At 46.3% G+C, this 141959-nt stretch overlaps 3 protein-coding genes and 1 long non-coding RNA gene across 4 annotated transcripts; all 4 read left to right on the top strand.

The window, feature by feature from the left end:
* Positions 1–9058: 9058 nt before the first annotated feature.
* SNRPB2 (small nuclear ribonucleoprotein polypeptide B2) lies at positions 9059–17075 on the top strand. Its single transcript, XM_053974591.1, has 7 exons — positions 9059–9127; positions 9417–9504; positions 11284–11456; positions 13148–13288; positions 14527–14577; positions 16086–16174; positions 16689–17075. Exons 2-7 carry the CDS (start codon positions 9441–9443, stop codon positions 16846–16848), a joined length of 678 nt encoding a protein of 225 aa, XP_053830566.1. The 5' UTR covers positions 9059–9127; positions 9417–9440; the 3' UTR covers positions 16849–17075.
* Positions 17076–19145: 2070 nt separating this feature from the next.
* Positions 19146–20697, top strand: OTOR (otoraplin). The gene is given in 3 exon segments (XM_053972320.1): positions 19146–19221; positions 19645–19800; positions 20371–20697. Coding segments are annotated over 3 exon segments (393 nt in total). The 3' UTR covers positions 20532–20697.
* Positions 20698–25256: 4559 nt separating this feature from the next.
* On the top strand, positions 25257–115890 carry LOC128804518 (TOG array regulator of axonemal microtubules protein 2-like). Its single transcript, XM_053972319.1, has 25 exons — positions 25257–25787; positions 26989–27203; positions 28045–28205; positions 29669–29715; positions 29918–30129; positions 31677–31834; positions 33077–33123; positions 92600–92811; positions 94349–94506; positions 95748–95794; positions 97732–98001; positions 98743–98831; positions 99791–99941; positions 100588–100749; positions 102507–102639; positions 104334–104439; positions 105168–105403; positions 106918–107070; positions 108025–108142; positions 109113–109216; positions 110574–110778; positions 111941–112157; positions 113189–113275; positions 114915–115364; positions 115823–115890. Exons 1-24 carry the CDS (start codon positions 25748–25750, stop codon positions 115148–115150), a joined length of 3564 nt encoding a protein of 1187 aa, XP_053828294.1. The 5' UTR covers positions 25257–25747; the 3' UTR covers positions 115151–115364; positions 115823–115890.
* On the top strand, positions 78661–82684 carry LOC128804753 (uncharacterized). The gene is made up of 4 exons (XR_008436181.1): positions 78661–78869; positions 79893–79979; positions 81619–82068; positions 82526–82684. It is a non-coding gene; the product is annotated as an uncharacterized LOC128804753 (long non-coding RNA).
* Positions 115891–141959: the final 26069 nt, after the last annotated feature.

The raw sequence follows: 141959 nt of genomic DNA, 5'->3' as shown, positions 1-141959 counted from the left end.
ATAGAGCTGATGGTGAGCTGCCAGTAAGCACTGCGGACATCCTCACTGGGCAGACCTCCCTCCTCAGGTAGCATTGGTGTCACCAAATCTCTTCTCTTGACATCCTGCTGGGAAAACCTGTCTCTGTTTTCCAATCAGTCTGCGTTTTCAAGGATGTGTTTGCTCTTTCATCCAGGACATAGTGTATTCCCTCCCCATCCTGAGAGCGGGTTCCTCAGATCCTCAGTGATGCCATGAACTATTTGAATCTCCTGTGCCCACTCATTTCCCTGACTTCCAGCCCAGCAGTGCAGCTTTAAGCAACCTAGCTTCCTACCTACCTCTATGCCAAAGTTTACCAAGGCTGTAGCAGACACCAGCTCCAACCTCCTACTGAGCTCACAGATACAGAATCATTTCCACACCTATCTCCACCTCAGCAGCACATCCAGATGTCTGTGGTTTTCATCAGGGACCCCAGCACATCATTTCAAGATTTTCACAATGGAGGACTGGTCTTAGTGAGATTTTTTTACAAAGAAGGGAAGGAAAAAACTAGGCAATTTCATAGAGCTAAGCAGGTAAGTCTTGGTTTCATTATACTGCAATGTATCACATGCATGAGGATTCAAAAGTATTGAATTCAAATGCACAGTGTAAATCACACCAATCACACTGCATTAGTATGCTGATTCCAATAAAATTATACAAAAACTAACCCAGTTTGAAAGAAAAAGGAAAGGAATGTAAGTGTTCTTGCGCAACAATAAATCATACCAGTTCTCTGCTATTCTTCCCAGTAAAGAGTTGCAGTGTGGACAGATGCTACTCCCACCATTTAATACTAATAAAAGGACAGCCCCAGCACCCTAAACTAATCTTAAGCTGCTGTGAATGAAGACACAGACCCTTGTGCTTCCAAAGAGAATCAAGTTTATTACCATCATGCAAGGCCTTATGTACCATATGACTATGCTAGGCTTTTATATATGCTAAAAATACTCTGGCTAAAATTATACTTGGTAGCATTCTTTGTTAACTAAACGAACACATTGGCCACGTGGCACCTCCTGTCTTGCTGTCCACACATTCCTCTGCATTCTGATGAAGTGCTGTTCACTGGAAGCTTACATGACTTGTTTGTGTCTTCATGCCAGCTGTACATTTCCCACAGTGCTTTTCTTGAATTATCAGAGAGCAAAGAGGAACAAAGTGAGCAAAAGCCTTCTACTTACTCTACGAGACTCTTTTGTCTCCCACATTAGGCCATCTGTATGAAAGTAAGAGCACCACCCACATTTCAACTCTTTCAATATATTAGCATACCCAAGATAATTGGGAATCAGCATGATGATAAATATAACAAATATGAGGAGTGATATCAATGCACCCTGAAATTTCAGATGAGCTTTTGCCACAGGGGACTAAGGCAGCAGTGTAATTCAAGAGATGCAAGGTCCTGAAATTATCAGCAGCAAAAAACTGGTCTGAGAGGGAACAAGCTCCACCATAAAGGAAAGGATAGTCTAGAAGTGCATTTTTTTACACTTGATAAAACAAAAAATGAAATATACTTATTTGCCATATATATATAGCTGGATATAACAAACTACAAATGTAAGTATCTAAAATTTAATTCTGGTTCACTTAAAAATGCTAATTTATTTCTTTAAACAATGCAACAGTCTTCTGTTTCCATACACTAGAAGTGGGTCCAAAGAAATAAATGGTTGTGCTTATTGTGTTATTGTGTTATTCCTCAGTAAAGGAAAAAGATGAGTTGTTCAAGAGAACAAGCAACAGTTGTATTAGCCACGATACAATGATTTTCCTCTGAAACAGCAACAATAAATAATTTCTTATTCTAGTGTATTCTTCCTCTGATTAGTGAAGCTCTCCTGACTAAATTACAGTCTGGCAAGCAGTATATTAAACAATCAAGAGTATAAAGCGCCAATAATAAATGTCAGATGAATGTGTGGAGATTCTTTTCTTTCAGATCAAGCAGAAATACACTCAAACATCTTTTTAGTGATTATGAAAGCAGCCTTATTAAATGAAGTGCAGTACAATTTTCCCCTTCTGTTTCTATTTGCCTCCCTGCCTACTACTGGGTGTTGGCTGACCCAAACGGGGTCAGCCAGGTTCCTTTTCTGAATGGTTAAAATTACCTCAGGAGGTTTGAGTGAAGCTTTGCCAAGCGTGTTGCCAAGCTCTTATCAATATTAAATTTGTCCATCACATTGTCCATTCTCTCTGCTTTGTTAGTTTGCAGAGATCACAGATGAAGAGCCCGTGAACAGTCATTGGGAAATCCCTGTGGACTCCTCAGCTTTGGGCAGCAGCAGTTACTCCAATTGCTCAGCAAATCCTGATTTATAGGGAGCAATTCCTTCCCTTTCACACCTTCCAGCTGAATATAGATCACGAAGTTGTTCACCCATCAAAGAACATTTTCTGTCTTCAGTGTGAGTCTTCATATATATTGACTTTGCAAGTGCTCACAGCGCCAGTTTGTACTTCCTAGGAAATCTCCTTATTTCTGTCACTTTGTTCATTGTCTTAGTGTCGTGGTTTGACATGGAAGTGAATTTTTCTTCAGGAAGTTGGGTCAAACCAATCAGTGGTCAGGTTTGGATATTGGCACCTGGAGCGACCACTGAAAGTATGGACACACCTCTGAGAACACAGGGGGTTAAAAGCAAGAACTCCCAGGAGAACTGTCTCTTTGGTTCCGGTCGTCAGAGAGTGCAGACTCCCCCCCTGCCCAGCCATGGGCTGGGTGGGGGAGGGGAAGCCACGCGGCCTTGTCCAGGTAGGCCGAGGGGCTGAGGGTCTGGAACCGAGCCAGCTCCTGGACGGAAGGGTGGAGAGAAGCGGAGATGCCTTTGTCCCTCCCCCACAGAGGGAAAGTGACAGAGAGCCTGGCGGCACCTGGAGATTTGCCGGCAGAGGAGAAGCAGAAACGGGGGGGATGATGCCCAGCGTGGGAGTCGGGAATGCTGAGCAGAGATTTCAGCCGCCCAGGGAGTCTGAACTTTTAACCCTTTCTGGGAAATGAGGGCTTTGTAAAATATTACTCCTCCTCGATTTGTAGTGGAAGAGAGACAGTCCGGGACCTGAGATGTTAGAAGAAGAAATATTTAGGTGGGAGGAGATGATGAAGTAGCTTTTGGCTGGACTTTTCTTGTTAGCCATAGACTGAACCAAATTCTCCTGCAATAGAGACTGCATTTTAGGGGGATGCAGTGGTGACCCAAGGAGACCTGCTTCAGCTTCTAACAGCACAGGAATGGCAAGAACAGAGGAAAGCTGAGGAGGGAATGGTGATGCCCTCTGTCTTCAGAAAGAAGATGATCTCTGTTCCTGGACCCTTGGCCCCAGGGGAAAATGGGGGGGACTGTAGTCCCAAGATGAGGAGCTGAACTGTTGTATCTTTGGGTCTGTGGCAAAGCATCCTTAAAGGAGCCCTATGAGCAGTCTGTCCATGCACGGTGGTGAGAGCACTGTGACATGGAAAGGAGAGTGTCACACTGGCAGATTTTCTCCGGGCGGTTGCCATGTGTGACATGGAAACACAGGAGGTGGCAACTGTGTTTCCTGGGGGGTCTGTGGTGCAAGAGAGACTTCTCTCTCCCTTGATAGTTTGAGTATTGATTATCTGAAGGGTGGTAATTTGATCAGGAATCCCGGGTGATGTTTCATGGTGGGTGTTTTTGGAAATTGGGAGGAGGGGTGTGTTTTAAAAGGTCTTCATCCTGGATTTAGTCCATGTGTCTTCTGTAGTAGTAGTTTAATAAAGTTTTTTCCCTTGTTATTAAGCTTGGGCCTGCTCTGCTCTGTTCCTGATAACATCTCACAGCATTTATTTGGGAAGGTGCATTTTCGTGGGGGCGCTGGCATTGCGCCAGTGTCAAACCATGACACTTAGTCCGTGCTCCAACGTTTAGTGATTTTGTATTACCTTCTCCTTAACACAGCAGAACAGAGCAGTCAAAGGCCAGAGCAAAAATACTGCAGACAAATCCAGCCATGTCACAAAACATTTGCACTGGTGTTCCTTTCTAGCATGTGGGTTTAACTGAGATTAAAATATTTCTATACTGATAAACTAGAGTAACTTTGCTTATCCCACAGTCTTCCTACAGGAAATAACAGCTGTGAAAACTGTGAAGAATCACTATGTGTGCACCCAATCAAGGCCATGAGGAGGGCATGAAGCTGTGAAGCTTCCACCATACACAGCTCTTGGTTATTTATACCTCAGAGAGTTTTGTTGAATTTAGAAAAGGAAGATGAAGAAAAAAAAAAGCCCTTGATTTTTATTACAGGTTTCGTAGTAAACAGCAGCAATAACAATGAAATGCTGGGTTTCCTTCACCTTAAGCAAAGGGCAGGAGGGAGGAAGTGGTGGCTGCACAGATATTTTAAAGAACCCTGTGCCCTTTGTTTTGTTTCTCCAGAGCTGTTTGGTAACCTCTGATGAAACAGGTAGCTGTCCAAGCTGAAAGTGTGTTCCCAGCCCATTATATAGGTGATGAATCATAACTGGTTATTAAGGTGCTGCAGCTACTCTTTCTAAGAAATTTGAAGTAATTTTTACAATATTTCAAGCATTCAGGGACTTTTAAATAAACAACATAAATGACCATTTGAGTGGATATGAGAGTGCTATGCCTCTGTTTGGGGATCAAGGAAACAGAAGTAATTCAAATGAACCTTAGGGAATTGAGGAGGAAGCCAACCTGAGGAATGAATGTCACTTTTATTGAACTGGCAGGCAGGCTGTGAAATCCCATCTGAGGAGCTGGAAAGATGCATTTTTTCAGCCTTATTGTATTCAAATTCTGCAAGAGTAAGTCAGCCGTCCTTAAAGTGACTCTGAGCAAATGTAAATGTGGCATGCTGTGCTGGATGAAATATAGAACCCATGAATTCTTCCTTACTTTGTGTAAGTTTGACTGGGTTTTTGTGTTTGTCTTTTAGAATGTCCTCTCTATGGCCAGTTGAAGGACATAATTTTAAAAAGAATTTATATAATGTCAAGATTTTTGATTCTGTGAGACCAGTTATTTTATCTACATTGACTCAATAACAAATAAGCACTTTTGAACACTAATAATAAATTATAGTTACATGGACTGTACTGCTGATGGAGGTATAAAACAGTACAGCCAGCCTTTCTGGAAAAGAAAGTTTAATGTATTGTTCAAGCTTGGATTTCAAAGCTGTACTTTATATTAACAATTAACTCTAAGGCAAGTAACAAAGAAAAATAAATAGAACCCTGAAACTTGACCAGAACTGCTGCCTGTCACATTCTGAATTTGTCACGTGTATGCATTGCATAAGGCAACCACTGGCACAACACTTCCCACACCATGTTCTGCTGTAAACAACTGCAGTACACACTGTTTTCTTCCACCAGTGAATGACACCTTAGTCAACAGCTTATTTGCCTTTGGCTTTTATTTTTGAATCCCTTTAATCCATGTTTTTCTTTATATACTCCCTACATGCTCTGGGATCTGGAATAATGGGGTTTTTTCCTGAAATACTACTGAACCAAGAACTCTGACTTCTATTCCTGCTTCTTTACAAAGAGGTGGCCTGCCCCAATATAATTTATAGCTTAAGCATAAAATAAATCATTGATTATGAAATAGTTCTCCTGCAAGAACTCCTTTTTTATATTATACCTTTGCAAATTCAAATTGTTTCTGAAAAAAGCCTGCCTAATAATTCCTAGAAATGAAAGCATGCAGCCTGCAAAATTTTTCCAAAACTTCAAGGGCTGCAACCTCAGTCGCTGCACTGTTTATTTGCTCTGAGGCAGCACTGCCAGAAGGATTTTCAAAGTACATTCAAGAAATTACGTTCAAAAAAATACACTGCCTTTTTGTGATAAATGAATATGATTTGTGCTAATAATTGTAACCATATCGATATTTTAGAAAATATTTGTTAAAAAGTAATAGAGGAAAGTGATAGAGAATTAGCATCACAAAACAGATGTTCGCAGATGTTCATAAGATACAGGATGGAGTATTGAGATATTTTAACACAAACGGCCTTGGGAAGGACAAAGTTGGGAAAAACTCCAAGAGCGGAATCAGCATGAAAGTCCAGGCATCTCCTTAGGCAAGAACGGCCTTGAAGACGAATAAGTTGGTATAATTCCAGATAGGGAACCCAAATTTGGAACATAATGCTTACTTATATAACACCAAGCTCAGTGTGCATGCGCAACCTGCCAGGTTATTCAGAGGCCAGCGAGGAAGACCATCGGCCTTCATCCAAGAAGCCCCCGAAGAGTCCAGAAGATGCCCTAGCAACAACAGGAACATGCACTGTGCAGTATAGTGACGTAGATTTCAAGAATCGAAACTGGGAGGAGATTTACAGGAACTATTGATGAATATGTATTAGCACAGAGTATAAAAGTTGTGCTTGGATTCTTTTGCCTTTTGTACATGAGGCAGGGTGAGAGGCCCTCCCCGTACCCCGATCGGTTTTGCTTATGCTTTATCTGAACCACTGCCAAATTTCTATTTGTAACTACTTCATTATATTTGATTTTATTATTATTTTATATTTTTTTTTATACCTCAATTAAAATTGCTGCTAAATTTTAAATCCTGTGGTTTGTTAAATTGGGAATATGGGACCTCATTCATGACATTTTCAATATTGGAACTAAAACCAAATATTGCCTACTGAATGTTTGCAGACCTTTTGGAGTTTCTGCATTCTCCCATCCAGCTCTGGGATCCCCACCCAGCACAGGAAGGACATGGACTTGTGGGGAGAGTTCAGATAAGGGACAAAAGGTGGTTTGCAGGATGGAGGTCGTCTGCTATGAGGAAAGGCTGAGGGAATTGGGATTGTGTGAAAAATGCATATTAAATGATTGGCTCTTCGCAAATATTAAATTGAATACTATATGTGTTATGTTGGAAAGTTATTTTGTAGTACTGTATTAATCCTTTTTAAGTAGTGTGGTAGATATAGTTTTAGGTTATAACATAATGTTATAATAGAAACTATGTGATGTAAGATATTTTTTGACTAGCTCAAGAAAGGGATGAGATTATCAAGAAATTCTTTGCACAGAGATAACAACAACAAGACACCTAAAGAGTTACTGCCTCCTTATGGGAAAAGACAAACATCCTTCCACCTCCTCTCCGTCTTTAAGGAGCCACCAGGATTAAGGGGAAGGAGTTGACAATAACCAGAGAACACCCTTTGTTGGAAAAGAATTTATACATCATGTATGAGATATATGAATATGCAACAGGCTATTGCTTTTAAGGGTTAATCCTTTGTTAGAGAGCCATGCTTTCAAGAGGAAAGCATCCGAACTTTTGCTTTTTATTGTCCTTCATTGCCCTAGCTCTGATTGTCCAAATTCCTATTGCTCTAATTTTTATTATTATTTTTATAACTATTCTATTAATATTGTTATAGGTAAAAATTAATTGAGCCAAATTTAATATTTAATAAAAATAGATTTTTATTGCGCGACCGAAATTCGGTCCGAGATAGCCACAATCCAATCCAAAAGGGTCAGTGCCGAGCCCGGGGATCGGCGCTGGGTGAGACACAGGTCCGACCTCTACAGCAGAGGGTCTCCTATGTTCACACCGACTGTCCTGCCCCAGTGGTTTTTATACAACTTTTCCTGCCCGAGGCACAGTCCCTTTTCTTCCGTTTTGGACTGCACATATTCATGCGGAGTTCTTTCTCTGCGATGAGCTGAATAAAAACATGTCCGGGGAGTGATGAACATCCATGACCGCGTTCCCGGAATCCGGCATTGAGATGTATCTCCCCACGGCTCCGGCTGTCTTAATCTCAGATATTTATCGTGTATTCATCGTCCAGGCGTTCCTGGTTCCTCGTATCACCTTGAGGAACGACCCATCTCCGGGCTGGCCACGCTCATTCGTTTGTAAATGAAGTTCTCCTTCCTCTCCTCCAGGTGGTTTCCACACTGTGATGCAATCCCACTGACTTGTGCGCTTAAAAAAATCTTCTATGAGGGTGTTTTTTACTAATACATATATAAGATATATATGACTATTTTTATCTGCACGAATTATCCCATCTACACATAACACTATTAAACTTTAAAAATTTTAAAACAAGCGATTGGCGTTTTTCACAGATTGTTTATCCTGGAGAGGAGGCTCTGCTGTAACCTAAGTGTGGCCTTTCAGAAAGGGCCTAATTTATAAGGAGAGGTCTAATAAAAAAAGCTTTATTTATAAGGAGAAATCTGGAGAGCAATGGTTTACAGGGTTATGGAGTGACAGGACAAGCGGGGATGGATTAAAACTGAAAGAGGACAGGTTGAGACTGGATATTGGGAAGAAACACTTCACTGTGAGGGTGGTGAGGCTCTGGCACAGGTTGTCCAGAGAAGCTGGATATTCATGGCTGGGTTGGATAGGGCTTGGAGCAACCCAGTCTAGTGGAAGGTGTCCATGTCCACGGCAGGGTGGTTTTACTAGATGACCTTTAAGGTCCTTCCAACCCAAACCATTCCATGCTTTCCCAAGTTGCTGCTCTAGGTGCTGCAAAGAGACAAAACCAGAAAAAAAAACAACCAACCAACCAACCAAAAAAAAAAAAAAAAACACACAAAAGAAAAAAAAAAACCCACGAAAAAAACAAACAAAAACCAACAAAACCAAAACCAACCAAACAAAAAAAAACACAAAAAAACCCTACAAACAAACAAACAAAAAAACCCAAAAAAACTCCAAAAAACTAAACCAAAAAGCCTCAACAAAACCAAACCAAAAAAAAAAAAAAAAACAAAAAAAACAAAACAAAAAAAAAACCCCAAAAACCAAACCACACTTATCTTCGCTTATTGCTCTATTAGGACGGGACGCAGCCAAACCCTGGGGCAAGAAATGCCCATTTCGGCCGACAACAAACTTCCATCCCCTTTTATCCCCTTTTATCCCCTTTTATCCCTATCTCGCTTTTATCCCGTTTTCTCCCTTGCATCCCGCCGCTCCCCATCGGCGCTATCGGCGATCGGCGCATCGACTGCTCTGGGAGCGGCTTCGCCGCCTGCGCTGCGTCCCGGCAGCGCGGGACGCGCAGGCCGCCATCGGGAGCGGAGGCCGCAGAGGTGAGGGGCGCGGGGAGCCGGGCTCCAGCATCTGGGATCCAGCAGGGCGCAAGGAGGGGCTGGCTCGGGATTCCCTCTCTGGAGTGCCTGTCCTGCCGCGGCAGCCCTCTTCCGCCCGGAAAGGGCCGGAGCGGGGCGGGTGTGCGGCCTTGCGGGCGGGCAGACTTACAGACGGACAAGCCGCCCCTCACTCGCGGTGCCGCTGCCCGGGGCTATGAGGTGTCGCCGGCGTTGGCGGCTGTCGCGGCCGGGAGTTCGCTAACGCCTCTCCTGTGTGCTCTGCCCGCAGGCAGGTTCACAGGTGCCGCCGAGAATGGACATCAGGCCGAACCACACCATCTACATCAACAACATCAATGACAAGATCAAGAAGGAAGGTACGAGTGGCTGCCGGTCGCCTCTAGTTGTCCAGTGAAGCCTGGTCACGCACTTGCAGACGGCACTTGTCTTACAAAGGGGCTTTTAGGAGCTCCCGGAGGTCTCTGAAGTGCTGAGCAGGAGGTGGTCATGAGCCGAGCTCTAGGCAAACGCTTTCTTGTAATGAAACAGTAGCTAAAGCAAACAAATGCACCTCCCACTAGATCAGGTTGCTGAGATCTCGCTACAGCCCAGTCTTGAACGCTTTTAGGGATGGGGGAGTTCTCTCTGGGATACCTGTTCCAATGCCTCACCACCCTGACAGTAAAGGATATTTTCCCAATATCACACCTAAGCCTCTTCTCAGTTTGAAGCCACCCCCCCTTGCCCTGTCGCTCCAAGTCCTTGTAAATAGTCCTTTTCCATCTTGCAGGCTCCCTTCAGGTACTGGAAGGCCAAAATTACATCACTCCTAAGCCTTCTCTTTTCCAGGCTGAGCAACCCCAAATCTCTCAGCGTTTCCTCATAGGAGAGGTGCTCCATCCCTCTGATCATCTTGGTGGCCTCCTGGCCTTGCACCAGCAGCTCCATGTCCTTCCTGTGCTGGGCACCCCAGATCTGGATGCAGCCCTGCAGGTGGGGTCTCACCTGAGCGGGGCAGAATCCCCTCCCTCACAGGGTGCTGCCCACCCTGCTTTGGAGGCAGCCCAGGACATGGTTGGTTTCTGGGCTGTGAGTACACATGTCCAGCCCCTTCTCCACCATCACGCCAAGTCTTTCTCAGTGCTGCTCTCCATCTGTCCATCCCCCAGCCTGGACTGATACTGGGGGGGGCCCTGAGCCAGGTTTAGCACCTTGCACTTGGTCTTGTTAAATCTCGTGGGATTGCCATGGGTTCAATACAGGGTGTTAAATTACCTGTTAAAATTACAAATTACCTTCTATTTTAATACGGGGCTTAAAGTAATTTTTAGGGAAAGTGTTTTGATAAAAAACCTTTTTTTAATAAAAAAAACCCCACACTGTAGTTAGGAGCAGGTGGAGAAGGTGACAGTGGACTGGTATTACCAAGTCTCAACAGCAATAAGGAAGAGGCAGCATTCTTATATTGCTAAAATAGTTCAAATGTAAGGTTTTTGTGTTAGAATGATTACATGGTACAGATTATTTATTTAGCTTGATTTGGATAGTACTAAGGTTTAATTTGGCATGTATTCAGGTTGTTGTAGATGATTAAAGTAAATCCAATGCAGCCGTAAACTGCAGTAGTCTCATACAAAAATAATTTGGATCCAGAATACAAAAAAATACTTAATGTGAGTGAGAAAATTGATTAAATAGTTACAACCAAAATTTCCAACTTTAATTAGCCTTTAGGTAGTTACTATTTTGCTGCATTCTTATTTTACATCATATCTCTTCACTGCTGCTTGCTTCAGTTTTGATTTTCTGATCAGTCCGAGATGGCCATCAAGCATCATACTTGATTGTGTGAGAGAGTGTGTGTGCATATACCTGTGTGAAAATATGTTTTTACATACCTTTATGTAATTGTTCCTCCCTTGGAATGGTAGAATGGATGGCATTACAACTTCTTCAGTACCTGAATCCTTGAGGTACAAAACCAAATGTTGCACACCAGTTTACAAAACCTGGACAAATAAACTTGTAATGATGCAACAGTTTTGACAAACTCATGTACTCACTGTGTGAGCTAAAGCTTGTAAAAAACATTGTTCCCAAAGGAGTGGAAATTTGCATGTGAGCTGTTATAATCTGTTTTCTCCCTTGGTCCCCAGAGCTGAAGAGGTCCCTGTACGCGTTGTTCTCACAGTTTGGTCATGTGGTCGACATTGTGGCTTTAAAGACCATGAAGATGAGAGGACAGGCATTTGTTATATTTAAAGAACTTGGATCATCTACCAATGCTTTGAGACAGCTACAAGGCTTTCCGTTTTATGGGAAACCAATGGTAAGTTATTTTGTAACCTTTGTAAAGAAGGAAAATACCCTGATGGTGTGATACAGTGTTTTGGTACTTGCACCTTGGGACTGTGCTCGCCTATGTAGTTGTTACCAAAGGATTACTTGGTGAGATCACATCCTGATGAGTATTTGCATTTGTGCAAGCTGGAAGGATGCTGAAGAGACTGCAGTTACAACACACACACTTTGAACTTAATATTTAAGATTTTTTAATGGGGGACTTTTTGTTTTTCTGTGCTAGATTAAAGTTTTTAAGGTCTTAAATACTTTCATTTTACTTATCATGTCTTTCATTGAACTGGTTAAATTAATTCTGTAATATTTTTGAAATTAGATTGGTTTCCAGTTACCTTATGTAGAGTAACATTAACTACTCATAGATTGGTAATGAATACCTAGAATGTGATGCTTCCTTTTTGAGGTAACAGTGAGAAGGGTGAAGATCTCCAGTTTGCTTTCCAGATGAGACCACTGATTTTTTTTTATTGATGGCTAGTTCTGCTTGACTGTAGATCACCAAACCAAGTAACTGTACCTCAGTATAACTTCAGTGAAGCAAATATAGTGCTGGTTGATAGAACATGATTTAGAACATGTATTTCATAACATTCAGAATGGCACAGTTGACCTGCTTTGTTCTTGCCTGCTTGGATAATTAGGCATCTCTTAATTCTGCAACTGTTGGTGAGGTGTAACAATACATGCAAACAGCCCACAGCTCAGCAGTGGATGGGTACAATTCTGCCTCTCAGCTCATGGCTTTGAGCACTGAAGAGAGCAGTTGTACTGCTGAGCCACAAGCTATTTGCCTTAACACCTTCAGATTCTCTAATTAAATCCTTAACGCAGAACTTTGCAAACTCAGTACACCATTTATCCTTAAGGAGTTTTGTGTTCAGTAGAACTCAATATGAAATAAAAGGATTGAGGCTTCATAAGCTTTCAAATGTACTTCCCTCTTTGAACATTGCCCGCAGCCTGTATACTCTAAGCACTAAACAAAAGCATTAAAAAAATCTTAAGCTGTTGTGTAGTTTTGTATTGAGGTAGTCTCTGATAGGAAAAACAATAGGATTGTGTGCATAAATAACAATGTTGCACACTGGTATAGTTATACCTGCATCTGCTTAACCTTCAGCCGTGGGGGGCCTTTGTCAAAAGAACAGCAGTATTTATGCAATCCTGTTGGGATTAAGGTGGATACTTGCCTTTTCTGTTTTAAGAAGTTTGGGTTTTGCTGAATTTACATTTCTGCAGAGATCTGAGAAATCACTGTCAAATTTTAACTCCCTTTAAAATGGGACTGAAAACTCATAGTTTTAATAGAAGCTAGTGCTGATTTTCTCAGATGGCCTCAGTGTAGCTCAAATGTATCTCTCTGTAGGTGCTACCTTCACAGATGTTAAAAAGATATTAGATAAATGGAGTTCCAATTTCAGTGAGCTAAAGTTAGTAATTTCCATATTAGGGGTTTTTTTTTAGATTTCTGTAATTGTGTTCAGAAAAAACGATGAGAATTATTTACTTCATAAGTGTACCTAAACTTTATAGCAATGTTTTTAATATAAAAGGTTTCTGCAAAAAAACAAGTGTAAGTACACAGTTAATGTAAGTGGTGCAAAATGTTCAGTATTATTAACTGCAGAATATCCTGTTTTTCTTTTTTCTTTTAAAAAGCGTATTCAGTATGCAAAAACAGACTCTGATATCATCTCTAAAATGCGTGGGACTTTTGCTGATAAGGAAAAAAGAAAGGAAAAAAAGAAAGCCAAAACTCTGGAACAGTCAGCAAACGCACCAAATAAAAAGGTTATCCAGGTAAGCTGCTTCTCTGTTCAGAAAAAAAAAACAAAAAACCCAAACAAACAAACAAACAACCCCCCCCCCCCCAAAAAAACAAACCAAAGAAAACCACAAAAAAATACCATTAAAAAAGAAACATACAAAAGCTATTCTAAATAATTTTTTAGGACTTGATGTTTTTGTTACTTTTGTTACTTTTCAATTCCCTAAATTGGGGTCCGTTGACTATTTAGAGCTCTTGAGAATTTACTAGAAGTTGAAGGAGAGGGGGCTGGTTATGTAGTCCTTGCTGTTCCTTTTTTTTTTTTTTCCTTTGCTATTACCAGATAAAAATAAAGATGTAGGGCAAAGGTACAACAAACCAAAGTAGAAACTAGCCGCTTAAGAAAAGGAAAAAAAGGAGAGTGTGCTTATCTTTAGTACTGGCTTCAATTGCTCAACCAGCTTTTCTCTTCAGTGTTTTAATTCCATGTTGCCTAATAAGGAGAGAAGAATGGTAAATGAGAACAAGAGAATTCATTTACCTCAGATATTAGATGCTCCATGTTAGATTATCAGGAGTTAGGTTGGAATTTATGTCCAGTAAAGGTTGGCCTGCCTAAAGTAACAACATTTAGTAGCTTTTGTGCTGGAGTGTAGCAGAAAACATCAAGGCACCTGAGCAGATCCCGCCAGTTTATATATTGGACATGATATTCTGTACTGTGGAATGTCCCTTTGGCCAGTTCTGGTCAGTTGTCCTGGCTCCCTCCTGGCTTCTTGTGCACCTACTCACTAGCAGAGCATGGGGAACTGGAAAGTCCTTGATACAAACAAGCACTGCTTATCAACAACCAAAACATCAGCTCGTTATCAGTGTTACTCTCATACTAAATTCAAAAACACTGTACTAAGAAGAAAATTAATTCTATCCCAGGTGAAACCAGGATAGCTGTCTAGGCCTTCATTTTCAAAACTACTTCCTCCCTATCTATTAAATGAAATTCTGTAATGTGGAGAAATATTTTACTCAGCCATTCGATTGATCAGGTAGTACTGATGTTATTTCTTTTGACTGCCTGGTTTTGGAGCTAAGCAAAATTCACACAATTTGTTCCCTTTGGGAAGTATCTCATAAGCACCAAATGTTCCTTGGATTGCAGCTCAAAAAAAATCTTTAACATATGTCTTGAATTGTAGAGAAACATGGTGATATGTGCCTGTTTGTTTCTAATGGAACACGTTTGTAAAACTATTTTGTATTTATTTGGTAGGGAGCAACACAGAATTCAGCCAGTGCCCCAGGGACTACACCACAGAATCAGGTAATGCTTTTTATTTTTAGCACTAAAAGCACTAATGTTTTTAATTGTTCTCTATGAATAATAATTTGTTACACATGGAAACTTGAGGATATATTTTACAGCTTTGTTTTTGTCCTATGAGACATTTGTCTAACAGTTACATGACAGTAAACAAACAGAACAAATCCCTTTTTTACTATATCTGGTTGACAGGAAATGAGAATCTGCAGTTTCTCATTACAGAAAACAGCACTATTACCAAATCATACTGGATTCTTAAATTTGGATTGTGCTTAGTATCAGTTGAATGATTCTTAATTTTTTTTTTCATTGCTAAGAAGTTCCCTTTAACTTACTTTGTTCTAGCAGCAGATAAAGAAAAGGAAGATGACACAGGATGCCAAAATAGCTGCCTAAAAGCTTTATTTCAGGAGTTTGGGGGTTCTTTGCTCACTTTTTCTTTTTTCTCACAAGTGTCTTATTTTCCAAAGGATTGTGTGGAGATGTAGGAACAACTCCCTACACTTCATTCATCTTGTCTGCTCAGAGACTTTCTAAAAGATTCATGTTAGAAGTGAAGTGGTAAAGAGCCAGGAGAGCAAGTACCATGGAAGAATATTTTTGCCTGCCCTGCATCTTTCTTGAGTGCTGCCATTGCATACATAATCAACAGGGGAAAAGGTCTTGCTCCCTGGATTTTCAGGCACAATATGTGTTATGTTAGTTTGCATCAAAGCACAACACTGAGTGTTTGGGTATTTCTTTGAACTTCAGAAGTTTATTTTCTAATGGCACTACTTGGAATATTTCCGTCAGTAGAAGGAGATTGTTCTGCTGAGACTTTTTATTTGGCACTGCTTTGAGAATGTTTGAAGTTGGGGTGTCCAGTTTATTTTTATATTTATAATGTACTTGATGACTTGAAGATTCCAGTATCAGCAAATGACTACTCAGCCTTGTCTGTGGTGGGTGGCTACAAATTCATATTAGCAAGGCAAATCTGTTACAAGACTAAAGCTCTAAATGGGTTTCTAATTAAGACATTTTAATTGAGCTCTGTAATAAAACCATGTGGATTTTGTAGGTTTTGGTTGATACTCAGTATTTTGGGTGTACTGCAGGTAAACAGGGCTTGGCTTCCCACTGCTTTCTGGAAGGATGTGAGTCCTTCATACATTCTACCACTGCCTTACAGGTGTCTTGAATAGCACTGCAGCCACTACTGTGGCACCTGGGTGCAGAGAGTACTGCAGTGTCAGCCCTTAACTAGTTGAGTTTAAATGTGACATCTAAGACAGTATGGTATTGTGATTTTTGTGGAAGTAGAACCTCTCAAATTAATATATCCATATAAAAGAATGAAGGGGCTCTGTCTACATATTGATAAAGGTGTGGTGAAGCCCAGATAGAATGTTACGAGCAAAACTAAAGAAATGTGAGTCTTGGTTCAAATAATCATGCAGACAGATGCAAAGGAACTGTATGCAACTATGTATAGTCTTCTGAGCTTTGATCTTCTGTTGTTGCAGGTGCCTGATAACCCACCAAACTATATCCTTTTCCTTAATAATTTGCCTGAGGAAACAAATGAGATGATGCTGTCCATGTTATTTAATCAGTAAGTTTTGAATAGAAATGATTTCTCCTTTGAATTCTTCTGGACCCTGTGTGTGTTTTCTCAGTTGGCAAGCTCACTTTTTAAAAATAAGAGTTTCTTCTGAAGATATTTCAGTTGTTTGTCTTACTGCCAAGGTTACAGATGTCAGTTCTGATGACTGGGTTCAGAAGGCAAATCCGATCTTTTTCATAGCTGGTTTGGATTGTGTAATTTATCTGCTATCAATTTGCACTGAATTTAAGCTGGTGACTGTAATACTAAAGTCCATAGGACTGCAGGAGCAGTTTTAAAACTAGTTAGATTGCTTCTGTATTTGTACAGCTCTGATTAAAGTGCATCCACATAATATTCCTTAATGGAGGCATAGTTCTAAGGATAGAACATGTAAAAACCCTTCAATTTAAATCTTTCATTAGCAATAACTATTGCACTAGTAGATGCTTCTGATAAGCTACTGAAGAGAGATGTATTATTGAGCTAAGAAGTATTTTTTGACTCTCACCTTATTTTAAAGGTTTCCTGGATTCAAGGAAGTACGTTTAGTGCCAGGGCGCCATGACATCGCATTCGTGGAGTTTGAAAATGAGAACCAAGCAGGGGCTGCTCGAGACGCTCTCCAAGGATTCAAGATCACTCCATCTCATGCCATGAAAATCACCTATGCGAAGAAATAACTGTATGCTCCTGTAAAGGAGTTCTGTGGATAGGTGTTTTTTTTTTTAAAACACTGTTACTCTGGTCAGCTAGCATGTTTGCTATTCTCTGCAGAAGGCATAAGACTCAAATAGAATTGCCACAATGACCAGGGCACATGTAAAATTTCCACAGCTCACCTGGATAGTAACTTTTTCTGTTGAAATACTAATTTTTATAAAATAAAATATAAATATGCTGTTTTCGAGCCATGTTTTTTCCTCAAGTCTGTCTCATTATTGATTAGCCTTGCAGGGCTTTATTCAATTTAAGAACTTTTAAGGTGATCCTTATTTCTCAGAAGTGAGTGCTAAAAATAGCTGTCTTTCCAGAGCAAAAGTATGATCAGGGATTCTGAATGCCAGCATATTCAGAATAAATACAGCATTCAACCTCATTATCAAGGGGACAGCTGTTTTTCACTTAGGAAATACAGCTTATCAGTAGTGTTTTTTCCCCCCAGGTATAGTTAGAAATTGATTACAGTTTAGCAGTAACGTGATTCAACTTGGTTTTGTCTTGGTGGCTGGCAGTAAAAGCAAGTCCTGAGAGGAAACATAAAAGTTTCAGGTTTTTAGCCAGGCTTTTCCAAAATACATGTCCTAATGCTTCTGGGTTTCTCAGGTTTGATTTACTTTATTTTTTTCTCATTTGTTAAAAACTTAATAGGTTTTGTGTGACATTAAATACATTGGATGCAGTGAAGTAATCAGATACAGTGTTGTGAGTTGTAAGTGTGCTAAATATTTCAGAAAAAAAAATCACTTTAAAAAGTTGTAGTGTTTTGTATCTGCATCATAAGCCACATTTATTTGCACAAGACTTAGAAAATTGAAGTTTCACCTGCTCCCAGAGTACATTGCAATATTACATCTCTTTCACAGTCATTTAAATTCTTTTTCATTCTTTTTGGTGATATCATGTATGTGTGATTTCACAAGTATTCTAATACTTGCAGATGAAAATCATTTCAATGTGCCTGTAAGAGCAAAAATGAGTTATTCCACCATAAACTTGGATTTTTCCTCCCGCAGTCATAAATTTAATAGATAATAATTATGCTGTCATTTCCTCCCTCTAGTTTGTGTGCACATGACTACCATTGCTTTTCACCTTTATTCACTTTAAGGGTTTGGAGCTGTCTGCAAAGGAAGTTAGGCACAACCTACAGGAGGCTGAAGGAAGGAGTAATGGGCTGGAAGGCTAGAGGAGAAGGTGGTGAGGTCAGCTGTGATGGGAGGGTGATGCTAGAAGTTGCATGCTGCACTTTCTTTTAGAAGAGTGTGGGATTTTTGATGACAGGTGGCAATTTCTGCTGTTCTATCTGGGAACTGAAAGCTGGTGCAGCCAGAAGCTCTTCAGGCCTCCTCATGAATGGGGAAACTGGTTCACTGGAGTGCAATTTGATAATTTCCAAACTTGCCCTTGGTTATTTCTAAATGCTAATCCAGACCAGCCTGCTGTAGCCTGACTGCTGTGCTGTTGTAAAGAGGTTGTAAAGGGGACCTTTTAAGTCAGCCTGTGGCACTGTTTAGTGTGGGACCTGCAAACTCTCAACGGAGTTCAGCTAGGTAATGAAAAGTGGAATGGTTGCTGTCCTGGCATGACCTCTGTGTTTTGCTCTGACTGCATCTCCCTGTGCAAGGGATCTTGCCTGTACAAGTATGCAGTGCTTGAATTCTTAGATTTAAAATTTTAATTCATCACTTGAAAAGTCTTTTTACTGCCTTGCAGCTCCCTAATAATTTGTTACATTGCATCCATCTGCTATTGTCCCAGTAGGTCCTTTTTGTAGACAGGAACAGGGGAATCTCTGCCACTGAGGGTTTTTGGTCCATAGAAGATTGTGCTTGTCAGCGAGCATTTGTGAAAATTAAGGACAGAAGGATTAAGAAGGATGTAATTTCATTTGCTTTTTACCAGGATCTGACTTAATTTTCATTCTCAGACTTTGCTTGAAGTATGATTTAGACTGTGGACAGTTCTAGGAGGGCTTAGAGTGTTTAAATAATACAGTTGCTAATTAAAACATTAATACAGAATGGCTTTGGGAGGAGATTCAGCTTTATGAGTCGGCCCTGAGGTTTTCCTCCTGCCTACAGCTCCTCTGGTGAGATGGAATGCTGCCCCAGCCCTTTCCTATTAGCCTGGTGTGTTTGTCCAGGTGTCTGCCTCTTCCATAAAAGATGGAGATTGCTGGACCTGGCACACACTCAGCAACTGCTACAGCAAAGAAAAGTTACTTTATTTGATGATTTTACTTTTGTGTCTCGGATTAATGTGTCTTCTCACAACTGGAATTTTTATGGAGAAGCTTACCAGCAAGAAGCTCTGTACTGATGATGACTGTGTCTGTCAGTAAATTTGCTTTAACTTTGAGAACAAAATAGTTTTAAAAATAATGGTGGGGGTGAACGGAAAACTACTTTGCTTGTTTAGCTCTGTCATATATTTTTCTTGTCAACTGGCTATGTAGAATGTCACATGCAGTTTTACCAAAAAATGGGTTTTTTAAAGAGACATTTTTCATTAAGTGAAAAGTGTACAGAGGGAATCTAGCTTTCAGTGCTGCAAATGCTTCTAAAGCTGTTATTTTGGCTACTGAAAATGGAAAAATGCACAGCACAAATTCTTGAAGACTTTAACTGTTTCAAGATAATCTACTTTTATATGTAGGAATAGTTTTACTACAAGGTCACGTGTGTTTATATTACTGTTAAAGTTTGTGTGTATTTGAATGCATCTACCCCATCCTTTTGTTGCCTTTTTTTCCCCAGACACCAATTCACTTGCCAGAGCAGAAGAGGATTATAACACTTCAGACTGCAGATTCGTTAATATTAAGAAGGGCCAGTTGATTTATGTTCACTCAAAACTAATGAATGAAAAAGACTCTGGGGAATTCTAGGCTGCAAATGTAAGAGCTGATTCTTGTGTATATGAACAAACCAGAAGTAGATTAACACACATTGCTGTCAAGAAATGGATGCAAATGCTGAGCTATTGTGGGGCTTAAAGCAGCAACTTAGTTTTAAAAGTGAACGTTTAAAGTGGTTGAGAAGACTTGAAGGGCTTTAATATTTTTCTTTTTTTTAATCAATAGCTATATAGTAATTATGAACCGAACCTTTACAGAATGGCTCAACAGTTTATTTCTGTGGCTGTTTATGAAAACAGTGGAGGAGAAAGCTTTTATCACAGGGGCCTTTAAAGTCTTAAATTTAAGGGAAGCAAATATAAAGACTGGCTGTGTTTACAAAAAAAATCCAGATAAACTATAAGCAGTATTCATTTACTCAAAAAAATGGATGCCTAGATCAGAACTTCTGTCAATGGTTTGTTTCATGTGCCAGCTGATTGGAACCTAGGAAATGTAAACCACTTTAAGAACACTACTGGTAACTCCTTTTGACTAAGTGATAAACCAGCTCAAAGCAGATGAGGATTGTTTTAAGATATCTCATTATACACCTCCTTCCTTGAAAGTTTATGGAGAACAGTAGAAGACTATATGGGGACAGTTGGTTATTTCCCTAGCAGTTCAGTGTCAGAACAACATGCCTATCAAGAAGCAAGTAAGACTGCTCCTACAAGAGTAAGGAATTTACAAAGGCCCAGCTGGCTACATAATTGTACTTGGCTATGTAATACTAATTTGCTGTAAAATTAAATCATTATTTTGGCAGTTGATAGTAAGCATATCACAGATGCTTAGCAATCCAATCTTTGGGCCTTTATACGGGCAAATAACCTCCATAAAATCCCTGACATAACCTCTGATACAGCAGACATTGTAAATGTTGCAATAAAGGCTTGATCCTTTAAGGTCATGTAAGTTTTACCCAAAGCTTTCTTTTTTAGATATTAAAGCCTGGATATTGTGCTGTAAACTTCAGTATACTAGGGCACCTTCAATTAATTGTATCTATAGGTAGATGCTGTCATATAGAACTTGTGATTACTGTGAGACCATGCTTGCTTTCTCATTACAAAGCTAATGGTGTGTCAAAAAACTGAGTTACAAGGGTTTTAGAAACACATTGGAATTCTGTGAATGTCGGTTGCATTTCTGAAAGAATGGTTGTCCCTGCACAATAGTGCATTTTACTCCAAAAAAATAATATTTTTACTAAATATTTGAAACACTTCACAGAGGAGTAGAAGAAGAAGGTCTTTTCTCAGAGGCCAGCATGGTTTGGCTTACAACTAACAACTTTCTGTGCTTGAAACCAATTTGAGTGTTAAGTTTAAAGTACTTGCCTTCATCCATCCTCAATATTTTTAGTTATATGCTGTTTTGCAGCATATGACAAAATACAATTAGTTTTTCCATCTTGAAATTATATCTGGAGTCTTCAATCCCAGGTCCAGATTATTAGATGGGTTTCATTAACACAGAGGAAATAAGTGAAAGGAAGACTTCTGTGTCATGTTAATAGTTGCAAGGATTTGCACGAGACAAGCTTTATTTGAGGAAATAATGCATCTTGGTTAAGTGATTGCTTTTCTTGACACTACATTAGGTTATTCTGAATTTGGCCCAGAAGCACTATGGCAATTAATTAGTCAAAGACCATGAAAGAACTGCTACATTATATTTTAAGCTCTTTTCTCAGTAATATGACAGCTAGTGTGCTGCATGGCAGGCTGAACTGGAAGTAGAGGTAGGTTAAAGCCATGTCTTAGCCTGAAGGCTGACTCAGTGCCCAGAATGGGACATTGTCAGGCTGCAGTGCTGAGCTTTAATTGGAAAGCCAGTGACACTGACTTCCAGTCCTTTCACCCTTCCTTCACATTCTTGCTATGCAGGAACATTGCAATGAAAACAAAGGGTGATACAGAGACATCTACTGATCTCAGCTTATTTTGCAAATGTGACTTCAAGGATCAGGCTCTTTGCTCACATTTAAAATAGTCTATAGCACATCTTGACCCATCTGTGTGCTTCCTGCTCCAGAAATAGACAAGACATTATATACCACCAAAAAATGAATAAAAACTACATATAAATGCCACTATTTATTAAATAGCACTGCCACTAAGTATATTTACCTGTATGTATGTATAAATGTATACATACAATTAAAATATATTAATTTGAGAATTAAGCCGACAATATAAGAAAACGTCCTAAAATGATACTATAATAGGATATCCTCTATCATCCTCACCCAAATTCTCTCTCAACTATACTGAACACAAACGACAACAGAAAAAATCCTTTTTTTACTTATTTTACCTAATGTCTCATGTGTTAGCCAAAACGAAGAGTTTGGCCAAAACTGTAACTTCTTCTTCTAAAACTATTATACTTTACTCCGATACAAAATACCAAACCGCCACCAAAAACCTCGTGCCAAAAAGACTCTCGCCACACCCCATCGGCAATTACCTCCGCCCCTGCCGTTGGATGGACCCAGCAATGAAAAAAGGCAGACTCGGAGGTCTCACGACAGAGTGCGAAATGCATCGAACAGTTTCCAAAAGGCGCCCACGGTATTATTCAAAGCTGTGGCTCGCTTACAGAGCAACACGAACGAAGCCTACAGACAAAAAGCCTGCGCGGTCGGGGCTGGGTTTTTCCCTCCTCCTTTCAGTGACTTTGGCAAGCACGCTCCTGGGGATTTCTGTGAACAGCCCTGGAAACCACTTTTGTTGTCTGAATGGCCTGACATCCTTCTTCTCCCACTTTCAAAGACAGGCTGCTGACCCAAAGTGCGGCCATGATGGAGCATTTCACGACTGAGGCCCACTCTCTTGTGGCCCATGAACAGCGCTCCAAAAGGAGGCCCTTGGAGCTCTCCTGGACCACAGCGCCTGCCAGCAGCAACCTCCCTCTGAGTGGGGCCTCTCAGAGCCAGCGAGCTCTCAAGTTTGCTGCACTGGCCAGATGACCGATCAACAATGGATCCTGGGCCAATAGCCCCACTCCTGGAGGCTCCAGTTGAACTACTTTTAAACTTGAGTGCTTTTAAGCTTTTAGGCACTGTTCCTTTGGATCCTTATCCTTTCTGTTCCTTTCTGTCCCTTCAGTCCTTCCTCTAGCAGGAAGTCTCTGCAGAGAGATTTGGACAGGCTGGATCATGGGCTGAGGCCATTTGTTTGAGGTTTAACAAGGTGAAGTGCCCCATCCTGCACTTGGGCCACAACATTCCCATGGATGGCTACAGGCTGGGGGCGGAGTGGCTGGAAAGCTGCCCAGCAGAAGGGGACCTGGGGGCGCTGGTTGGCATTGGCTGAATGTGAGCTTGTGCCCAGGTGGCCAAGAATGCCCATAGCATCCAGTCCTGGGATATGCTTTAGTGTTGGCTTTGGCCGTTTTAGCAGTCTCAGGTTATTTGGAGGTCTCTATAAAGGTCTTTTCCAATGGAAACAATTCTGCAATTCTAAACCTCCATTCCCTGTTTTGAGGGATGCAGTCTCAGAAAGAACCAAATTTGTGTTTTTAAGGAATTTAACATCTCCCTTTCCTTGAATATAATAGGAATCAGGCTTTAAATACTCTTGAAACACTTTTAATTCCTTGATCTTAAGCTGTGTGTTTGAATTGAGGAGCTTTTGTACAAAAAAAGGTTGGACCATGGGATAAATGCAGGCAATTCAGCTGCAATGGCACTTGTTTTATCTGCTTTTCTGCTTCCTTTCCCCATGGGTGGCAGATTTGGAAGTATTTGTCTTGTACTTTGACTTCTGGGTCAGACTTGCTCATGAATGTGTTGTAAATTCTTACCTACCCCTTTCTACTGAAAAATGCTTGCAGACTGGGAATTGCTAGAGAAAAGGCTTACAAACCAGTTCCCAGTATGATTAGTCCAGTGTCCCTCCTTAAGTCCAGGTATGCTTGTATTAAAAAGGAGCAAACTATTCTAACTCACTCTCCCCCTTCCCTCCCTCCTTTTTTTTTTTTTCCTTGTAGCTCTTGGGGCAAGTTCTGTGTGCCATTCCAACTCTTTGTTATCAAAAGTATGAAGTGATGTGGCTGCTGTAGCAGCAGCCCGAGTTCAGTGGGAACAACTCCAAAGCACTGGGTCTCACAGCAGTGGGCACAGTGGGAGACTTGCCTCTGCTGCCATGGCCATCCAGCCATGGGGAGAGCAGCTGCTGGGGCTTCCCCGATTCTGGCAACAGCAGTCTGCCTCCAGCATGTGGACTGTATGGCCATGATTTTGACACAATGTGGAAAATGTATCCTTTGAATGTATTTTGATGGTGTCTGACATCACCTGACTGGAGCAGTTTGGTAGGCAGGATGCCCTGTGGGCAGTGCCATGGCAGGGATCAGTGGCTAGCACTCGCACTGTCAGTGTTATTTTTCCAGGCAGGCTCCCAGTCTAGATGTGTGGGAAGGCACCAGCAGCTGTATCAGCCCAGCGAGCAGCAGCACATGGAGGAGACCCTCATCTGCAAAGAGCCCGTCACCCCCTTTGCTGCCCCCATGGCAGCGCAAGATGATTCCGCCGCAGGTGAAGGGCTGCAGCAGCCTGGAGACTCCTTCAGCCAGGACTTGTTGCAATCCCGTTGCTGCAGCTGTGCCTGGAGACTCCTTCAGCCAGGACTTGTTGCAATCCCGTTGCTGCAGCTGTGCCTGGAGGATGTTGGCCTGCAGCGGTGCAGTTGATGCCCAGGAATGCTGCTCAGCCCAGAGAGGCAGAGTGTGTACAAAAGTTGCATTCAAAGCACTGATCGCGAGACACCGGAGCCACTGGCAAGTGCAGCAGCTCTTCTTCATTCTGTGCAGGTGAGAGCCCAGCCTTGAAGCCTGTCCCTGGGAGCAGGGAAACGCTCTTGAGTATACTTTTGAATTTTCAGGGACAGTCAAATTGAGAATTGTTGTGAGGCAGATATTCTACTGTTGGGTTTTGGTGTGTCTGCAGGGAAGAAAGCAGGAATAAACCCCTGCCACAATGAAGGAGAACTTTGCATGGCCAATTTACACCCTACATATAAACTGATCATATCAGCCCACTGAATACTAATGAAGAGTACAAAGCTTCTTTGAATAGATAGGAGAGATGAGACTTGAACAAATAATTTTACAGATACGAAAAAAGGGATCAGACACACGAGTCCCATGGCTCAGGCATAGTTTTGCCAAATCAAGCAGGATTAGTTTTATCCGCTCTGTTTAGAATAACCTGCCTGGGCTATTTCCATTAAGAAAATTTTGAATTGTCAAGAACTGCCATGATCAGAAATGTTTTGAAACAGATCGTGTTTATGTTGGATTTGAGTGTCTCTGCAATAAGAGAGCAGGAAATAAACCCTTGGAAGAAAGAAGCAGAGCAAAAGTGGAATGTTTGGATGGTCAATTTGTTCCCTACAGCTCTCCAGCTGAATCCTGGGGTCCTCTAGTGGGGAGTGCAGAGCTTCTTTTACATCTACCGCCTGGTGCCATTGTTTGTGTCCCACCACTTAGTTTGATGTGAAGAGAAATAAAGAAAATCCCACACCAACAAGCTGCAACCCAGAACTGAGTGGGAATTACAGAAATAAAGGCCTTGAAAAGTAGCTTTGGAAAGGGTCTACTTCCTAGACAGTGTGAAACCCTCAGGCCTGGCCTGGCTGGGCTTAGGGCTGGCTGCCCTTGGGAATGGAAAGGGAGGGACTTGGGGTGGGGTTTTGCAGCCATGGAAATGAGCAAACCATGGGCCATTGCATCACAAAGGGGCAGCCCCACGCTGGGATTGTGATGGTTGTGGTTGACACAGCCACAGCGGCAGGAGACGCGTCTGGCTCTGCCTCTCTGTGCCGAGCGCTGGCGATTGGAGTCACCCAACCTTGTTCTAAGGCTGGGTACCAAGCTCCTGTCGCTGTCACCTTTGAGAGTGTTCCCAAATTCAAACCCAGATACTTCTGCGAGACAGAAGCACGGGTTTGAAGATGGATTCCACTGGAAAAGGAAAGACCACTGAAGGAAAAGGTGAGGATAGAAAGGAGCTGAAAGGCTGAAGCCAAATGGAAAAGAATCCCACCAGATTTCAGGGAAAACTGGTCCAGCCAGTGCTGGCTCTGTGTCAGAGTAGGTGGCTGACAGCTACAGATGATCCTGCAAGGACACCCATGGCATCACAACATTCTCTCATTAGTTTACTCTGCTTTCTCCTTTTTGAGAGTAGCCAAGTCAGTCATACTGTCAGCCAGGAACAGGGACTCTGGCCACAGCTGACCACAAATTGGACAGGGTCATGAGATGCAAATCCTGTTTCTTTCTTTGCCCTCAGTGTTGGGTCTCACGACAGATAAATTTCCCATTCTTCCTCTGCTTGCTGATCGGGTCCAACCCTGAGGATGGTATTACGGTGCTATACAAACACCAATAAGGCCTGCCTGCCTGCTGAGAGGTCTTTGTGGTTTGCAGAACTAGCAGTCACAGCTGTGTGGGTCTTTCCTGGAGATTTCCAGAAGGCCAGCGTCAAAGAAGGAATCTTTCTTCCCCTCTTATCATTGGAGCCTTCCACCTTTCCCTTCAGACTTGCTAACTCAACAGTGTTGAGGGGAATTAAACCTCAGCTAGTTCCATGAAAAAGAAAAGCAAAGAAATTTTCTCAGTACTTAAAAATCATTCCCCTCGAGTGGCACACCCATTAGATGTGTTGATGATAAAGGTGGGAGTTCACCTAACTCGCTTCTTCCCTTGTGAGCATGGTTTAGCCTCACACAGAGGTGAGGTGGGAGCTGGGCCCATCTCTGGTGGGAGGAGGGGTCTTGTGCCAGCCTGGAGAGCCTGTGCACATTCCCAGGGAACAGTTGTGCCCTGCCTGTGCCCCCTGCAATGAGCTGTGCTGCTCCCAGTGCCCCGTGGAGTTGTACTGCTGCTCAGCTGTGAGGCAGGGAGAGGAGCAGGAGGGTGCATGTGCAGCTGAGCCATTCCTGGAAAGCACAGGGCTCTGGGCTCCCTGCTGACCTGGGGCAGCCCAGAGAGCCAGGCTCTTCCTGTGGTAGCTCTGTGGAAGTGAGTCAGGGCTTTCCCCTGGCCTGCCTCAACTGTCTGCCGACGGGAGTATGTTTGCCTGTGCAGCTCTTTAGAAGTTTCCAGGAAGTGTGTCCCATGAAATATGGAGCTGTAGATGCTTTAGGTTTGCATTGCGGCCTCTGTTACAATTTGTATCTCCACTTTGCAGGCCTGACTGGCTATCCTCTTGCCAGGAGGTTTTCCCATGCAAATCCCTCTATGCTCCTTCCCTCCAAGCCGTTGCCTCCCATCCAAAAGAGCTCTCCTTCCACCATGCCAAGCCAAATATGCAGCAGAGAGCAGGAGAATGGGAAAAATGGCAGCGGCCGTGATGAGGGCAGGATAAAAATACAGGAGCTGAGTTCAGAGGGTAAAGGACATAAGGTAAGGCGACCAAGCTAAGTCCTTTGTAAACTTTCCCTTTATGTGCTGTAGACAGAACTGTGAGAACTTTTCCATGTCAGGAACATGAAGTTCACTGAAGTTTGAACAGGTCCAGATTTGGATCTTTCGCTATGCCAGAAATAATGGGATAGGAAGGAAGGGTGTGCATCTGCCCCCACTGCCTCCACCCCCCTTCCTGGCCATGGCATGGGGGCCCTGGAGGAACTTGGGCAGGCAGAGACCTTGCAGAGAGCAGCAGGGCAGGGAGCTCTGCTGAACTTCCTAAATGCCACTGAGCCTGAGATGATGGAAGTGTGGGAGCTGGAGAGCAGCGAGCATCCCCAGAGCTCAGCAGCATCTGGGCTCAAAGGCTGCTGGGGAACTGTAGGAGGGAAGGGCAGCAGCAGAAGAAATGAGGGGCTTGAGAAAAGCAGGTTTTGACATCCTGCAGAATGGCTTTGTGGGAATTGGCTGGAGATCAGCACTGGCGGTTAGGCACTTAAGGGGCAGGGAGAGAATAGTGATCTAAACCCACTCCCATGGCATCCAAATGGCCAGTGGAGGCAGTGGCAGCCCAGAACATCTGGATGCCCAACATGTGGGTGCCTGCTGGGAATGCAGCTGCACTTGCAGAGAACTGAGCACAAGGGGAGAGGTGGCAAATCTGGGACATGGTCTCTCCCTCACCACCTCCCTTTCCATTCCCCATCCCAGTCCAAGCTCCACAATCAGTTTGACTTTTCCTGCCAGGTCCCAGTTGAGGGCATATCTAAATGTCTTGAGGCAAGAATGGGGACAAGGTTGGATGCTTGATCTGAGCACTGTGTTCTACTCTTTCCAGGCTTCCTTGCTGTATTCCATTGGTGGGGATATGAAGAAGGGGTCATTGGGACTGCCTTTGATCCCCCCTATACACAAGGCAGGAAGTCCCACTGTTGACAGTGCTGCAGGGTCCCTGCCAAGCTCTCCACAGCTGAATTTCCAGGAGTCCCAGGAGATGAGGTAAGCCAAGGTATCTGCTGCTCCAGTGTGCTGTTCATCTCTCTCTTCCCATCTTTCGTGGTCATTTTCCACAGTCAGCTGTCCGATGTACGTAGGCAAACCTCTGTGTATTCACCATTTTGCCCATCCATGATGATCCATTACAATGTCAAACCAAACACCATATGCCCCAAGAGCAGAGGTGGTGGTGGGGAAGAGGAGACAGGGCTTGAAAGCACCTCAAGATGGGTCCTCTGCTGGACTTGGCTATTGCTTCCCTCTGTAACGGTTGTGGTGTCACTTGGCAACTGTATTGCACGGGTCTGGATCCTGCAGATCTTTGAATGCTGTGATCCTTGACTGTCAACTTCTGGAACCAGGAGAATATGTTTGGGCAAATATTGCCTACTGGAGACGTGTCTGCAAATTGCAGTCCTGTTCTTTTCCTTTTGACATGGCGTGGAAGAGTTCATGTGCAAGCACTTCCTTTGTTGTGAAGAGAAATTTATTCAACCAACAAAACCCAACCCAGAACCGAGTAGGTGTTACAAAAACAATGACCATAAAAAATAGGATTCGAAAGCATTTACTTCCAAAGTGTAACTGTCAAATTCTGGAGACTACAATGAGTTGCAAACTCTTTGGAAGCAATTGGATCCCAAAGTAATCATCTGGTATTATTGCTCCATGCCAGTGCCTCCAGTGTGGAATGAGATCCAGAAAAATTTTGAGCTATAGATGTATAATCCAATCAATTTTTGATGATTAGGTCTGGGCTTAAAATTAAAGAGGGCAAGTTGCTAGAGAAGAGGCATAGGACTGTACCTGATGGAACGTTATTGGCTTGGATATGTGTGAGAAAATGTAGCTATCAAGTTTATCCCAATGATAGCAATAGACAGAGTCACAGCAGTATCATTGCAATTGAAAATATTCAGTAGGGCTTTTAAAGTGCAATCTGAATATCCTTCCCTAGCAGCAGAGTTGGAAAAAACCCTTTTTGTTCTGGAAAGAGCCAGGAGGTGTAAGATCATTCTCAGGAGACAGCAGTGCTCTGACCACATGTAGCACGAGGCTGTCAGCAGAGTAAGGCACGAGCAGGCAAAGTCAAGCTCCGGCAGCAGTACAAAAGTAGCTGCCCTGCATACAGACTCGTGTCTCAGCTCAGCAGCTCTTGCTGCTTCAGAGAGGCTGTTGGAGCCACTTGGCTCCAAAAGGAGAGGCAGCAGAGTTGGGGAGTTGTGATACAAGTTGAAGAATGACTGCTGTGTTTCAGCCAGAGCTGGGCCAGCTCTGTGTGACTCCCGCAACAGAAAGCCAAAAAACAATTAATCAGCTTTGCATTTTGTTGTGTTGATGTGTTGCATTTCCTCCTTCACCAGAGTGACCATGTTAAGCAGGTTTGCCTCCTTTCATGATGTGCCCATTCCGTCCCTTCTCTTTCTACCTCCTCATATGTTCTTTTGTCCTCTATTTTTTTGAAGGCAAAGATCCAGCAGCAGAATCAAAGACAAGAACTCTGAGGATGCAGGTAGGTACAGGAGATGTCTGTCCTAAAATGACAGTTGTCATCTTGACTCAGAGGTGACATTTGGAAAACTTGGTTAAAATCCATTCTTTTCAAAATTGCCTTAAATTAATTTCAATTCCTTGATGGGCTCAGTGGACTCTCCCAGAGCCCACTCACTGGGAGTCTGCTGTGGTGGTGCAATGAAAATTCTTCCACTTTGCAGGCGAGATTAGGTTCATTTCTTCCAAGTCTTTCCGGCCACGTCCCTCTTCGCTGCTTCCCTCCCAGCCGTTGCCTCCCATCCGGGGCAGCTCTACTTCTTCTCACACAAATGAAATGTACGGCATGGAGAAAGAGAACAAGAAAAATGTCACTGGCTATGATGGTGAGAGTAGAAAACACCAGGAGCAGAGTTCAGAAGGAAAAAATTATGAGGTAAGGAGATCAAGTTAAGACCCATGCAGTAGATTTTCAGTTTATTGGCTGTAGGCTGAGCTTGGAGACCTTTTCCTGTGGTGTGATCCTAGGGAAGCAGCTGAATTGAGGAAAAGCTCAGCTGGACACTGTGCTTCAGGCTGTCTTTGCAATGGATGTGTAGTGCAGACTTCACATCCTCAGCGTAGATCAATAGCAGGAGAGGTCTTTGAATGGTTTCTGGGCCCTGACATGGCTCCTCTTCTGTCTTATGGCTGAGAAAACACCAACAAGCAGTCAGAGCAGCTACATTTGTCCAAGCTGGAGAAACTATCCATCTAGATTTAGTAAACTATGGGTATCTGTGAACCATCTCTAGGTCTTAGTGGTGTTTTCTGTCAGCTGTGTCTGATTTGGAAGGAAAAAGGCGTTTGCTGGAACAGGCAGTCCAGCAAAGTCAGTTCCAGGTTGTCTCAGCTTTTGAGTTCTGAGAACCACACCCTCTGTACAGCTGTCTCTGCTGCTATTTCTAGACTTCATCAGCTTCTAGGCAGCTGTGTGCTCTGGCATAGCTTTGTCCAAAGGGAAGGGGTGGGAGGTGGCCATGGGGAGAGCAGCCCAGAGCCCAGACCCACGATTGCCTTTGCAGCAGGGCCAGGACCTGCACTTGTTCTGGGTTTGTGGTGAGCTGAAGGAAGAGGCAGATGAACGACCGCTTTGGAAAAAAAAAAGTCCAATCAAAAACTTGGGTACTTGATTTCAGCTTTGCTGAGATAGGGCGCAAAGTATCTCTGACACAAACTGACCCTTTCAGTGAAGTTTGAACAAGTCCAGATTCAGCTCTTTAGCTCTGCCAGAAATAATGGGATATGAAGGAAGGGTGTGCATCTGCCCCCACTGCCTCCAGCCCCCTTCCTGGCCATGGCATGGGGGCCCTGGAGGAACTTGGGCAGGCAGAGACCTTGCAGAGAGCAGCAGGGCAGGGAGCTCTGCTGAACTTCCTAAATGCCACTGAGCCTGAGATGATGGAAGTGTGGGAGCTGGAGAGCAGCAAGCATCCCCAGAGCTCAGCAGCCTCTGGGCTCAAAGGCTGCTGGGGAACTGTAGGAGGGAAGGGCAGCAGCAGAGAAATGAGGGGCTTGAGAAAAGCAGGTTTTGACATCCTGCAGAATGGCTTTGTGGGAATTGGCTGGAGATCAGCCATTATGGTTAGGTACCTTTAGGGCAGGGATAGAATAGTGATCTAAACCCACTCCCATGCCATCCAAAAGGCCAGTGGAGGCAGTGGCAGCCCAGAACATCCTGATAGGAGGTACGTGGATGCCTGCTGGGAATGCAGCCACACTTGCAGAAAACTGACCACAAGGGGAGAGGTGGCAAATCTGGGACATGGTCTCTCCGTCACCACCTCCCTTTCCTAGGTCACCTTTCCCTGTCCTAGTCCAAGATGCTCCATAAGTCTGACCTTTCCTGCCAGGACCCAATCAAATGCATGGTGAAGTGTCTTTAGGCAGGAATTGGGGCCAGACTGGATGCTTGATCCAAGCACCGTGTTCTGCTCTTTCCAGAGTATGCTGTATTCCATCGGTGTGGATATGAAGAAGGGGTCATTGGGACTGCCTTTGATCCCCCCTATACGCAAGGCAGGAAGTCCCCCTGTTGACAGTGCTGCAGGGTCCCTGCCAAGCTCTCTGCAGTTGAATTTCCAGGAGTCCCAGGAGATGAGGTAAGCCAAGTTGCCTTCTGCTCCAGTGCACTGCTCACCTCACTCTTCACGGCTCATGAGGTTTTTTGCGCAGTCAGCTGTCCGATGTATGTAGGCAAACCTCTGTGTATTCACCATTTTGCCCATCCATGATGATCCATTACAATGTCAAACCAAACACCATATGCCCCAAGAGCAGAGGTGGTGGTGAGGAAGAGGAGACAGGGCTTGAAAGCACCTCAGGATGGGTCCTCTGCTGGACTTGGCTATTGCTTCCCTCTGTAACGGTTGTGGTGTCACTTGGCAACTGTATTGCATGGGTCTGGATCCTGCAGATCTTTGAATGCTGTGATCCTTGACTGTCAACTTCTGGAACCAGGAGAATATGTTTGGGCAAATATTGCCTACTGGAGACGTGTCTGCAAATTCAGGTGTTGCTTCAGCAATCATCAGGTGTAAATTCACTGTGCCTGGGCCTCCACTGTGAAATGAGATCCCCGATAAATGTTGGGGTATAGATGTAAAATCGATTGATATTTAATATTTGTTCTGGGCTTCAAATCAAAGAAGGCAAGGTGCTAGAGAAGAGGCACAGGACTGTACCTGATGGAAAGTTATTGGCTTGGATATGTGTGAGAAAATGTAGCTGTCATTCTTATCCCAATGGCAACACTAAACACGGAGTCATAGCAGTATCATTCCAATTGAAAATCTTCGGTAGGGCTTTTAAAGTGCAATCTGAATATCCTTCCCTAGCAGCTGAGTTGGAAAAAACCCTTTTTGTTCTGGAAAGAGCCAGGAGGTGTAAGATCATTCTCAGGAGACAGCAGTGCTCTGACCACATGTAGCACGAGGCTGTCATCAGAGTAAGGCACGAGCAGGCAAAGTCAAGCTTTGGCCGCAGTACAAAAGTAGCTGCCCTGCATACAGACTCGTGTCTCAGCTCAGCAGCTCTTGCTGCTTCAGAGAGGCTGTTGGAGCCACTTGGCTCCAAACGGAGAGGCAGCAGAGTTGGGAAGCTGTGATGCAAGTTGAAGAATGACTGCTGTGTTTCAGCCAGAGCTTGGCCAGCTCTGTGTGACTCCAGCAACAGAAAGCCTAAAGACAATTAATCAGCTTTGCGTTTTGTTGTGTTGATGTGTTGCATTTCCTCCTTCACCAGAGTGACCATGCTAAGCAGGTGTGCCTCCTTTCATGATGTGCCCATTCCGTCCCTTCTCTTTCTACCTCCTCATATGTTCTTTTGTCCTCCATTTTCTCAAGGACAAGATCCAACAGCAGAGGCCAAGACAGGAACTCTGAAGATGCAGGTAGATACAGGAGATGTTTGTCCTAAAATGACTACTCTAGTCTTGACTCAGAAATTACATTTGGAAAACTTGGTTAAAACAGATTCTTTCCAAAAGTTTTTACAATTAATTTCAATTCCTTGATGGGCTCAGTGGACTCTCCCACAGCCCACTCATTGGGAGTGTGCTCTGGTGGTGCAGTGAAAATTCCTTCAGTGTGAAGTGTTGGGTGGTACCTTGGGGCCCTGGAAATGCAGCACAGGAAAAGGAAACATTCCTCTCCATCCTGATCATGGCTTTTATATCCCTGCAGCCTTTCTAGTGTCACAATCAGTAGGGGAAAAGAAGGCATTTAGCAAAATATGAGAAATGTTCCAACTCCTTCCTCCTGCCCTTGGGGGAGAAAACCTTTCCTTGGGGCAGTTTCTGAGCTGAAGCCTTTGAGATCTGAAGGAGATTCATGGACATTGCCTGGTTTTGCCCTGGTAGAATCAGGGAAACCTCCTATGACAGAAAATCCTTTGGAATTTTCCAATGAACGAGAAGGAGACTGCCAAATGGATGCAGCCTATGCAGGGTCTGAGTTTGACATCCTCTGACAGCACAAGCCGAAAGCCACCTAGGGCAGGTTCATGATGTCAAATCTCTTCCCCGGCTCTCTCTGCCTGTGTCAGTGTTGCAGGCTGAGGCTGGTGGAGGAGATGCCTTCTGCCTTGTCCTCCCTCCCTGCCTTGCCTGATCCTTGACAAGCAGCACTGTGCCAGACAAACTGCGGCCTCTGGTGCATCTGGGTCAGCCAATGCTTTCAAGATGAAAGCCTCAATGACACTGTTGTTGTTCCTTTGCCATCTCTGGGTGTGTAATGATAGGAGAGGTGAGACTTGAAGAAATAATTCGGCTGATGCAGAAAAAGGGATCAGACCCCCATGTCCCTTTTCTCAGGGTTAGTTCTGCCAAATCCTGGGCACAGCCACTTTGGAATGACTCCTTAATGGCTGATATGTATCTGGAATGCCTAATGCAGCTAGGGTGTAATACTGCTCAGTAAGGTGATGTTTTTGCTGGATTCATTCTGGACTAGAAATTACCTATCTCATTAAACCTTACCTGCCTCACTATTCTTACTGACCCCAGCATTCTACAGGGTGAAGAAACCCAGTCTTAAGACACTTGTACTGCTTGGCTGCCATATGATTTTATCCTCTGTGAAACCATGTAAAGAATTAGTTCTCTTAGTTCTAACAGCTCTCTTGGAGAGTGTTTCAGAATGACCTGCCCTCTAGTCTTTCCACTGAGAAAATTTTGAATTGACAGTATTAGCCAAGATCAGAAATATTTTGTGGCCAGTCATATTTATGTTGGGTTTGGGTGTCTCAGCTGAAAAGAAAGCAGGGAATAAAGCCCTGGAACCCATAAGTAGAGCAAAAGTGGAACTTTTGGATGACTGCTTTGTTCCCTACAAACACTGGCTCGCTGAATACTGGGCACATCTAAAGGAGAAAGCAAAGCTTCTTTTCCGTCTAACACCTGGTGCCATTGTTTGTGTCCCAGCACTTCCTTTGTTGGAAAGAGTAAGAGAAAAATCCCAAAAGTGCAAAACTCAACCTAGGATTGAGTGGGACCTAGAGAAACAGAGGCCTTGAAAACTACTTTTGAAAACAATCCTTCCTAGACAGAATCCCATTCTAGAGACCACTGTGAATTTGCAACTGTTTGGAAGGAAAGGGATCCTGTAGTAGTGGGGAGGCAACAGGCAACACATAAAGGAGTAGAACCCATCTCTCCTGGCTTGCCAGCTCCATATTGTTCAGAGAAATTAAACAGATGCTAGTTTCATGAAAAATAAAAAAAACAAGCAGTCTTTTCAGTAACTAAAATGTGCTTTGAATTCCTCACCCATTAGATGGGTTGATTGTAAAGGCATGAGTTGAATTAACTGGCTTCTTCTCTTGTACCTGAATTACAGCTTCTTCTGAGCCTACAACAAAAGCCCAGAGGAAGAAGGGAAAGAGCTCTTGGTGCAAGATAGGACCTGGGATGCCTCTGTTCCCAAGCAAACTGGCAGACCTGTTTGGCTTGGAGACCTATGTGCCGAAGGCTGCCCCTGGGAATGGAGGTCTCGGCTCCCGGCCGGCTCAGGGGGCCTTGGCCCAGGAGCTGCGGAGCAGCGCTGGCCCCAGGGTCACTGCCAGGGAGGACAGGGTGAAGGCTGAGCATGGCTCAGCCTCACACAGAGGTAAGGGGGGAGCTGGGCCCATCTCTGGTGGGAGGAATGGTCTTGTGCCAGCCGGAGAGCCTGTGCACATTCCCAGGGAACAGTTGTGCCCAGCATGTGCCTCCTACAATGAGCTGTGCTGCTCCCAGTGCCCCATGGAGCTGTAGGGCTGCTCAGCTGTGGGGCAGGGAGAGGAAACAGAGGGTGCATCTCATACAGTTAGAATGAAAATCCTTGGGGGAGATGCATGATCTAGTGTTAAGAACACAGTTCACATTTGGGTAACACTCCCTCAATACTAAGCTTTTCTTTGAATGTCCTCTAAAATATTCCAACAAAGGGAAGAAAATGTTGATCTAAAGGCATGCAGGATTTAGAACACGGGGCTTCTTTCAGGACCCAGAAAGAAGATGTTTACTAGAATCAGCAGGAATAAGGGCAGATAAGAATCTCTATCAAGAGCAATCTCCATCTCTGCCCTTCTCTATCAAACACAGAGGCTCTCCAGCATCCAGGGGCTGTGGCCTTCATCATGCAGCAGGTTTCAGTCTGCTGGCCAACAGAGTAATGTCATGGCTGCTGCCAGTAGCCCATGCCTTGGGAGAGGGTTGAGGCATATGGACCTTGCTGCTCTCCATCCCAGTCACTGCGTCTTATGGGAGCTCTGCAACCTGGAAGCTCTCTGGCCTGTTGCCCAGCACGGCATTTTTGGGGACTTGAAGTTTGCCAGATATTTACAAGAACCTTTGCTTCCTTTACCAGGCCTCCCACTGAGCCAGGCCAAGGAGATGGATCATCCCACCAGTCCTGGTCTTACCAGTGATAAAGAGCTGAGGGACGTCTTTGGAAATGTAAGGGATGAGGACAGGGATGAGCAGACTTCCTTTCCAGTGGCTATTTAGTACTTGGCCCAAAATGTCACTGAAAATCATAATCTTCACCTCCTGGGGGATGAGGATAGGGATTCTCTTGGGAATATATTTGACAGCTACAGAGCAATCGCTTGGCTATTTCCAGTGGTGCCAATGCCACTGGTTTGGAGATGGTGCTAAGGTCATGCCAGAAGCATTCTTTAGGTGCAAATGCTCTTTTAGAGAAGTTCTGAATGGCAGAGCAAGCTACACATCAGTGAACGTGGGCAAAGTGCACCCTCAAAAGCAGAGAAGCAATGATGGTAATGCTGAGTGTAAGCAAGGCTGCAAAATAAAATGGGAGAGCTTGACTTTTCCTGGTTACCTTTGTGGCTGTATCTCACAGCCCTCTCATTCTCAATTTTTCTGCTCATTAACATCAGTGTTTCTGCAACTTGTTTTCACATGACTCCTCCTTTTGGTCTCGTGGTCTCAGAGACCAAGTCCTTTAGAGTCCTTCAGAGCTGAGTCCTTCAGAAGGCAGGAAGTGAGAAACAGCAGCAATTCCTGGCCATGAGTGTTAAGCAACAGCTAATTACTCCTCCTTGCTGGGCATTGCACATGGTTTTTATTCTCCTGCCATGGCCTGTAGGAACTGAACTGCCTGCTCACTGGCCATGTGAGCTCTCCCTCTGTCTTGGGGCATTCCTCTGACTTTCATGCTTCAAGCAGGGCTTCCTGACATAGGCTGCAGTTGCAGCAGTAGAAGGTTGTGGTACTGAAGTGTTCCACCTCACTGTGTGTAATTGCCAAGCTGAGGACAGGAGACATTCCTCTGAAACTATTGGAATGCATATGGAGCTACAGTAAAGCCTATGGCACTCTATGGACTCTGTGCTCCTGATGAGATGTTGTGTCTGCTTTGTGTGTCTCTGCTTACAGTCTGTGATGTATTTGCATTGCAACTAGATCCGTGCTGCTTTGTGGAAGTTGGCTGAAGAGAACTTAGAGCCGAAGGACATAGAGCATTTGATGGAAGAGATGAAGAAAAGTAGACAAAAGGAAAGCTTCTTGCAGCTTCTTCCTGACACAGTTGAGCCCAGGGATGCAGCTGAAGCAAGTAAGTGGTGGCTACACTTGTGGTGGTCCTTTTTGACCACTTGCTTGCCCTTTGCACATTGCTGCAATCAGATTGGGGGCCTGTTTGGCTTGCATCTGAGTGGAAGCTTGCATAGGATTTATTTCTGTTTCCCAAAGAAAAATATAGAGGCATGAAGTGTCTTGCCCATGGCCTCACTGAGTCACTAGCAGAATATATCAGCTTCCCACCTTCACCTCTAAAGTCTTGCAGAGTAGAAAATTCTGTCTAGCAAAGTACACTGGGGCTTCAGACTTTCTTCTGGAGAGCAGCCTCCGGGGAAGCTGAGTCCAAAAGAATGCTTTTCAACCAGGCTGCAACCTGGAAGAAACAAAATTCAATGCCTTCGAATGAAAACACCAGAGATGAAGATGTCCCTGCTCACAGGGGTTGGACTAAATGGCGCTTGAAGGTGCCTTCCAAACCAAACTCTTCTCAGATTCTGTGATTCTCTGATCATTGGCCCATCTTAGTGCTATACTTGGTATTAAGTGGTATATCATTGTTATACTTGGAGTTCTTTGGGATAACAAAGAGATGTTACCCACCTCCAGCAAGTTTCCTGGCCCTTTCCATCGTCACCTTATCCAGCAACCTCCACTTACAAGCTCCTCTTTGGTCCCTGCAGCCTTTAGCCTACCACCTGTCAGTGGCACAGCTTCTAGAGTGCAGAGAAAACCCCCTGGTAGTGCCTTGAAGAAGAAGGTCTTGAGGAAGCAGGACAACGTGCCCTTACTGCCCAATAAGCCCATCATCCATGGGGATGGCAGCTTCCCACGCAACTCCTCAGGTAAGCCTGCTCCGTGGCAGCTTTTTCCTGCACGGGTTTGTCCATGCACAAGGAGCACAAACTGCCTCCTGCCTGAGCCAGCGCAGCTGGCATCTTGAGTCCAGACCCTGCCCTGAGAATGAACAGCAAATCTACTTTTGAGTTACTCCAGGCTGGTAGAAGTGCAGTTCTTAGAGATCCATTGGAAAGTTGAGCTGAATAAAGTCATGGTAAAGGCTGTGTGTAGCAGATGACAGGCAGGAGGGGCTGCCTGGTACCCCCAGGCCGTTTGCTGCCTGCAGCAAATACACAGCAGATAGACCCTAGTGGCTCCTGTCTCTCTTTTGTGGGTAGCCCGCCTGTGCTCTGATCCCAAGGAGAGTGAGATAAGAAGAAGGGAGCCAGGAATGATACTTGGAATGCTCTTTTCTAGTGATGCTGCTTCCATGCTCAGAATTGAGCAGAACTAGCCTGACGTGGCTCTCCATTCACAGTGAATCTAGATGTGCATGTCTACATACTTCTGCAGTGCCATCACTGATGCCAGTGACTGGGGTACATCAGTGACAGCCAGATTAGCTCCCATCTGAATATTTTTTGATGTTATGGTTCCTCCATACTTTGTGAGAACATGCAAGGTAGCACAAAACCCCTAGAGTCTAGAGCAGTTCATCTAGATTCTGTGCAATATTTATACTCCATCATTTTAGACAGCTCAAATGTATTCATTTACACATTAGAAAATGAGCTTTTGAGTGCACAACATGACATTTTTGATTGACAGTGCTTTTGATGAGAAAGGGGTTTCATAAGAAATGCATTTATCATCTGATTTTTCTCATACCTTGTAAATTTTTTTCCTTACCAACAAATTCAATTAAGGCAAACCCAGTCAACGAATTAACAAGAGAGTGCGTCTGCCAACAATGTGCATCTGTATTTGCATATTTTTATCCTCAGAGTGCATTTGGAAGGCTTTCTCATCAACTGTCTATTCTGGATATTGCATTTTTCCACAAGAGAAAGCTTAGAAACTGCTGAGTTGGCAAACACATCCATTAGATGGCAAATACAATTCACCTCAGCATCTCTGAAATACAGCCAGTGTGTACCTCTGAAAGAGGACAGGTTCATGATGCTTGGAAAGAATCCATGAACGACTCCCTTCCCAATAGTAGGCTAAAATGTGCCCTCAGCTGCCTGCTGTCTAGAATATTGGAAGTCATTGGGAACAGAGGTGCTGTCAGGTGTGAAGAGTCAGGTATGGCTGTTCCCTGGTAGCTGCTCCGTGGGGATTCAGCCAGGCCCAGCAGGGCTGGGTTGCTCAGGCTTGGCTCGGTGCCGTCACAAGGCAGCTGCAGGTCTCTCCTCAGGGAGTTGCAGAGTGCCCCTGTCCTCAGGGCTGGGGGAAATCAGGGCGCTGAGACAAGAGAGGCACCTGAGGGGTTCCCTCCTGGGGTAGCCAGTCCTGCTGTTGGCACTGTCTGGCAGGGAGTGGGAGCTCTGCGGCCGCAGGATCCTGCCGCTGGCTGTGGCAGCTGTGGCACTTGGGAGCTGTGGGGGCAATTGTCAGGTTTAGCCTGGAGCTGTGCCCAGCTGGGGGAGGCTGGGAGAAAGCAAGGAGCCCCAGGAGCCAGACAGCAGGGGAGTCTCTGACCCAGTGCCAGTGTGTGCCACATGGAAGCCTGGCTGGCAGATGGGGCTGCAGGCCGCTCCATGGCGGGGTGCCTTGCCCGGGGCTGCAGCGCCCATGGCCGACCCTCTCCTTACAGTGACCTCGCAGACGGCCACTGGTGCCGAGCGCCGAAAGGAGCCGCTCCGTGGGAAGGGGCAGAAGGACACAGCCTCTTCAGACCCACAGCAGTCCTTGCTGAAGGCACTCTCCTTGCTCGGCAGCGATGACTGGTAAGAAAGGCCCCGTTCACTCTGTGTCCCTCTTAGCGTTAAGGCAGGTTAGAAGCGTGTCTTGCTAGTGCCTCTGAGCCCCGAGAGCCCAGAGGGCCAAAGGGCACTGGTGAAACCACTGCAGAGCAGTGAGAGGATAAAGATTTGACAGCAGCCTTTTCTTGGCCTTGCTCTGCAGCAGTGCTCCAGCTGCAGCAGGTCCATGCTGTTTCCTCACTTTACCTGCTGCTCCATGGGGCTGCAGAGGAAATCTTGAGGGAAGAGAGACAGCTCTGGAACAAGATGATTTGCTGACTGAAGGGCAGAAGCAGAATGGCAGCAGTTTTGAGTGCACAGATTTGGCTGCCTTGGGCCACTTGGCCCAGTGGGACTGAGTAAAATTTCTCTCTTCTCCCACTGCTGACAGCAATGGCAGGTGACAGGGTCTCCCTGTCACCTCCTGCATGGGAGTCCCAGAAGCAGCTCCAGGGAGTTCCTCTTTCTGAGCAATGGACTGAGCTGTGCTTTCAAGTCCCTCAGCCTCTCATTACTCCTGAAGGGCTCATGGCAGAAGAGAAGGAAAAGGAAAGAAAATCCTCTAGGAATCTCGCACTTTTGGAATTCAACTTCTTCCTTCACACTGCTTCAGATGGGCTTGAGATGTTTTGCCAATACTCGCAATGTGTGCCAAAATTATGCACAAGCAGAAGGAGGCCCAGAGGTGGTAACCCTACAAATGTTAGGTGATATTGGTTTTCTTTTTGGTGTCTTTTTGATCACTCCCTGGTGGATGCTTCATTCACACAGGGATAAGACCTCCATTCACACTGGGATAAGCTTGAAAAATCTGCCACGACACATCTCCCTGTGCAGTTGCCTTTGCTCTGCCCTTTCTCTTCTGCTTTCTCTTCCCCATTTCTCTTTGCTGCTCTGGGAGGTGCAGAGAGCTTCTGCAGGTGTGGAGGGTGTGGATGACACCCAGGGGTGCCTGTGGGATCGGTCACCAGCCCTGTGCTGCAGCCCTGATGCCTCACAGACCTTCCTCTGGCTCAGGGCCTGCAGAAAGCAAGTGCTGGGGGATGGAGTTGTTTGCAAGTTTTAAAGGACATGTTGCTGTTGTGGGGTTATTTTAGCTAGGGGAGTTTTGGGAAAAGCCAGAGTTTCAACAGTTCTAGCCCAGAGCTGGACTCTTCTGGGACATCCTGCTGCTTTTCTGGGGAATGTGTGTGGTGGAGTGGGTGACACACAAGCCTAGACTGAAGAGGGAAGCTCAGCTCCAGAGTGCCAGTGCAGACTCACTGCTGAACTGCCTGCTGGGGCTGACAAAGAAGGAAAATGCCCCAGTAACAGCCCAATGGGACTGTGTCTCAGGGACAGGTACAGGGAGGTGACAAGAAACAGCAGCATGGCCCGGTCTCACAGCTTCTAGGAAGCAGTGACAGAGGGACCCCATGTGCCAGAGATTTCAGAAAGCCTCTCTTCTTAAACGGCCACAAATGGACTCTCTTAAACCCCTCTCTTTGCCTCTTGGATTTGTGTATGCTTTTGACAGTCACACCATCCTGTGGCTATGCATTCCACGATTTCATTGAGTGCTCCTTGAAAAGCACCTCCCGTGGTTTGGGTGAGCTGCCAGCCTGGTCATATCAGAGCATGCTGCCTAGTTCTTGGATGGAGAGAAATAGCAATCTTTTTGTTATTTGCCTTTCAGGGAGCTGAAGGAGAAGGCACTCTTCAACATCAAACAGCTGGCCGAGTCCCATTCAGCAGTCCTGCTTTCTAGACTTCGGGATATTTGCATGGCAGTTACCAGCGAGGTGAGAACAGTGCTCTGAATTGTTCCCCTTACTTCATTCATGGTGTGTAGAGTAGGTATGTGCTTGTTCATCTCCATGTGTGCTCAGGGTGCGTCTTCATTTCTGGTTTTAGACCTTCTATTTCTAATGTCTGTCAGCTGTCTGTAGGATCTGTGTGTACATGTAGCTGTATTTACTGGTAGGTCGGGTATCTGACACTTGTCTTTGAGTGAGGTGCCTTTATAATGCAACGTGCAAATGCAGAAACTGAGACACTAATGACATTATTTGCCAGAATCCCAATCTCTGCCCAAGCTGTAATTCAACACTGAAAATTAGTCTGAGGCTGTGCTTTCTGTTTCCTGGCTGAGTGCTTCAACTGCAGGTGTTGCTTTCTGGAACAGGAGCACCTGACTCTTCTACCTTGATGACTTGTGCCTTTATGATTTGAAAGCAGACCTTGTTTTAATTTTCTAGTAAAAGGGCCTAAAATCAAAGCAGTTATTGTGCTTTTATGCTCCTCTGGACACAGCGGGATGTGTTGTCATTTGCTGGGACTTCTGTTGAAGGCAACTGATTTCTTTTCAAGGTGATTCTTATGTTTCCCCTCATGACTTCCCCAGGTGACCAACCTCCGTTCCAAGGTGTCCTACTCTGCAATCGTCACTCTGGGAGAGTTCTTTGCAACCTTGAAGGAGGACATGGACTCTGAGGTGGATCAGGTTGCTCCAGTCCTTCTCCAGATGGTGTGGAACTCCCCAGAGTTTGTTCAGAAAGCAGCCAGGCAGACCCTGGGGATCATGGTGGAGAATGTGACTCCTGCACGAGCAATGACTGCTCTCATGGACAGGGGAGTCAAGTAGGTTCTTCCTCTTTTAGTGATATTCTTCACCTTCTAGTGTGTGGCTGGGGGAAGGGATGAGAGAGAGAATGGGAATGGTGGGAGGGAAGGGTCCTGTATCCTGCATCTTCTGTGATCCCAGTGACTTGATTCTCCCATCAACCTCATTTCTTTCCTCTTGTCACCTAATTCTGCCCTCCTGCAGCCTATTAGTTCTCAGAATCACAGAACTGTAGAATATGGGGAGTTGGAAGGGGCCCTTCAGGATCACCAAGTCCAGCTCTTGGCTTTGCACAGAACAGCCCAAGGGTCACACTATGTGCCTGAGATTCTTGTCCAAATGCTTCTTTAGCTCTGCCAGGATTGGTGCTGTGACCACTGCCCTGGGGAGCCTGTTCCAGTGCCCAAGCACCCTCTGGGTGAAAAGCCTTTTCCCAATATCCAAACTAAAGCTCCTCTGACTCAGCTTCCTGCTGCTTCCTGGAATTCCCCCAGTCTGTCAGTTGTTCCTAGATGTGGTGAACCGTGGGGAAGTGAAAGTGCCTGCAAATGCCAAGGATAGATCCTTGTGCTTTTGTGGGAAGAGGGACAATTGCAATTGCAGCTGTCAGCGCTGTTGGATATTTCACAGCGCTAACCACAGAGGCCCTGGGAAAAACCATGTCTCCTCATGATGCCATTCAGCTGAGAAATAAGGAGGGTACTTGCTGGTGCGTGGAGCACATGGGGGAGAATGTGCTGGGTGTGGCACAGCCTGCACAGCAGGCCCAGCTCCTGCCAAAAGGAGTCTTGTACGACTGTCCTGGCCTTAGAGCTCTACTTTCTATTCAAACTGATGTTTCATGTTAGCCTTGAGATGATGAATTGCACCTTAACAGGCTGAGTGCCATGGGACAGCTGAAGCAAAGGCTGCCTTAAGTGTTGGTGCTGGGCCTGAGAGTTCCCAAGAAGCACTCTCTAGAACAGGACAACCTGGCTGAAATGCCTGCCACCCTTTCCTCAGCTGTGCAATAGGGTAAAACACTCAGATTTGTCTGTTGCCAAGCCTCACAGAAGAAAGAGGCTGCATGGCTGGATATTGTGCAACTTCACAGCCTACAGCATCTTTTCCCTGCATTTGTTTTTTTTCCAAAGGTCTGCAGATTTGGGGAGAAATGGGTAGAAAGAGCCTCAATCCTGCTGCAGCTCTGTGTAGTGGGTGCCCTCTGATGGGTCCACATGAATTGTCCTTAATTTCTAAATAATTCATATGTGATCCATTCCTTTAATCTTTCTCAGAGAAAATAGTGTGAAAGAAATTGAGTATCAGATAGTGCAGGGAGACTGAATTCCTCCCTCTTCCTTGCAGGCAGTCCTGCTGTACAATGCTAGCTTTGTGTTTCTCTGAGGACAGAACCTTCTACAGGTGTCTGAAGCTGCAGGGAGAACCCAGGCCTCCTTCCCCCAGCAAGGACAGGGAGCAGGCTCTGGCCAAGGCCTGTGCTGCTGTTGCTCCTTCTCCCTGTGCCCCAGGGTTTGCTCTCCTCTTCCCAGGAGCCACCACGCCCAGGTGCGGAAGTGTGCGGCCGAACTCCTCCTGTCCTTGATGGAGAGAATTGGAGTCACAAAGCTCGCAGACACACCCAGGGCTGAGAGGCTGGCACACGTGGCAGGGATGCTTGCTCAGGACTGTCACCAGGACACAAGGTAATGATCTTCATTTCAGCTCCTAAAACAGGAAAACCCTTTCCTGTCTGGCCAGAAAGGTAAAACCACAAATGAGTGGAAACTAAAGGAAATAAGAAGTGACCTTACTGTGTGGCTAAGGGGCATAGACTCAGTGAATATGCTGAGTTGGAAGGGACCTGTCAGGGTCATGCAGTCCAGCTCCTGGCCATGTGCAGAGCACCCCAAGAGTCACTCCACGTGCCTGGGAGCATTGTCCAAATGCTTCTTGAGCTCAGTCAGCCTTGGTGCTGTGACCACTGCTCTGGGTTGCCTGGGGAAATGACTGGAGCGAGTATCCTGCTGTTGGCCAGCAAAAAGGTGCATTGCCAACTTCCTGTGTCTTGAAGGATTCTTTACTGAGGTCAAAAGAGCTCCGATTAGCCAGTCAAACAGTTTTGTTTGGCTTTAGGTGCACAACACAAAGCCAAAGTGTTGGCTAATATTCATCCCAGAAGGATCCCAAACATCTGTTTCTCATTAAAACTTTCCTAGAAATATTTCAGGGGTTGTTAGCCAATGTATTCAGTCTTTCTAAACCCCTTCTGCAGATTTCTGCAATGCTGTTATCTGTGGCTCAGTGCCCTGCAAATTTCTTCTTGAAGAAAGCTGTGGTTTCCTAGTGGCCAAATCAACCCAAACCACCAAAATCCCCTTACTTTGATGATGAAATTTCCATTACTAGCTGCCAAGAACACCAGAGCAACTAGCTGCCCCTGTGCAGCTAGTTGTACAGAATAGTCAATAGGATAGTACAGAATAATCAATAGGATGCATGAGCTGTTTTGTCCTGCCTTCCCTGCCAGCTAAAGAAAGGCAAATTATTGTGCAATGGCAGCAAGACACTGCTAATAGGCTCGGACAACAAAGCAGATGTGTTTTGCTTGTTCTCTGGGAACACCCAGAACAGTTTCAGAGAGAAGTGGCATTTTTCTGTGGCCCCACATTCTCCTCTTGTCTCTTGTGTTCAGCTGACAACACTGTGTAGTGTCAGGTGGAGGGAAATCTCCCTCTTTGCTGAGTAGGTAATGCCTTCTCATGCAAGCATTGCACCTGATGAGTTTAAGGTATCAGCCTCTTCTGTTAACACTCCTCCTTTGTTCACTTTTCTTTTGTTCCCTTCCTTCCTGCCCTCCTTCCTGCCTTCCACCCTCCCTCCCTTCCTCCCTTCCTTTCTCCCATACTTCCTTCCATCCTTCCTTAGGCATTATGGACAGGAGATGGTGAAGATGTTGCTGAGTCACCAAGAATTGAAAATGGTTTTGGAGCAATCTCTTTCCACCCGTGACCTGGAAGATATCCTGACAAGAATTAAGAAGAAAGTAAGTGCTAGGCAGGAGAAATGTCTCCTTTGTGCAAGTATTGCCACTGCTAATATGAGATCAAACATACCCAATCTGTCTTTATCTCCTTCTTCTTCTGCTGAATCATTTTGCACCTGGGAATGAGCTGTTAATCCTCAGCCTGTTCATCTGCAGGCCACAAAGGAACTGATATTATTAGGGAAAAAAGTGGGGCTTTGAAGATTTTGAATATCGGTCACAAAGAGGAAAAGGGAAAGAGGAGAAAATGGGTTTACATTTAAGAGTAAGGCCTCCACCAAGCTCTCCCTGCTCTGCCCCCAGTAAAGCAACTAAGTGAGAATAGAAGATTACAGAGACTGAAGATAACAGTGTCTTTGCAAAAGACACCAGAAGTAGTAGTACCAAGAAAATTTCCAAATATACAAAAGATGTACAAGTCAAGCCTAGTTACTACAATTACTAGCTGTCTTTTGGGAATACCGCCCTGCACTCAAGCCCTGTGGAGCTGGAAGAAGCATGGTGAATCCAGCAGCATCCAGCAAAAAATCCTTTGTCTGTTTGGAGGGGGGATTTACTTCTTTTATTGAAAATATAGAAGGGAGTGTGCCTTTGTGCAGGAGCAGGGAGAGTCAGTGTTGAACCAAATCAACTTCCAGCACAATGGGCTGACCCCCGAAGAGTCCAATTTTTTTTGCTGCTTCCTTTAGAGCACTCGTTGCCTACCAGTTTGCATTATTCCCATTTATGCTCTGTTGCAGCGCGCCGTCACGGGGCGTGCTGGGCAGCGAGTGCAGGGGTGCCACCGTCCCCCTGCGAGTTCTGCAATCCCAGCTATCGGCAGGTTCGGCGCCAGATAACAAAGACACGGGTCTTGGGGGAAACCAGAGTGTATTTATGGGATGGACAAGATGGAGCCCCAAGACAAGACTCGGGGGGTGTACAGAAAGTTTATACAATAACTCAGGAGGAGGGTTGCAGGAACATTAACCAGTGAGGGTAAAGCTGAGGAGTGGTCTAAGGTGGGACTAAACTATTATAAACCTATCAGGAGAAGTAGGGGAGTGGAATAACACAAAGTAACAAATAGGGTGTCGAGTATAACAAAATAGACAGGGAACACTCTGGAAGGAAGGGTAGGGATAGGGAGGATTGACAAGGAACATTCTGGAGAAAAGGGGTGGGGAAAGGGAGGACTGACAACTTGGAATGGAGGGGGTTAGGGAGGACCTGGGGAACATTGGCAGCTTGGGAGAGGAGGGGATTAAGGAGGAGAACAGGGGGCAGACATGAACTTCAAACAAAACACACTACAACAATGCTCAAGATTAATGAATTTGGGATTTTAGACTGCTGCTCAGTATGGTAGTACCCATAACCTGCCTTGGGCTATAGGAAACAAAGAGTTGGCATCACTGAATCTCTGCTCTGTTTCCTTCTGTAACTTAGGAAATGTTTCCCTAAGCTTTGATAGCAGTGATCCTGGTTCTAACTGGTGTTTGAAACAGGCAATATCCTATGTTATATTCTAAAGATTGATGGGGTTTCTCCATGTCTTTGTAGGCAATGGAAAACCAGAAGAGCGAATGCCCACCTGTCAAGGAGCCGGTGGAGAAGAGGAACGATGGCTCAAAGAAGCCCCAGGCCACATTGCCTTCTAGCAAACGGTACTGAGCACTTTTCTTAGATGTGACCAAGCACATGACAAGCTTTACATGCCTCTTCCTCAGGAAAAACTTTCTGACAGAGATGACCATTGCCAGACATTGTTTCCTTTCCCTAAAAATCCTCTAGGATAAAAAATGTCTACTTCTGCATTACGCTGAACACAACTTCTCTGGAGGGCTTTCCACAAAAATGGAGAGACAAAAAGACACCCACTGGTTGCAGCTCAGACAATCCAGTGCAGTGGCAAGGGCAGGGTTGTGGAGGCCAGGAGAGAGGGACAAGTTTCTGCTGCCTGACTTGGGAGAAGTAAATTCAACCAGGGTTTTTTTCATCTGAGTGGAGTCTTTTCCAGATGGGTGTTTTGATGAGAAGTCCCAGTCTAGAAGCAAGATGCCATTCCACAAAGATGCAGTTCTCATCCATGTGGTTTGGCCTGGCTGAATCATGGTTTTCTTACCCTCAAACAGTACCAAGTTTGAGTAGTAAGTAGCAAGGCAATTCCTGAGCAACTTTGGTCAACAGGTGTCTCAACATGGACTTTTTGTCCTGATATTCCTGTCCTTCATATAGGTTGCTTGATGGACAGCATGCTTGGTTGATTTCCTCCTGTGCTGCAATCAGCATTTAAGATAGGAATTTGGTCCTTGCTGTCTCTTCATGCCCATGGCAGAGCTACTTGCTCCTCTCATAACAGAGGGTTTTTTTTTAGCTCTGGCATACTCAGTGGTGTCAGGAAAGTGACCACATGCCTCAGTAGCATGGCTAGCATCATCCCGTGCTCATGGAAGAGACAGGTTGATCCAGGAGAATTGTTCCCAGTGGGTTTGTTAAGCTGTGGATCTAGTCTCTAGGGAAGCAAATGAAACGTGGGCATAGTTCTGGGATATGTGGTTTCTGTTTTTCTCTCTGTTACTGATTTTCTGGATCCTTCAGATATGCCCCTGTTCATCTGTTCAGATGCATCTGAGCTACTTTTCCAGATTGTCATGCCTGGTCGTAGAGACACTTCTCCAGAGTGATGAGTCTCCTTATTATAAGACACACACGTCCCATATGAGGAGGCATTTAAACTTGGAAGTAGTGTCTCTCTTTTCCCACAAAGCAATGTGACCAGTGTGCCTTGGAAGCCACCTGAAGATAGATCAGATGCATCTCATCCTTGGTTTTCCTGAGGGAGCACTGGGACAATGTTACTTGCAGATTGTCTCCCATAATGATTGTCACAAGGTCCACGTTGTTCTTCAGAGCCTCGTGATTTTCTAGCTTGAAATCACATCATAGGAAAGCTCCTCAAGATATTTTGCTCACAATTAATGGAAGGTATTATCACCAATAGGTTCTAATTTGGTTTTGTTTTCCAGGGTGAAGTCTACCTCTGATGGACGCCTCCTACACCGTGCAAAAGCCCAGGTCATGTTACCTCCAGCTGTGGAAGAAATGGAGCCGCTCCAGAAGCTTTACAATCTCCTGCAAGCCAAGGGGTTTCAGACACGGATGGAAGGAGTGGCACTCCTCCTGGACCTGTGCAAAAACAGCCCCCAGCTCATCTCCACTAACATTGTCGAAGTACGTATGGTATTTTCATTGCTCATTCTTTTAGCTCCTTTCCTAAGCCTGTAGAAGTAAAGGTAATTCAGTGTGTCTTGGCACTACATCCTGGCTGTTTGGGACAGGCTGGTCCCTCTTACCCAGACAAATTTAATTCAGGTCCAGGCTTCAGGACAAGTTATTTCCAAAGTCTAGCTGTATTTTTCTGGCACGTGCCTATTGATGCTGTTCATCAGATGATGACAGAATTTTCTGCTGGTGTAACTGCTTCTGTCTCCTACTCCCAGTTGGGTGAAGTGAAGGGAATCCAGGAACTGAAAGCATGGCAATCCTTATTCAGATTAAAAATACGTTTGCAAGGGGAACAGAAGTATCAGGCTGGGTTGGTTTAAACCCAGGGGTTTTTAAAGAATACTTCTGTCAACTCCACCTTGTCTTGCACAGGCACAACTCTGGCTACTGATTTCCATCCTTGTCCCTATTCCTCTTGGTAAAGACAGTGCTCACCCTTCTTGGGGAGCCTTTTTGTCTCTTTGGAAAGAAAAGGTGGAAAACAGCTAAGGACAGATCTCTGCCTTCTCCTCCCAGTAGCTGCTTTTTCCAGAAAAAGGTGCCTGATGATGTGGCTGTCAAGGGACTGAACCTGCTCCACTGAGAGCTGTACAGCACATTACATTTCAGAAGTCCACCTGTTAGTTAGAGAAGTGGTCTGGATCCTGGAAGAGTTGATCAGAGCCTTGCACTTCTCCAGACACAGGTTCTGAGACAAACAAAATAACACTTAGATCTCCTGCAGCCATAGTTTGGGCAAAATCATAATTGCCCTCAGTACTTGAGGCAACTGTGTAGAAAAATGGGCATTGTAAATATCTGCTTCCATACTTGTAATGCAAAGGTAACCTTCTGCATTAATAAATGGAATTGATTTAATGATTTTTAGACGGAGAGAAATACCATAGCAACTATTCGGTCCCCATCCAAACCTCTTAAAAACAGAAGTAAATCTTTCAAGCATGAGGTTGCGCAACCATTCCAGTGAGTGGCCCACAGGAAAACAGTGGAATTGTGCAAGCAAGTGCTGACCTGAGAGAAAGGATCCCTTTCATCTCTTACACTACTGAGTGCTACATCCACTCTTCAAACAAGGACATTTTAATCCAGCTTTCATGTTCTCTTCACAGATTTTTGATTATTTTGTCCTGAGAATATCTGACAGCCACAAGAAAGTGAAGCAGAAGGCGCTGGACGTGCTGGCAGAAATCATAGGCCTCCTGGAAGATGCCCTGGGCCCGGTGATCATCCGTTTGGTGGAAGGAATAACAAAGAACCTGAACTCAAAGGATCCCGGGGTTCATGCTGCAGCTGTGAAAGCACTGGAAGGATCCATTGCTCATTTAGGTGAGGCTGAGCCCAGGCATGGACTCTCCTCAACTGTGTCTCTGTCTCTCTGACACAAGAGAACGCTGAGTGCCTTGATAGCTGCTGTTGCCTGTGGAATGCTCCAGCTGACACCCACCAGAAGCTGTGGAGGTGCAGTCTTTATGCACCAGTCTCCCAACAGGCTTGAATGTGGTCAGCATTTCCCAAAAGTCCCAGGAGCCATGGGCTCTGTGCTGCTTGTCTGAAGAGCAAGTCCTGGACTACTCTAGCTTTGCTAGAATTCAGAGGCAAAGGGGTTTTGGAGTTTGCTTGGGCCCCATCTGATTTCCCAAATGAACAGCTTTGCTGTTGGCATGAAGGGTGCACTGGCCCACCAGAGTTTCTGCAGAGCAGCCACCTGGAAAGCTCTACATTATAAGCATTACCTGCCTGTTTTCCATCTTTCTTCTTTGTCTTCTCTTTGAAAGGGGAAATTAAGATTCACCAAGTCTAACAGGTCAAATGCAGCTGTCAATGGTGCCTTGTTCCACATGTTGTTTTGCATGGGGCAAGATTGCTCTAGCAAATAACTACATGGGCAGGGGCTGCTCTAAATTCCTTTGCCACACAGATTTATGTCAGCTCGGAAAATGCCTATAAAATGGCGTGTTGAAGAGGCAGGTGTCCAAGGGCAGTTCCCACTTTCTCCACCTCAGCTGCTCTGTGAACTCATGAACTGCCTGACTCAGTGCCTTTCTGTGTCCCAAGTATGGGCTTCTTCCTTTCTGCTCTGGGATGCAAAACCTTTTCACTGCTTACGTGTGACTGACCTCTTCAGGTCCCTGATGTGAAATGTTTTAACAAAGCTCCTGGTACAGCAGGCCGAGCTTTGCTTTTGGAATTTAAAACCTTGTCAAGTGGGCTGGAAGGAAAGATGAAAAGGATTCAGAAATTAACAGACATTTTCATTTTTATAAAGTAGGGTTGCCCCTGCCCTTTCCCTCCTCACTGTCCTTTCTCCTATGACCTCAGAAAAGTGAGCAGAAACATGTGTTTCACTTGTAGATAAAGTATCACTGATGAAAGAGTTCAGCCACCAATGGAGTCAACTGAGTGGCCAAGCTCTGCTGGATGTCACAGAGCGTATCACAGGTATGGCCTCCCCTTCTAAGCCAAGAGGTCTTCCCAGGGAGTATTTACAGGGAATGCCTGGGAATAGACAGTAGAGTAGCTCCTCCGAATCGGGACGTGCTGAGCTTGTCCCTCCTGCCCAATAGCCATGGCAGGTGTATTTGGCAGGTTTCCCCTGGCTGCTGCAGAGCTGTGCAGCACCTGAGATGGGGGCAGCGCTCGGCCTCGGGGCTGAGCTCTCACAGGGGCATCTCAGAACCCACCTCCAGGAGCAGGAGGGCTAAAAATACCGCAGCTGGCTCCTCTCTTGGAGCCACAGGGACATCTGTGATCCTTTAGGGAAAATGGTGGCAAAGGCTGTTTTGGGCAATCAGTTTGTTTTGTCCTCACAGAACTCTTGCTTTTCGCTTGGAAAGTTTTGAGGCTGAACCATGCAGAGCCTGGGGGTCACAGCTTAGGTCAAAACTCAACACACATCTCAGAGGCATGGATTTAGTGCATTGGAATAAAGTAGATCTCCAGCAATAGGGAATTTAGTTTTGCAGCTATTTTGATCTCTTTTTCAAATAAAGGAATTAACCATAAACTAGGACTACTTTAGAAGAAGCAAATGTTCTCTCGGAGATTTAGTAGGAACAGACAGCTGTTCCTCACCTTCAATAGTCACCAATGCCTTTAATTACATTTAATGTCAAGTGAACTCCCATTTTAAAAGGGTTACCGTAGCCCTTTTCCTGCTTAGCAGAATTGGTTTTGGGTACTTTCAGGAGCTGTTTCAATGTTGATGACATGCAAGGAGCCTGTTGGTAGAAAATTTTTCTCTGTGTTTGATATAGTTCAGAAAATGAGCAGTGAGCAGATTTCAGAGAAAATGTGAGAAAACACTTGTCTTTTGGTTAAATTTCATTCACCTGTGTAGCATTTTTCTCCCTCAATGCCCCTACTTCAGTGGACATTATAAGAAAAAATGCCATTAACATTGGGAGGGGAAATGCCACTAAAATGTGACATGCCCAAATGCCAAGGCAGTGGGGTCTGGGTAATTATCTAAGACACGCTGAGGTTTGAAACAGCTCCGTGTTGGAAGACACAAAAGCATTCTGGCAAAGACACCAGCGAGTCACCGATGTTTCTAATCCAGCTGTTGAGCAGCAGCCATCTCTGGCGGGCTGGAGTTTTGAAGTGTGTTCTAATACTGCCCTTTGCTGTGTGCCACTGAGCAAAGGCAAGAGTCAGATTAGACTTTTGGCACTTGACATCAAATCTACAAACATGGAAACATCCCTTTTGTTAGAAATCTCTCAATTGCCTCTCTAGGGTACATTTCCAAACTTTCAGTGTGGGTTTAGACAACTTGCTAATGGAAATAAAAGGCAATTTGACATTTCAGTCATTGTTCATGCAAAAAGGGATTGTGAAATGATTTAGTAACGGTACGAAGTCTGCCACAGGGACAAGGCTCTGCTTGGAGAAATTAGTCCTGAGGGGTTGGTGGTTCTGTTTCAAGGATGATCAGCTGCTTTGCCTCTTTCTGGATCAGGGGGCTCTGTGTGCTATTTCAGTGATCTGAGCCAGAGAGGCTTCCAAGAAGCAAAACTAGAGGTAGATCCTTGTTTGCCTTGAGGTTGGTGGCTAAGAAGCTGTGTCTCTCTCCCGGCAGAGCTTGTGGAATGGGTTTATGCCAGGAGTCCTGAAGTCGTCCAGCGCTACGCCCTGCCCGTGCTCTGGTCCTTCCTGGAGAACAAGGCGCTGCCTGTCCGAAGTGCCAACGTCTGCACGGTGGCCACCAAGCTTGCCAATGCCCTCTATGAGGTGATGGGCACCAAGCTGATGAAGTGTGCAGCCAGCAAGCCTCCACACGTGCAGCAGAACCTCTCCAACATTTTGGGCTGGTGAAGGCAGGATATTCTCCAGAAAGCTGACCAAGTGCTGAGTTGGACACCTCCGGATTTGACTTCTTAGCTGTGCCAAAAATGACAAAACACTAAGGAAGGGTGTGCTTCGGCCCCCGCTCGCTCCATCACCCTTCCTAGTCGTGGCATGGGGGGCCTGAAGCAACTCCAGACTGAGGACAAGGTGAAGGCCAAGCGTGGCTCAGCCTCACACTGAGGTAAGGGGGGAGCTGGGCCGCTCTCTGGTGGGAGGAGGGGTCTTGTGCCAGCCTGGAGAGCCTGTGCACATTCCCAGGGAACAGTTGTGCCCTGCCTGTGCCCCCTGCAATGAGCTGTGCTGCTCCCAGTGCCCCGTGGAGCTGTAGCGCTGCTCAGCTGTGAGGCAGGGAGAGGAGCAGGAGGGTGCATGTGCAGCTGAGCCATTCCTGGAAAGCACAGGGCTCTGGGCTCCCTGCTGACCCAGGAGAGCCCAGAGGCCAGGCTGTTCCTGTGGTAGCTCTGTGGAAGTGGGTCAGGGTTCTCCACTGGCCTGCCTCAAGTGTCTGCCAGCAGGAGTATGTTTCCCTGTGCAGCTCTTTAGAAGTTTCCAGGAAGTGTGTCCCATGAAACAAGGAGCTTCAGATGCTTTAGGATTCCATTGTAGCCTCTGTTAAACTTTTTGTCTCCACTTTGCAGATCTGACTGGCTACAGTCGTACCAAGAAGCTGCCGCCTGCCTGAAGAGTGTTTGAAGAATAGGATTTATGCACTAGTTTTCATAGTTACAGTTGTACATATGTTCTGACCTTTAGATGTAGTTTTGAATAAATGTGTTTTGATTGTATCTTTAAATTTTGATGCCATATTTTTAAGTGTATATATTTTTTTGATTATTTTTTAAAAGGTAACTAAATAAATAAAATTTAAGTAAACCAAGAGTAGAATGTGAGACCCAGACCTATCTAGCCTAGAGGTTATGGGAGTGCAGCTCACTCGATGTGCCAGTGTCTCACCACATCCTTTCATCACTGGGCCTCTCCTCTTCCTCTTTTGCCATGTTTTGTTTGTGTCATTTGGGCTGCTCTTTGCTACTTGGCATCACCACAGGGCCGCCCATTGACATGTCTGGGGGACAATGGACCCAAAAGACCTTGTATAGTCAAAAGTTTTCCATGTAGATGTATTCTGTGCTCACAACAGGCCTGAGCAAATGTGGGAGGGGCCCCTGCACTCCCGTGGGAGGCAACTGAAATCTAAGGGGATCTGTCTGTCAAATGTTGTACCCTCCCTTGTTGTTGTCAATCAGTGTTGGATGTACTCCCCAGTTCTAGAAAGTCCCCTCTTTCTGTTACCCCCATTGGCTCCTGTTTTAAGACCACTCCTTCCCCTTACCCTCATTGGTTTTGTGTGTGTCACCCTATCCCTGCTCCTCCCCTTAGCCCTTTCCCTATTGGACCGTTTGTATCCCAACCACTCCCACTCCTCTCCTGTTACAGACCCAGTCCCGCCTTCCCTCAGGGCTCTCCGAGCCTGCTCCTTCCTTGAGACATTGTCTCCCTGCGCCCTTCATTTCTCCCTCGCCCTCTGTCTTTCCTGCGATAAATCCTCAAGGAATACAGCTATCCGAGCGTCCTCTCGTCTGTCCGGTGGAGACACCAGTACCCCATCGGCCCCTCCCCACGGACCGGTCAGTCGAGGCTGTCCCATCCTGACCGGGCACCCGGGTGTGGCTGGGCCATAAATACAAGCAAAGAAATCAAGAGGAGTGTGCCCAAATCCCAAAGCTTTGCTCCTTTGCAATCTCACACAGATCTGGCTCATGAGTGTTTTCAATCACAATTTCATAGGTAAGAAGAGGAGGTGGGAAAAGATGCACTGCTTTGGAAAAATCATCTGTATGTATATTTACCCAGGGCAGCAGTCCAACTTGTTTACAACTTGTTTGCAGAAGGATGAGTGGACTCAGAGGCCAATAACAAGTGACAAGGGTTCCTCAAATCTTTTTACACTCCAGCCTGGGTGCCATTCAGACCACAGCTATGGGATAATACTGTAGTGCATCCCATACACATTCTGCCTCCAAGAAAAAGCTTGGCTTGGCTCATTACAGTGAAATAATTAGAAATAAACAGCTAAACTCATCATTTTGGAATGACTCTCCTGCTTTCCGGTGTCAACCCTGCACCTCCTGCTCCCAAGGCTTGGTGTGAACAAGTGTCTGAGATTACTTATTACTTAAAAATTCTCCAGCAAAGTTCACTAAAAAGCAGATTGAATATTGAGCAACAGCTCAATAAATCTCAATGACAGCATTCACACTCTTACTCATTAGTTGCTTAAGGCACAACAAGGAAAAAAAAGCAACAAACAAAATGCAATCAATCGAGAAATGTACTGTGAATTATCTGTGTGTGTGTAGGTGTGTGTGGCTGTCTGGGTGTGTTTAGGTGCGTTTGAGAAGGGGACAGAAAGGACAAAGATAAAAGGGAATAGGGCCTAAAAGGTTAACAGCACTCAAGTTTAAAAGTAGTTCAACTGGAGCCTCCAGGAGTGGGGCTATTGGCCCAGGATCCATTGTTGATCGGTCATCCGGCCAGTGCAGCAAACTTGAGAGCTCGCTGGCTCTGAGGCCCCACTCAGAGGGAGGTTGCTGCTGGCAGCCGCTGTGGTCCAGGAGAGCTCCAAGGGCCTCCTTTTGGAGCGCTGTTCATGGGCCACAAGAGAGTGGGCCTCCATCATGGCCACATTTTGGGTCAGCAGCCTGTCTTTGAAAGTGGGAGAAGAAGGATGTCAGGCCATTCAGACAACGAAAGTGGTTTCCAGGGCTGTTCACAGAAATCCCCAGGAGCTCGTTAGACAGCACAAGTTCCTGGGAGCACTCAGCATTTCTGAAAAGCTCCAGAGGAGCTGAGCCCAGGGGCTGTTCAGCAAGGCCGAGGCCTGACAAGCGTTTCTCAGATCACCGTGTGGCCTGACAAGGCCGGGGGGATTCACCACCACAATCTGAAGCATCAAGTTTTGATGGAGGGTAAAAAGCCATGGCCCAGTGGAAGTGGGCCATGTCCTCAGGCCTGTGGGAGAATCACAAGGCTGATATCTTTGTGCTACTGATTCCATCTCTCCCCTCTTTTCTAAATTCTTGGTGGCAAGGTCACATAGGTTAGACACATAGCTCACAAGCAGTGCTCCTCTTTTCCTGCACAATGCATTAAAGTGAGAATTGTGTCACATCCAAAAATCGTGTCCTGTTCTGGTTTAACTGACTGTTTTGAAGAATTTCTGGAGCAGCAAATTTGCTTCCTCAAATATTTACTGTGCAAGGCATGGAGCACAGAGGAAAGATTTCTTGTTAAAAGCATCGCCTATGCAATGCTCTTTTGACAACTTCTGCCCTGAGCTTTCCTTGGGAAGATCTGAAAGGTTCAAGGTCACTAGCACAAGCTCCTGCAATGGCTGCAGGCCAGCAGAGCAGGGCTGTCAGCTGTGAAACAAGTGTTGCCACAAGCAGCAGCTTCCCCAGGGCAGCAAATCAAGAGCTGGGAAGGTGCTGATCTGAAGGCCCAACCTCCTTAGCCCCTAAAAGAACTGGAACAGTTCTTCATTCCAGTGAGGTGGATGCTGGACACCACAGCTCTATGTGAGGACTGGACACAAGTCTGTTCCCACTGAATGCTGTGATGTTTCTGCAGGAGCTCTGGGCTCCTGTGTGTGCTGGACACAATGGGGAGAGAAGGAGCCAAGTGCACTCCTAAACTTCCAGATGGTGCAGGATGACTCCCAGACTCAACCTGCCACCACCTACAACTTGGGCTGCCCTGGCAGTGGCAAATGCCTCCTGCAAACTGACATCAGGCAATCTGGGGGCTGAGTTTTGTTTCCCGTGGAAAAGGGCCAGCATTCCTGTCCAGGTGCCTGTTGCTGTGAGTGGGCGGCCGCCTCCTGAAATTCTGAAGGGCGCAGGATGTGTCCCAGACCCAACCTGCCACCATGTCCAGCACCGGCTGCCTGGGGAGTGCCAAATGCCTCCTGAAAACTGACATCAGGAAACTGGGGGGTGGGTTTTGTTTCCCAAAGAAAAGGGCCAGCGTTCATGTCCAGGGGCCTGCAACAGGAGCTGTTGCTGTATTTTTCATGTTGCTTTACCCCCCTGCCAAATGCTATCTCTGGCTGAGAAAGGACACAAAAGGATTACCCTGGATCCTGTGCATGCTGAACACAATGAGGAGAGAAGGAGCCAAGTGCACTGACGCACCTTTGCCTTGATCATAACCTGGCCTTGACCAAACACAATGAAAAGTTTCCCCTTTGGCCCATGTCTTGAAACATCCGGTCTACTGTTTGATGACTCAGGTTGGTTTGGTGTCAAGGAATTTCCCTCAGAAATGCTAGTTTTATCTTCCTCTGTGCCTTCCCCTCAGCAGCCTTGGGGATGTTCCTGTGTGAGGCCATCTGTCTCACACAGTTTGAGACAACTTACCAGAGGACACTGCAGTAAGTCATCTCTTCTAAAGTGTTCCAACAATCCCTTTCCAGCAATAGGAAATTAATAGTAATAAATGAAAGTGGAAAAATACCCAACAGTTTATTATCAAGCAGAATGCCTGAAAAGCAAGAAAAAACACCAGTAAATTGTAGATATCAAATGGTCAGACCTCACCGTCCCCCCACTGGAACAAAGACCCAAAATGCCGGAGGGAAATCCCCCCATGACATGCGTTACAAGGTGGTGCTGGGTTCTCTCTTGGGAAGAACAGGAGCTATCACAGAGTAGTTCCAGCTGCAGATGAAAGTTTGGTGGCTCATCCGCCATTGACTTTCACCCAATGACAGAGCTCCATGGAACTCTCACTGCAGGAGAAGCCCCTCGGTCTCTTTTCTCCCTGGTGTGACCTTGGAGCCTGTCCCTGGGGACAGGGAAACATTCTGAGTATACTATTGAATTTTCAGGGCCAGTCAAATTGAGGATTGTTTTGAGGCATGCGTTGTAATGCTGGGTTTGAGTGTGTCTGCAGGAAAGAAAGCTGGAGTAAACCCTGCCACAACAAAGGAGAACTTTGCATGGCCAATTTACACCTTACAAATACACTGATCATATCAGCCCACTGAACAATGGGGACATCTAATGCACAGTGCAAAGCTTCTTTGAATAGATAGGAGAGATGAGACTTGAAGAAATAGTTTTGTGGATGCAGAAAAAGGGATCAGACCCATGAATCCCATGGCTCCGGCTTCGTTCTGCCAAATCAAGCAGGATTAGTTTTATCCTCTCTGTTGGAGAGGATTTTAGAATGACCTGCCTGGGCTATTTCCATTAAGAAAATTTTGAATTGTCAAGAACTGCCATGATCAGAACTGTTTTGAAACAGATCATGTTTATGTTGGATTTAAATGTCTCTGCAATAAGAGAGCAGGAAATAAACCCCTGGAAGAAAGAAGCAGAGCAAAAGTGGAATGTTTGGATGGTCAATTTGTTCCCTACAACTCTTGCCAGCTGAATCCTGGGGTCCTCTAGTGGGGAGTGCAGAGCTTCTTTTACATCCACCGCCTGGTGCCATTGTTTGTGTCCCACCACTTAGTTTGATGTGAAGAGAAATAAACAAAATACCACACCAACAAGGGGCAGGCCCACGCTGGGATTGTGATGGTTGTGGTTGACACAGCCACAGCGGCAGGAGACGCGTCTGGCTCTGCCTCCCTGTGCCGAGCGCTGGCGATTGGAGTCACCCAACCTTGTTCTAAGGCTGGGTACCAAGCTCCTGTCGCCGTCAACTCTGAGAGTGTTCCCAAATTCAAACCCAGATACTTCTGCGAGGCAGAAGCACGGGTTTGAAGATGGATTCCACTGGAAAAGGAAAGACCACTGAAGGAAAAGGTGAGGATAGAAAGGAGCTGAAAGGCTGAAGCCAAATGGAAAAGAATCCCACCAGATTTCAGGGAAAACTGGTCCAGCCAGTGCTGGCTCTGTGTCAGAGTAGGTGGCTGACAGCTACAGATGATCCTGCAAGGACACCCATGGCATCACAACATTCTCTCATTAGTTTACTCTGCTTTCTCCTTTTTGAGAGTAGCCAAGTCAGTCATACTGTCAGCCAGGACAGGGACTGTGGCCACAGCTGACCACAAATTGGACAGGGTCATGAGATGCAAATCCTGTTTCTTTCTTTGCCCTCAGTGTTGGGTCTCACGACAGATAAATTTCCCATTCTTCCTCTGCTTGCTGATCGGGTCCAACCCTGAGGATGGTATTACGGTGCTATACAAACACCAATAAGGCCTGCCTGCTTGCTGAGAGGTCTTTGTGGTTTGCAGAACTAGCAGTCACAGCTGTGTGGGTCTTTCCTGGAGATTTCCAGAAGGCCAGCCTCAAAGAAGGAATCTTTCCTCCCCTCTTATCATTGGAGACTTCCACCTTTCCCTTCAGACTTGCTAACTCAACAGTGTTGAGGGGAATTAAACCTCAGCTAGTTCCATGAAAAAGAAAACCAAAGAAATTTTCTCAGTACTTAAAAATTATTCCACTCAAGTGGCACACCCATTAGATGTGTTGATGATAAAGGTGGGAGTTCACCTAACTCACTTCTTCCCTTGTGAGCATGGTTTAGCCTCACACAGAGGTGAGGTGGGAGCTAGACCCATCTCTGGTGGGAGGAGGAGTCTTGTGCCAGCCTGGAGAACCTGTGCACATTCCCAGGGAACAGTTGTGCCCTGCCTGTGCCCCCTGCAATGAGCTGTGCTGCTCCCAGTGCCCCGTGGAGCTGTAGCGCTGCTCACCTGTGAGGCAGGGAGAGGAGCAGGAGGGTGCATGTGCAGCTGAGCCATTCCTGGAAAGCACAGGGCTCTGGGCTCCCTGCTGGCCCAGGAGAGCCCAGAGGCCAGGCTGTTCCTGTGGTAGCTCTGTGGAAGTGGGTCAGGGTTCTCCACTGGCCTGCCTCAAGTATCTGCCAGCAGGAGTATGTTTTCCTGTGCAGCTCGTTAGAAGTTTCCAGGAAGTGTGTCCCATGAAATATGGAGCTGCAGATGCTTTAGGTTTGCATTGCGGCCTCTGTTATAATTTGTGTCTCCCCTTTGCAGGCCTGTCTGGCTATCCTCTTGCCAGGAGGTTTTTGCTTGCAAATCCCTCTATGCTCCTTCCCTCCAAGCCGTTGCCTCCCATCCAAAAGAGCTCTCCTTCCACCATGCCAAGCCAAATATGCAGCAGAGAGCAGGAGAATGGGAAAAATGACAGCAGCTGTGATGAGAACAGGATAAGAATACAGGAGGCGAGTTCAGAGGGTAAAGGACATGAGGTAAGGAGACCAAGCTAAGTCCTGTGTGGCAAACTCCCACTTTATGTGCTGCAGAGAGAACTGTGAGACCTTTGCCATGTCAGGAACTTGAAGTTCACTGAAGTTTGAACAGGTCCAGATTCAGCTCTTTAGCTATGCCAGAAATAATGGGATAGGAAGGAAGGGTGTGCATCTGCCCCCGCTGCCTCCACCCCCCTTCCTGGCCATGGCATGGGGGCCCTGGAGGAACTTGGGCAGGCAGAGACCCAGTGGCTCCCCCCCAGCAGCAAAAGGAGAGGCAGCAGAGCTGGGGAGATGTGATGCAAGTTGAAGAATGACTGCTGTGTTTCAGTCAGAGCTTGGCCAGCTCTGTGCCTGCATTCATGATGTGCCCATTCTGTCCCTTCTCTTTCTACCTCCTCATATGTTCTTTTGTCCTCCATTTTCTCAAGGGCAAGATCCAACAGCAGAGGCAAAGACAAGAACTCTGAGGATGCAGGTAGGAACAGGAGATGTTTGTCCTAAAATGACTATTCTAATCTTGACTCAGAAATTACATTTGGAAAACTTGGTTAAAACCTATTCTTTCCAAAAGTTTTTACAATTAATTTCAATTCCTTGATGGGCTCAGTGGACTCTCCCACAGCCCACTCATTGGGAGTGTGCTCTGGTGGTGCAGTGAAAATTCCTTCAGTGTGAAGTGTTGGGTGGTACCTTGGGGCCCTGGAAATGCAGCACAGGAAAAGGAAACATTCCTCTCCATCCTGATCATGGCTTTTATGTCCCTGCAGCCTTTCTAGTGTCACAATCAGGACGGGAAAAGAAGGCATTTAGCAAAATATGAGAAATGTTCCAACTCCTTCCTCCTGCCCTTGGAGGAGAAAACCTTTCCTTGGGGCAGTTTCTGAGCTGAAGCCTTTGAGATCTGAAGGAGATTCATGGACATTGCCTGGCTTTTCCCTGGTAGAAACAGGGAAACCTCCTATGATAGAAAGTCCTTTGGAATTTTCCAGTGAAGGGGAAGGAGACTGCCAAATGGATGCAGCCTATGCAGGGTCTGAGTTTGACATCCTCTGACAGCACAAGCCGAAAGCCACCTAGGGCAGGTTCACGATGTCACATCTCTTCCCCGGCTCTCTCTGCCTGTGTCAGTGTTGCAGGCTGAGGCTGGTGGAGGAGATGCCTTCTGCCTTGTCCTCCCTCCCTGCCTTGCCTGATCCTTGACAAGCAGCACTATGCCAGACAAACTGCGGCCTCTGGTGCATCTGGGTCAGCCAATGCTTTCAAGATGAAAGCCTCAATGACACTGTTGTTGTTCCTTTGCCATCTCTGGGTGTGTAATGATAGGAGAGGTGAGACTTGAAGAAATAATTCGGCTGATGCAGAAAAAGGGATCAGACCCCCATGTCCCTTTTCTCAGGGTTAGTTCTGCCAAATCCTGGGCACAGCCACTTTGGAATGACTCCTTAATGGCTGATATGTATCTGGAATGCCTAATGCAGCTAGGGTGTAATACTGCTCAGTAAGGTGATGTTTTTGCTGGATTCATTCTGGACTAGAAATTACCTATCTCATTAAACCTTACCTGCCTCACTATTCTTACTGACCCCAGCATTCTACAGGGTGAAGAAACCCAGTCTTAAGACACTTGTACTGCTTGGCTGCCATATGATTTTATCCTCTGTGAAACCATGTAAAGAATTAGTTCTCTTAGTTCTAACAGCTCTCTTGGAGTGTGTTTCAGAATGACCTGCCCTCTAGTCTTTCCACTGAGAAAATTTTGAATTGACAGTATTAGCCAAGATCAGAAATATTTTGTGGCCGGTCATTTTTATGTTGGGTTTGGGTGTCTCAGCTGAAAAGAAAGCAGGGAATAAAGCCCTGGAACCCATAAGTAGAGCAAAAGTGGAACTTTTGGATGACTGCTTTGTTCCCTACAAACACTGGCTCGCTGAATACTGGGCACATCTAAAGGAGAAAGCAAAGCTTCTTTTCCGTCTAACACCTGGTGCCATTGTTTGTGTCCCAGCACTTCCTTTGTTGGAAAGAGTAAGAGAAAAATCCCAAAAGTGCAAAACTCAACCTAGGATTGAGTGGGACGTAGAGAAACAGAGGCCTTGAAAACTACTTTTGAAAACAATTACTTCCTAGACAGAATCCCATTCTAGAGACCACTGTGAATTTCCAACTGTTTGGAAGGAAAGGGATCCTGTAGTAGTGGGGAGGCAACAGGCAACACATAAAGGAGTAGAATCCATCAAGCCATTAAGCAACAGCTAATTACTCCTCCTTGCTGGGCATTGCACATGGTTTTTATTCTCCTGCCATGGCCTGTAGGAACTGAACTGCCTGCTCACTGGCCATGTGAACTCTTCCTCTGTCTTGGGGCATTCCTCTGACTTTCATGCTTCAAGCAGGGCTTCCTGACATAGGCTGCAGTTGCAGCAGTAGAAGGTTGTGGTACTGAAGTGTTCCACCTCACTGTGTGTAATTGCCAAGCTGAGGACAGGAGACATTCCTCTGAAACTATTGGAATGCATATGGAGCTACAGTAAAGCCTATGGCACTCTATGGACTCTGTGCTCCTGATGAGATGTTGTGTCTGCTTTGTGTGTCTCTGCTCACAGTCTGTGATGTATTTGCATTGCAACTAGATCCGTGCTGCTTTGTGGAAGTTGGCTGAAGAGAACTTAGAGCCGAAGGACATAGAGCATTTGATGGAAGAGATGAAGAAAAGTAGACAAAAGGAAAGCTTCTTGCAGCTTCTTCCTGACACAGTTGAGCCCAGGGATGCAGCTGAAGCAAGTAAGTGGTGGCTACACTTGTGGTGGTCCTTTTTGACCACTTGCTTGCCCTTTGCACATTGCTGCAATCAGACTGGGGGTCTGTTTGGCTTGCATCTGAGTGGAAGCTTGCATAGGATTTATTTCTGTTTCCCAAAGAAAAATACAGAGGCATGAAGTGTCTTGCCCATGGCCTCACTGAGTCACTAGCAGAATATATCAGCTTCCCACCTTCACCTCTAAAGTCTTGCAGAGTAGAAAATTCTGCCTTGCAAAGTACACTGGGGCTTCAGACTTTCTTCTGGAGAGCAGCCTCCGGGGAAGCTGAGTCTAAAAGAATGCTTTTCAACCAGGCTGCAACCTGGAAGAAACAAAATTCAATGCCTTCTAATGAAAACACCAGAGATGAAGATGTCCCTGCTCACAGGGGTTGGACTAAATGGCGCTTGAAGGTGCCTTCCAAACCAAACTCTTCTCAGATTCTGTGATTCTCTGATCATTGGCCCATCTTAGTGCTATACTTGGTATTAAGTGGTATATCATTGTTATACTTGGAGTTCTTTGGGATAACAAAGAGATGTTACCCACCTCCAGCAAGTTTCCTGGCCCTTTCCATCGTCACCTTATCCAGCACCCTCCACTTACAAGCTCCTCTTTGGTCCCTGCAGCCTTTAGCCTACCACCTGTCAATGGCACAGCTTCTAGAGTGCAGAGAAAACCCCCTGGTAGTGCCTTGAAGAAGAAGGTCTTGAGGAAGCAGGACAACGTGCCCTTACTGCCCAATAAGCCCATCATCCATGGGGATGGCAGCTTCCCACGCAACTCCTCAGGTAAGCCTGCTCCGTGGCAGCTTTTTCCTGCACGGGTTTGTCCTTGCACAAGGAGCACAAACTGCCTCCTGCCTGAGCCAGCGCAGCTGGCATCTTGAGTCCAGAGCCTGCCCTGAGAATGAACAGCAAATCTACTTTTGAGTTACTCCAGGTTGGTAGAAGTGCAGTTCTTAGAGATCCATTGGAAAGTTGAGCGGAATAAAGTCGTGGTAAAGGCTGTGTGTAGCAGATGACAGGCAGGAGGGACTGCCTGGTGCCCCCAGGCCGTTTGCTGCCTGCAGCAAATACACAGCAGATAGTCCCTAGTGGCTCTTGTCTCTCTTTTGTGGGTAGCCCGCCTGTACTCTGATCCCAAGGAGAGTGAGATAAGAAGAAGGGAGCTAGGAATGATACTTGGAATGCTCTTTTCTAGTGATGCTACTTCCATGCTCAGAATTGACCAGAACTAGCCTGACGTGGCTCTCCATTCACAGTGAATCTAGATGTGCATGTCTACATACTTCTGCAGTGCCATCACTGATGCCAGTGACTGGGGTACATCAGTGACAGCCAGATTAGCTCCCATCTGAATATTTTTTGATGTTATGGTTCCTCCATACTTTGTGAGAACATGCAAGGTAGCACAAAACCCCTAGAGCCTAGAGCAGTTCATCTAGATTCTGTGCAATATTTATACTCCATCATTTTAGACAGCTTAAATGTATTTGTTTACACATTAGAAAATGAGCTTTTGAGTGCACAACATGACATTTTTGATTGACAGTGCTTTTGATGAGAAAGGGGTTTCATAAGAAATGGATTTATCATCTCATTTTTCTCATACCTTGTAAATTTTTTCCTTACCAACAAATTCAGTTAAGGCAAACCCAGTCAACTAATTAACAAGAGAGTGCGTCTGACAACAATGTGCATCTGTATTTGCATATTTTTATCCTCAGCGTGCATTTGGAAGACTTTCTCATCAACTGTCTTGTCTGGATATTGCATTTTTCCACAAGAGAAAGCTTAGAAACTGCTGAGTTGGCAAACACATCCATTAGATGGCAAATACAATTCACCTCAGCATCTCTGAAATACAGCCAGTGTGTACCTCTGAAAGAGGACAGGTTCATGATGCTTGGAAAGAATCCATGAACGACTCCCTTCCCAATAGTAGGCTAAAATGTGCCCTCAGCTGCCTGCTGTCTAGAATATTGGAAGTCATTGGGAACAGAGGCGCTGTCAGGTGTGAAGGGTCAGGTATGGCTGTTCCCTGGTAGCTGCTCCGTGGGGATTCAGCCAGGCCCAGCAGGGCTGGGTTGCTCAGGCTTGGCTCGGTGCCGTCACAAGGCAGCTGCAGGTCTCTCCTCAGGGAGTTGCAGAGTGCCCCTGTCCTCAGGGCTGGGGGAAATCAGGGCGCTGAGACAAGAGAGGCACCTGAGGGGTTCCCTCCTGGGGTAGCCAGTCCTGCTGTTGGCACTGTCTGGCAGGGAGTGGGAGCTCTGCGGCCGCAGGAACCTGCCGCTGGCTGTGGCAGCTGTGGCACTTGGGAGCTGGCACTGTGGGGGCAATTGTGAGGTTTAGCCTGGAGCTGTGCCCAGCTGGGGAAGGCTGGGAGAAAGCAAGGAGCCCCAGGAGCCAGACAGCAGGGAAGTCTCTGACCCAGTGCCAGTGTGTGCCACATGGAAGCCTGGCTGGCAGATGGGGCTGCAGGCCGCTCCATGGCGGGGTGCCTCGCCCGGGGCTGCAGCGCCCATGGCCGACCCTCTCCTTACAGTGACCTCGCAGACGGCCACTGGTGCCGAGCGCCGAAAGGAGCCGCTCCGTGGGAAGGGGCAGAAGGACACAGCCTCTTCAGACCCACAGCAGTCCTTGCTGAAGGCACTCTCCTTGCTCGGCAGCGATGACTGGTAAGAAAGGCCCCGTTCACTCTGTGTCCCTCTTAGCGTTAAGGCAGGTTAGAAGCGTGTCTTGCTAGTGCCTCTGAGCCCCGAGAGCCCAGAGGGCCAAAGGGCACTGGTGAAACCACTGCAGAGCAGTGAGAGGATAAAGATTTGACAGCAGCCTTTTCTTGGCCTTGCTCTGCAGCAGTGCCCCAGCTGCAGCAGGTCAATGCTGTTTCCTCGCTTCACCTGCTCCTCCATGGGGCTGCAGAGGAAATCGTGAGGGAAGAGAGACAGCTCTGGAACAAGATGATTTGCTGACTGAAGGGCAGAAGCAGGATGGCAGCAGTTTTGAGTGCACAGATTTGGCTGCCTTGGGCCACTTGGCCCAGTGGGACTGAGTAAAATTTCTCTCTTCTCCCACTGCTGACAGCAATGGCAGGTGACAGGGTCTCCCTGTCACCTCCTGCATGGGAGTCCCAGAAGCAGCTCCAGGGAGTTCCTCTTTCTGAGCAATGGACTGAGCTGTGCTTTCAAGTCCCTCAGCCTCTCATTTCCCCTGAAGGGCTCATGGCAGAAGAGAAGGAAAAGGAAAGAAAATCCTCTAGGAATCTCGCACTTTTGTAATTCAACTTCTTCCTTCACACTGCTTCAGATGGGCCTGAGATGTTTTGCCAATACTCACAATGTGTGCCAAAATTACACACAAGCAGAAGGAGGCCCAGAGGTGATAACCCTACAAATGTTAGGTGATACTGGTTTTCTTTTTGGTGTATTTTTGGTCTCTCCCTGGTGGATGCTTCATTCACACAAGGATAAGACCTCCATTCACACTGGGATAAGCATGAAAAATCTGCCACGATGCATCTCCCTGTGCAGTTGCCTTTGCTCTGCCCTTTCTCTTCTGCTTTCTCTTCCCCATTTCTCTTTGCTGCCCTGGGAGGTGCAGAGAGCTTCTGCAGGTGTGGAGGGTGTGGATGACACCCAGGGGTGCCTGTGGGATCGGTCACCAGCCCTGTGCTGCAGCCCTGATGCCTCACAGACCTTCCTCTGGCTCAGGGCCTGCAGAAAGCAAGTGCTGGGGGATGGAGTTGTTTGCAACTTTTAAAGGACATGTTGCTGTTTTGGGGGTTATTTTAGCTAGGGGAGTTTTGGGAAAAGCCAGAATTTCAACAGTTCTAGCCCAGAGCTGGAATCTTCTGGGACATCCTGCTGCTTTTCTGGGGAATGTGTGTGGTGGAGTGGGTGACACACAAGCCTAGACTGAAGAGGGAAGCTCAGCTCCAAAGTGCCAGTGCAGACTCTCACTGCTGAACTGCCTGCTGGGGCTGACAAAGAAGGAAAATGCCCCAGTAACAGCCCAATGGGACTGTGTCTCAGGGACAGGTACAGGGAGGTGACAAGAAACAGCAGCATGGCCCGGTCTCACAGCTTCTAGGAAGCAGTGAGAGAGGGACCCCATGTGCCGGAAATTTCAGAAAGCCTCTCTTCTTAAACAGCCACAAATGGACTCTCTGAAACCCCTCTCTTTGCCTCTTGGATTTGTGTATGCTTTTGACAGTCACACCATCCTGTGGCTATGCATTCCACGATTTCATTGAGTGCTCCTTGAAAAGCACCTCCCGTGCTTTGGGTGAGCTGCCAGCCTGGTCATTTCAGAGCATGCTGCCTAGTTCTTGGATGGAGAGAAATAGCAATCTTTTTGTTATTTGCCTTTCAGGGAGCTGAAGGAGAAGGCACTCTTCAACATCAAACAGCTGGCCGAGTCCCATTCAGCAGTCCTGCTTTCTAGACTTCGGGATATTTGCATGGCAGTTACCAGCGAGGTGAGAAGAGTGCTCTGAATTGTTCCCCTTACTTCATACATGGTGTGTAGTGTAGGTATGTGCTTGTTGTAGATGTTGGCGAACCCAATGGGAAGAATGATGATGTCTAACTCCATTTCAGAAGGCTGAATGATTTCTTTATTATAATTATGTTATAATACATTAATATGCTATATAAAAGAGGATACTAAATACTACATGCTACTTTCTCTAACTATCATATCTAACTAACTCACAACTCGAGACCCTGTTCTCCAGAGCCCAGACACAGGTGGATCCGACTGGCTGTCAGGCCCAAACAATCCACCATGACCCAACCAAGCACTCACTCTGGGTAAACAATTCTCCAAACACATTCCGCAAGAGAAAAACAAGGAGCAGAAATAGAAATTGTTTTCTCTTTCATTTCTCTCTGTGCACCTCAATAAAAAATCCTGAGAGAGAGAGAAATGTGCTTGCCACATATCACCGTTTTAGTATAAATTTAAAAAAATAAAATAAAAACTGCATCTGCAATTCTTCTGCAGGGTCCTGCAAAAGAGAGCAAACACATCTCAAGAGGTCCCCTTATCAATTTGCTAGTTATCAATCAAAAGCCAAATCAAATGCTGATGTGGAATGTTCAACGAGATCCTTTACCTGCAAACCATCTATCAAATCTCTAAAACAAAACTTACAACATAAAAACCCAATCAACAGTTAAAAGAATGCTCAAATTTCAAGTCCAAACAACTGATTCTCGGGAGAAGGTGTCCATTGATTGGAAACGTTGATCTTGATATCCTCAGAAGTCCTTCTCAATGCTGAAACAGAAAACTGCTGAATCCTGAAACAAAACAAGTGAAGAAAGTCCAAACAACAATTAAAAACTCATAAACAAAAACCAAATGTGACATCATATAATTATCTAATACCAAAACACTGAATGTCATCCCACAGACTGCAACAACTGATAAAACCAACTCTGGGCTGATTGTCAACCATGCAAACATACCTTTCTTGTGCAAAAAAACATCACCAAATTAAAAAAAAAACTGAAAAAAATCTGTGAAATGCCATGGCCAAAACTCTTAAATCAACCACTTTTTTTCTTGTTTTTTTTTGTCTTTTCAACCACCTCTATTTAATTAATCTTAAATCTAATTTTTTTTTTTTTGGTTTTTTTTTTTTTTTTGGTTTTTTTTTTTTTTTTTTTTTGGTTTTTTTTTTTTTTTTTAATCTCGGAATCAGAATGCCCAGTAAGTAGCAGGCTTTAAGACCCTGCGCAGCTGGCGGCCCCGGTCCATGCGGGCAGAGCCAAGATCCCAAACCCGGCCGTGGGGCACACGGGGCCCTCCGGCCGGGGGCTGGACCAATCGGTCCCAGCCCGACCGGCGGGCGGGATTTTCATCTTCACAGCCCAGCCCCACCACGCGGCCAGTGTCACGGCAAGTCTTCCAGCGTTGTGTTCATCCCGCACCGCGCCTGGCCGTGGCCGCAGCCACAGCCTCTCAGGACGCGGTTGGCCCCGCTCCTCAAACGAGGGCATGGCACAAGAGCTGCCCCAGGGCTCAGCAGAGGTGTTTTAACCAGAGAAATGTTGATTCTCAGGACCTGCGGCACGGTTGGGCCGGCACGCAGCTCTGACCCCGGCGGCAGCACCCCCACGCTCTCCGGGCACAAGACCAGCGGCAGCATTCCCAGAACTCATCCCCCCCGCCCCCCAAACGTGAGCGGGAGGGGCGAGGGGCCTCGAGCTCCGGCGAGAATCCCCCACCCAAGCAAGAATTGGACCAAGAAAAACACTGTTCCCCAGAAAGGCACTAAACTTCATAACTTTCACTTTCGCGGCAGCTACAAGGAGCTGCCGAGAAGCGCCAGCAGCAGAGAACAGGCTGGGAGGGGACCCCGGGCTGATTGGAGACGGCGGGGTCCGCTCCAACGCGGCCCCAGGCTGCTGCTGCTCGCTGCTGTTGCTGTTGGCAGCGCCTGGCGACCCGGCGAAAGCCGCGGGAGGCGGCGGGGCAGCCGGGACCGGCGGGGCCGGCGCGGGGGCCGCTGCGGGCGGCGAGGCGCGCATCACAGCCGATGTCGGCGGCGGAGCCGGCGCCGCAGGCTGGGGGTCTTCTATATCATCACAGCTCGCATCGGGAACAGGCTCCGAGCCGGCGAGCGGGACCACCGGCGCGGCGGAACCGACCGCTGTGGAGGGATCGGCCGCTGGCGCAGGGGGCGCAGCCGCAGCCGCCGCCGCGGGAGCGATGACGGGCGGTGCCGGAGGCGGGGCTGACAACTCCGAGGCAGGGGCCGGCGCGGGAGCCGGCGCAGGCGGCGTCTCCGCCCCTGCCGAGGTGGCTTCAGGCTGGCTCTCAGCGGCGGGTGTGTCTCCCAGCTCCGAATGGGCAGGAGGAGGAAGAGGAGAGGAGGAGGCACGGCTGCAGGCGGGGAAACCGGCGGGCGGAGCGGCGTCTCCGCCTCCGCCGGGAGCGGCCCCGCACCCTCCGAAGGGACGTGGAGGCGGGGCTCGTACGCTGCAGGAAGAGGAGGAGGTGGAGGATTCTCCCTCTGCGCAGAAGCAGAAGAAAACTTCCGAGCCACGGACAAAGGCTCTGCCCCCCCCTTTTCGCGGGGGGGCACCTGCAGCGAAGACTGGATTATCGGAAAAGGGGTCCATTTCTGGGCTATCGGAAGAAGCTCTAAATAAACTTTCATGTATCGAAACGCCCAGAGATCTCGCATGATGCTTGGCCTGATGAGGAAATACAGGGATCTCCAAGCCTCTGTATTCAGGGAAAAAGCCAGATCCCCGAAAAAAACACGACTGTCTGCATATTCAAGAAACTCCAAAAAATCATCATCAGGGATAGAAATTCCATTGACCCGAGCCAAATCTCTCCAGAGGGCAAGTATAGGGCCACGTACACAAGACAAACCAATGTCGAAATCTGCAGACATCTCTTCCCAAGGTTAAAGTCCACCCCAGATCAGGGTAGTACTATTATCAGAAAATCAGTACCTTTCAAAGGAAGGCAGAGGCGTCCAGTTACGGCAAACTGCTCGGGGCTGCACCTGGTCCTATAGAGAGGGTTCCCACGGCGTCTTACCTCCCCTATCCCTCGCAGGGACGTTGGACATGCCTTTTCAAGAGGGTTCACCTCCGTTCCCGTGTTAAATCATGGCTGTGGACCGATCCAGGTCCTGATTCTTCATCCAACGTTCGGGGTCACCACTTGTTGTAGATGTTGGCGAACCCAATGGGAAGAATGATGATGTCTAACTCCATTTCAGAAGGCTGAATGATTTCTTTATTATAATTATGTTATAATACATTAATATGCTATATAAAAGAGGATACTAAATACTACATGCTACTTTCTCTAACTATCATATCTAACTAACTCACAACTCGAGACCCTGTTCTCCAGAGTCCAGACACAGGTGGATCTGATTGGCTGTCAGGCCTAAACAATCCACCATGACCCAACCAAGCACTCACTCTGGGTAAACAATTCTCCAAACACATTCCACAAGAGAAAAAGAAGGAGCAGAAATAGAAATTGTTTTCTCTTTCATTTCTCTCTGTGCACCGCAATAAAAAATCCTGAGAGAGAGAGAAATGTGCTTGCCACATGTGCTTGTTCATCTCCATGTGTGCTCAGGATGCGTCTTCATTTCTGGTTTTAGACCTTCTATTTCTAATGTCTGTCAGCTAGCTGTAGGATCTGTGTGCACATGTAGCTGTATTTACTGGTAGGTCGGGTAACTGACACTTGTCTTTGAGTGAGGTGCCTTTATAATGCAACGTGCAAATGCAGAAACTGAGACACTAATGACATTATTTGCCAGAATCCCAACCTCTGCCCAAGCTGTAATTAAACACTGAAAATTAGTCTGTAGACCTGAGGCTGTGCTTTCTGTTTCCTGGCTGAGTGCTTCAACTGCGGGCGTTGCTTTCTGGAACAGGAGCACCTGACCCTTTTATCTTGATTACTTGTGCCTTTATGATTTGAAAGCAGCCCTTGTTTTAATTTTCTAGTAAAAGGGCCTAAAATCAAAGCAGTGGACATTTTAGAAGGATTGAGGAGAACACTTTAGGGAAATTTTTTTTCTTAGGCCTGCAGCAAGCAGGCTGAGGCCAGAAATTTGTGCCAGAGTATGCACTTTCTGTGCTTGTGCTCTCGTGCTCTTATTGTGCTTTTATGTTCCTCTGGACACAGCGGGATGTGTTGTCATTTGCTGGGACTTCTGTTGAAGGCAACTGATTTCTTTTCAAGGTGATTCTTATGTTTCCCCTCATGACTTCCCCAGGTGACCAACCTCCGTTCCAAGGTGTCCTACTCTGCAATCGTCACTCTGGGAGAGTTCTTTGCAACCTTGAAGGAGGACATGGACTCTGAGGTGGATCAGGTTGCTCCAGTCCTTCTCCAGATGGTGTGGAACTCCCCAGAGTTTGTTCAGAAAGCAGCCAGGCAGACCCTGGGGATCATGGTGGAGAATGTGACTCCTGCACGAGCAATGACTGCTCTCATGGACAGGGGAGTCAAGTAGGTTCTTCCTCTTTTAGTGATATTCTTCACCTTCTAGTGTGTGGCTGGGGGAAGGGATGAGAGAGAGAATGGGAATGGTGGGAGGGAAGGATCCTGTATCCTGCATCTTCTGTGATCCCAGTGACTTGATTCTCCCATCAACCTCATTTCTTTCCTCTTGTCACCTAATTCTGCCCTCCTGCAGCCTATTAGTTCTCAGAATCACAGAACTGTAGAATATGGGGAGTTGGAAGGGGCCCTTCAGGATCACCAAGTCCAGCTCTTGGCTTTGCACAGAACAGCCCAAGGGTCACACCGTGTGCCTGAGATTCTCGTCCAAATGCTTCTTTAGCTCTGCCAGGATTGGTGCTGTGACCACTGCCCTGGGGAGCCTGTTCCAGTGCCCAAGCACCCTCTGGGTGAAAAGCCTTTTCCCAATATCCAAACTAAAGCTCCTCTGACTCAGCTTCCTGCTGCTTCCTGGAATTCCCCCAGTCTGTCAGATTTTCCTAGATGTGGTGAACCGTGGGGAAGTGAAAGTGCCTGCAAATGCCAAGGATAGATCCTTGTGCTTTTGTGGGAAGAGGGACAATTGCAATTGCAGCTGTGAGCGCTGTTGGATATTTCACAGCGCTAACCACAGAGGCCCTGGGAAAAACCATGTCTCCTCATGATGCCATTCAGCTGAGAAATAAGGAGGGTACTTGCTGGTGCGTGGAGCACATGGGGGAGAATGTGCTGGGTGTGGCACAGCCTGCACAGCAGGCACAGCTCCAGCCAAAAGGAGTCTTGTATGACTGTCCTGGCCCTAGAGCTCTACTTTCTATTCGAACTGATATTTCATGTTAGCCTTGAGATGATGAATTGCACCTTAAAAGGCTGAGTGCCATGGGACAGCTGAAGCAAATGCTGCCTTAAGTGTTGGTGCTGGGCCTGAGAGTTCCCAAGAAGCACTCTCTAGAACAGGACAACCTGGCTAAAATGCCTGCCACCCTTTCCTCAGCTGTGCAATAGGGTAAAACACTCAGATTTATCTGTTGCCAAGCCTCACAGAAGAAAGAGGCTGCATGGCTGGATATTGTGCAACTTCACAGCCTACAGCATCTTTTCCCTGCATTTGTTTTTTTTCCAAAGGTCTGCAGATTTGGGGAGAAATGGGTAGAAAGAGCCTCAATCCTGCTGCAGCTCTGTGTAGTGGGTGCCCTCTGATGGGTCCACATGAATTGTCCTTAATTTCTAAATAATTCATATGTGATCCATTCCTTTAATCTTTCTCAGAGAAAACAGTGTGGAAGAAATTGAGTATCAGATAATGCAGGGAGACTGAATTCCTCCCTCTTCCTTGCAGGCAGTCCTGCTGTACAATGCTAGCTTTGTGTTTCTCTGAGGACAGAACCTTCTACAGGTGTCTGAAGCTGCAGGGAGAACCCAGGCCTCCTTCCCCCAGCAAGGACAGGGAGCAGGCTCTGGCCAAGGCCTGTGCTGCTGTTGCTCCTTCTCCCTGTGCCTCAGGGTTTGCTCTCCTCTTCCCAGGAGCCACCACGCCCAGGTGCGGAAGTGTGCGGCCGAACTCCTCCTGTCCTTGATGGAGAGAATTGGAGTCACAAAGCTCGCAGACACACCCAGGGCTGACAGGCTGGCACACGTGGCAGGGATGCTTGCTCAGGACTGTCACCAGGACACAAGGTAATGATCTTCATTTCAGCTCCTAAAACAGGAAAACCCTTTCCTGTCTGGCCAGAAAGGTAAAACCACAAATGAGTGGAAACTAAAGGAAATAAGAAGTGACCTCACTGTGTGGCTAAGGGGCATAGACTCAGTGAATATGCTGAGTTGGAAGGGACCTGTCAGGGTCATGCAGTCCAGCTCCTGGCCATGTGCAGAGCACCCCAAGAGTCACTCCACGTGCCTGGGAGCATTGTCCAAACGCTTCTTGAGCTCAGTCAGCCTTGGTGCTGTGACCACTGCTCTGGGTTGCCTGGAGAAATGACTGGAGCGAGTATCCTGCTGTTGGCCAGCAAAAAGGTGCATTGCCAACTTCCTGTGTCTTGAAGGATTCTTTACTGAGGTCAAAAGAGCTCCGATTAGCCAGTCAAACAGTTTTGTTTGGCCTTAGGTGCACAACACAAAGCCAAAGTGTTGGCTAATATTCATCCCAGAAGGATCCCAAACATCTGTTTCTCATTAAGACTTTCCTAGAAATATTTCAGGGGTTGTTAGCCAGTGGAATCAGTCTTTCTAAACCCCTTCTGCAGATTTCTGCAATGCTGTTATCTGTGGCTCAGTGCCCTGCAAATTTCTTCTTGAAGAAAGCTGTGGTTTCCTAGTGGCCAAATCAACCCAAACCACCGAAATCCCCTTACTTTGATGATGAAATTTCCATTACTAGCTGCCAAGAACACCAGAGCAACTAGCTGCCCCTGTGCAGCTAGTTGTACAGAATAGTCAATAGGATAGTACAGAATAATCAATAGGATGCATGAGCTGTTTTGTCCTGCCTTCCCTGCCAGCTAAAGAAAGGCAAATTATTGTGCAATGGCAGCAAGACACTGCTAATAGGCTCTGACAACAAAGCAGATGTGTTTTGCTTGTTCTCTGGGAACACCCACAGTTTCAGAGTGAAATGGCATTATGGACAGGAGATGGTGAAGATGTTGCTGAGTCACCAAGAATTGAAAATGCTTTTGGAACGATCTCTTTCCACCCGTGACCTGGAAGATATCCTGACAAGAATTAAGAAGAAAGTAAGTGCTAGGCAGGAGAAATGTCTCCTTTGTGCAAGTATTGCCACTGCTAATATGAGATCAAACATACCCAATCTGTCTTTATCTCCTTCTTCTTCTGCTGAATCATTTTGCACCTGGGAATGAGCTGTTAATCCTCAGCCTGTTCATCTGCAGGCCACAAAGGAACTGATATTATTAGGGAAAAAAGTGGGGCTTTGAAGATTTTGAATATCGGTCACAAAGAGGAAAAGGGAAAGAGGAGAAAATGGGTTTACATTTAAGAGTAAGGCCTCCACCAAGCTCTCCCTGCTCTGCCCCCAGTAAAGCAACTAAGTGAGAATAGAAGATTACAGAGACTGAAGATAACAGTGTCTTTGCAAAAGACACCAGAAGTAGTAGTACCAAGAAAATTTCCAAATATACAAAAGATGTACAAGTCAAGCCTAGTTACTACAATTACTAGCTGTCTTTTGGGAATACCGCCCTGCACTCAAGCCCTGTGGAGCTGGAAGAAGCTTGGTGAATCCAGCAGCATCCAGCAAAAAATCCTTTTTCTGTTTGGAGGGGGGATTTACTTCTTTTATTGAAAATATAGAAGGGAGTGTGGCTTTGTGCAGGAGCAGGGAGAGTCAGTGTTGAACCAAATCAACTTCCAGCACAATGGGCTGACCCCCGAAGAGTCCAATTTTTTTTGCTGCTTCCTTTAGAGCACTCGTTGCCTACCAGTTTGCATTATTCCCATTTATGCTCTGTTGCAGCGCGCCGTCACGGGGCGTGCTGGGCAGCGAGTGCAGGGGTGCCACCGTCCCCCTGCGAGTTCTTCAATCCCAGCTATCGGCAGGTTCGGCGCCAGATAACAAAGACACGGGTCTTGGGGGAAACCAGAGTGTATTTATGGGATGGACAAGATGGAGCCCCAAGACAAGACTCGGGGGGTGTACAGAAAGTTTATACAATAACTCAGGAGGAGGGTTGCAGGAACATTAACCAGTGAGGGTAAAGCTGAGGAGTGGTCTAAGGTGGGACTAAACTATTATAAACCTATCAGGAGAAGTAGGGGAGTGGAATAACACAAAGTAACAAATAGGGTGTCGAGTATAACAAAATAGACAGGGAACACTCTGGAAGGAAGGGTAGGGATAGGGAGGATTGACAAGGAACATTCTGGAGAAAAGGGGTGGGGAAAGGGAGGACTGACAACTTGGAATGGAGGGGGTTAGGGAGGACCTGGGGAACATTGGCAGCTTGGGAGAGGAGGGGATTAAGGAGGAGAACGGGGCAGACATGAACTTCAAACAAAACACACTACAACAATACTCAAGATTAATGAATTTGGGATTTTAGACTGCTGCTCAGTATGGTAGCACCCATAACCTGCCTTGGGCTATAGGAAACAAAGAGTTGGCATCACTGAATCTCTGCTCTGTTTCCTTCTGTAACTTAGGAAATGTTTCCCTAAGCTTTGATAGCAGTGATCCTGATTCTAACTGGTGTTTGAAACAGGCAATATCCAATCTTATATTCTAAAGATTGATGGGGTTTCTCCATGTCTTTGTAGGCAATGGAAAACCAGAAGAGCAAATGCCCACCTGTCAAGGAGCCGGTGGAGAAGAGGAACGATGGCTCAAAGAAGCCCCAGGCCACATTGCCTTCTAGCAAACGGTACTGAGCACTTTTCTTAGATGTGACCAAGCACATGACAAGCTTTACATGCCTCTTCCTCAGGAAAAACTTTCTGACAGAGATGACCATTGCCAGACATTGTTTCCTTTCCCCGCAAATGCTCTAGGATAAAAAATGTCTACTTCTGCATTATGCTGAACACAACTTCTCTGGAGGGCTTTCCACAAAAATGGAGAGACAAAAAGACACCCATTGGTTGCAGCTCAGACAATCCAGTGCAGTGGCAAGGGCAGGGTTGTGGAGGCCAGGAGAGAGGGACAAGTTTCTGCTGCCTGACTTGGGAGAAGTAAATTCAACCAGGGTTTTTTTCATCTGAGTGGAGTCTTTTCCAGATGGGTGTTTTGATGAGAAGTCCCAGTCTAGAAGCAAGATGCCATTCCACAAAGATGCAGTTCTCATCCATGTGGTTTGGCCTGGCTGAATCATGGTTTTCTTACCCTCAAACAGTACCAAGTTTGAGTAGTAAGTAGCAAGGCAATTCCTGAGCAACTTTGGTCAACAGGTGTCTCAACATGGACTTTTTGTCCTGATATTCCTGTCCTTCATATAGGTTGCTTGATGGACAGCATGATTGGTTGATTTCCTCCTGTGCTGCAATCAGCATTTAAGACAGGAATTTGGTCCTTGCTGTCTCTTCATGCCCATGGCAGAGCTACTTGCTCCTCTCATAACATAGGGGGTTTTTTTAGCTCTGGCACACTCAGTGGTGTCAGGAAAGTGACCACATGCCTCAGTAGCATGGCTAGCATCATCCCGTGCTCATGGAAGAGACAGGTTGATCCAGGAGAATTGTTCCCAGTGGGTTTGTTAAGCTGTGGATCTAGTCTCTAGGGAAGCAAATGAAACGTGGGCATAGTTCTGGGATATGTGGTTTCTGTTTTTCTCTCTGTTACTGATTTTCTGGATCCTTCAGATATGCCCCTGTTCATCTGTTCAGATGCATCTGAGCCACTTTTCCAGATTGTCATGCCTGGTCGTAGAGACACTTCTCCAGAGTGATGAGTCTCCTTATTATAAGACACACACGTCCCATATGAGGAGGCATTTAAACTTGGAAGTAGCGTCTCTGCTGGTGTAACTGCTTCTGTCTCCTACTCCCAGTTGGGTGAAGTGAAGGGAATCCAGGAACTGAAAGCGTGGCAATCCTTATTCAGATTAAAAATACGTTTGCAAGGGGAACAGAAGTATCAGACTGGGTTGGTTTAAACCCAGGGGTTTTTAAAGAATACTTCTGTCAACTCCACCTTGTCTTGCACAGGCACAACTCTGGCTACTGATTTCCATCCTTGTCCCTATTCCTCTTGGTAAAGACAGTGCTCACCCTTCTTGGGGAGCCTTTTTGTCTCTTTGGAAAGAAAAGGTGGAAAACAGCTAAGGACAGATCTCTGCCTTCTCCTCCCAGTAGCTGCTTTTTCCAGAAAAAGGTGCCTGATGATGTGGCTGTCAAGGGACTGAACCTGCTCCACTGAGAGCTGTACAGCACATTACATTTCAGAAGTCCACCTGTTAGTTAGAGAAGTGGTCTGGATCCTGGAAGAGTTGATCAGAGCCTTGCACTTCTCCAGACACAGGTTCTGAGACAAACAAAATAACACTTAGATCTCCTGCAGCCATAGTTTGGGCAAAATCATAATTGCCCTCAGTACTTGAGGCAACTGTATAGAAAAATGGGCATTGTAAATATCTGCTTCCATACTTGTAAAGCAAAGGTAGCCTTTTGCAGTAATAAATGGAATTGATTTAATGATTTTTAGACGGAGAGAAATACCATAGCAACTATTTCGTCCCCATCCAAACCTCTTAAAAACAGAAGTAAATCTTTCAAGCATGAGGTTGCACAACCATTCCAGCGAGTGGCCCACAGGAAAACAGTGGAATTGTGCAAGCAAGTGCTGACCTGAGAGAAAGGATCCCTTTCATCTCTTACACTACTGAGTGCTACATCCACTCTTCAAACAAGGACATTTTAATCCAGCTTTCATGTTCTCTTCACAGAATTTTGATTATTTTGTCCTGAGAATATCTGACAGCCACAAGAAAGTGAAGCAGAAGGCGCTGGACGTGCTGGCAGAAATCATAGGCCTCCTGGAAGATGCCCTGGGCCCGGTGATCATCCGTTTGGTGGAAGGAATAACAAAGAACCTGAACTCAAAGGATCCCGGGGTTCATGCTGCAGCTGTGAAAGCACTGGAAGGATCCATTGCTCATTTAGGTGAGGCTGAGCCCTTGGCACTCTCCTCAGCTGTGTCTCTGTCTCTCCGACACAAGAGAACGCTGAGTGCCTTGATAGCTGCTGTTGCCTGTGGAATGCTCCAGCTGACACCCACCAGAAGCTGTGGAGGTGCAGTCTTTATGCACCAGTCCCCCAACAGGCTTGAATGTGGTCAGCATTTCCCAAAAGTCCCAGGAGCCATGGGCTCTGTGCTGCTTGTCTGAAGAGCAAGTCCTGGACTACTCTAGCTTTGCTAGAATTCAGAGGCAAAGGGGTTTTGGAGTTTGCTTGGGCCCCATCTGATTTCCCAAATGAACAGCTTTGCTGTTGGCATGAAGGGTGCACTGGCCCACCAGAGTTTCTGCAGAGCAGCCACCTGGAAAGCTCTACATTATAAGCATTACCTGCCTGTTTTCCATCTTTCTTCTTTGTCTTCTCTTTGAAAGGGGAAATTAAGATTCACCAAGTCTAACAGGTCAAATGCAGCTGTCAATGGTGCCTTGTTCCACATGTTGTTTTGCATGGGGCAAGATTGCTCTAGCAAATAACTACATGGGCAGGGGCTGCTCTAAATTCCTCTGCCACACAGATTTATGTCAGCTCGGAAAATGCCTATAAAATGGCGTGTTGAAGAGGCAGGTGTCCAAGGGCAGTTCCCACTTTCTCCACCTCAGCTGCTCTGTGAACTCATGAACTGCCTGACTCAGTGCCTTTCTGTGTCCCAAGTATGGGCTTCTTCCTTTCTGCTCTGGGATGCAAAACCTTTTCACTGCTTACGTGTGACTGACCTCTTCAGGTCCCTGATGTGAAATGTTTTAACAAAGCTCCTGGTACAGCAGGCCGAGCTTTGCTTTTGGAATTTAAAACCTTGTCAAGTGGGCTGGAAGGAAAGATGAAAAGGATTCAGAAATTAACAGGCATTTTCATTTTTATAAAGTAGGGTTGCCCCTGCCCTTTCCCTCCTCACTGTCCTTTCTCCTATGACCTCAGAAAAGTGAGCAGAAACATGTGTTTCACTTGTAGATAAAGTATCACTGATGAAAGAGTTCAGCCACTAATGGAGTCAACTGAGTGGCCAAGCTCTGCTGGATGTCACAGAGCGTATCACAGGTATGGCCTCCCCTTCTAAGCCAAGAGGTCTTCCCAGGGAGTATTTACAGGGAATGCCTGGGAATAGACAGTAGAGTAGCTCCTCCGAATCGGGACGTGCTGAGCTTGTCCCTCCTGCCCAATAGCCAGGGCAGATGTATTTGGCAGGTTTCCCCTGGCTGCTGCAGAGCTGTGCAGCACCTGAGATGGGGGCAGCGCTCGGCCTCGGGGCTGAGCTCTCACAGGGGCATCTCAGAACCCACCTCCAGGAGCAGGAGGGCTAAAAATACCGCAGCTGGCTCCTCTCTTGGAGCCACAGGGACATCTGTGATCCTTTAGGGAAAATGGTGGCAAAGGCTGTTTCGGGCAATCAGTTTGTTTTGTCCTCACAGAACTCTTGCTTTTCGCTTGGAAAGTTTTGAGGCTGAACCATGCAGAGCCTGGGGGTCACAGCTTAGGTCAAAACTCAACACACATCTCAGAGGCATGGATTTAGTGCATTGGAATAAAGTAGATCTCGAGCAACAGGGAATTTAGTTTTGCAGCTATTTTGATCTCTTTTTCAAATAAAGGAATTAACCATAAACTAGGACTACTTTAGAAGAAGCAAATGTTCTCTCGGAGATTTAGTAGGAACAGACAGCTGTTCCTCACCTTCAATAGTCACCAATGCCTTTAATTACATTTAATGTCAAGTGAACTCCCATTTTAAAAGGGTTACCATAGCCCTTTTCCTGCTTAGCAGAATTGGTTTTGGGTACTTTCAGGAGCTGTTTCAATGTTGATGACATGCAAGGAGCCTGTTGGTAGAAAATTTTTGTCTGTGTTTGATATAGTTCAGAAAATGAGCAGTGAGCAGATTTCAGAGAAAATGTGAGAAAACACTTGTATTTTGCTTAAATTTCATTCACCTGTGTAGCATTTTTCTCCCTCAATGCCCCTACTTCAGTGGACGTTATAAGAAAAAATGCCATTAACATTGGGAGGGGAAATGCCACTAAAATGTGACATGCCCAAATGCCAAGGCAGTGGGGTCTGGGTAATTATCAAAGACACGCTGAGGTTTGAAACAGCTCCGTGTTGGAAGACACAAAAGCATTCTGGCAAAGACATCGGCGAGTCACCGATGTTTCTAATCCAGCTGTCGAGCAGCAGCCATCTCTGGCAGGCTGGAGTTTTGAAGTGTGTTCTAATACTGCCCTTTGCTGTGTGCCACTGAGCAAAGGCAAGAGTCAGATTAGACTTTTGGCACTTGACATCAAATCTACAAACATGGAAACATCCCTTTTGTTAGAAATCTCTCAACAGCCTCTCTAGGGTACATTTCCAAACTTTCAGTGTGGGTTTAGACAACTTGCTAATGGAAATAAAAGGCAATTTGACATTTCAGTCATTGTTCATGCAGAAAGAGATTGTGAAATGATTTAGTAACGGTACAAAGTCTGCCACAGGGACAAGGCTCTGCTTGGAGAAATTAGTCCTGAGGGGTTGGTGGTTCTGTTTCAAGGATGATCAGCTGCTTTGCCTCTTTCTGGATCAGGGGGCTCTGTGTGCTATTTCAGTGATCTGAGCCAGAGAGGCTTCCAAGAAGCAAAACTAGAGGTAGATCCTTGTTTGCCTTGAGGTTGGTGGCTCAGAAGCTGTGTCTCTCTCCCGGCAGAGCTTGTGGAATGGGTTTATGCCAGGAGTCCTGAAGTCGTCCAGCGCTACGCCCTGCCCGTGCTCTGGTCCTTCCTGGAGAACAAGGCGCTGCCTGTCTGAAGCGCCAACGTCTGCACGGTGGCCACCAAGCTTGCCAATGCCCTCTATGAGGTGATGGGCACCAAGCTGATGAAGTGTGCAGCCAGCAAGCCTCCACACGTGCAGCAGAACCTCTCCAACATTTTGGGCTGGTGAAGGCAGGATATTCTCCAGAAAGCTGACCAAGTGCTGAGTTGGACACCTCCGGATTTGACTTCTTAGCTGTGCCAAAAATGACAAAACACTAAGGAAGGGTGTGCTTCGGCCCCCGCTCGCTCCATCGCCCTTCCTAGTCGTGGCATGGGGGGCCTGAAGCAACTCCAGACTGAGGACAAGGTGAAGGCCAAGCGTGGCTCAGCCTCACACTGAGGTAAGGGGGGAGCTGGGCCGCTCTCTGGTGGGAGGAGGGGTCTTGTGCCAGCCTGGAGAACCTGTGCACATTCCCAGGGAACAGTTGTGCCCAGCATGTGCCCCCTGCAATGAGCTGTGCTGCTCCCAGTGCCCCGTGGAGCTGTAGCGCTGCTCAGCTGTGAGGCAGGGAGAGGAGCAGGAGGGTGCATGTGCAGCTGAGCCATTCCTGGAAAGCACAGGGCTCTGGGCTCCCTGCTGGCCCAGGAGAGCCCAGAGGCCAGGCTGTTCCTGTGGTAGCTCTGTGGAAGTGGATCAGGGTTCTCCACTGGCCTGCCTCAAGTGTCTGCCAGCAGGAGTATGTTTCCCTGTGCAGCTCTTTAGAAGTTTCCAGGAAGTGTGTCCCATGAAACAAGGAGCTTCAGATGCTTTAGGATTCCATTGTAGCCTCTGTTAAACTTTTTGTCTCCACTTTGCAGATCTGACTGGCTACAGTCGTACCAAGAAGCTGCCGCCTGCCTGAAGAGTGTTTGAAGAATAGGATTTATGCGCTAGTTTTCATAGTTACAGATGTACATATGTTCTGACCTTTAGATGTAGTTTTGAATAAATGTGTTTTGATTGTATCTTTAAATTTTGATGCCATATTTTTAAGTGTATATATTTTTTTGATTATTTTTTAAAAGGTAACTAAATAAATAAAATTTAAGTAAACCAAGAGTAGAATGTGAGACCCAGACCTATCTAGCCTAGAGGTTATGGGAGTGCAGCTCACTCGATGTGCCAGTGTCTCACCACATCCTTTCATCACTGGGCCTCTCCTCTTCCTCTTTTGCCATGTTTTGTTTGTGTAATTTGGGCTGCTCTTTGCTACTTGGCATCACCACAGGGCCGCCCATTGACATGTCTGGGGGACAATGGACCCAAAAGACCTTGTATAGTCAAAAGTTTTCCATGTAGATGTATTCTGTGCTCACAACAGGCCTGAGCAAATGTGGGAGGGGCCCCTGCACTCCCGTGGGAGGCAACTGAAATCTAAGGGGATCTGTCTGTCAAATGTTGTACCCTCCCTTGTTGTTGTCAATCAGTGTTGGATGTACTCCCCAGTTCTAGAAAGTCCCCTCTTTCTGTTACCCCCATTGGCTCCTGTTTTAAGACCACTCCTTCCCCTTACCCTCATTGGTTTTGTGTGTGTCACCCTATCCCTGCTCCTCCCCTTTGCCCTTTCCCTATTGGACCGTTTGTATCCCAACCACTCCCACTCCTCTCCTGTTACAGACCCAGTCCCGCCTTCCGTCTGGGCTCTCCGAGCCTGCTCCTTCCTTGAGACATTGTCTCACTGCGCCCTTCATTTCTCCCTCGCCCTCTGCCTTTCCTGCAATAAATCCTCAAGGAATACAGCTATCCGAGCGTCCTCTCGTCTGTCCGGTGGAGACACCAGTACCCCATCGGCCCCTCCCCACGGACCGGTCAGTCGAGGCTGTCCCGTCCTGACCGGGCACCCGGGTGTGGCTGGGCCATAAATACAAGCAAAGAAATCAAGAGGAGTGTGCCCAAATCCCAAAGCTTTGCTCCTTTGCAATCTCACACAGATCTGGCTCATGAGTGTTTTCAATCACAATTTCATAGGTAAGAAGAGGAGGTGGGAAAAGATGCACTGCTTTGGAAAAATCATCTGTATGTATATTTACCCAGGGCAGCAGTCCAACTTGTGTTGTTTACAACTTGTTTGCAGAAGGATGAGTGGACTCAGAGGCCAATAACAAGTGACAAAGGTTCCTCAAATCTTTTTACACTCCAGCCTGGGTGCCATTCAGACCACAGCTATGGGATAATACTGTAGTGCATCCCATACACATTCTGCCTCCAAGAAAAAGCTTGGCTTGGCTCATTACAGTGAAATAACTAGAAATAAACAGCTAAACTCATCATTTTGGAATGACTCTCCTGCTTTTCGGTGTCAACCCTGCACCTCCTGCTCCCAAGGCTTGGTGTGAACAAGTGTCTGAGATTACTTATTACTTAAAAATTCTCCAGCAAAGTTCAGTAAAAAGCAGATTGAATATTGAGCAACAGCTCAATAAATCTCAATGACAGCATTCACACTCTTACTCATTAGTTGCTTAAGGCACAACAAGGAAAAAAAAGCAACAAACAAAATGCAATCAATCGAGAAATGTACTGTGAATTATCTGTGTGTGTGTAGGTGTGTGTGGCTGTCTGGGTGTGTTTAGGTGTGTTTGAGAAGGGGACAGAAAGAACAAAGATAAAAGGGAATAGGGCCTAAAAGGTTAACAGCACTCAAGGTTAACTGTAGTTAAACTGGAGCCTCCAGGAGTGGGGCTATTGGCCCAGGATCCATTGTTGATCGGTCATCCGGCCAGTGCAGCAAACTTGAGAGCTCGCTGGCTCTGAGAGGCCCCACTCAGAGGGAGGTTGCTGCTGGCAGGCGCTGTGGTCCAGGAGAGCTCCAAGGGCCTCCTTTTGGAGCGCTGTTCATGGGCCACAAGAGAGTGGGCCTCAGTCGTAAAATGCTCCATCATGGCCGCACTTTGGGTCAGCAGCCTGTCTTTGAAAGTGGGAGAAGAAGGATGTCAGGCCATTCAGACAACAAAAGTGGTTTCCAGGGCTGTTCACAGAAATCCCCAGGAGCTCGTTAGACAGCACAAGTTCCTGGGAGCACTCAGCGTTTCTGAAAAGCTCCAGAGGAGCTGAGCCCAGGGGCTGTTCAGCAAGGCCAAGGCCTGACAAGTGTTTCTCAGATCACCGTGTGGCCTGACAAGGCCAGGGGGGATTCACCACCACAATCTGAAGCATCAAGTTTTGATGGAGGGTAAAAAGCCATGGCCCAGTGGAAGTGGGCCATGTCCTCAGGCCTGTGGGAGAATCACAAGGCTGATATCCTTGTGCTACTGATTCCATCTCTCCCCTCTTTTCTAAATTCTTGGTGGCAAGGTCACATAGGTTAGACACACAGCTCACAAGTAGTGCTCCTCTTTTCCTGCACAATGCATTAAAGTGAGAATTGTGTCACATCCAAAAATCCTGTCCTGTTATGGTTTAACTGACTGTTTTGAAGAATTTGTGGAGCAGCAAATTTGCTTCCTCAAATATTTACTGTGCAAGGCATGGAGCACAGAGGAAAGATTTCTTGTTAAAAGCATCACCTATGCAATGCTCTTTTGACAACTTCTGCCCTGAGCTTTCCTTGGGAAGATCTGAAAGGTTCAAGGTCACTAGCACAAGCTCCTGCAATGGCTGCTGGCCAGCAGAGCAGGGCTGTCAGCTGTGAAACAAGTGTTGCCACAAGCAGCAGCTTATCCAGGGCAGCAAATCAAGAGCTGGGAAGGTGCTACTTTGAAGGCCCAACCTCCTTAGCTCCTAAGAGAACTGGAACAGTTCTTCATTCCAGTGAGGTGGATGCTGGACACCACAGCTCTATGTGAGGACTGGACACAAGTCTGGTCCCACTGAATGCTGTGATGTTTCTGCAGGAGCTCTGGGCTCCTGTGCATGCTGAACACAATGAGGAGAGAAGGAGCCAAGTGCACTCCTAAACTTCCAGATGGTGCAGGATGACTCCCAGACTCAACCTGCCACCACCTACAACTTGGGCTGCCCTGGCAGTGGCAAATGCCTCCTGCAAACTGACATCAGGATATCTGGGGGTTGAGTTTTGTTTCCCGTGGAAAAGGGCCAGCATTCCTGTCCAGGGGCCTGCGCCACACCCAGGGGCCTCTGGCCCCGAGGGGCCTTCTGCCTGCTACAATTCTGAATGGCGCACGATTTCTCCTAGACCAATGCAGCCACCACCAAGAACTCAGGCTGCCCTCAGAGTGCCAAATGCAGCCTCCAAACTGACCTCAGCATTCTGGGGATGAGGTTTTTTTGACATGGAAAAGGGCCAGCATTCCTGTCCAGGTGCCTGTGGCTGTGAGTGGGCGGCCGCCTCCTGAAATTCTGAAGGGCACAGGATGTGTCCCAGACCCAACCTGCCACCATGTCCAGCACTGGCTGACTGGGGAGTGCCAAATGCCTTCTGAAAACTGACATCAGGAAACTGGGGGATGGGTTTTGTTTCCAAGAGAAAAGGGCCAGCGTTCATGTCCAGGGGCCTGCAACAGGAGCTGTTGCTGTATTTTTCACGTTGCTTTACCCCCCTGCCTAATGCTACCTCTGGCTGAGAAAGGACACAAAAGGATTACCCTGGAGGAAGGAAGGCCAAAAGCTTGGAAAAGGATGAAAGAAACGCTCCGATGATGAAAGAAACGCTCCAATGATGACAGTGACAACAACCAAATTATTTGTTTTTGATAGCAAACGAACTCCTGCAGCCCTCCAACCCTCCCAGACTGGCAGGCCAAGTGATGCAGTTTCCATAGCGTGAAGTGCTGCCAGCCTGGGGAGGGAAACCAGAGAGCCACAGTCAGTCGCAGAAGGCTCCTGCTCCCCCGTCCCACCATGGCCTGTGCCCAGGCCAGGCTGCTGGCTCTGCTCAGAGCCCAAACATCCCAACCCATTCTCTGTTTTTAGAGAAGCACAGAGTGGCAGAAATGGTTTAATTGCTGTTCAGCAAGGCTGAATCCTGACAAGTGTTTCTCAGATCACCGTGTGGCCTGACAAGGCCAGGGGGGATTCACCACCACAATCTGAAGCATCAAGTTTTGATGGAGGGTAAAAGGCCATGGCCCAGTGGAAGTGGGCCATGTCCTCAGGCCTGTGGGAGAATCACAAGGCAGATCCTTGTGCTACTGGTTCCATCTCTCCCCTCTTTTCTAAATTCTTGGTGGCAAGGTCACATAAGTTAGACACACAGCTCACAAGCAGTGCTCCTCTTTTTCTGCACAATGAATACAAGTGAGATTGCATATCCTAAAACTGTGTTCCACTGTTGAAAACTGACTTATTTAAGGAATTTCTAAATCCCCAAACTTGCTTCCTCAAATATTTACTGTGCAAGGCATGGAGCACAGAGGAAAGATTTCTTGTTAAAAGCATCGCCTATGCAATGCTCTTTTGACAACTTCTGCCCTGAGCTTTCCTTGGGAAGATCTGAAAGGTTCAAGGTCACTAGCACAAGCTCCTGCAATAGCAGCAGGCCAGAAGAGCAGGGCTGTCAGCTGTGAAACAAGTGTTGCCACAAGCAGCAGCTTCCCCAGGGCAGCAAATCAAGAGCTGGGAAGGTGCTGATCTGAAGGCCCAACCTCCTTAGCTCCTAAAAGAACTGGAACAGTTCCTTTGAGTTCCCGTGAGGTGCAGTGCTGACACCACAGCTCTATGTGAGGACTGAACTCAAGTTTGCTCCCACTGAATGCTGTGATGGTTTCTGCAGGACCTCTGTGTCCTGTGTGTGCTGGACACAATGAAGAGAGAAGGAGCCAAGTGCACTGACACACCTTTGCCTTGATCATAACCTGACCTTGACCAAACACAATGAAAGGTTTCCCCTTTGGCCCGTGTCTTGAAACATCCGGTCTACTGTTTGATGACTCAGGTTGGTTTGGTGTCGAGGAATTTCCCTCAGAAATACTGGGTTTGTCTTCCTCTGTGCCTTCCCCTCAGCAGCCTTAGGGATGTTCCTGGTTGAGGCCATCTGTCTCACACAGTTTGAGACAACTTACCAGAGGACACTGCAATAAGTCGTCTCTTCTAAAGTGTTCCAACAATCCCTTTCCAGCAATGGGAAATTAATAGTAATAAATGAAAGTGGAAAAATACCCAACAGTTTATTATCAAGCAGAATGCCTGAAAAGCAAGAAAAAACACCAGTAAATTGTAGATATCAAACGGTCAGACCTCACCGTCCCCCCACTGGAACAAAGACCCAAAATGCCGGAGGGAAATCCCCCCATGACATGCGTTACAAGGTGGTGCTGGGTTCTCTCTTGGGAAGAACAGGAGCTATCACAGAGTAGTTCCAGCTGCAGATGAAAGTTTGGTGGCTCATCCGCCATTGACTTTCACCCAATGACAGAGCTCCATGGAACTCTCACTGCAGGAGAAGCCCCTCGGTCTCTTTTCTCCCTGGTGTGACCTTGGAGCCTGTCCCTGGGGACAGGGAAACATTCTGAGTATACTATTGAATTTTCAGGGCCAGTCAAATTGAGGATTGTTTTGAGGCATGCGTTGTAATGTTTGGTTTGAGCGTGTCTGCAGGAAAGAAAGCTGGAATAAACCCTGCCACAACAAAGGAGAACTTTGCATGGCCAATTTACACCTTACAAATACACTGATCATATCAGCCCACTGAACAATGGGGACATCTAATGCACAGTGCAAAGCTTCTTTGAATAGATAGGAGAGATGAGACTTGAAGAAATAATTTTGTGGATGCAGAAAAAGGGATCAGACCCATGAATCCCATGGCTCCGGCTTCGTTCTGCCAAATCAAGCAGGATTAGTTTTATCCTCTCTGTTGGAGAGGATTTTAGAATGACCTGCCTGGGCTATTTCCATTAAGAAAATTTTGAATTGTCAAGAACTGCCATGATCAGAACTGTTTTGAAACAGATCGTGTTTATGTTGGATTTGAGTGTCTCTGCAATAAGAGAGCAGGAAATAAACCCCTGGAAGAAAGAAGCAGAGCAAAAGTGGAATGTTTGGATGGTCAATTTGTTCCCTACAGCTCTCAGCCAGCTGAATCCTGGGGTCCTCTAGTGGGGAGTGCAGAGCTTCTTTTACATCCACCGCCTGGTGCCATTGTTTGTGTCCCACCACTTAGTTTGATGTGAAGAGAAATAAAGAAAATCCCACACCAACAAGCTGCAACCCAGAACTGAGTGGGAATTACAGAAATAAAGGCCTTGAAAAGTAGCTTTGGAAAGGGTCTACTTCCTAGACAGTGTGAAACCCTCAGGCCTGGCCTGGCTGGGCTTAGGGCTGGCTGCCCTTGGGAATGGAAAGGGAGGGACTTGGGGTGGGGTTTTGCAGCCATGGAAATGAGCAAACCATGGGCCATTGCATCACAAAGGGGCAGCCCCACGCTGGGATTGTGATGGTTGTGGTTGACACAGCCACAGCGGCAGGAGACGCGTCTGGCTCTGCCTCTCTGTGCCGAGCGCTGGCGATTGGAGTCACCCAACCTTGTTCTAAGGCTGGGTACCAAGCTCCTGTCGCTGTCACCTTTGAGAGTGTTCCCAAATTCAAACCCAGATACTTCTGCGAGACAGAAGCACGGGTTTGAAGATGGATTCTACTGGAAAAGGAAAGACCACTGAAGGAAAAGGTGAGGATAGAAAGGAGCTGAAAGGCTGAAGCCAAATGGAAAAGAATCCCACCAGATTTCAGGGAAAACTGGTCCAGCCAGTGCTGGCTCTGTGTCAGAGTAGGTGGCTGACAGCTACAGATGATCCTGCAAGGACACCCATGGCATCACAACATTCTCTCATTAGTTTACTCTGCTTTCTCCTTTTTGACAGTAGCCAAGTCAGTCATACTGTCAGCCAGGACAGGGACTGTGGCCACAGCTGACCACAAATTGGACAGGGTCATGAGATGCAAATCCTGTTTCTTTCTTTGCCCTCAGTGTTGGGTCTCACGACAGATAAATTTCCCATTCTTCCTCTGCTTGCTGATCGGGTCCAACCCTGAGGATGGTATTACGGTGCTATACAAACACCAATAAGGCCTGCCTGCCTGCTGAGAGGTCTTTGTGGTTTGCAGAACTAGCAGTCACAGCTGTGTGGGTCTTTCCTGGAGATTTCCAGAAGGCCAGCGTCAAAGAAGGAATCTTTCTTCCCCTCTTATCATTGGAGCCTTCCACCTTTCCCTTCAGACTTGCTAACTCAACAGTGTTGAGGGGAATTAAACCTCAGCTAGTTCCATGAAAAAGAAAACCAAAGAAATTTTCTCAGTACTTAAAAATCATTCCCCTTGAGTGGCACACCCATTAGATGTGTTGATGATAAAGGTGGGAGTTCACCTAACTCGCTTCTTCCCTTGTGAGCATGGTTTAGCCTCACACAGAGGTGAGGTGGGAGCTGGGCCCATCTCTGGTGGGAGGAGGGGTCTTGTGCCAGCCTGGAGAACCTGTGCACATTCCCAGGGAATAGTTGTGCCCTGCCTGTGCCCCCTGCAATGAGCTTTGCTGTTCCCAGTGCCCCGTGGAGCTGTAGCACTGCTCAGCTGTGGGGCAGGGAGAGGAGCAGGAGGGTGCATGTGCAGCTGAGCCATTCCTGGAAAGCACAGGGCTCTGGGCTCCCTGCTGACCCAGGAGAGCCCAGAGGCCAGGCTGTTCCTGTGGTAGCTCTGTGGAAGTGATACAGGGCTTTCCCTTGGCCTGCCTCAAGTGTCTGCTGACGGGAGTATGTTTTCCTGTGCAGCTCTTTAGAAGTTTCCAGGAAGTGTGTCCCATGAAATATGGAGCTGTAGATGCTTTAGGTTTGCATTGCGGCCTCTGTTACAATTTGTGTCTCTCCTTTGCAGGCCTGACTGGCTATCCTCTTGCCAGGAGGTTTTCGCTTGCAAATCCCTCTATGCTCCTTCCCTCCAAGCCATTGCCTCCCATCCAAAAGAGCTCTCCTTCCACCATGCCAAGCCAATTATGTAGCAGAGAGCAGGAGAATAGGAAAAATGACAGCGGCTGTGATGAGAACAGGATAAAAATACAGGAGGTGAGTTCAGAGGGTAAAGGACATAAGGTAAGGAGACCAAGCTATGTCCAGTGTGGCAAACTCCCACTTTATGTGCTGCAGACAGAACTGTGAGACCTTTGCCATGACAGGAACATGAAGTTCACTGAAGTTTGAACAGGTCCAGATTCAGCTCTTTAGCTCTGCCAGAAATAATGGGATATGAAGGAAGGGTGTGCATCTGCCCCCGCTGCCTCCACCCCCCTTCCTGGCCATGGCATGGGGGCCCTGGAGGAACTTGGGCAGGCAGAGACCTTGCAGAGAGCAGCAGGGTGGGGAGCTCTGCTGAACTTCCTAAATGCCACTGAGCCTGAGATGATGGAAGTGTGGGAGCTGGAGAGCAGCAAGCATCCCGAGAGCTCAGCAGCGTCTGGGCTCAAAGGCTGCGGGGGAACTGTAGGAGGGAAGGGCAGCAGCAGAAGAAATGAGGGGCTTGAGAAAAGCAGGTTTTGACATCCTGCAGTATGGCTTTGTGGGAATTGGCTGGAGATCAGCACTGGCGGTTATGCACTTAAGGGGCAGGGAGAGAATAGTGATCTAAACCCACTCCCATGCCATCCAAAGGCCAGTGGAGGCAGTGGCAGCCCTGAACATCTTGATTCCCAACATGTGGATGACTGCTGGGAATGCAGCCACACTTGCAGAAAACTGAGCATGAGGGGAGAGGTGGCAAATCTGGGACATGGTCTCTCCCTCACCACCTCCCTTTCCATTCCCCATCCCCGTCCAAGCACCACCATCAGTTTGACTTTTCCTGCCAGGTCCCAGTTGAGGGCATATCTAAATGTCTTGAGGCAAGAATGGGGACAAGGCTGGACGCTTGATCCGAGCATAGTGTTCTGCTCTTTCCAGGCTTCCTTGCTGTATTCCATTGGTGGGGATATGAAGAAGGGGTCATTAGGACTGCCTTTGATCCCCCCTATACGCAAGGCAGTAAGTCCCCCTGTTGACAGTGCTGCAGGGTCCCTGCCAAGCTCTCCACAGCTGAATTTCCAGGAGTCCCAGGAGATGAGGTAAGCCAAGGTGTCTGCTGCTCCAGTGTGCTGTTCACATCGTTCTTCCCATCTCGTGGGGTTATTTTGCACAGTCAGCTGTCCCATATATTTAGGTGGACCCCTGTGTATTCACCATTTTGCCCACCTGTAATGATATAGGACAATGCCATACCCAAAGACTTTTGATCTGATCCTACTTCTTCAAAAAACAAGGAGGTGTAATAGTCTAAGGAGACCACAGTGCTCTGACCACATGTAACACAAGGCTGTCACCAGGGTAAAGCACGAGCTGGCAAAGTCAAGCTCCGGCAGCAGTACAAAAGTAGCTGCCCTGCATACAGACTCGTGTCTCAGCTCAGCAGCTCTTGCTGCTTCAGAGAGGCTGTTGGAGCCACTTGGCTCCAAACGGAGAGGCAGCAGAGTTGGGGAGTTGTGATGCAAGTTGAAGAATGACTGCTGTGTTTCAGCCAGAGCTGGGCCAGCTCTGTGTGACTCCAGCAACAGAAAGCCTAAAGACAGTTAATCAGCTTTGCATTCTCCTGTGTTGATGTGTTGCACTGTGTTTCCTCCTTCACCAGAGTGACCATGTTAAGCAGGTGTGCCTCCTTTCATGATGTGCCCATTCCGTCCCTTCTCTTTCTACCTCCTCATATGTTCTTTTGTCCTCCATTTTCTCAAGGACAAGATCCAACAGCAGAGGCAAAGACAAGAACTCTGAGGATGCAGGTAGGTACAGGAGGTGTCTGTCCTAAAATGGCAGTTGTCATATTGACTCAGAGGTGACATTTGGAAAGCTTGGTTAAAATCCATACTTTTCAAAATTGCCTTAAATTAATTTCAATTCCTTGATGGGCTCAGTGGACTCTCCCAGAGCCCGCTCACTGGCAGTGTGCTCTGGTGGTGCAGTGAAAATTCTTCCACTTTGCAGGCGAGATTAGGTTCATTTTTTCCAAGTCTTTCCGGCCACGTCCCTCTTCGCTGCTTCCCTCCCAGCCGTTGCCTCCCATCCGGGGGATGTCTACTTCTTCTAACACAAACAAAATGTACAGCGTGGAGAAAGAGAACAAGAAAAATGTCACTGGCTATGATGGTGAGAGTAGAAAACACCAGGAGCAGAGTTCAGAAGGAAAAAGTTATGAGGTAAGGAGATCAAGCTAAGACCCATGCAGTAGATTTTCAGTTTATTTGCTGTAGGCTGAGCTTGGAGACCTTTTCCTGTGGTGTGATCCTAGGGAAGCAGCTGAATTGAGGAAAAGCTCAGCTGGACACTGTGCTTCAGGCTGTCTTTGCAATGGATGTGTAGTGCAGACTTCACATCCTCAGCGTAGATCAATAGCAGGAGAGGTCTTTGAATGGTTTCTGGGCCCTGTCATGGTTCCTCTTCTGTTTTATGGCTGAGAAAATACCAAGAAGCAGTCAGAGCAGCTACATTTGTCCAAGCTGGAGAAACTATCCTTCTAGATTTAGTAAACTATGGGTATCTGTGAACCATCTCTAGGTCTTGGTGGTGTTTTCTGTCAGCTGTGTCTGATTTGGAAGGAAAAGGGCGATTGCTGGAACAGGCAGTCCAGCAAAGTCAGTTCCAGGTTGTCTCAGCTTTTGAGTTCTGAGAACCACACCCTCTGTACAGCTGTCTCTGCTGCTATTTCTAGACTTCATCAGCTTCTGGGCAGCTGTGTGCTCTGGCATCGCTTTGTCCAAAGGGAAGGGGTGGGAGGTGGCCATGGGGAGAGCAGCCCAGAGCCCAGACCCACGATTGCCTTTGCAGCAGGGCCAGGACCTGCACTTGTTCTGGGTTTGTGGTGAGCTGAAGGAAGAGGCAGATGAACGACCGCTTTGGAAAAAAAAGTCCAATCAAAAACTTGGGTACTTGATCTCAGCTTTGCTGAGATAGGGCGCAAAGTATCTCTGACACAAACTGACCCTTTCAGTGAAGTTTGAACAAGTCCAGATTCAGCTCTTTATCTTTGCCAGAAATAATGGGATATGAAGGAAGGGTGTGCATCTGCCCCCGCTGCCTCCAGCCCCCTTCCTGGCCATGGCATGGGGGCCCTGGAGGAACTTGGGCAGGCAGAGACCTTGCAGAGAGCAGCAGAGCAGGGAGCTCTGCTGAACTTCCTAAATGCCACTGAGCCTGAGATGATGGAAGTGTGGGAGCTGGAGAGCAGCAAGCATCCCCAGAGCTCAGCAGCATCTGGGCTCAAAGGCTGCTGGGGAACTGTAGGAGGGAAGGGCAGCAGCCGAAGAAATGAGGGGCTTGAGAAAAGCAGGTTTTGACATCCTGCAGAATGACTTTGTGGGAATTGGCTGGAGATCAGCACTGGCGGTTAGGCACTTAAGGGGCAGGGAGAGAATAGAGATCTAAACCCACTCCCATGCCATCCAAAAGGCCTGTGGAGGCAGTGGCACTCCTGATAGGAAGTATGTGGATGCCTGCTGGGAATGCAGCCACACTTGCAGAAAACTGAGCATGAGGGGAGAGGTGGCAAATCTGGGACATGGTCTCTCCCTCACCACCTCCCTTTCCTAGGTCACCTTTCCCTCTCCTAGTCCAAGATGCTCCATAAGTCTGACCTTTCCTGCCAGGTCCCAATCAAATGCATGGTGAAGTGTCTTGAGGCAGGAATGGGGGCCAGACTGGATGCTTGATCCAAGCACTGTGTTCTGCTCTTTCCAGAGTATGCTGTATTCCATTGGTGGGGATATGAAGAAGGGGTCATTGGGACTGCCTTTGATCCCCCCTATACGCAAGGCAGGAAGTCCCCCTGTTGACAGTGCTGCAGGGTCCCTGCCAAGCTCTCTGCAGTTGAATTTCCAGGAGTCCCAGGAGATGAGGTAAGCCAAGTTGCCTTCTGCTCCAGTGCACTGCTCACCTCACTCTTCCCGGCTCATGAGGTTTTTTGCACAGTCAGCTGTCCTATGTACGTAGGCAAACCTCTGTGTATTCACCATTTTGCCCATCCATGATGATCCATTACAATGTCAAACCAAACACCATATGCCCCAAGGGCAGAGGTGGTGGTGAGGAAGAGGAGACAGGGCTTGAAAGCACCTCAAGATGGGTCCTCTGCTGGACTTGGCTATTGCTTCCCTCTGTAACGGTTGTGGTGTCACTTGGCAACTGTATTGCATGGGTCTGGATCCTGCAGATCTTTGAATGCTGTGATCCTTGACTGTCAACTTCTGGAACCAGGAGAATATGCTTGGGCAAATATTGCCTACTGGAGACGTGTCTGCAAATTCAGGTGATGCTTCAGCAATCATCAGGTGTAAATTCACTGTGCCTGGGCCTCCACTGTGAAATGAGATCCCCGATAAATGTTGGGGTATAGATGTATAATCGATTGATATTTAATATTTGTTCTGGGCTTCAAATCAAAGAGGGCAAGGTGCTAGAGAAGAGGCACAGGACTGTACCTGATGGAAAGTTATTGGCTTGGATATGTGTGAGAAAATGTAGCTGTCATTCTTATCCCAATGGCAACACTAAACACGGAGTCATAGCAGTATCATTCCAATTGAAAATCTTCGGTAGGGCTTTTAAAGTGCAATCTGAATATCCTTCCCTAGCAGCTGAGTTGGAAAAAGCCGTTTTATTATGGAAAGAGCGTGGAGGTGTAAGATCATTCTCAGGAGACAGCAGTGCTCTGACCACACGTAGCACGAGGCTGTCATCAGAGAAAGGCACGAGCAGGCAAAGTCAAGCTTTGGCCGCAGTACAAAAGTAGCTGCCCTGCATACAGACTCGTGTCTCAGCTCAGCAGCTCTTGCTGCTTCAGAGAGGCTGTTGGAGCCACTTGGCTCCACAAGGAGAGGCAGCAGAGTTGGGAAGCTGTGATGCAAGTTGAAGAATGACTGCTGTGTTTCAGCCAGAGCTTGGCCAGCTCTGTGTGACTCCAGCAACAGAAAGCCAAAAAACAATTAATCAGCTTTGCGTTTTGTTGTGTTGATGTGTTGCATTTCCTCCTTCACCAGAGTGACCATGTTAAGCAGGTTTGCCTCCATTCATGATGTGCCCATTCCGTCCCTTCTCTTTCTACCTCCTCATTTGTTCTTTTGTCCTCCATTTTCTCAAGGACAAGATCCAACAGCAGAGGCCATGACAAGAACTCTGAGGATGCAGGTAGGAACAGGAGGTGTCTGTCCTAAAATGAACATTCTAGTCTTGACTCAGGAATGACATTTGGAAAACTTGGTTAAAACCTATTCTTTCCAAAAGTTTTTACAATTAATTTCAATTCCTTGATGGGCTCAGTGGACTCTCCCACAGCCCACTCATTGGGAGTGTGTTCTGGTGGTGCAGTGAAAATTCCTTCAGTGTGAAGTGTTGGGTGGTACCTTGGGGCCCTGGAAATGCAGCGCAGGAAAAGGAAACATTCCTCTCCATCCTGATCATGGCTTTTATGTCCCTGCAGCCTTTCTAGTGTCACAATCAGGAGGGGAAAAGAAGGCATTTAGCAAGATACGAGAAATGTTCCAACTCCTTCCTCCTGCCCTTGGGGGAGAAAACCTTTCCTTGGGGCAGTTTCTGAGCTGAAGCCTTTGAGATCTGAAGGAGATTCATGGACATTGCCTGGTTTTTCCCTGGTAGAAACAGGGAAACCTCCTATGATAGAAAGTCCTTTGGAATTCTCCAATGGAGACTGCCAAATGGATGCAGCCTATGCAGGGTCTGAGTTTGACATCCTCTGACAGCACAAGCCGAAAGCCACCTAGGGCAGGTTCATGATGTCACATCTCTTCCCCGGCTCTCTCTGCCTGTGTCAGTGTTGCAGGCTGAGGCTGGTGGAGGAGATGCCTTCTGCCTTGTCCTCCCTCCCTGCCTTGCCTGATCCTTGACAAGCAGCACTGTGCCAGACAAACTGCGGCCTCTGGTGCATCTGGGTCAGCCAATGCTTTCAAGATGAAAGCCTCAATGACACTGTTGTTGTTCCTTTGCCATCTCTGGGTGTGTAATGATAGGAGAGGTGAGACTTGAAGAAATAATTCGGCTGATGCAGAAAAAAGGATCAGACCCCCATGTCCCTTTTCTCAGGGTTAGTTCTGCCAAATCCTGGGCACAGCCACTTTGGAATGACTCCTTAATGGCTGATATGTATCTGGAATGCCTAATGCAGCTAGGGTGTAATACTGCTCAGTAAGGTGACGTTTTTGCTGGATTCATTCTGGACTAGAAATTACCTATCTCATTAAACCTTACCTGCCTCACTATTCTTACTGACCCCAGCATTCTACAGGGTGAAGAAACCCAGTCTTAAGACACTTGTACTGCTTGGCTGCCATATGATTTTATCCTCTGTGAAACCATGTAAAGAATTAGTTCTCTTAGTTCTAACAGCTCTCTTGGAGAGTGTTTCAGAATGACCTGCCCTCTAGTCTTTCCACTGAGAAAATTTTGAATTGACAGTATTAGCCAAGATCAGAAATATTTTGTGGCCAGTCATATTTATGTTGGGTTTGGGTGTCTCAGCTGAAAAGAAAGCAGGGAATAAAGCCCTGGAACCCATAAGTAGAGCAAAAGTGGAACTTTTGGATGACTGCTTTGTTCCCTACAAACACTGGCTCGCTGAATACTGGGCACATCTAAAGGAGAAAGCAAAGCTTCTTTTCTGTCTAACACCTGGTGCCATTGTTTGTGTCCCAGCACTTCCTTTGTTGGAAAGAGTAAGAGAAAAATCCCAAAAGTGCAAAACTCAACCTAGGATTGAGTGGGACGTAGAGAAACAGAGGCCTTGAAAACTACTTTTGAAAACAATTACTTCCTAGACAGAATCCCATTCTAGAGACCACTGTGAATTTCCAACTGTTTGGAAGGAAAGGGATCCTGTAGTAGTGGGGAGGCAACAGGCAACACATAAAGGAGTAGAACCCATCTCTCCTGGCTTGCCAGCTCCATATTGTTCAGAGAAATTAAACAGATGCTAGTTTCATGAAAAATAAAAAAAACAAGCAGTCTTTTCAGTAACTAAAATATGCTTTGAATTCCTCACCCATTAGATGGGTTGATTGTAAAGGCATGAGTTGAATTAACTGGCTTCTTCTCTTGTACCTGAATTACAGCTTCTTCTGAGCCTACAACAAAAGCCCAGAGGAAGAAGGGAAAGAGCTCTTGGTGCAAGATAGGACCTGGGATGCCTCTGTTCCCAAGCAAACTGGCAGACCTGTTTGGCTTGGAGACCTATGTGCCGAAGGCTGCCCCTGGGAATGGAGGTCTCGGCTCCCGGCCGGCTCAGGGGGCCTTGGCCCAGGAGCTGCGGAGCAGCGCTGGCCCCAGGGTCACTGCCAGGGAGGACAGGGTGAAGGCTGAGCATGGCTCAGCCTCACACAGAGGTAAGGGGGGAGCTGGGCCCATCTCTGGTGGGAGGAAGGGTCTTGTGCCAGCCGGAGAGCCTGTGCACATTCCCAGGGAACAGTTGTGCCCAGCATGTGCCCCCTACAATGAGCTGTGCTGCTCCCAGTGCCCCATGGAGCTGTAGCGCTGCTCAGCTGTGGGGCAGGGAGAGGAAACAGAGGGTGCATCTCATACAGTTAGAATGAAAATCCTTGGGGGAAATGCATGATCTAGTGTTAAGAACACAGCTCACATTTGGGTAACACTCCCTCAATACTAAGCTTTTCTTTGAATGTCCTCTAAAATATTCCAACAAAGGGAAGAAAATGTTGATCTAAAGGCATGCAGGATTTAGAACACGGGGCTTCTTTCAGGACCCAGAAAGAAGATGTTTACTAGAATCAGCAGGAATAAGGGCAGATAAGAATCTCTATCAAGAGCAATCTCCATCTCTGTCCTTCTCTATCAAACACAGAGTCTCTCCAGCATCCAGGGGCTGTGGCCTTCATCATGCAGCAGGTTTCAGTCTGCTGGCCAACAGAGTAATGTCATGGCTGCTGCCAGTAGCCCATGCCTTGGGAGAGGGTTGAGGCATATGGACCTTGCTGCTCTCCATCCCAGTCACTGCGTCTTATGGGAGCTCTGCAATCTGGAAGCTGTCTGGCCTGTTGCCCAGCACGGCATTTTTGGGGGCTTGAAGTTTGCCAGAGATTTACAAGAACCTTTGCTTCCTTTACCAGGCCTCCCACTGAGCCAGGCCAAGGAGATGGATCATCCCACCAGTCCTGGTCTTACCAGTGACAAAGAGCTGAGGGACGTCTTTGGAAATGTAAGGGATGAGGACAGGGATGAGCAGACTTCCTTTCCAGTGGCTATTTAGTACTTGGCCCAAAATGTCACTGAAAATCATAATCTTCTAATGGGGACATGGATTCTCTTGGGAATATATTTGACAGCTACAGAGCAATCGCTTGGCTATTTCCAGTGGTGCCAATGCCACTGGTTTGGAGATGGTGTTAAGGTCATGCCAGAAGCATTCTTTAGGTGCAAATGCTGTTTTAGAGAAGTTCTGAATGGCAGAGCAAGCTACACATCAGTGAACGTGGGCAAAGTGCACCCTCAAAAGCAGAGAAGCAATGATGCTAATGTTGAGTGTAAGCAAGGCTGCAAAATAAAATGGGAGAGCTTGACTTTTCCTGGTTACCTTTGTGGCTGTATCTCACAGCCCTCTCATTCTCAGTTTTTCTGCTCATTAACATCAGTGTTTCTGCAACTTGTTTTCACATGACTCCTCCTTTTGGCCTCATGGTCTCAGAGACCAAGTCCTTTAGAGTCCTTCAGAGCTGAGTCCTTCAGAAGGCAGGAAGTGAGAAACAGCAGCAATTCCTGGCCATGAGTGTTAAGCAACAGCTAATTACTCCTCCTTGCTGGGCATTGCACATGGTTTTTATTCTCCTGCCATGGCCTGTAGGAACTGAACTGCCTGCTCACTGGCCATGTGAGCTCTTCCTCTCTCTTGGGGCATTCCTCTGACTCTCATGCTTCAAGCAGGGCTTCCTGACATAGGCTGCAGTTGCAGCAGTAGAAGGTTGTGGTACTGAAGTGTTCCACCTCACTGTGTGTAATTGCCAAGCTGAGGACAGGAGACATTCCTCTGAAACTATTGGAATGCATATGGAGCTACAGTAAAGCCTATGGCACTCTATGGACTCTGTGCTCCTGATGAGATGTTGTGTCTGGTTTGTGTGTCTCTGCTTACAGTCTGTGATGTATTTGCATTGCAACTAGATCCGTGCTGCTTTGTGGAAGTTGGCTGAAGAGAACTTAGAGCCGAAGGACATAGAGCATTTGGTGGAAGAGATGAAGAAAAGTAGACAAAAGGAAAGCTTCGTGCAGCTTCTTCCAGAGACAGTTGAGCCCGGGGATGCAGCTGAAGCAAGTAAGTGGTGGCTACACTTGTGGTGGTCCTTTTTGACCACTTGCTTGACCTTTGCACATTGCTGCAATCAGATTGGGGGCCTGTTTGGCTTGCATCTGAGTGGAAGCTTGCATAGGATTTATTTCTGTTTCCCAGAGAAAAATACAGAGGCATGAAGTGTCTTGCTTATGGCCTCACTGAGTCACTAGCAGAATATATCAGCTTCCCACCTTCACCTCTAAAGTCTTGCAGAGTAGAATATTCTGCCTTGCAAAGTACACTGGGGCTTCAGACTTTCTTCTGGAGAGCAGCCTCCGGGGAAGCTGAGTCTAAAAGAATGCTTTTCAACCAGGCTGCAACTTGGAAGAAACAAAATTCAATGCCTTCTAATGAAAACACCAGAGATGAAGATGTCCCTGCTCACAGGGGTTGGACTAAATGGCGCTTGAAGGTGCCTTCCAAACCAAACTCTTCTCAGATTCTGTGATTCTCTGATCATTGGCCCATCTTAGTGCTATACTTGGTATTAAGTGGTATATCATTGTTATACTTGGAGTTCTTTGGGATAACAAAGAGATGTTACCCACCTCCAGCAAGTTTCCTGGCCCTTTCCATCGTCACCTTATCCAGCACCCTCCACTTACAAGCTCCTCTTTGGTCCCTGCAGCCTTTAGCCTACCACCTGTCAATGGCACAGCTTCTAGAGTGCAGAGAAAACCCCCTGGTAGTGCCTTGAAGAAGAAGGTCTTGAGGAAGCAGGACAACGTGCCCTTACTGCCCAATAAGCCCATCATCCATGGGGATGGCAGCTTCCCACGCAACTCCTCAGGTAAGCCTGCTCCGTGGCAGCTTTTTCCTGCACGGGTTTGTCCATGCACAAGGAGCACAAACTGCCTCCTGCCTGAGCCAGCGCAGCTGGCATCTTGAGTCCAGAGCCTGCCCTGAGATTGAACAGCAAATCTACTTTTGAGTTACTCCAGGCTGGTAGAAGTGCAGTTCTTAGAGATCCATTGGAAAGTTGAGCTGAATAAAGTCATGGTAAAGGCTGTGTGTAGCAGATGACAGGCAGGAGGGGCTGCCTGGTGCCCCCAGGCCGTTTGCTGCCTGCAGCAAATACACAGCAGATAGTCCCTAGTGGCTCCTGTCTCTCTTTTGTGGGTAGCCCGCCTGTGCTCTGATCCCAAGGAGAGTGAGATAAGAAGAAGGGAGCTAGGAATGATACTTGGAATGCTCTTTTCTAGTGATGCTACTTCCATGCTCAGAATTGACCAGAACTAGCCTGACGTGGCTCTCCATTCACAGTGAATCTAGATGTGCATGTCTACATACTTCTGCAGTGCCATCACTGATGCCAGTGACTGGGGTACATCAGTGACAGCCAGATTAGCTCCCATCTGAATATTTTTTTGATGTTATGGTTCCTCCATACTTTGTGAGAACATGCAAGGTAGCACAAAACCCCTAGAGCCTAGAGCAGTTCATCTAGATTCTGTGCAATATTTATACTCCATCATTTTAGACAGCTTAAATGTACTTATTTACACATTAGAAAATGAGCTTTTGAGTGCACAACATGACATTTTTGATTGACAGTGCTTTGGATGAGAAAGGGGTTTCATAAGAAATGGATTTATCATCTCATTTTTCTCATACCTTGTAAATTTTTTCCTTACCAACAAATTCAATTAAGGCAAACCCAGTCAACTGATTAACAAGAGAGTGCGTCTGCCAACAATGTGCATCTGTATTTGCATATTTTTATCCTCAGCGTGCATTTGGAAGACTTTCTCATCAACTGTCTAGTCTGGATATTGCATTTTTCCACAAGAGAAAGCTTAGAAACTGCTGAGTTGGCAAACACATCCATTAGATGGCAAATACAATTCCCCTCAGCATCTCTGAAATACAGCCAGTGTGTACCTCTGAAAGAGGACAGGTTCATTATGCTTGGAAAGAATCCATGAACGACTCCCTTCCCAACAGTAGGCTAAAATGTGCCCTCAGCTGCCTGCTGTCTAGAATATTGGAAGTCATTGGGAACAGAGGTGCTGTCAGGTGTGAAGGGTCAGGTATGGCTGTTCCCTGGTAGCTGCTCCGTGGGGATTCAGCCAGGCCCAGCAGGGCTGGGTTGCTCAGGCTTGGCTCGGTGCCGTCACAAGGCAGCTGCAGGTCTCTCCTCAGGGAGTTGCAGAGTGCCCCTGTCCTCAGGGCTGGGGGAAATCAGGGCGCTGAGACAAGAGAGGCACCTGAGGGGTTCCCTCCTGGGGTAGCCAGTCCTGCTGTTGGCACTGTCTGGCAGGGATTGGGAGCTCTGAGGCCGCAGGAACCTGCCGCTGGCTGTGGCAGCTGTGGCACTTGGGAGCTGGCACTGTGGGGGCAATTGTCAGGTTTAGCCTGGAGCTGTGCCCAGCTGGGGAAGGCTGGGAGAAAGCAAGGAGCCCCAGGAGCCAGACAGCAGGGGAGTCTCTGACCCAGTGCCAGTGTGTGCCACATGGAAGCCTGGCTGGCAGATGGGGCTGCAGGCCGCTCCATGGCGGGGTGCCTTGCCCGGGGCTGCAGCGCCCATGGCCGACCCTCTCCTTACAGTGACCTCGCAGGCGGCCACTGGTGCCGAGCGCCGAAAGGAGCCGCTCCGTGGGAAGGGGCAGAAGGACACAGCCTCTTCAGACCCACAGCAGTCCTTGCTGAAGGCACTCTCCTTGCTCGGCAGCGATGACTGGTAAGAAAGGCCCCGTTCACTCTGTGTCCCTCTTAGCGTTAAGGCAGGTTAGAAGCGTGTCTTGCTAGTGCCTCTGAGCCCCGAGAGCCCAGAGGGCCAAAGGGCACTGGTGAAACCACTGCAGAGCAGTGAGAGGATAAAGATTTGACAGCAGCCTTTTCTTGGCCTTGCTCTGCAGCAGTGCTCCAGCTGCAGCAGGTCAATGCTGTTTCCTCACTTTACCTGCTGCTCCATGGGGCTGCAGAGGAAATCTTGAGGGAAGAGAGACAGCTCTGGAACAAGATGATTTGCTGACTGAAGGGCAGAAGCAGGATGGCAGCAGTTTTGAGTGCACAGATTTGGCTGCCTTGGGCCACTTGGCCCAGTGGGACTGAGTAAAATTTCTCTCTTCTCCCACTGCTGACAGCAATGGCAGGTGACAGGGTCTCCCTGTCACCTCCTGCATGGGAGTCCCAGAAGCAGCTCCAGGGAGTTCCTCTTTCTGAGCAATGGACTGAGCTGTGCTTTCAAGTCCCTCAGCCTCTCATTACTCCTGAAGGGCTCATGGCAGAAGAGAAGGAAAAGGAAAGAAAATCCTCTAGGAATCTTGCAGTTTTTGAATTCAACTTTTTCCTTCTCAGTGCTTCAGATGGGCTTGAGATGTTTTGCCAATACTCACAATGCGTGCCAAAATTATACACAAGCAGAAGGAGGCCCAGAGGTGATAACCCTACAAATGTTAGGTGATACTGGTTTTCTTTTTGGTGTCTTTTTGATCACTCCCTGGTGGATGCTTCGTTCACACAAGGATAAGGCCTCCATTCACACTGGGATAAGCTTGAAAAATCTGCAACGATGCATCTCCTTGTGCAGTTGCCTTTGCTCTGCCCTTTCTCTTCTGCTTTCTCTTCCCCATTTCTCTTTTCTGCCCTGGGAGGTGCAGAGAGCTTCTGAAGGTGTGGAGGGTGTGGATGACACCCAGGGGTGCCTGTGGGATCGGTCACCAGCCCTGTGCTGCAGCCCTGATGCCTCACAGACCTTCCTCTGGCTCAGGGCCTGCAGAAAGCAAGTGCTGGGGGATGGAGTTGTTTGCAAGTTTTCAAGAACATGTTGCTGTTGTGGGGGTTATTTTAGCTAGGGGAGTTTTGGGAAAAGCCAGAGTTTCAACAGTTCTGGCCCAGAGCTGGAATCTTCTGGGACATCCTGCTGCTTTTCTGGGGAATGTGTGTGGTGGAGTGGGTGACACACAAGCCTAGACTGAAGAGGGAAGCTCAGCTCCAGAGTGCCAGTGCAGGCTCTCACTGCTGAACTGCCTGCTGGGGCTGACAAAGAAGGAAAATGCCCCAGTAACAGCCCAATGGGGACTGTGTCTCAGGGACAGGTACAGGGAGGTGACAAGAAACAGCAGCATGGCCCGGTCTCACAGCTTCTAGGAAGCAGTGAGAGAGGGACCCCATGTGCCGGAGATTTCAGAAAGCCTCTCTTCTTAAACAGCCAAAAATGGACTCTCTGAAACTCCTCTCTTTGCCTCTTGGATTTGTGTATGCTTTTGACAGCCACACCATCCTGTGGCTATGCATTCCACGATTTCATTGAGTGCTCCTTGAAAAGCACCTCCCGTGCTTTGGGTGAGCTGCCAGCCTGGTCATTTCAGAGCATGCTGCCTAGTTCTTGGATGGAGAGAAATAGCAATCTTTTTGTTATTTGCCTTTCAGGGAGCTGAAGGAGAAGGCACTCTTCAACATCAAACAGCTGGCCGAGTCCCATTCAGCAGTCCTGCTTTCTAGACTTCGGGATATTTGCATGGCAGTTACCAGCGAGGTGAGAACATTGCTCTGAATTGTTCCCCTTACTTCATACATGGTGTGTAGAGTATGTATGTGCTTGTTCATCTCCATGTGTGCTCAGGGTGCGTCTTCATTTCTGGTTTTAGACCTTCTATTTCTAATGTCTGTCAGCTGTCTGTAGGATCTGTGTGTACATGTAGCTGTATTTACTGGTAGGTCGGGTAACTGACACTTGTCTTTGAGTGAGGTGCCTTTATAATGCAACGTGCAAATGCAGAAACTGAGACACTAATGACATTATTTGCCAGAATCCCAATCTCTGCCCAAGCTGTAATTAAACACTGAAAATTAGTCTGTAGACCTGAGGCTGTGCTTTCTATTTCCTGGCTGAGTGCTTCAACTGCGGGTGTTGCTTTCTGGAACAGGAGCACCTGACTCTTTTATCTTCATGACTTGTGCCTTTATGATTTGAAAGCAGCCCTTGTTTTAATTTTCTAGTAAAAGGGCCTAAAATCAAAGCAGTGGACATTTTAGAAGGATTAAGGAGAGCACTTCAGTGAAATTTCTTTTCTTAGGCCTCCAGTAAGCAGGTCTGAGGCCAAAATTTGTGCCAGAGTATGCGCTTTCTGTGCTTGTGCTCTTATTGTGCTTTTATGTTCCTCTGGACACAGTGGGATGTGTTGTCATTTGCTGGGACTTCTGTTGAAGGCAACTGATTTCTTTTCAAGGTGATTCTTATGTTTCCCCTCATGACTTCCCCAGGTGACCAACCTCCGTTCCAAGGTGTCCTACTCTGCAATCGTCACTCTGGGAGAGTTCTTTGCAACCTTGAAGAAGGACATGGACTCTGAGGTGGATCAGGTTGCTCCAGTCCTTCTCCAGATGGTGTGGAACTCCCCAGAGTTTGTTCAGAAAGCAGCCAGGCAGACCCTGGGGATCATGGTGGAGAATGTGACTCCTGCACGAGCAATGACTGCTCTCATGGACAGGGGAGTCAAGTAGGTTCTTCCTCTTTTAGTGATATTCTTCACCTTCTAGTGTGTGGCTGGGGGAAGGGATGAGAGAGAGAATGGGAATGGTGGGAGGGAAGGGTCCTGTATCCTGCATCTTCTGTGATCCCAGTGACTTGATTCTCCCATCAACCTCATTTCTTTCCTCTTGTCACCTAATTCTGCCCTCCTGCAGCCTATTAGTTCTCAGAATCACAGAACTGTAGAATATGGGGAGTTGGAAGGGGCCCTTCAGGATCACCAAGTCCAGCTCTTGGCTTTGCACAGAACAGCCCAAGGGTCACACCGTGTGCCTGAGATTCTTGTCCAAATGCTTCTTTAGCTCTGCCAGGATTGGTGCTGTGACCACTGCCCTGGGGAGCCTGTTCCAGTGCCCAAGCACCCTCTGGGTGAAAAGCCTTTTCCCAATATCCAAACTAAAGCTCCTCTGACTTGGCTTCCTGCTGCTTCCTGGAATTCCCCCAGTCTGTCAGATTTTCCTAGATGTGGTGAACCGTGAGGAAGTGAAAGTGCCTGCAAATGCCAAGGATAGATCCTTGTGCTTTTGTTGGAAGGGGGACAATTGCAATTGCAGCTGTGAGCGCTGTTGGATATTTCACAGCGCTAACCACAGAGGCCCTGGGAAAAACCATGTCTCCTCATGATGCCATTCAGCTGAGAAATAAGGAGGGTACTTGCTGGTGCGTGGAGCACATGGGGGAGAATGTGCTGGGTGTGGCACAGCCTGCACAGCAGGTGCAGCTCCTGCCAAAAGGAGTCTTGTACGACTGTCCTGGCCTTAGAGCTCTACTTTCTATTCAAACTGATATTTCATGTTAGCCTTGAGATGATGAATTGCACCTTAACAGGCTGAGTGCCATGGGACAGCTGAAGCAAATGCTGCCTTAAGTGTTGGTGCTGGGCCTGAGAGTTCCCAAGAAGCACTCTCTAGAACAGGACAACCTGGCTGAAATGCCTGCCACCCTTTCCTCAGCTGTGCAATAGGGTAAAACACTCAGATTTATCTGTTGCCAAGCCTCACAGAAGAAAGAGGCTGCATGGCTGGATATTCTGCAACTTCACAGCCTACAGCGTCTTTTCCCTGCATTTGTTTTTTTCCAAAGGTCTGCAGATTTGGGGAGAAATGGGTAGAAAGAGCCTCAATCCTGCTGCAGCTCTGTGTAGTGGGTGCCCTCTGATGGGTCCACATGAATTGTCCTTAATTTCTAAATAATTCATATGTGATCCATTCCTTTAATCTTTCTCAGAGAAAATAGTGTGAAAGAAATTGAGTATCAGATAGTGCAGGGAGACTGAATTCCTCCCTCTTCCTTGCAGGCAGTCCTGCTGTACAATGCTAGCTTTGTGTTTCTCTGAGGACAGAACCTTCTACAGGTGTCTGAAGCTGCAGGGAGAACCCAGGCCTCCTTCCCCCAGCAAGGACAGGGAGCAGGCTCTGGCCAAGGCCTGTGCTGCTGTTGCTCCTTCTCCCTGTGCCCCAGGGTTTGCTCTCCTCTTCCCAGGAGCCACCACGCCCAGGTGCGGAAGTGTGCGGCCGAACTCCTCCTGTCCTTGATGGAGAGAATTGGAGTCACAAAGCTCGCAGACACACCCAGGGCTGAGAGGCTGGCACACGTGGCAGGGATGCTTGCTCAGGACTGTCACCAGGACACAAGGTAATGATCTTCATTTCAGCTCCTAAAACAGGAAAACCCTTTCCTGTCTGGCTAGAAAGGTAAAACCACAAATGAGTGGAAACTAAAGGAAATAAGAAGTGACCTCACTGTGTGGCTAAGGGGCCTAGACTCAGTGAATATGCTGAGTTGGAAGGGACCTGTCAGGGTCATGCAGTCCAGCTCCTGGCCATGTGCAGAGCACCCCAAGAGTCACTCCACGTGCCTGGGAGCATTGTCCAAACACTTCTTGAACTCAGTCAGCCTTGGTGCTGTGACCACTGCTCTGGGTTGCCTGGGGAAATGACTGGAGCGAGTATCCTGCTGTTGGCCAGCAAAAAGGTGCATTGCCAACTTCCTGTGTCTTGAAGGATTCTTTACTGAGGTCAAAAGAGCTCCGATTAGCCAGTCAAACAGTTTTGTTTGGCCTTAGGTGCACAACACAAAGCCAAAGTGTTGGCTAATATTCATCCTAGAAGGATCCCAAACATCTGTTTCTCATTAAGACTTTCCTAGAAATATTTCTGGGGTTGTTAGACAGTGGAATCAGTCTTTCTAAACCCCTTCTGCAATGCTGTTATCTGTGGCTCAGTGCCCTGCAAATTTCTTCTTGAAGAAAACTGTGGTTTCCTAGTTTTGCTTGTTTTCTGGGAGCACCCACAGTTTCAGAGTGAAATGGCATTTTTCTGTGGCCCCACATTCTCCTCTTGTCTCTTGTGTTCAGCCAACAACACTATGCAGTGTCAAGTGGAGGGAAATCTCCCTCTTTGCTGAGTAGGTAATGCCTTCTCATGCAAGCATTGCACCTGATGAGTTTAAGGTATCAGCCTCTTCTGTTAACACTCCTCCTTTGTTCACTTTTCTTTTGTTCCCTTCCTTCCTGCCCTCCTTCCTGCCTTCCACCCTCCCTCCCTTCCTTCCTTCCTTTCTCCTGTCCTTCCTTCCATCCTTCCTTAGGCATTATGGACAGGAGATGGTGAAGATGTTGCTGAGTCACCAAGAATTGAAAATGCTTTTGGAACGATCTCTTTCCACCCGTGACCTGGAAGATATCCTGACAAGAATTAAGAAGAAAGTAAGTGCTAGGCAGGAGAAATGTCTCCTTTGTGCAAGTATTGCCACTGCTAATATGAGATCAAACATACCCAATCTGTCTTTATCTCCTTCTTCTTCTGCTGAATCATTTTGCACCTGGGCATGAGCTGTTAATCCTCAGCCTGTTCATCTGCAGGCCACAAAGGAACTGATATTATTAGGGAAAAAAGTGGGGCTTTGAAGATTTTGAATATCGGTCACAAAGAGGAAAAGGGAAAGAGGAGAAAATGGGTTTACATTTAAGAGTAAGGCCTCCACCAAGCTCTCCCTGCTCTGCCCCCAGTAAATCAACTAAGTGAGAATAGAAGATTACAGAGACTGAAGATAACAGTGTCTTTGCAAAAGACACCAGAAGTAGTAGTACCAAGAAAATTTCCAAATATACAAAAGATGTACAAGTCAAGCCTAGTTACTACAATTACTAGCTGTCTTTTGGGAATACTGCCCTGCACTCAAGCCCTGTGGAGCTGGAAGAAGCATGGTGAATCCAGCAGCATCCAGCAAAAAATTCTTTGGTTGTTTGGAGGGGGGATTTACTTCTTTTATTGAAAATATAGAAGGGAGTGTGGCTTTGTGCAGGAGCAGGGAGAGTCAGTGTTGAACCAAATCAACTTCCAGCACAATGGGCTGTCCCCCGAAGAGTCAAATTTTTTTTGCTGCTTCCTTTAGAGCACTCGTTGCCTACCAGTTTGCATTATTCCCATTATGCTCAAGATTAATGAACTTGGGCTTTTAGACTGCTGCTCAGTATGGTAGCACCCATAACCTGCCTTGGGCTATAGGAAACAAAGGATTGGCATCACTGAATCTCTGCTCTGTTTCCTTCTGTAAGTTAGGAAATGTTTCCCTAAGCTTTGATAGCAGTGATCCTGGTTCTAACTGATGTTTGAAACAGGCAATATCCTATGTTATATTCTAAAGATTGATGGGGTTTCTCCATGTCTTTGTAGGCGATGGAAAACCAGAAGAGCGAATGCCCACCTGTCAAGGAGCCGGTGGAGAAGAGGAACAATTTCTCAAAGAAGCCCCAGGCTACATTGCCTTCTAGCAAACGGTACTGAGCACTTTTCTTAGATGTGACCAAACACATGACAAGCTTTACATGCCTCTTCCTCAGGAAAAACTTTCTGACAGAGATGACCATTGCCAGACATTGTTTCCTTTCCCTACAAATCCTCTAGGATAAAGAATGTTTCAGCATTACGCTGAACACAACTTCTCTGGAGGACTTTCCACAAAAATGGAGAGACAAAAAGACACCCATTGGTTGCAGCTCAGACAATCCAGTGCAGTGGCAAGGGCAGGGTTGTGGAGGCCAGGAGAGAGGGACAAGTTTCTGCTGCCTGACTTGGGAGAAGTAAATTCAACCAGGGTTTTTTTCATCTGAGTGGAGTCTTTTCCAGATGGGTGTTTTGATGAGAAGTCCCAGTCTAGAAGCAAGATGCCATTCCACAAAGATGCAGTTCTCATCCATGTGGTTTGGCCTGGCTGAATCATGGTTTTCTTACCCTCAAACAGTACCAAGTTTGAGTAGTAAGTAGCAAGGCAATTCCTGAGCAACTTTGGTCAACAGGTGTCTCAACATGGACTTTTTGTCCTGATATTCCTGTCCTTCATATAGGTTGCTTGATGGACAGCATGATTGGTTGATTTCCTCCTGTGCTGCAATCAGCATTTAAGACAGGAATTTGGTCCTTGCTGTCTCTTCATGCCCATGGCAGAGCTACTTGCTCCTCTCATAACAGAGGGGGTTTTTTAGCTCTGGCACGCTCAGTGGTGTCAGGAAAGTGACCACATGCCTCAGTAGCATGGCTAGCATCATCCCGTGCTCATGGAAGAGACAGGTTGATCCAGGAGAATTGTTCCCAGTGGGTTTGTTAAGCTGTGGATCTAGTCTCTAGGGAAGCAAATGAAACGTGGGCATAGTTCTGGGATATGTGGTTTCTGTTTTTCTCTCTGTTACTGATTTTCTGGATCCTTCAGATATGCCCCTGTTCATCTGTTCAGATGCATCTGAGCTACTTTTCCAGATTGTCATGCCTGGTCGTAGAGACACTTCTCCAGAGTGATGAGTCTCCTTATTATATGACACACACGTCCCATATGAGGAGGCATTTAAACTTGGAAGTAGCGTGTCTCTTTTCCCACAAAGCAATGTGACCAGTGTGCCTTGGAAGCCACCTGAAGATAGATCAGATGCATCTCATCCTTGGTTTTCCTGAGGGAGCACTGGGACAATGTTACTTGCAGATTGTCTCCCATAATGATTGTCACAAGGTCCACGTTGTTCTTCAGAGCCTCGTGATTTTCTAGCTTGAAATCACATCATAGGAAAACTCCTCAAGATATTTTGCTCACAAGTAACAGAAGGTATTATCACCAATAGGTTCTAATTTGGTTTTGTTTTCCAGGGTGAAGTCTACCTCTGATGGACGCCTCCTACACCGTGCAAAAGCCCAGGTCATGTTACCTCCAGCTGTGGAAGAAATGGAGCCGCTCCAGAAGCTTTACAATCTCCTGCAAGCCAAGGGGTTTCAGACACGGATGGAAGGAGTGGCACTCCTCCTAGACCTGTGCAAAAACAGCCCCCAGCTCATCTCCACTAACATTGTCGAAGTACGTATGGTATTTTCATTGCTCATTCTTTTAGCTCCTTTCCTAAGCCTGTAGAAGTAAAGGTAATTCAGTGTGTCTTGGCACTACATCCTGGCTGTTTGGGACAGGCTGGTCCCTCTTACCCAGACAAATTTAATTCAGGTCCAGGCTTCAGGACAAGTTATTTCCAAAGTCCAGCTGTATTTTTCTGGCACGTGCCTATTGATGCTGTTCATCAGATGATGACAGAATTTTCTGCTGGTGTAACTGCTTCTGTCTCCTACTCCCAGTTGGGTGAAGTGAAGGGAATCCAGGAACTGAAAGCGTGGCAATCCTATTCAGATTAAAAATACGTTTGCAAGGGGAACAGAAGTATCAGACTGGGTTGGTTTAAACCCGGGGGTTTTTAAAGAATACTTCTGTCAACTCCACCTTGTCTTGCACAGGCACAACTCTGGCTACTGATTTCCATCCTTGTCCCTATTCCTCTTGGTAAAGACAGTGTTCACCCTACTTGGGGAGCCTTTTTGTCTCTTTGGAAAGAAAAGGTGGAAAACAGCTAAGGACAGATCTCTGCCTTCTCCTCCCAGTAGCTGCTTTTTTCAGAAAAAGGTGCCTGATGATGTGGCTGTCAAGGGACTGAACCTGCTCCACTGAGAGCTGTACAGCACATTACATTTCAGAAGTCCACCTGTTAGTTAGAGAAGTGGTCTGGATCCTGGAAGAGTTGATCAGAGCCTTGCACTTCTCCAGACACAGGTTCTGAGACAAACAAAATAACACTTAGATCTCCTGCAGCCATAGTTTGGGCAAAATCATAATTGCCCTCAGTACTTGAGGCAACTGTATAGAAAAATGGGCATTGTAAATATCTGCTTCCATACTTGTAAAGCAAAGGTAGCCTTTTGCATTAATAAATGGAATTGATTTAATGATTTTTAGACAGAGAGAAATACCATAGCAACTATTCGGTCCCCATCCAAACCTCTTAAAAACAGAAGTAAATCTTTCAAGCATGAGGTTGCGCAACCATTCCAGTGAGTGGCCCACAGGAAAACAGTGGAATTGTGCAAGCAAGTGCTGACCTGAGAGAAAGGATCCCTTTCATCTCTTACACTACTGAGTGCTACATCCACTCTTCAAACAAGGACATTTTAATCCAGCTTTCATGTTCTCTTCACAGATTTTTGATTATTTTGTCCTGAGAATATCTGACAGCCACAAGAAAGTGAAGCAGAAGGCGCTGGTCGTGCTGGCAGAAATCATAGGCCTCCTGGAAGATGCCCTGAACCCGGTGATCATCAGTTTGGTGGAAGGAATAACAAAGAACCTGAACTCAAAGGATCCCAGGGTTCATGCTGCAGCTGTGAAAGCACTGGAAGGATCTATTGCTCATTTAGGTGAGCCTGAGCCCTTGGCACTCTCCTCAGCTGTGTCTCTGTCTGACACAAGAGAACGCTGAGTGCCTTGATAGCTGCTGTTGCCTGTGGAATGCTCCAGCTGACACCCACCAGAAGCTGTGGAGGTGCAGTCTTTATGCACCAGTCCCCCAACAGGCTTGAATGTGATCAGCATTTCCCAAAAGTCCCAGGAGCCATGGGCTCTGTGCTGCTTGTCTGAAGAGCAACTCCCGGAATACAGCTTTGCTAGAATTCAGAGGCAAAGGGGTTTTGGAGTTTGCTTGGGCCCCGTTTGACTTCCCAAATGAACAACTTTGCTGTTGGCATGAAGAGACACTGGCCCATCAGAGTTTCTGCAGAGCAGCCACCTGGAAAGCTCTACATTATAAGCATTACCTGCCTGTTTTCCATCTTTCTTCTTTGTCTCCTTTTTTCAAAGGGGAAATTAAGATTCACCAAGTTCATTTCTTTATAAAAAACAGGTCTAAATCCAGCTGTCAGTGATGCCTTGTTCCACATGTTGTTTTGCCTGGGGCAAGCTGCCTCTAGCAAATAACTACATGGACAGGGGTTGCTCTAAATTCCTTTGCCACACAGATTTATGTCAGCTCGGAAAATGCCTATAAAATGGCATGTTGAAGAGGCAGGTGTCCAAGGGCAGTTCCCACTTTCTCCACCTCAGCTGCTCTGTGAACTCATGAACTGCCTGACTCAGTGCCTTTCTGTGTCCCAAGTATGGGCTTCTTCCTTTCTGCTCTGGGATGCAAAACCTTTTCACTGCTTACGTGTGACTGACCTCTTCAGGTCCCTGATGTGAAATGTTTTAACAAAGCTCCTGGTACAGCAGGCCGAGCTTTGCTTTTGGAATTTAAAACCTTGTCAAGTGGGCTGGAAGGAAAGATGAAAAGGATTCAGAAATTAACAGACATTTTCATTTTTATAAAGTAGGGTTGCCCCTGCTCTTTCCCTCCTCACTGTCCTTTCTCCTATGACCTCAGAAAAGTGAGCAGAAACATGTGTTTCACTTGTAGATAAAGTATCACTGATGAAAGAGTTCAGCTACCAATGGAGTCAACTGCGTGGCCAAGCTCTGCTGGATGTCACAGAGCGTATCACAGGTATGGCCTCCCCTTCTAAGCCAAGAGGTCTTCCCAGGGAGTATTTACAGGGAATGCCTGGGAATAGACAGTAGAGTAGCTCCTCCGAATTCGGACGTGCTGAGCTTGTCCCTCCTGCCCAATAGCCATGGCGGGTGTATTTGGCAGGTTTCCCCTGGCTGCTGCAGAGCTGTGCAGCACCTGAGATGGGGGCAGCGCTCGGCCTTGGGGCTGAGCTCTCACAGGGGCATCTCAGAACCCACCTCCAGGAGCAGGAGGGCTAAAAATACCGCAGCTGGCTCCTCTCTTGGAGCCACAGGGACATCTGTGATCCTTTAGGGAAAATGGTGGCAAAGGCTGTTTCGGGCAATCAGTTTGTTTTGTCCTCACAGAACTCTTGCTTTTTGCTTGGAAAGTTTTGAGGCTGAACCATGCAGAGCCTGGGCGTCACAGCTTAGGTCAAAACTCAACACACATCTCAGAGGCATGGATTTAGTGCATTGGAATAAAGTAGATCTCGAGCAACAGGGAATTTAGTTTTGCAGCTATTTTGATCTCTTTTTCAAATAAAGGAATTAACCATAAACTAGGACTACTTTAGAAGAAGCAAATGTTCTCTCGGAGATTTAGTAGGAACAGACAGCTGTTCCTCACCTTCAATAGTCACCAATGCCTTTAATTACATTTAATGTCAAGTGAACTCCCATTTTAAAAGGGTTACCGTAGCCCTTTTCCTGCTTAGCAGAATTGGTTTTGGGTACTTTCAGGAGCTGTTTCAATGTTGATGACATGCAAGGAGCCTGTTGGTAGAAAATTTTTGTCTGTGTTTGATACAGTTCAGAGAATGAGCAGTGAGCTGATTTCAGAGAAAATGTGAGAAAATACTTGTATTTTGGTTAAATTTCAGTCCCCTGTGCAGCATTTTTCTCCCTCAATGCCCCTACTTCAGTGGACATTGTAAGAAAAAATGCCATTAACACTGGGAGGGGAAATGCCACTAAAATATGACATGCCCAAATGCCAAGGCAGTGGGGTCTGGGTAATTATCTAAGACACGCTGAGGTTTGAAACAGCTCCGTGTTGGAAGACACAAAAGCATTCTGGCAAAGACACCGGCGAGTCACCGATGTTTCTAATCCAGCTGTCGAGCAGCAGCCATCTCTGGCAGGCTGGAGTTTTGAAGTGTGTTCTAATACTGCCCTTTGCTGTGTGCCACTGAGCAAAGGCAAGAGTCAGATTAGACTTTTGGCACTTGACATCAAATCTACAAACATGGAAACATCCCTTTTGTTAGAAATCTCTCAACTGCCTCTCTAGGGTACATTTCCAAACTTTCAGTGTGGGTTTAGACAACTTGCTAATGGAAATAAAAGGCAATTTGACATTTCAGTCATTGTTCATGCAGAAAGGGATTGTGAAATGATTTAGTAACGGTACAAAGTCTGCCACAGGGACAAGGCTCTGCTTGGAGAAATTAGTCCTGAGGGGTTGGTGGTTCTGTTTCAAGGATGATCAGCTGCTTTGCCTCTTTCTGGATCAGGGGGCTCTGTGTGCTATTTCAGTGATCTGAGCCAGAGAGGCTTCCAAGAAGCAAAACTAGAGGTAGATCCTTGTTTGCCTTGAGGTTGGTGGCTCAGAAGCTGTGTCTCTCTCCCGGCAGAGCTTGTGGAATGGGTTTATGCCAGGAGTCCTGAAGTCGTCCAGCGCTACGCCCTGCCCGTGCTCTGGTCCTTCCTGGAGAACAAGGCGCTGCCTGTCCGAAGCGCCAACGTCTGCACGGTGGCCACCAAGCTTGCCAATGCCCTCTATGAGGTGATGGGCACCAAGCTGATGAAGTGTGCAGCCAGCAAGCCTCCACACGTGCAGCAGAACCTCTCCAACATTTTGGGCTGGTGAAGGCAGGATATTCTCCAGAAAGCTGACCAAGTGCTGAGTTGGACACCTCCGGATTTGACTTCTTAGCTGTGCCAAAAATGACAAAACACTAAGGAAGGGTGTGCTTCGGCCCCCGCTCGCTCCATCACCCTTCCTAGTCGTGGCATGGGGGGCCTGAAGCAACTCCAGACTGAGGACAAGGTGAAGGCCAAGCGTGGCTCAGCCTCACACTGAGGTAAGGGGGGAGCTGGGCCTCGCTCTGGTGGGAGGAGGAGTCTTGTGCCAGCCTGGAGAACCTGTGCACATTCCCAGGGAACAGTTGTGCCCTGCCTGTGCCCCCTGCAATGAGCTGTGCTGCTCCCAGTGCCCCGTGGAGTTGTAGGGCTGCTGCGCTGTGGGGCAGGGAGAGGAGCAGGAGGGTGCATGTGCAGCTGAGCCATTCCTGGAAAGCACAGGGCTCTGGGCTCCCTGCTGGCCCAGGAGAGCCCAGAGGCCAGGCTGTTCCTGTGGTAGCTCTGTGGAAGTAGGTCAGGGTTTTCCCAGTGCTCTGCTTCAATGGGCTGCCAGCAGGAGCATGTTTCCCTGTGCAACTGTTTAGAAGTTTCCAGGAAGTGTGTCCCACAAAATATGGAGCTGTAGATGCTTTAGGTTTGCATTGCGGCCTTAGTTACACTTGGTGTCTCCACTTTGCAGATCTGACTGGCTACAGTCGTACCAAGAAGATTTCTCTGGAGACTTCTGAAGTTCCCTTATCCACAAAGTCCTTGCCTCCTGTCCATGAAGAGCTCTCTTTCCTCCAAGCTCAGGAAGAAGCTACCGACTGTCCGAAGAATGTTTCAAGAATAGGATTTATAGAATTTTTAGAAGTCTATAGAATTTTATAGAATATTTTTAGAATAGTTACAGATGTACATATGTTTTCATGGTTTTGAATAAATGTGTTTTGAGTGTATCTTTAAATTTTGATGACATCTTTTTAATTTGATATATTTTATTTTGATGATTTAAAAAAAATGTAATAAATTAAATGCAAATGAACCAAAAGGAGAATGTGAGACCAGGACCTGCTAGCCTAGAGGTTATGGGAGTGCAGCTCACTCGATGTGCCAGTGTCTCACTACATCCTTTCCTCACTGGGCATCTCCTCTTATTCTTTTGCCATGTTTTCTTTGTGTCATTTGTGCTGCTCTTTGCTACTTGGTATTACAATGGGGCCACCACTGACATATTTGGGGGACAATGGACCCAAAAGATCCTGTACAGTCAGAAGTTTTCTACCTAGAAGCATTCTGTGCTCACCTCACACTCACTCCTCTGCAAGTGTGGCTGTGTTCCCAGCTGGCATACACGTTTGACATCAAGATGTTTTGGGGTGCCACTGCCTCCACAGGCCTTTTGGATGGTATGGGAGTGGGTTTAGATCACTATTCTCTCCTTGCCCCTAACACTACCTATCAGCCAGTGCTGATCTCCAGCCAATTCCCACAAAGCCATTCTGCAGGATGTCAAAACCTGCTTTTCTCAAGCCCCTCATTTCTTCTGCTGTTGCCCTTCCCTCCTACAGTTCCCCAGCAGCCTTTGAGCCCAGAGGCTGCTGAGCTCTGGGGATGCTTGCTGCTCTCCAGCTCCCACACTTCCATCATCTCAGGCTCAGTGGCATTTAGGAAGTTCAGCAAAGCTCCCTGCCCTGCTGCTCTCTGCAAGGTCTCTGCCTGCCCAAGTTCCTCCAGGGCCCCCATGCCATGGCCAGGAAGGGGGGTGGAGGCAGCGGGGGCAGATGCACACCCTTCCTTCCTATCCCATTATTTCTGGCAGAGCTAAAGAGCTGAATCTGGACCTGTTCAAACTTCAGTGTAAGGGTCAGTTTGTGTCAGGGATACATTGGGCCCTTTCTCAGCAAGGCTGAAACCAAGTACCCAAGCCTTTGATTGGACTTTTCTTTCCAAAGCTGTTGTTCATCTGCCTCTTCCTGCACCTTACTGCAAACCCAGAACAAGTGCAGGTCCTGGCCCTGCTGCAAAGGCAATTGTGGGTCTGGGCTCTGGGCTGCTCTCCCCATGGCCACCTCCCCCTGTTCCCTCTGGGCACAGCCTGAAGCACAGTGTCCAGCTGAGCTCTTCCTTAGCTCAGCTCCTTCCCTAGGCCCACACCACAGGAAAAGTTCTCAGAGCTCTGCCTATAGCACATTAACTGAAAATCTACCACACAGGACTTAACTTGGTCTCCTTACCCTACATCCTTTTCCCTCTGAACTCAGCTCCTGTTTTTTTATTCTGTCATCATCACAGCCAGTGCCATTCTTCCCATTCACCTGCTCTCTGTTGCACGTGAGGCTCACAGGAAGGAGAGCTTCTCCAGATGGTAAGCAATGCTTTTGTGAGCACTTGCATATAGGCAGCCTCCAAATATTGCCAACATCAACTCACAGTCCAGTAATGAGGACTCTGGGTGCTCTTGGAGCTCCAGACACCACCTCTGACCTGACTTCAAAACACTGGCAGGCTGAATTTTGTTTCCTCTAGAAAAGGGCCATCACTGGTGAGAAGGTGCATCCTCACCTTGAGACACCCCTTCCCCTGGGGTGAGAAAAAGAGCTGGCCCCAGATCACGTCCTCATTGCTGTGGAAAGGAAGGTGCCCACAGACCAGGTCAAAGAGCAGGATGCTCAGGGACCAGATGGTGGCTGGCTGGCCACAGGAGCAGCCAAAGGGGATCCACTCTGGTGGGGCAGCCAGCCCCTGCCCCACCAAAAAGCAACTTGGCTGCAGCCGGCTGAAGGAGGATTTCCCCCTCCCTCCCTCCCTCCCTCCCTCTTCCCCCTGTGCCAGCAAATGGGGGAACCTCCGCTGCCCGGCTGGGTCCCAGCTTTGGGCTCACCTGACATCCGGGTGTAGAACGTGTCCTGGAGGATCGTGCCGCACCCGAAGTCGATGAGCTTCGCCTCGCCCTTGGCCAGGTCAACAAGGACTTTCTCGGCCTTGATGTCGCGGTGCAGGACGCCGCGGCTGGTGCAGTGCCGCACGGCCTCCAGCACCTGGCGGAACAGCCCCCGCGCCACGGGCTCCGTCAGGAACCCCCGCTCGTGCAGGAAGTCCCAGAGGTCCTGACAGAGCTGCGGACGCTCCGTGACCAGCGCGAAGCCGTCGGGCAGCTCGAACCAGTCCAGGAGCCGCACGACGCCGCGGAAGCCAGGGCACGACACCATCCACAGCAGCACCAGCTCCAGGGGCACCAGGGCGCCGTTGTGCTGCGGGGGGACCGCGATGCCCTCAGCGGGGCCGATGCTGCGCCGCGCCTTCGCCACCCCCTGCCCGGCCCCGCCGCCGCTCGCCATTGCCCGGCCCGGGACGCTGCGCGGGCCCCGCTCACTCCCCGCTCGCTCCCCTCGCAGCGTCCCGGCTGCCACCCTGCCGGGCCTCGCCTTAGCCCCGCCCGGCACGCCCCGCCGGCTGCTCCCGCTGGCCCCGCTCACTCACCAGCCGTACCCACTCCGAGATGCGATCCCGGGACACTCACTTGATGGCCACCTGCAAGCCAAGACAAGCGGCGGGCTGAGCTCACCGCCCGCCGCCCACCGTCTCCCGCTGCCCTCCGTCTCTTACTAGGGCGCCGTCAGCGAGCTGGGTCCCGGAGTAAATGCTGCCGCAGCCGCCGCTGCCCAGCACCGGGCCCTCCTGGTAGGGCTGCTGCAGGGGAGGCTTCTCCGCCTGTACGGGCAGCACTGCGCTCTCGCCATTCTGCCCGGGGCACCCGAACGCCCCGGGCGCTGCTGCTTGCCGAGCCGCCCCGGACTCCGGCGGCTCAGGGCCGGCGGCCGAGCTGACCAGCGGCGGAGCTCGGACCAGGGAAGCTCCTGGGGGAGCTCTCGGGGACTGGGCGGGAGCCGGGCGGCAGTGGGGCGGCTCCAGGCAGAGCTGCGGGAGGGGCTTCGTTCGGGGCTGGGACCGGGACAGAGCCCGCGCCAGGTGGAGCCAGAGGACGGTGCTGCCCCACCACAACCAGGGTGAGGAACTCTTCGAGACTCTTGCAGAGGCGCCACAGCCAGTCCGGAGGGAGGCGAGACCGTGGCAGGCCGAGCATGGCCGGGCAGGGGGCCAGCCCACCCACGGGCACCTTGCGGGACGCGGCATGAGCTGGGCTTGGAAAAGGCGGAACACGGACGGAATGGGACGAGATGGGACGGGACGGGAGTAGAAGGAATGATAGACGGTGAAGGCGACAGAGAGCGAGCAGAAAGCTGAGTGGAAAACCGATCGAGAGAAGCGCTGCTGCTGCTGCTGCTGCTGAGCCGCCGGAGCTGGCGGCCGTTCGTCCATTGCCTCCGCGAACCCAATGGAGGAGCCACCGCACGCCCCGTGGAATGAATGAAAGAAACCAATAAATAAAAACCCAAAGTAATTCCTATTAGAGAAGTAACCAATCAGTGTAGCAATAAAGAAGTGTTGGCTTGTGGCTTCTTTCTTCTTTGGGTGAGACAAAGAATTTAATGGGGAAGAATTGCCTCTTCTGACAGTTTTGCGAGAGTGGACAGGAGTGGAGCATTTAATTTTCAAGTAGAAAAGGGAAATCATGTCAGTAATGTAATGTCTTTTCATCCTCTGTTGAGACAGTTGCAGGCTGCCAAAAGACATGGTCTGCAATGTGGAACTTGGTGCCAAGTTTCTTTTTCTGCCAGAGGATGAGGAGGGGAAGTATCCCAGAATCATGGAGTCATGGCTCGGAAGGGACCTGAAAAATCACATCATTGCAACGCCCCTGCTGTGGCTGGGGACCCCTTGCACTAGACTGGCTTGCCTAGAGCTCCATGCAGCCTGGCCTTGAACACTGTCAGGGATGGGACATCTACACCTTCTCTGGGCAGCCTGTTCCAGGAGAGTCTTTTTTTCTGAATCCCTCATCTAAACCTACTCTCTTTCCATTTGGATCCATTCTCCCTTGTCCTGTCCCTGCCTGCCTTTGTACAAAGTCTCTGCCCAGCTTTTCTTGTAGGTTGCCCTCAGGTACTGGAAGGCCACAGTTCAGATGAGCCTAAGTCTAAGTCTCTTTTCCAGGCTGAAGAAGCCCAGCTGTGTCAGCCTTTCCTTGCAGGAGAGGTGCTCCAGACCTTGCATCATCTCGGTGTCCCTCCTCAGCACCTGCTCCAGCGTGTCCACATCCTTGTTGTCTGTGCTGGGAAGCCCAGCAGAGCCGGACACGGCACTACAGGTGCAGTGTCAGCAGCGTGGAGGAGACACGGCCCTGACTGTGGCTCTGGGAGCAGCAATTGGTGATTGGCCACCCGTATTTCTGCCTGCCCTTCTCCCCAGGGCACCTTTCTATAGGCTACCCCAGACCGAGTCCCACAGGGTAACCCTCAGTTAGCTCGTCAATGGGTGCCTGGATAGTGTAATTAAAATCCCCACGAGGAAGACGGAAGGACTCTTGAGCTGCTGGAATCTGAGCGGGTTTACTGAGGATTGATCGGAGTAGGGAGGCAGAAATAGGAGCAGGGAGACAACCACACTCAGGGAAAGCAGACTCCGAAAAGCCACGGGGAAGGAGGGGCCAGAGTATATAACTGGGGAGGGATGGAGTGACGAGGGTACAAATGATCCAGTGGGAAGAGGGTGTAAGGGATGGGGTAACATAAACTGGGCCAATGAGGGAAAAGGGAAGGAGTCGTTTACAGAGGGAACCATTAGAAACAACAAGAACAGAGAACTTTCCAGAACTTGAGGAGATGACAACCACAAACTGACAGGTGATGGGCATGTGCTCATTTGCATTGGGGGGCAGAGGACTCTGGCGAAATGCCTTATGCTAAATGACTGCAGTTTCCCATGGCATTCCCACACTGTCCTCCCCATGGGCACATCCCACACCTTTCCCTGCTGCTCACTTCTCCGATCACTCGGGGGAAGTGCACCCTGTGCCACCCCTCAGTGCCGCCCCTCGCTGCTGCCCCAGGGGATACCCAGTGCCATCTTGAGGGCCCCAGGCCTCAGCCTCACCATGCTCACCCAAAGGCTGTGAAAAGCAGACAAAAACACACACCCAGAAAGTGCCCTGTGATACCAAGGTCAGTCTTTTGTCTACAGTATGGGTTTGTTTTCAGAGTCTGAATGAGATTATAAAATCACCAGGAGAAAAGAGCATGAACAAGTTCTGCTTTGGCAGTATCTCAAGGCTTTGAGGGAGAGGGTTTGTGATGCTTACTCACTCACAGACACGCACAGAAAGAGTTGAAATGGTAAAAATAGTCAAAACCACTTAGAAATTGGAAGGAAAAACTGAGGCACTGACAGCTAGCACCTCAGAAACATGTGGCTTTTGCTCCTATCATCTATGTGAGAGCTTCCTGAACAGGAGCAATTCTTCCAATTGCATCAGTGTGGCCATGGCAAGAAAGGGAAGCGAGCAGATGGATTTAGTTTCTCCTGCCAACCCCTGAAATCTCAGTTCTCATTTGTGTGCGCTCCGGATTCTGTGTCAGGGGCCTGTGGCTGCGAGTGGGCGGCCGCCACCTAAAATTCCGAACGGCACAGGATGTTTCCCAGACCCAACCTGCCACCATGTCCAATACAGGCTGCCCTGACTCTTCCAAGCGCCTCCTGCAAACTGACATCAGGAACCTGGGCTGGTGAGTTTTATTTCACAGGGAAAAGGGCCAGCGTTCGCCTTCAGGAGCCTGTATCCCTGAGTCGGCAGCACCCTCCTGAAATTCTGAACAGCGCAGGATGTCTCCCAGAACAAACCTGCCACCACATCCAGCTTGGGCTGACCCTGACAGTCCCAAGGGGCTCCTGCAAACTGACATCAGGAACCTGGGGTAGTGAGTTTTGTTTCACAAGGAAAAGGGCCAGCATTCATGTTCAGGGGCCTGTGGCTCTGACTGGGCTGCCACCATCTAAAATTCGGAACGGTGCAGGATGTCTCACTGACCCAACCACCCATCTCCTTCAATTCAGGCTCCCTCGACAGTCTCAAGGCCTCCTGCAAACTGACATCAGGAACCTGGGCTGGTGATTTTTGTTTCACAGGAAAAAGGGCCAGCGTTCATGTTCAGAGGGCAGAGGCCCTGAGTGGGCGGCCGCCTCTTGAAATTCTGAACGGCACAGTATGTCTCCTTTTTATTCCCCCTCTCTCCCTCTGTCTTCCATCCCTCTTCCTCCCCTCCCAGTCTCTTTCTGTTTCTCCCTTCCCTTCCCTTCCCTTCCCTTCCCTTCCCTTCCCTTCCCTTCCCTTCCCTTCCCTTCCCTTCCCTTCCCTTCCCTTCCCTTCCCTTCCCTTCCCTTCCCTTCCCTTCCCTTCCCTTCCCTTCCCACTTTCCTCCATAGCCCGACCTCCCTCCCCACCCTTTCTCATTCCCTGCTCTCCCTCCTTTCTTCCCTTCCCCCCTCTCCTTCTTTCCCCCGCAGCCGCGGGGCTCGGGGCACCGGAGAATAAAGCCCAGGGGGCCGGAGCCCTGCGCCCCTCGGCCCTTGCAGGAATCCCCGCATGGGGCCAGAGGCTCTCGGCGGATCCCCCCGTGCCGGTCAAACACCGCCCGACGCTGCCGGACCTGCGGCTTTCCCAACATCGCGCTGAGTGGCCCCCGCTCTGTGACGTGCCGTGCTGAGCCGTGCTGTGCCGAGCCGTGCTGAGCCGTGCTGAGCCGTGCTGAGCCGTGCCGAGCCGTGCTGAGCCGTGCCGAGCCGTGCCGCCGCGTCCCCACCGTCTCTGCCACTCCCTCTTTCTGCCCCTCGCCTGTCACAGCGACGCTGGGGAGGAACTTCGACCCTTCTGGGGGCTGCCCCCCCCTTTCTTGTTCTAGTAGAGTCCCTTTCAGGGGGGATGTACATGTGGAATGGGATTGAAGGAAGTGCTGTGCTGCTGTCCAGGGCAGTTTGACTCATTCTGTGCCTTCTTTGGGGGTGAGGAAAAGGGGGTGAAGACTCGGGGCTCTGGTGTCATTTGGGGCACCCCAAGGTCCCTAGGAGGGGGAGCCACACTGTGGTGGAGGAGCCGGTGGGTGGGAATGAGGGGGTGTCATGCTGGCTGAGTCCCCAGAGGGACCCAAAGCTGCCACAAAACTCACAGGGAGGGGTGTGTGTAGAATACTAAAACCTGTCAAGTTTTTTGTTTTTATAGGTATTGGTAAAGAATAGGAATTTGTCTCTAAAGTAATTTGGAAAGAAACCCACAGCAGGCCCAGGTGTGAGCTGTGAGGATGAGAAGGGGGTGGCTCCTGCCGGGTGTAGTTTTAGGGAGAAGGTTTGCCTCAGCTCACTTTTTCATGGAGCTGCGGAAGGACAGGGGTTTATGGGGGGCTTCCAGGGATGTCTCATGGAAGGACGGTGGGAGTTTTTGACAGGGTCTGGGGGATCACCTGGATATGCACTTGGATACGTGGAGCATCTCTCAAAGGTGCTGTCGAGGGACAAACCTTTGTGCTGGGAAGCAGCAGCCAAACAGTTGAGCCAGTGTGGATTTGTAGCAGGGACCTTTCTCCTTTCCCTTTCAAATTTCATCTTGCCAATCCCTCCTCAGTGCTCCCAGAAAAAAAAAAAAAATGGGGGTTATGAGAACAAAAGAAATTCCAAGTGGGGGAAGCAACTCCTCTTCCATTTTTGTCTGTGTTTGAGCTGGGGGAGATCCCCCTTCACTTGTGGTTTTAAGGACATTGATTGAAGGAAAACCTGCCTTTTCCAGGGTGTTAGGGATATCACAGGTGTGACAGGGAATCCCTGCGTTCTATTTTAAATGGAAGGGGAAAAATACTTGTTGTATTATCAGTTTGATTTGAGGGTAACCCCCCACCCCGCATTTTTGTCATCCTAAGTTTTAAATCGAGGGGGCAGCCCTGTTGTCCTTCCTTTTAACGGGTTTGGATTGAGATAAAAATCCCCCTTTCCCCATCATTTGTATTGCCAGCCGGGGGACTATGTACAAATCACGAACAGGACAGGACTGCTGAGGAACGCGTCTCGAGCTGTTTTGTTTTCTCCCATCACTCTCATTACATGGTTATGACAATGGGAAGATGCCAGCAGCTCACATCCCCAGCAGCAGACAAAGAACTTAATGTTAGAATTTACTTTAAAGTTTTTTGACCAATCACATGAAGCAAAAGCATATTGACTCTAGTTCTATCAAACCACGTTAAGCACATGTACCTTTGGTTAAAACAATGCTCGCTTATTTTGAATACAATATCTACTTGTAAGCCTTAAAACACAATGCACAGGGCTCCATTATTAAGCTTAGAACTTAGTAATATCTTGCTAGATATACTTTTCTGTAGCTTAGGGAGTTATTCTAGACAAGTATTAATACACAGACCATTGTTCTATTTGTCCTTACTTTTCTGTTGTAGATGTCACCGAACCCAGTGGGAAGAATGATGATGTCTAACTCCATTTCACAAGACTGAATGATTTCTTTATTATAATTATGTTATAATACATTAATATGCTATATAAAAAGAGGATACTAAATACTATGTGCTACTTTCTCTAACTATGATATCTAACAAACAACTGGTGACCCTGTTCGCCAGAGTCCAGACACAGGTGGATCCGATTGGCCATTAGGCCCAAACAATCCACCATGATCCAGCCAAGCACTCACTCTGGGTAAACAATTCTCCAAACACATTCCACAAGATAAAAACAAGGAGCAGAAACAGAAGTTGTTTTCTCCTTCATTTCTCTCTGTGTACCTCAATAAAAAATCCTGAGAGAGAGAGAAATGTGCTTGCCACACTTTTCTACTTATATAATTTTTCTGCTGTCTTACTCTTATGTCTACTGCTTAGCTCTAATCACAGTTCTGCTGTTTGAGGCTTGCTTTTTGCAGTTTTCCCAAAAACCCTCTGATTTTAAATATTCCCACAATTTGAAGGATTTCATTTGAGGAAAACCCCTTCTTTTCTGCTATTTTAAGGGATGAAATTAAGGAGGAAAACACCTTTATTTACCCTTGTTGAAGTGAGGTGAGCACCCCCTGTGGCGTCAGTTTCGGGGGTTCAATTGAAGGAAGCTCCAGCTCTCGCAGCGTTTGAAGGGTTGAAATCGGGGTGTGCCGCCGCATTTGAGGGCGCTTCGTCTGCCCCTGGCCCGGCACCAAAGGTTCTGGCGCGGGAGCTGCTGGCATTGCCTGGGGAGCTGCTGAGCTGGAAGGGGAATTGGCGCGGCGGTGCTGCCGCGGGACTGCCAGAGCCGCGCCGGTGCGAGCCGTGCGGAGCCGAGGGGAGCTTTGCCGGGCCGGCGGGCGGGGGACGCGGCGCGGGCGCTGCGCTGGTCCCGGCCGGTGCCGGCCGCTCCGGGCACGGGGCTCGGGCACCGCCGGGGCCCCCTGGGCCCGGTGCCGGCCCCGCCGGGCACGGGGAGCGGGCGGGGGTCTCCCGGCGCGGCGCCGCCCCTGCCTGCCGGAGGAGCCGCTTTCCTGCCGGGAGCGCGGGTTTTAATTTTCGGAAGTTCTTTTATGAACTTTTTGAGGTTTTGACGTGCTTTTTTGGAATTTATTGTATCTTTTTTTTTTTTTTTTGTAGTTGGTGTATGATACGGGAAATGGTGTACTTCTTGAATGTTATGGTTCTTGGTTCAGGTGTTGATGATCAGGGGTGTTTTTAATAGAGTTTTGTTGTTGGATTTTTATTTTTTTTTTTTGGTGGCGTATTTTGTTTTTAAAGGATATGTTTTTTAAGGTTCACAATGGTTTTTGTGGGTCGCAGCGTGAAGTAGAGGGTAGCTTTTAAATTTGTTCTGGTGGCTTTTATTAGCGTGAGTATGTTGTGCTTGTTTTGGTGGGTTTGAGGTAGTGACCTGTAGTTAATTAGTGAGGTTTTTTAAATATTGATAATTGCATTATTGTTTATTATGTTATAGGGGTTTTATTTATTTAGGTTGTTTGATTGTAGTGTATATTTTATGGTAACGGATTATTTGGGAGATATTGTTTATGGTTACATTTTTCTTTTGGCTTTGTGTTTATTTCTAGGTGGTATTTTTGTTTTGATGGTTTGAGGCATTATGAGTTCATTGAGTTAGGAATAATTTTCTGTTGTTTTTATTTTTTTTTTTTTGTTGTAGTTTCATGTATTTGTTGTTTTTTATTAGTTTTGTTTTTGGGAACATGGGTATTTATATGGTGAATTTTTTTTATGTAGTGTTTTTTTTTTATTTGGGTGGTGATTTTTTATTTTCTTAATGGTTTAGATTTTTTTATACTGTTAATTAATTTTGTGGGTTTCTTTAGTTAGTTTTATAGAGTATTGGTTTCTCTTCATGACTTAGTGTAGAGGTAGAGTTTTGGTTATTTTTTTTTTTAGTAACGCTCAGGGTCAGTTGTATGGTTTCGAGTTTAGTAAGTTAGTTGGATTGGTTTTTGTGGTTTTTGTGATTTGCTGTGTGGGTTTCTATGGGGTTGGTTTTTATTTTTGTTTCATTTTTGTGATGTGATAAGAATTGTTAGTGAAAAGAGTGTAGTGTGGGGTTTTTTTGCTGGTAGTTGGTTGGCTGGTAGAGCCATTCTGATTTTTTTGGAGGATATTGATGGGATTTGATGATGTTTGTTTTGTCATTTTATTTTTAAGAATTGGGTTTTAAATGCAAAATTATAACTATAATTAAAAAAACCAAATATATAACTATAGAAATGGGAATATAAAACTTAAGTTTTAAATATAAACAGAATACATATAAATAAAACATGTAACAGAAATATTATATAGTACTGTAAGACATTATAATGTTTAATGTAGAGTATTTGATATGTTCTTATAAATATGCATAAATATAGATTATAAATATAAACAAACCCTATATAAAATAGAAATATAGGAACGTATAATAAATATATGTAGCTATATATAAATATTAAAAAATACAAAATAATAGAAATCTATTCAATACAAAAGACATATTATACCGTATACATCTTATTATAACATATGTCATATATATTATATATCTAAATATAGTACATCAATATATTGTAATATAATATATAAGCACTTATAAATGTAAATATCAAAACATAAATATAAAATATTTAAATATAGTTTAAAATAAATGGTTTTTCTTATATTCTATTTCTTATATTTCTATTAATAGGCAGGGTTCTTTTTATAAAAAATATAAACATAAATAAAAGAAAGTTAGAAATCTATGTGTATAGATATATAATAAATACATTAAGATATATATGAAAATTAAAATGTAAGTAAATATATGTATTAGTAGAATATATGAAATATAAATATAATTTATCTATCTTCTTACATTGTAATATATATTATACATATTTATAAATATAACACATCAATATAAAATATAAATGCAAATGTGAATATAATTATGAAAAAGTATATATAAAAATATTTAAATATAGTTTTAAAGAAAGGGCTTTTTTTGGTTTTTATTTGGCTAGAGGCAGAGTTTTTATTTTAAAAGGACGAATATACATTTTTAAAATATATTTCTAAACATAAAATATATAGTCAGTGTATAAAGATGTATATAGAAATATAAAATATAAATAAGTATAAGGAAGAGATAGTATATAAATAACACCATACAGCAATATGTTAAATATAAATGTGAATATAAATATGAAAAATAATTTTTTTTTAAATTAAACAGTTTAATATAAAGGGCTTTGTTTGGGTTTTATTTGGGTAGAGGCAGGGGTTTTATTTTAAACAATATAAGCCTTTTAGTAGTATAAATCTAAATATAGAAATATATAATCAGTATATTAAGATATGTATAAAAATATAAAATATAACAAAATATAAGTCATAGGAATAAATGTAATATAGAATAAAAATATCATTATACGTCAATATACATTAAAAATCAAAATGTGAATACATATATGAAAAATCGAAAAATAAAATATGTTTAAATATAGTCTAAGAAAAGGTTTTTTATTTTCTTTCTTATTGGGTTAGAGGCATGGTTTTTCGGGTGGTTTGGGTTTGGTGGGGTTTTTTTTCGTTTTTTTTTTTTGTTTTTTTGTGGGGTTTTTTTGGTGTTTTTTTTTGTTTTTGTTTTTTTTTTTTTTTGGTTTTTTTGGTTTTTTTGGGTTTTTTTTTTTTTTTTGGTTTTTTTTTTTTTTTTTTTTGTGCGGGGTGCTTTGGGGTATTTATTTTTAGAGGATTTTTGGAAGGGGACCGCGCCTGGTTTCCTTGCCTGCCTTCCGTGCCTGCAACCCCGAGGCGGGCGGCAGCCCCGGCTGAGCTGGGCGGCGGTGCTGCCGCCTTGTGGACAGAGAGCGCTCAATCTGCAGGATGCGCTTGGCGCTGTCAAGGCGCCACGAGTTCCACGTGCTGGCCGGTCGGGGCTGGGACTCATCCTGCGCCATTTGGATTTTCAGGAGGCGGCTGCCCACTTGCAGCCACAGGCCCCTGACCATGAATGCCGGCCCTTTTCCCTGTGAAACAAAACTCACCACCCCAGGTTCTTGATGTCAGTTTGCAGGAGGCACTTGGGACTGTCAAGGCACCATGAGTTCGAGGTGGTGGCAGGTCGGGTCTGGGACACATCCTGCGCTGTTTGGATTTTTTTGGGGCAAACGCCCATTCAGGGCCACAGACAATATGAACAAGAATGCCGGCCCTTTTCCCTGTGAAACAATGCTCGCCACCTCAGTTTCCTCATGTCAGTTTGCAGGATGTGCTTGGGACTGTCAAGGCAGCCCAAGTTTGAGGTGCTGGCAGGTTGGGCCTGGGACACACCCTTTGCCGTTCAGAATTTCGGGAGGTGGCCACCAACTCAGGGCCACAGGCCCCTGAACATGAATGCCGTCACTTTTCCCTGTGACACAAAACTTGCCACCCCAGTATCCTGATGTCAGTTTGCAGGATGCACTTGGGACTGTCAAGGCACCATGAGTTCAAGGTGGTGGCAGGTCGGGTCTGGGACGCATCCTGCGCCATTCGGATTTTTTGGAGGCAACTTTCCAGTCAGGGCCATGTGACAGGCACATTCTTCTCTCTCTCAGGATTTTTTCATAGAGGAGGACAGAGGAAAGAAAGAGAGAACAATTTCTATTTCTGCTCCTTGTTTTTCTCATGTGGAATGTGTTTGGAGAATTGTTTACCTGGGGTGATTGCTTGATTGGATTCTGGTGAGGATTGTTTGAGCCTGATGGCCAATCCAATCCACCTTTGTCTGGACTGTTGCAAGAGGGTCACGAGTTGTGAGTGAGATATGGTAGTTAGAAAAAGTAGGTATGTAATTTTAGTATCTCCTTTAAATAGTATATTAAGGTATTATAATATAGTTATAATAAATCATTCAGCCTTCTGAACTAGAGTCAGACATCATCATTTCTTCCCACCAGGTTCACCTGCATTTACAATAGGTATGAATTTGGTGAGTTCCTGGCTCTGACTCTTGGACCTGCAAAGGGGAAGGAGGAGGCTGGATTCTGTCCCTCTATCTGTGCAGCCTTGTACAGAGACAGGATTCCTGGGGCTGGGAGCTGGAATTGTGCTTTGTTGCTGCCTATGACAGAATCAAGTCCACCCCTGTAGTGACTCAGCCAAAATAGGGTAAGTGTATCTGGGGGAAGAAGTTTCTTTTGCAGCTACAGGTACCTAATGTGGCATTTGAAGAGCTTTGTCTTGTACCTCTTTGGATATTTTCCATGTACACTGCAGCTGCTGTTCTTCAAGTGTTGAAATACTGAAGCCATGAGCTCAGAAGATTTTGCTGAAAGCAAATGATTTATCTTGGACCTAATGTTGTAACAACCATCTGAGTTTAAAGAACAGCAACATCAATGGTTGTGAATAAAGCTTCATAATTTGAAGGCAGTGGTGGACTGTCTCCTTTTCTATACAAACATTTTAAATGGTCCTTGTGAGAAAAAAACATGAAATTGAAACTCGCTACTGCTTAGTTCTGAGAACTTATTTTTATTTTCTGAGTTACATCTTGTGCGTAGGAGGGGAAAATGGGCTCTTGCCTCTAGGTCTGTCCAGCACTGTTACATGAGGCAAAGCAAAATAGGTCAGCAATGTGGAGCTGAGAGGGTGGCTGGTTGCTTTCCATCCAGTGCTGACGGGTCTTGACAGCTTGTACAATCTAATGTAAACAAACATGACAATTAAAATCTCCTCATTGATCCATTTGAAAGAAATGCAGTGTAAGTTTTCTGAAGTTCAGCTTTTCTGAAATCTAAAACAAGTTTCCTTGCATGAATTCCTTTCCCAGATATGCTTCTGTGCTCTCTCTTTTGTAGGAAGAGAGGCTAAAACTGTAATTATGCAGCAGATAATTCTTACTTGCCTGAAAGGCTGGGTTAGTTCTTTTTACATCAAGGCTGATGTAATTTTTGCCTCCCACCTAAGCATATACTTGCTTAGGAGTCACAGGTCATAATAAGCAGCATTGTTTTAACTGTTTAACCAGTTGCACAGTTAGAAAGGGAGAAAATGGAGAGTTAGGTTGTGAATGTTGCCTAAAAATTGACATAATTTGGCTTTCAGCTGACCGGAAGAAAATGAGATCAGATGATGCTGTAAGATATGAGTAGCCTTCAGGGAGGATGGATTATTCCTTGTACCTGATAATACTTCACAGCTGACAATTGAGAAGGCAAAGCAAAGCATGGCAAAACACATGCATGTACCACTTAAGCAGCTTGGGAACAGGGCTGTGCCCAGGTCACAGAGTGTAACTGGTACATCTCTTACAGATGGTTTTCTGAGACTTAAAAGGTTTTTTCTCAGGTACTCAAGATAAATTTCAGTAAAAGTACCTGTTTCCGAGTGACTTGGCCATGTCCAGAATGAAACTCAGAATCTTAAAGTAGTTTCAACTTGCATCATCTCAGTGGACCTTGCATATAAGCAGTTCAACAACAACAACAATTAAAAAATAGTGCATCAGGTGTGGGGGGAAGATGTGGGAAAAAAAGAAATTTGAAAACAGGAAACAAGGAAATCAGTGGAAGGGATGCCAAGATCAGGGTAATGAGAGGTTTAAAAAACCAAGTCAGTATGTGGTTTGGGTTTTTTGTCTCTGTATGTTATTTCGGGGCGGGGGGTATGGCTATTTGGAAGCTGAGTGTAGAACTAACTGGACTTGAATTTTGTGGTGGGAACAGAAAGTTGAAATTTTGAGAGAAATGCAAAGAATGAGAAGAATTCAGAGACGATGGCTTGTATCTGTATTTATCATGAAGAGAGAATAGAGGTGATAGTAGATGAGGCAAGGCAGAAGTGTTGATTTTTCTGAGTCAAAGGCTGTGAAGGCAAAAAAGGCTGGAAACAAGAGATGGTCACATCAGGGTGAAAGTGGAGGAAACTTTTAACAGAACTATTTTTATAGAATTTAACCAATGCAGTCTCTATAGGAACTGCTTTTAACATGTTACAGAGAAGAAGCAAATTTTTCTATGTGGTCTAAATGAGTGGATTTGATTTCTGGTTTTGCTACTATGGCTAGGAACTGGGGGAATGCATAAACACCTCTTAGAATTTGAAAACTAAGAAGTCTCAGAGAGTTGTCCTTACCAACCTGCAAAAATCCTCACCATGTGTCACTGTGGCATGACCTGGAGAAGAGAGGGAGATAACTATGGAGCACTGGCACAACTCAGGAAGTGGGCAGGTTGTTGAGGATGTTAGTGGTGTCAGAAAGGGATCTCTGTTTCCTGTTATTGTGAAAGTGAACAAATATCAAGGCTGATATAAAGCTATATTTGCTCACCATGACAAAGTGACCTCATCAAGGAATGGGGCTTATTGCAAAAATGTTTCTGTTACCCACTAATCTGGTTTTAGAGTGGTCAAGAAAATCTTCACAGAAACAAAGCTGTACTCACTCTAAGAGAATTTAAAAGCCATTTGATTTCATTTAGGCTTTGAACAAATAGCTTGGCTCTAATGTATTAATCTTAGTATAGAGAAAGTTTTAATACTGGCCCAATGACAGATGCAATTAAGCTGGTTTTATCTCACAATGTTGAACTTACTTTGCTGAAGAAACTGAGGCCTTCTGAAACACAGAACAGCTATGGTCATTATCCTGAAATGCACTGTCTTCTTATAGCTCCTAATACATGAGAGAACATCAGTTACACATCAGAGATTTTTTGGTGCTTGGATACATTCAACATCATAATTTTCTTAAAACAGCACTCCCCTAAACAGTGTGTGTCATCAGCACAAGGGGGGCCCTATTCTTGGCCTTTAGTATTCTTGTTCCTGGAGCCAAGCTGACTTTATTCAGTGCCTGTAGCTTGTACTTTCTAAAAGTAGTTAAAATTAGGAATGGGTGATGCATGGAAAATAGGAAAAAGAAATTAAGTCCTCTTGCACTTTATTTGTATCCACAGATATGGGTACATTGCTACAGTGTCATGTTTGTATAAAATCAAGCAATTGACCACACACTGAATTTGAACTATCTTTGAATATCTGTGTATGCTAAACTTTCTTGCTAAACATGGATATAGAGATTACACACATGGAGAGCATGACATTAAAGAGGTTGATATGTGTATTATGACTACTTAGTGCTACTTAAGTTTCTTCTGTTGGAACTTGATTTGTTTGCAAATGCAACTGATAGGTGTTAACTTGTGCACAACTGGAATGCAGACCTGCCTTGAAAATACAGTCTTTACAAGACACAAGAAAATTGTATAACACCTGACATGACTTGATTTTTTTTTTCTTTTCTACTGCAAACTACCTTTTTTAAAGGTAGTTTGCAGTAGAAAAGCAGCTGTTTTATATAGTTACAAAATTCAGCAATATCTAGTGAATTTTTTTGCTGACTTGGGATATGCATATGGATTAGATGGTGGTAGACAACTTTATGTGCCAGGTCTGCCTCATTCATTGTGAATTGTAGCAGTTTATGTTACTTGCAGATTTAAGAGCCAGGGTAGATTGTACTCAACAAAATTGCTGGGCCTTTGTGTCTCCCATCTCTTTGCTACTCCTCAGGGTTTAGGTAGATTGACTCCTCATGCATGAAGCAGTAAGGTAATTTTCAGCACTATACATGCATTTTAATCTTACTGACAATTTGCAACATGCTAATTTAGAGTGGAGCCTTTTTCCTGACTTCCATTTTCAAGGGCCCTCTAGGTCTATTAAACTGTGTTTATATCTGTATGGATGCAGCTACTTCATTAGCCTAAAACATTCAGAATTACAATGTGGAAGGTCAAGAATACAAGGTTTAATTGATAGCATTTCAGGAATTATATTTGGAGGGGGAGATAGAAGGGATGGAAGTTAAAAAGGAGTCTTTAAATGGGAATTTAAAGCTCCTGGAATAGATGCATTAAATGTACAGGCCAGATTACTGTTTTCTGCCACAAGGAATGTTTCTCAAACAAACAACATAAATCGGGGTCATTGGTACTGGTGGTACTAACAATTGGTTATTTACAGCTGGAGTTTTTCTACTTGCAAAAGCACTTTCCTGACATTGAAGGCATTATCTTTTGTGATCTGAGGGAGGTCCAAGAAAATAAAACAGTCAAGTAAAACCAAAACTGATACAGTTTATGTCTGTAGAGCCTTACTTCAGACGGTCAGAACATAGTACTAGTTAAATCTGGGACAAAGGTGCTGCCTTTATTTACTGGTTGGCAATTTTCTTGTAGGGAAGAAAACCAAAAGCTCAAGAATCTGACAGACTGCAGTCACTTTTGGATGCAAGCAACACCTTACAGTATTTTTCATGGAAAAAACCTAAAACCCAAAGCCAACAAAAAGCTAAACAAACCACAAAAATCCCTCGAGACAACACCAACAAAAAACCTAAATATTAAACATTTCTGTAGCTTGCCACTATTGAAAGAACCACATGGGGTGGTATGGAAGAGTCTTGGTGCTTATGCTCAAAGCTATTCTTATACCCTCAGACTTTAACTAGATTTTCATATTGATTATGAGGTGGAACTCATTACTAGAACTTGATGGGTTTTAAGGAAAGCTTTGTTTTGGGTGAAGAACATCAGAAACCCTTCAAAAGTGCTTTTTGTGTTACGAGAATATGAGGCTTTGGCTTTCTGCTGTCATTGTACTCCATTAAGTTGACTTTTGCATCCAAAGGAAATATCTTAATAACTCTGCCAAGTGTTACCTGGAGGAGAAGCCGTGGTCAGGTTGCAGGATGGGCACGAAGCCACCGGGTGGCAGAGGAGACTGATCTATCCGGCAGCTCAGAGAGCGGCAGTGCCTGGGTTTGTGCTCCCGGCTGGGAAAGAGACCAAATGTAAGCGAACCTGAGCTTCTTGCTGGTATCTTCTAGTGGATTTTTCAGGAACTGGAAAAGCAGAGAGAAGGGAACCGCAGGAAGAGTCCAGTAGATCTAGTAACAGACCGAAGTATTCTGCTGGCCAGCTTAAATTGCTACACAAGTGTTGCATTGAGAAAGCAGTGCATAATCTAATGCACAGTTATAGGGTTTACTTGGAATAACATCCGTGTCCAAAAGCAGCATGTGCTTTCAGTCTTTGTCCTGTTCTTCCTCTTTGCTTCTTATCCTAAATTTAAACTATTGACTACTTTAAAGAAGGTGAAATGAAAAAATGAAAATTTTCTCTTCTCTGATGTACTGAAAACAGAAGTACTGGTATTTTTTTTCAACTATTCCCATCTTCCTGTGTGTGAGGGGGCCTCATACTCTGAACTCTGCTGCCTCTCCCCTCATTGTCTCTGGCAAAGTAATATTTGCACTTCAGGATTACAGCTTTAAAAGAAAGTGGAAAAAAAAATTTCCAAGGTGCAGTAGCGTTTCCTCTGATGGAACACTTCTGCATTCACTTCATGCTTATTTTGCTAGATTGATTTTAATTACTTTTTTTGCTTGATTTATAGTGAGAGATATTTGTGCTGCAACTCATTACTTGAGGTCTCTCCATCTGTCTAGAGCCTGCAAATTACCACTGCCCATCATGAAGCCTGGAGCTGAATAAGAGACCTAGATGATCTGGGTGAGGGACACAGTAGAGAAGCAATGTTGTCCATTCTGCTCTCTCTCTGTGCCTTGGGGTGGGCTGGAGCACCTGGCATATAACTTGAGAAACGTTGAAGCTGCCCCATTAACTTACAGTGAACCCATTCAGCATTCTCTCTGTGAAAATTTAGCTGTTAATATGAAAAAAAAAAACCCATGGCAGTGGCTGGTAAAGCGAGCAGCAGACAGCTTGTTAATATGTCATTAGTAAAGTCCAGTTATTTTCTTAACATCAATGAATAATCTAGTTTCTCATTCCATTGAAAGTGTTAATTAGCTAAAACTGCGGTATGGGCACTGTGTGACTGGTTAACAACAGTTGCCTGGAGACCTGAGGCTTTGCAAGTTTAGCAGGAATAATAATATATATTATATGCCAAATATAATAATACATTTATATACATTATTATATAATAATTTATATTTATACTTGTGTTTATATTTGTGTTTATATTTATTTTAATAATATATTTATATTGTTATATAAGAATATATTTATTATAAACAAAACCTGCCAAATATAATAATAAGACCACACAGATGCCTAGATGATAGCATACAGAAATCAAATACCATGGGAAACATGGGCAGCACAAGTCACTGAAAGAAGAGGGTGCTAGAAAATAATTGTTTGCTTTGCATTTTGAAGTTATTTCTGATGTCAACTATTTTTCAAAAGCCAGTGAGGGGCAGTGTCGGTGAGCCAATATTTTCCTTTGCAGGTAGAGCCCGGGACATGCATCCATTCCTCTTGCTCTGGAAATGGAATTTATGGCTGAACTGTTCTCTGATTCATAAAAAGCAGAAAAATAATTCATCTACGACCTGATGCTCTGATTCCCATGTGATTCTTTTCATCTTTTAGAGTAAAGTTTATCTGATAGGTGCTAACCCTTCTTCTCTCCAAGCTGCAAATTAAAATAATTAGCAAACAAAGCCTGTTGTAGATTTTCCATTGAAGCTGCAAAAATACAAACAGAGAAGCAGCAAGGCACTTTTTCTTGTTTAAACATTATAAATGTCATTGATCATTTCACAGAATTAATCTTGCAAGATTAATTGCAAGAGCAGAAATGGTGTGAAAAGGGTAAGCTGTGAAAAAAAAACAGGGTGAATGTAATGCAAGTACTCTGGTTGTCAGCGATTCAAGCAAACAAGACACTTAGTGGTAGGTTGGCTGAAGAATATTTCTATAATAGAGAGAAATGAAGTGTGTAGCGTAGCAAATGCAATCTGAAGAGCCATTTCCTGGCAACAATTTTTGTTTGTGTCATAGCCCACCATTAAAGAAAGCGTGGCTTTATGTTCCTGTGTTTTTGTGCTGAGACTTTCCATTCTTTGCTGTGAGCTACAGCGATGTGGGGCGTCCTGTGTGGAAATGAAGCTTTCTAGGAAGTGTAGATGCTAAAGAAAGCAAAGGGCTGCTTCTTTGCATATGCAGAGTTTGGCTTGAAATAGCAGCCCAGAAAGCAAATTGTGAAAGTTCCTCAGTCATTATTTAAGTTCAAATTTGTTTGGGAGAACAACTAGGTGACTGATTTTTTCCATTAGGAGTTTAGAGGTATGTCCTTGGTATTTAGTGTTTGACCAAAACCTGACAGGTTGTTTAAAGTTTCACAGCAATTTCTTTTGCTTGCTTTACTGCATTATGGGCATACCTACCACTGTCTTTAATTTTCTGTAATTTTTAACTTATTCTCTTTTGGTGTTTCTTGTTCTTGGTTGGATTTAAAGGTTCTGCTGCTCAGTCATGCTGAGCTCCTGCATTATATTACAAGGAGCAGACGCTGCAAAACCAGGAGCTGGGTACGTGCTGAAGTGCCTTAAATGAGTTTGTGCTGCACTCTCTCCACGTGGGTTGGAGCAGTCTGTAGGAAACAGTCCAAGGGAACAGTGTGTGCTGACCCCTTGTGCTCTTACACCCCTCTTTTGAATCCTCCTATGTGGTGCTATAGGGACAAGTCTGTCTATGAAGGCTCATGACAGGCTCATGCATGGACCCACAAGCCAGGATAAATGGCAAGGTTCAAAATGTAAATCAATCATCACCAGGCCTAAAAATAAGGCTTCTTTCAAGATAGTGCTTTTTACCATTTCCCTCAGAGCCAACAGTGCTAACTAATTAAGCTTTGAAAAACTGAGCATGGAAGGAATAGAATACCGGTGCTTTCTCCATTAATAAAACATGGTTTTACGCAACAACTGGTTTTGTGCCTAATCTGGGGTTGAACTTGTTTTTACAAGTCATACTATTGCAAACGTAGCAAGCACTAAAATTTGGGCACAATTTCTGTATAACCACATAAATAATCTAATTAGTAGTCCAGATTTTTCCCATTTTCTAATGGCATTAAAGGCAGCTATGAAACACAACTATATTTCTTATTATATTTGTACTTGATGTTAAATGAGTCATGAAGTGAGGCAGTGGATAAAGAAGTTTGAGAGAAGGAGTGAAAACTAGTGTTGTCATTAGCTTCATTGAATGAGTCATAAACCCCTCCTCCTCCATGAAACCGACTCCAGCTTTACAGCCGGAAACTTTCATTGGAAATAAAGTTGTAAAAAACAATCCTACCCCACCAAGTTACAGTCCAAATATTGCTGTGGGTTTAAACATCTCAAAATCACCCTTGTCTGAGTTGCAGCATAAACAATCTGTGCTCCAGCAATGGTTTTCCACACTTATCTCTGCTGATCAAATGTGCAGGATTTTGAATCTACGTGACTTCTTGTTCAAGGGTGTTTTGTGTGATTTTTGGTTAGAATTATTACTATTTGATGGGAAATACTGTGAAAAAAAATGTTGCTATTATAAGAAAAGCAAAAGCCAAAATGCTCCTCAAATGAAGTGTCTTATTGTCCCTTCTTAAGTATTGCTTCAGAAACAGGCTACGTTCTTTTTTCTGCAGTGTTCTAGAGGCCGAAACACATCAAGGACAATACATTTGTGGAGGCTAAGAGTTGAAATGATAAGCCTAGCCATGAGGAAAAAGAAGTGACGTTATTTACGATTGTTACAGGTCAAATTGTCACAGTTTGGTGAGGGCAAAAGAAACAATATTCAGGAAAGTTTTTTATTAAATGCTCGAGATGCTAGTTTCTCTTGACAGGGAAGTTCCCTTTTTTAATTTTGCTTCAGGCATCTCAGTGGCATCTGGTCTGATCTCGCAGGAAGATTTTTCAGTTCAGCTTCCAATCCTATTGCTCATTCTGCCATCAGTTCTCCTGAGACTGTTTTCCTCAACTCATAGTCCTCTCTTCTTTCCTGCATACCTGCTGAATACCAGTGTACTGAACTATGCAGCAAGAATGGCTCTGCTTTGGGGCATTGCTGCTGCTGTGGCAGTGGAATGACATTCCTGTCGCTTGGTCCCAGCTCACCCTTAGTTCCAGAGAGAAATGCAAGAAGAAATCTGCTTTTGTGTTCCTGGCTTTTAGCCTAGAAAAAGTGATGCCCATCCTTGAATTTCATAAAGGAAAACTGCACTGTTCCACTTGCACTGCCAGCTCTGAGATATGTGCTCCCCTTTCTTCCTCACTCTATGGTACAGCTATTATTAAAGAGATGCAAGGTCATTCTTCAAAAAAAACCTTCCTACTTGATGGAGTGTTGACAGTAGGGTGGTCCTGTTAAGGGATACATACTTCCTGACATACACAGATGTTCTCTGAAACTCTCATGTAGATTGAGATCTTCTCCCTGGCCAAGATTTTTCTTGTGACCTAACAGCTTAATTTAGATGCTAAAACAAGCAACCTAATTTCTAGAAATCTAATTTCCCTTGGGCATGGTTTGAAGCCATCTCCTCTTTAGATGGTAAATAGAACCATGAATGAAGTGCTAATGATTAACATTTACCTTGGCAACAAACAAACAGCTCATTTTGGGAAAAAAAAACAACAACAACAACAAAAAAAAAACAACAAACAAAACAAAAACAAAAACAAAAACAAAACAAAACAAAAAAACCCCCAAAAAAACAAACAAAAAAACCCCTGAGTGTATTTGGTTGGAAGGTTTTGGAAAGGAAGTAAAAGTATGAGATGCAGCCCTTATTTTATAAATTTCATCTTACAAGACAGATTTTCTTCATACTTACAAAGCCTGTTGATTGATATGGCACATAAATGTAGTCTGCATATGCATGTATGAGTAATATCAGTAACCCCTTAACTGCTGCTGCCACAATGAAAGCTGAGTTGGTCATGGCTTTGTGCAGCCAAGTGGAATTTGGGGGATGTGATAGCAGAATTATACATTAATGGGAAATGGAGGTGCAAATATAGTCTGGATTATGAAAGTGAGGTGGTTCCAGAATACACTGGTGCTTCATTTTATGCTTGAACAAAACTCACATTTGTCTGGATGTCGCTTAGATTTGTATGGTATCACATGAGAAAGGAAATATAGAAATTTATGACAAGTCTTTGCAAGGAGCAGGAAGTGATGACAAAGAACCAGGGAAGAGAAAACCATTCAGAATTATTTGCTAATGATTTTTATAAGAAATGCATTTCTATAGGAGAAATACTGCAAGAAGTGCAAAAATGAAATCTGTTAGTGACAAAGTTAAATGGAAAAGATACAATTGCAGAAAAGTACGGAAAAGTCATGGAATGGGCCTTGGATTGCTCTGAAGCCTTGAATCTCTGCCTAGTCCAGGGCCAAGAACCTAGCAATATATTGTAGAAGCTCCTCCTTGTGGCAAATATTCTAATTTTTTCAAAACTGGCCATAGCTAAAGAAGAGCAAAAACAATTTTAATGAAAAAGAGATAAAGCTGGTCCTCTACTAAACACAAACAGCAACCAGTTCAAGTCATGGGTATGGAGGGCATTGGAGACCACAACCAAGTTCCACATGGGCTGTGAGTGGCTTGCTTTTAGAAATCCCGGACCTAAAGTGCAGCAAAATTAGTTAAATCCAGAGAGGGCTAAAATGTAAATATTTTACAGGTTGAGAGAGGAAACTGGCAACTGTATATTGGCACAAACCTTTGAAGGGGTGATGGACAGTGTGTTTCAAACAGAGTCACTAACAGTGGCAGGTGGGACACCTTAAACTCTTGTTTCTTTCCTCCTAAGAAGGTTTTCACTGAAACTTATTGATCTAAGTACCTGGGTGTGGCTTACAGGTGTGGTGGACTCTGGATGTTTAAAGTTTGAGTTTTTTTGAGAAGGTCAGCTCTCTTTTCAGCATGGCCAAAGAGTAATGATGTAAATGATCTTTCTATATATTTTCTTAAAGTCTTCTTTCGGTAGAATATTTTAAATAGCATAAAATATTGCATGACTTAGTATGCAACAATGAACAGCTTTTCAAAAATCTGCTCATTTTTAAAGCTGATGTCTCTAAAACCAGCAAAGTTTCACCTTTGGCACATGTGGAGGTTCTGCAAAATCAGAATATAAAACATTTAAAGATTTCCAGGTATATCCTTGCAAGCTGATGAGCAACAATCCACTTAGAGGTGATGGTTTTCCATCAGAAAGCAATAGAGCAGAAATACAGAATGGGTAAATGTTTGCAGGAGGACAGGAGGAAAGTAAACATGTTTGTGATGACTGCTTGTCATGAGTTTGCTGATGAGGGCAGCCAGCAGATGTCATAGAATATATTATTTTTGTTCTTTCTGCAGTCTATTTACGTATCTTAGCTAAGTGCATTAGAGCCTTAACTCAGATGCAGTAACTCTGCCTTGCATCGATTCATGCTGGAAAAACAGACCTTTTCCAGTGAACTAGAATGAACAGATGCAGTTTCAAATAGCTAGCAGGTGTTAGAAACAAGTGAGCAGGAATCACTTTGAGGGGCCTGTCTGGGGGAGCCAGGTCTCCCAGGAATTAGGAGAAAGGGAAGGAACTGAGGAGGATTTTCCTGAAGAAGTGACAAACAATGCCATACTGACTTTTTTTAGCTTAGGTGAACAAGGTCCTAATGAATTCCAGAAATCTCTTCTCTTACACTTCCCTTTGGGTTTTTTTGGTTTATGTTTTTGCTTGTTTGTTTTGCAGCCGAGGTGAGACTGCTAGCTTGGATATGTATTTAGGCATAAGAATAGTCAGTAATAAGTCTCCAGAAGTTATCTGATATCTAAGAACAAAGTAGGTTTTCTATTACCTTTTTGCAGAAGTAGAATGAGAGAAGATTAATGAAAAAAGGGCCATGTGAAAATGACAGCAGAAAGAAAATGCAATTAGTAAAACTTTTTTTTTTTTTTTCCCAGCTCTAGAAGAGCTGGTTCTTCCTGCCCAGCTGTGTCACAGGAGTTTTTAGCAATCTCTGGATTGCTGCTGGATTAAAAACTGAAAATTACTGTTGTGGGCAAGGTGCTTGAAATGATGCAGATTATCTGGTTCATTATTTTTTATAAGGTATTACATGTGGACCATTAAGAAACTCTCAACTTTATAGAAATCTATTTCAGTCTGCTCGTGAGACCATGCTGTATTGTTGCTTTGCTCTGTTTCTTTGAGAAAACATGTTACAGAGAATGTTATTCTTCTTGAAGAAAAAGAAAAGCCCAAAATCATAGACCAGCAACATTAATTAGGCAAATTTGACTGTGTAAGGTGGGAGTACAGAATGGACTTAAAAGAAAGTACTTTGCTTTTTGTTGCTACATACTGTTGGAAAAAGGCATAGTCATTCACCATGGGAGCTCAGGCTCCTGAAAGGTGAAGGTGGTAAAACATGGGAGTTTTAACAGTGATTGCAACAGGAATCACTGAACTTGTGAGGCTGGAAGGCAGCTCAGGAGACCATTTAGTCCAACCCCCTCCTTCCAAGCAAGGTTACTTGAGTAGAGGTTTCCATGGCAGTGTCCAGTTGGCTACTGTCTCTCTCCAAGGATGGATATTGCACAGCTCCACTG

Source organism: Vidua macroura, chromosome 3, assembly GCF_024509145.1.
Source record: "Vidua macroura isolate BioBank_ID:100142 chromosome 3, ASM2450914v1, whole genome shotgun sequence".
Classification (NCBI taxonomy): Eukaryota; Metazoa; Chordata; class Aves; order Passeriformes; family Viduidae; genus Vidua; species Vidua macroura.
The sequence above is the reverse complement of the archived record's forward strand: the minus strand, read 5'-3'. Positions and strand labels throughout refer to the sequence as shown.

Excerpts from the sequence above, each read along its gene's own strand:
- LOC128804518 (XM_053972319.1), top strand. The coding sequence starts at position 25,748 with ATGGATTCCACTGGAAAAGGAAAGACCACTGAAGGAAAAG. Across the intron at positions 102,640-104,333 it reads TTGCTCGGCAGCGATGACTG|GGAGCTGAAGGAGAAGGCAC; the intron begins GTAAGAAAGGCC and ends TTTGCCTTTCAG. Across the intron at positions 107,071-108,024 it reads GACTGTCACCAGGACACAAG|GCATTATGGACAGGAGATGG; the intron begins GTAATGATCTTC and ends ATCCTTCCTTAG.
- SNRPB2 (XM_053974591.1), top strand. The coding sequence starts at position 9,441 with ATGGACATCAGGCCGAACCACACCATCTACATCAACAACATCAATGAC. Across the intron at positions 14,578-16,085 it reads GGACTACACCACAGAATCAG|GTGCCTGATAACCCACCAAA; the intron begins GTAATGCTTTTT and ends CTGTTGTTGCAG. Across the intron at positions 16,175-16,688 it reads CTGTCCATGTTATTTAATCA|GTTTCCTGGATTCAAGGAAG; the intron begins GTAAGTTTTGAA and ends CTTATTTTAAAG.